The sequence below is a fragment of the Benincasa hispida genome, chromosome 4 (assembly GCF_027475165.1).
Source record: "Benincasa hispida cultivar pf3 chromosome 4, pf3_genome.v1.1, whole genome shotgun sequence".
Taxonomy (NCBI): domain Eukaryota; kingdom Viridiplantae; phylum Streptophyta; class Magnoliopsida; order Cucurbitales; family Cucurbitaceae; genus Benincasa; species Benincasa hispida.
Genome location: NC_143481.1, coordinates 3,077,961 through 3,222,139, shown reverse-complemented (window position 1 = coordinate 3,222,139; position 144,179 = coordinate 3,077,961). Strand labels below are relative to the sequence as shown.

Here is a 144,179-nt window from a genome sequence, read left to right as displayed (position 1 = left end):
CATACATACATTATATGTATATATACATATACATATACATATAATATATATATATATATATATAACTATATGTTATATCATATATAACGCATGACCTATAGTTTTATATTATATCAAATAAAATATAACCTATATTTTAATTCTCTCATTAATGCATGGTATTTAATATAAATCCCATTTATACTAAATTTGAATATATGAATCCAATTCACATAATTAAACATTTGAATCATATTCAAATATTTATTACCTCTTAAATAAACTTTATATTATAATGTATCAAATACATTATATTAATTATATCATATACAATTAAGTTAAATTAATTATATCACATATAATTAATTTCCTCAATTAATTTGAAAAATTAAAATTAATCCAAAATTGATTCTCAATAGTCCCTGTTGTGTTACAGAGGGGACCTTATGGACCTATAGATTGAAGTTCTAGTGGTACTTGAATAATTAATTAAACTCCTTTAATTAAATTATTCAACATTCATTAATTGTCGATCACTTCACTAAAGACCGACAGCTGCACTCTTCGCACTATAGATATATTTATGTGTCCATTAGATCTAACCAATCAATAACGCGACAACCCTTCACAAATTGCTCGTAAGTACAGTTGGACCAAAATTACCGATTTGCCCCTGTAGTTACATCTAATTCCTTAAGTATCACCGATCCCTCCAATGAACAATAAGTCATAGTCTAACTATGACCAAACCCGTTTTGGGCCAAGAGAGGGTGTGGCACCACATTGTTCAAGGCTCAGAATCAGCATTTAAGGGAGCAATTTATATATTTACCCAGACGTTAGGGAAGGAGTAAATTTTGTCTTGTGTAGCTGTGTTCCCAGCTCCATAATCAGACGAATCCCCAAAATGGTAGGCTTATTGAGTCGGCGATTTGGCCACTCTCATCCATAAAAATTAAAGGACAAATCTCTATTATGAACGGTGTTATATAATGAGACTAGTCATTTCATGTTCTGGTCTTATACAAACCCTTTGTATAGAATACCCCCGCTCACATGTCTCCACATGAATGATTAGTATCAGATCATTTGTAACACTTTACATACAAAACGGGCCATATTCGTAGTGTTACTAGGATAAGATACTCAACCTTATCCATCTACTACAGACCATTTAGGTTATCACTTAAACATGATCCACTTGTATGTCTCTAAATACATGTTAACCTATAGAAGAAAATCTTGGATGTTAGTTTATTGGTTTGTAAATTAATGCTACTAAATGTCGAATAAAAAATCTCATATTTTATTAAATTAATAAAATGTTTGTACATTACAATTACAAACTACAGGATCCACGAGATTTAGGGCATCAACCGCAACAATCTCCCACTTGTCCTAAAGCTAGTGAAGTGTACAATATAAAAGTCATACTAATATAAAAGTACACATAAAACAATAAACTAGGGCATAATATGTGCCAGTTAAAAAATATCCCACTTCCCCTAGACTAAATGTGGCTTGCCCCATAGACTCATATTCTACAGGCGACCCTCAAACACCTTAGCCATGAGGGTCTTTATAAATGAATCAGCAACGTTGTGCTCTAAATTTATCTGCGTGATGATCACGTCCCCTCGATGCACAATCTCTCAGATGAGATGATACTTCCGTTCTATGTGCTTCCCATACTGGTGACTCCTAGGCTTTCGGGAATTAACCACAACACCACTATTATCACAATAAAGAGTGATGGGCTTTGACATGTCTGAAACTACTTCCAGATCTGTTAGGAATTTTTTGAGTCCCACAGCTTCCATAGCAGATTCACAAGCCGTTACTACTCAGCTTCCATAGTGGAGTCAGCAATACACCTCTGCTTGGTGCTTTTCCAAACTACTACCCTTCTATTAAGAGTGAACATTGATCCTGATGTTGATTTCTTAGAATCCTTATCAGTTGAAAATCAGATTCCGTGTATCCTGTAAGGATCAGATCCTTAGAACCACATACGAGCACGTAGTCTCTCATTCTTCGAGGATACTTGAGGATGTTTTTAACGGTGGTCCAGTGATCAAATCTTAGATTGGATTGATATCTATTGATTATCCCCATTGCATCGCAGATGTTAGGTTTAGTACATAACATCTCATACATCAGGCTACCAACAACCAATGCATAGAGGATCTGTCTCATTTCCTAAACTTCTTGAAGTGTCTTAGGACACTGTTATTTAGACAATATAACTCCATGTCTGAAAGGGAGTAAACCTCTCTTGGAGTTCTGCATAAAAAACTTGACAAACATCTTGTCAATATACGATGCTTGAGACAGGTCTAGCGTTTTGTTTTTCGATCTCTAAAGATCTGAATGCCTAGAACAAATTGCACCTCTCCCAAATATTTCATTTGGAATTAGGTTGCTAGCCAATTTTTAATTTCAGTCAGTAGACCTACATCATTACCAATTAGTAGGATATCGTCTATATACAATACAAGAAAAGCTACTGAGCTGTTGATGATTTTCTTGTAAACACAAAGCTCATCAACATTCTGATAAAACTCATAAGATTTGATCACAATATCAAATTTTATATTCCAAGATTAAAAAGCTTGTTTCAATCCATAAATGGATTGATTAAGCTTGCAAAATTTCGGCTCTTGACCTTGGGTTATGAATCCCTCAGATTGCTCGATATATAGGTTATTCTCAAGATTGCCATTCAGAAAAGCAGTCTTGACATCCATTTTCCAAATCTCATAGTCATAATATGAGGCAATGGATATGAGTATCCAAATAGACTTCAACATAGCAACAGGTGAGAAAGTCTCCTCATAGTCGACCCCCTCAACTTAGATACAATCCTTTATCATAAGTCTAGCCTTAAAGATTTGCACCTTCTCATCAACACCCTATTTTCTCTTGTGGATCCATTTGCAACCTATAGGTTTAACCCCATCAGGTTAATCTACAAGATCCCAAACTGAATTGAAGTACACAGACTCTATTTTGAGATCCACATCTTTGTCAACATCCTCCATTGCCTTCTTGTATTACAATGGATCTTCAACATCTCCTTCAGCTATGATAGCTAGAATTTTTGTTAAATCCATGTAACGAATAGGGGGATTTGCAACCCTCCAACTACATCGAGGCTCCCTCAATGTTTGAGGTAAATGTGACCTACTAGAGGAACCAACTTCAACGACTCTTGTTGAGATATTGGGTTCTTCAACAACTCTTGTTGAAGGTTCAATAGTTTCACTAGAAAGTTCATTTAATACTATCTTACTGTAGGTCTTATGCTCCCTTATGTGGTTCTCTTCTAAAAAGGTAGTGTTTTTCGATGTAAACACTTTATTATCTTTAGGATCGTAGAATGCCAAAAACACTAGTTGTTGCTAGTTTAGGATGCCAAAATCAATCATTTTAGTGTGTGTTTATTTAAATATGCATGGTGGATGTATAGTTTAAATAATTTATATGCTGTGTACATATGGTATGCCATGTAGATTTAAATCCCACCATAAGATAAACATGTAGCTACATTGGGTTCCATGAGTTATGATATAATTTATTATATTATTGCATGGAATGGATGTTTATATAATTGTTTTATGAAGCATGTTAGATGAATGTTATAGAGTTTGTCTAAGTTTTAAGTTGTATAAAATGAATTAGACTTTAAAACCTATAACAAAGATAAATGCATGCTCATTTAGGGTTAACCACCAAGAAAATTGCTGTTTTAATAATTAAAATAGGTTGATTTCTTGTAAAACTACTGTTACAAGAAAACTCACCTGGCACGATCTTGTCTAAGGCTGGGGGTACTTAAGTTGACAATTTACAAAACATCTCATACTTGAAGATCTAGCCGATACTTGAGTTTTTTGTTAACTCGATTTTATGAGCATGCATGAGTGATGTGTGGTTTTAAAATCTTTATCACCTTGACATCATAGGTTAAAACAACTAGACTTAGGTAATTTGTTTAATTAGCCAGAAGATGCCTATATAATACCCAACCGTCTAGAACATTCAGTGGGAGGAAAAATGTTTTCAGCTCCCACATCCCTAAGAATTCACATCATGAGATTCATGTTTGGCTTTGAGTCGCCCTGGGAGCGGCCTCCAGTAGGAAAGTGTTTGCATGAGTCAATAACAATGTGAATAAGGGAAGTTATTCATAGTAAGTGGATGAAGAAAGTGTGTCAACACATCCTGTGGTTTCCTCCATTAGGTTGCACCGTGAGATTCCCATGATACGCCTGCAAGTCTGCCCTAGGAGCAACTACCCCTTAAGAGGGTTGCATCATGGGATTCGGAACACCGCGAACTCCAGAAATGGATAGAATCTCATAGGTCCATTTTCAGCATCGTCTTTCCAACTTTGGGAGCTTGTTGATTCCGATCTTTGAGGTTTGAAAATGGAGGGTCATACTTACAAATGTTAGTAACTTCTTGACTAAAGTAATGATAGCTAAAAAGATCTATTGGAGTATGAGTTATTCTGGTAATAGCGATTAGCTAAGAATATCTCAATTAAAAGAAGGAGTAGCAAACTATCCCTAGGTGGATGTTACTTTAAATCTCTGAAGTATCGTTGCAGTAAGAATAATGGTGGGTACATTATTACTTTTGCTAAACAAGATTGGATTAAAATTAATGGCAATTCACCAATAAGTTTTTATATATATATATTTTCAGCATGACTAGCTCAATAGTACAGTTACTTGCTCTAAAAAAACTTAATGGGGACAATTACGCAACATAGAAATCAAACTTAAACACAATATTGGTTATTGATGATCTAAGGTTTGTGTAAATTGAGCAATGTCCTCCAAACCCTGGCTTAAATGCAAATCAAAATGTTCGGGATGCATATGACAGGTGGATAAAGGTAAACATCAAAGCCCAAGTCTACATTCTACCAACATATCTGATGTATTGGCTAAGAAACACGATGGTAAAAGTATTGCTAAAGAGATTATAGAATCTCTACAAGGAATGTTTGGACATCCATCCTTCTCCCTTAGACATGTGTCATCAAATATGTTTATAATTGTTGAATGACAGAAGGGACCTCTGTTAGCGAACATGTCCTAGACATGATGGTCCATTTTAATGTGATAGAAGTAAACGAAACTATCATTGATGAGAAGAGCCAAGTCAGTTTTATTCCAAAGTCTCTTTCGAAGAGCTTCTTACAGTTTCGTACAAATGCGATGATGAATATAATAAAATATAATTTGACTACTCTTCTTAATGAGCTACAGACTTATCAGTCTCTCATGAAGCATTAGGGATAGAAAGTGGAGGCAAATGTTGCCATCACTAAAAAGTCTACAGATGATTGTCCTCTGGGAAGAAGTCTGGCCCTTCTTCCTCTTTTAAGAACAAAAATGTTTCGATGAAAAAGAAGGGTAAGGAAAAAGGGAAAATTTCTACTGGCCGCAAAGGCAAGGTTCAGGTTGCAGACAAAGGGAAATGTTTTCATTGTAACGAGAATGGGCATTGAAAAAGAAACTACTCAGAGTACCTTGTGGAGAAGAAAACCGAAAAAGAAAAAGAAATCAGAAAGACAAAACAAGGTAAATACGATTTATTGGTTGTTGAAACATGTTTTGTGGAAAATGATTACTCCACCTGGATAATAGATTCAGGGGCCACTAACTATATTTGTTCTTCTTTTCAGGAAACTAATTCCTGGAGAACGCTTGCGGAAGGTGAAATAACTCTTAGGGTTGGAACATGAAAGGTTGTCTTAGGAAAATCAGTGGGAGATTTAAAGTTGTTTTTTAGAGATAGATTCTTATATTAGATAATGTTCTCAACCTTAGCCTTACACACCTTAAACTTTTCAAGTGCTTCAGACTTATGAAACATTAGGTTAACCTTACCTTAAATAATCATCTATATAACTGATAAAATATTCATACTCTCCTCGTGTTTTAACATTCATTGGTCCACATAGGTCCGAATGCACGATTTTTAAGGTTCTTTGGCTCTAAGACTTTTTCTAGGAAAAAAATATTGTAATCATTTTAACCTTAAGACAAGACTCACATGGAGGTAATGAGTTGTCTTCTAACTGGTTTTGATGACCACTTTTAATCAATCTCTCAATTCTATTGAGATTAATGTGGCCAAGTCTTAAATGCCAAAAATATGTACTTTAAGAAACTTTTTGCCTTTTGTTTTTCGTTTCAACCATTTTAAACATCTCGGTATTTAAAATAGCTTTCACTTTTGTCGGCTTTAACATATAGAGGTTGTTTTCTAATTTTGCAGAACAAATAGGAATACCTTAGGTAAAACGATTAAGACACTTTGATTAGATCGAGGTGGAGAGTATCTGAACCTGAGATTCTAAGACTATTTGATAGAACATGGAATCCAATCACAATTCTCTGCCCTTGGTATGTCTCAGCAGAATGATATATCAGAGAGTAAAAACAGAACCATGTTAAACATGGTTCGATCGATGATGAGCTATTCTCAGTTGCTTAGTACGTTTTGGGGATATGCAATAGAAACTTCTGCCTATATTTTGAACAATGTTCCCTCTAAGAGTGTTTTTGGAATACCTTATGAGTTATGGAGAGGGTATAAAACTAGTTTACGACACTTCAGGATATGGAGATGCCCAACACATGTGTTGGTACAAAACCTTAAAAAATTGGAATGTCGTTCAAAAGTGTGCTTATTCCTAGGCTACTTAAAAGAATCAAAAGTTGGATACTTCTTCAATCTAGAAGAAAAAAAAGTATTTGTATCGACAAATGATACTTTTCTCGAAGAAACTCACATAAAAGATCATCAACCTCGTAGTAGGCTAGTATTTCATGAAGTTTCAAAACAAGCTATAGATAAATCAACAAAAGTAGTTGATGAGGCTGGTCCCTCAACATGATTTGTTGATGGAGTCAATACTTCTAATCAGTCACATCCATCTCAAGAGATGAGATTACCTCGACGTAGTGGAAGGGTTGTGCAACAGCCTGACCCTTACGTGGGTTTAATAGAAACTCAGGTCATTATACCTAATAATGGTGTTGAAGATCCATTAACCTACAAACAGGTAATGAATGATGTTGACAAAGATCAGTGGATCAAAGGCATGAATCTAAAAATGGAGTCAATGTACTTTAATTCGATTTGGAAACTTGTAGATCAACCAGATGGAGTAACACCTAACGACTGTAAATGGATCTACAAGAGAAAACGAGATGCAGTTGGAAAGGTACAAACCTTTAAAGCTAGATTTGTAGCAAAGGGTTATACTGAGAGAAAAGGGGTGGACTATGAAGATACCTTCTCCTCTGTTGCTATGCTAAAGTCTATTAGAATACTTTTATCCATTGCCACTTTTTATGATTATAAGATTTGCCAAATGGATGTCAAGACAACTTTTCTGAATAGCTATCTTGATGAGAATATCTATATGTCTCAACCAGAGGGGTTTATATAATAGGGTCAAGAGTCAAAAGTTTGCAAGGTTAAACGATCCATTTACGGCTTGAAACAAGCATCTCAGTCCTAGAATATAAGGTTTGATATTGCGATTAAATCTTATGGCTTTAAACAGAACATTGACGAACCTTATGTCTACAAAAAAGTTGTCAACACAACTGTAGCATTCCTCGTGTTATATGTCGATGATATCTTAATCATTGGGAATGATGTAAGATACTTGACTTATGTCAAAAAAATGGCTAGCAACTCAATTCCAAATGAAGGATTTGGGAGAAGCATAATATATTATTGGGATCCAAATAGTTGAGAATCACAAGAAAAGAACTTTAGCCATGTCTCAAACATCCGATATTGACAAGATGTTGCCTAGATATAAGATGCAGAATTCCAATAGGGGTTTGCTACCCTTCATGCATGGAATTCACTTATCAAAGGAATAGTTTCTTAAGACAATGATAACGGGCAGAAATGCACATTATCATAGTGTTAAGTTCTTAAACAATGTTGGATTGCGTTGATAGAATATGTTAAATTGCATCAATTAAGCATAAATTCTATAATATTGCGGTCGCATACGTTCAACGCATTAGAGCAGTTGATCTTTATATTTTTGTGCAGAATAATGCGTTAACGCAATGCAAAGAATGCGATCATAGGAATACATCGGTCGAGCGCAACTTCACTGCAAGACTTTGCGTTGATCTTTATATTTTTGGGCGCATTCGGACGAAAGGACAATTAAGATCGATGGGACAGAAAGCTGATGGCAGTCGGATTCAAATTAAGTTGACAGCCGATAACGGTCATAAAGTACATCTAGATTTATCGGTGACAATTATCCGGCGCGTTAGTCAAGAATTAAAGCTATCCCATCTGTACACCTAGGAGAGAGAAGCTGCCTTTCACCGTTGATGCCCTATAAATACCAAGTGCATTCTTCAGAGAAGGGGTTAAACGGTCGATTACCTCACCACCATTACAGGTTCATACCTCTGTTCATAGTTTTCTTTTCCATTTTAGGCGGAGCAAGAGAAGAGTGGTGACGCCGAAGATCGTCCAAGGCGGCTTGAGAGAGAACTTTGGGGCGTAAGAGTACAGAGCGGGCTGACACTCACGAAAGCGAGAATATCTTTAGAGCACGAGTAGAAACAGTGTAACGCCCGGCAGCAAGAAATTGCTCCAGGCTCTTTACTATACTTGCATTGTTATTCTGTACTTCATCTCATATTTATTCAATGGGAGTTCTATTTCTACATCGCTCACTCTCTTAATACGCATGAGTAGCTAAACTAGTTGAATTGGTTGAGAGGAACTAAGCTAACATGATCCAGGAAGTTCATTGCTTGCGATTGTCTTGTTTTATGCTGTGCAAAATACCCCTTTAGAGTTACTCGAGAGAATCTAAAGAAAGAACCTAATGTCTCGAGAGAGAGCTAGATTAAAATCTGACTTGAAAGAGCAAGATTAGGCTTGCATAAACAAGAGATAGGGACTTAGAGATAAACTCTGTTTATCAACTTGCATCGCATGCATTCTAGGAATAGGAATGATATTATGTCGTCGCATATTTGTGTGAATGTCATGTTGTCATCACATACATAGAAATAGAGGTTTATATGTAAACCCTGTAGACTTATCGCATATCTATCGCATGCGTTCTAGCCTTAGAGGCCGTGGTATTCACGACGAGAGGTGGTTTACTATTGTATGCATGTTGCATGATCGCAAAGCATGAACGCATCCTAGAGAGTGTTAGCCAAAACCCTTATCAACCCGTTCGCCACATATTCATCGTATTTTCTGTTTACCAACTCTTTTCGAACTCTGTCATATTTGTTATTATTTTCATTAACGCAACAACAACCCAACACTTTTTTATTTAACCGGTCACTACAAGTTTTCATAAAAATCTCCAACGCAACTGTTTTCACAAGTTCCTGTGTTCGACCCTGGACTTACGAGGAAACTCAGAGGAGTTTACACTTGGATTCCTCTAGGGAAGCTTGAGTGCACAACTCAATCCATCAACGCATATCATCCATAATTTCCACCTCATAAAACCAAGCATCAGCACCTCAAGAAGTTTAGGATATGAGACGAATTCCCTATGCATCAACAGTTGGAAGTCTGATGTATGTTATGTTGTGTACACAATCTGACATATGCTATGTAATGAGAATTGTCAGCAGGTTTCAATCTAATCCTAGACTTTCACATTGGAATGTTGTTAAGAATATCCTCAAGTATCTTAGAAGAATGAGGGACTACATGCCCGTGTATGGTAGTAAAAATCTTATCCTTATATGGTACATTGACTCTGATGTCCAATTGGATAAAGATTCAAGAAAATCTACATCAGGATTAGTGTTCACTCCAAATGGAGAAGCAAGGTATGACGAAATATCAAGAAAAGTTGTATTGTCGACTCTACAATGGAAGCAGAGTACGTAGCTGCCTGTGAAGTAGTGAAAGAAGTTGTATGACTCAGAAAGTTTTTAACCTATTTGGAAGTGGTTCCAAATATGTATCTGCCCATCACTCTCTATTATGATAACAGTGGAGCAGTAGCAAATTCCAAGGAGCCAAGAGGCCATAAGCGCGAAAAGCGCATTGAGCGAAAATATCACCTCATCCGTGAGATTTTCTAATGAGGAGATGTTATTGTAAAACAAATAGCCTTTGAGGACAACATTGCTGATTCGTTTACAAAGGCCCTTACGGCTAAAGTGTTTGAGGGTCGCCTAGTGAGTCTATGACTACAGGATGTATAATCGAAACAAGTGGGAGAAAAACCATGGGTATGTGATGCCTTAGTTTATTGTATTTTTTTCTCTAAAAACTCAACATTTTGTATATATTTTTACCACTGAAGTTTTAGTCCAAGTGAGAATATGTTGAGTTTTATGTCCTAAAACTCGTAGTTTGTAAACGTTAATGTTATATTACTAATAAAGATGTTACTGAGGTTTATTTAATAAAGCTGCTATTAAATATGTGAATTGCATATTTCGTTTTAGAAAACCCTAAATCCAATAAACTAAGATCCATGGCTATAACATGAATACTTGGACTTTATTTAGAGACATAAAAGTGGATCAAGTTCGAGTAAATAATCAAAATGGTCTATAATATACGGATAAGGCTGGGTACCTTATTCTGGAGACACTATTTGATGCGGTCCATTCTGTATTTAGTACAAACGATGTGATCTTGAATCGTTCATGTGGAGACATGCGAGTGGAGGCGTCTTATGCAAAGAGTTGTATAAGACCGAACTATGAAATAAGTGACTCTTACTTTATAACACCGTTTATTGTTTAAGATTGACTATTTCAAATACAATGACAGGTAACTTAACCTTAATCCTGAGCTAACTATGAACTCTTGCTTATTCAGGATTATCCTTCGATCTGCATGGTTGAGGGTGGCTCATCAGTGCCAACTCAATATACCTCCCATTTCAAAGATAAGACTAGGTAGATAGCTGGGGACATAGGGTGTAAAACAGAATTTGCTCCTATTTGCTTCTAGGAATAATAGAGAGGTTGTTCCCTTAAGTACTGACTCTAGGTCTTGAATAAGGGATCTCGTCCTTTCATTGGCCCGAGAGGGACTCGGTTTAGTGATTGGATCACAAATCAATTGTTCATTAGAGAATCAGTGGGACTTAAGGAACAAGAGGTAATTACGGGGGTAAAATGGCTTGACCCAACAATAATTACGAGCGATCTATGAAGAGTCGACTTATTGATACTGATGATGGTTATATCAAATGAACATAAATATATCTACAGTGAGGAGAGTGCAACTATTGGGATATAGTGGAGTGTCTCGATAGTTAACGAATGTTGGTTAACTAGGTTAAAGAGTTTAGCTGGTTAATCTCGGATCGTTGGAGCTCATGATCTATAGGTCCATTAGGTTCCCCTACTAGCTCATACCAGACTAAACCTTAAGATAGTGTAACAAACGAGTTCGACATTTTCGAATTCGGTTTTAGGAGTAAAGTGTTAAATATATCCGATATATTTAACTAAAGGTTTAATTATGAATTAAACATATATAGAGAGAAAAAGATATTTAAATAAGATTTGAATATCGGAATTGTTTAAATAGGGATTTAGAAATGGTTAATCAGGATTGATCACGATTAGTATGATTTTAATATTAAATTAAATAGATTAAATCGTTTAATTAATTGTTTAAATTTATTTTAAATTCAAATCAAAGAAGTCAAAATTGTTGACTATGTCAAAACTGAGATAAAGTTAAAATGTTGACTATAGACTTTGAGAGTCAAAGTTTGACTATTTGACCAATTTAGTGGGAAAATCTAAGATTGACTTAGTCGGAAAATCCAATTTTTAGTAGATTTGATGAGTAAACCAATTTTGCTAGGTGTTCATCCTACATTAAGCAGTAATCTCACTTAGAGTTAATGGATTTTTGAGTATCAAATTGTCATTAACTCAAGTTTGCATGATCTGCATGAATTTGCCTATAAATAGAATTATTCTATGAAGTTTATTCTTCTTGGAAAAATGGAAAATCTTGAGAATTATTTAAGAACTCTAACCCTAATTCTCTCTCAAACTCTTATACAATTTCTCTCCAAATTTTGTCACTCAAAAAATTCCACCATCTCGATCTAAGGTTGGAGAATAGTTTAGAAGACTCCCGTGATGGTCTACAAACCGATCGTGCGAAGAATTGATAAACCAAGAAAGAATTTGAGCTACAAAGGTTGTATATTCTAACCTTAATTTAGTTTTGAACATGCATGCTTATTTCCTATAAATTAATGAAATTAGAGTGCTCAAGATATAAATTGCTTCCGCATGTTAATAGTTAACACCTTCAAATAGCAGAGTTTACTAAAGAAGAAAATAAATCAATAGTATCTTAAATTTTCCCCACAAAGGCACCAGGTTCTGATGGTTTTCCAGCTCTATTCTTTCATAAGTATTAGAATATTGTGGGTCACAAAACAATTGAAGAATGCTTATTGATCTTAAATAAGGCTGGTAGTATCTCAAATTGGAATCTACCTATATTGTACTGGTCCCTAAGATTCCAAACCTTCTGAGTGTTGACCATTACAGGCCTATAAGCCTTTGTAATGTCACTTATAAAATTGTGTCAAAAGCTATTCATAATCATTCGAAGCCCTTTTTGAATGAGTTTATTTCAGAACCTCAATCAACATTCGTTCCTAGGAGAGCTATTACAGACAATGTTATAATTGGTCATGAAAGTATTCATTACATCAAAAACAAGAAATCTAGAAGAAAGAGTTTAGCTGCATTAAAAATTGATCTTAGTGAAGACTATGATCAAGTTGAGTGGTCTTTCCTTGAATCTATTATGTTCAAGATTGGTTTTCATGAAAAGTGTATTGATATTGTTTTAAAATATATCTCTTCTGCTCGATTTTGAATTATGATAAATGGAGAACCCAAAGGACAAATAATCCCAAGCAGGGATCTTCGTCATGGTGACCCTCTCTTCCTATACCTATTTCTTATTGTTGCTGATGTTCTGTCCTCTAATGTGTAGATGACCCTAAATAATGAAGGAACATTTGGAATTCAAGTGACTAAACAGAGTCCAAGAATTTCTCATTTATTGTTTGTGGTTACTGTCTCTTATTATGTGGTGCTAATGAAATAGAGTTAATTGCTTTGAAAAGAATTCTAAAAAATTATGAGTTTACTTATGGTACTTTAATTAACTACTCAAAATATTTTGATAACATCTATAAAGATAATCAAATAAATCTTTGTAATATTATGGGTGTTAGCCTTGCTGAAGATTTTGGTCTTTATTTGGGCATCCTTGCCTCACTTTCGAGGAGGAAGAGTAAAAATTTGAGATTCATTGTTGATAAAGTATGGAAGATAGTTATGAAGGATCTCAAAATGAGAATTCCATGAGTGGGTTTAGATCGCTCCGATTTTCACAGTGACTGGAATATAAATGATATACATTCTAAATTAACAGTTATGCATAATAAAACTCAATAACAGCATGCTCAGTATACAATAAAGCATAGAGAAAGGGGTTCATTACCAGAGGAAGACGATCTTCGAATATATAAAGCCACAGCAGCGGAAGGACTCCACCAATCTACCAGCACCCCAGCGAGTCTTTCGTCTGATACTGCACGATCCGAACGTACATGAACAAGATATTGGGGACAATACCACCAATAGGGAGACCCAGGTATCCTCGACATTAAAAACCCAGAGATTGGGCTTTGGTGAGTTTGGTAGAAGACGGAAGAGAAGAAATCGTGTAGACGACAAGCGCGCACGACAAGATTTTCGCTATCGTATAGTGGGGATGCTTATCATATAGTAAAACTACACGATCGTTTAGGAAAAATGGACGATCGTTTAGGAAACTGATGTACGATCGTTTAGGGAACGTGTGAATTAGATGATTGTTTAGACAACTGAGAATTTATCGTATAGGCTCTTGACGATCAATCTTTCACAATTTTTTTTTGGGCACAGGCTTTCTTTTGCACGAATCAAATTGTCCCAAAAATTGAAAACGATTTTCAACTTGTATCCTGCCGGTTACCTTAACCCTTGCGGCCTACGTTCCCACTTACAAACGTGAAAATTAGTTAATTATTAAATAATTAATCAGTTAATTTATTTAATAAATATAATTATATTATATTTATATCCTATAGTTTGATATCATATATCTACTATAGTATTTTTCCTATATTTGATATAAATTATATTTATATCTAATTTCCTCCAAAATAATGTATCTCATACATTTAGTCAATTATATCATATTTAATTAGCCATTCCAATTATATCATATATAATTGTACTTCCTCTTGTCAATTTGAACATTTCAAATTAACCCAAATACTAGTTCTCGACTTTATCCAAGCTACCCAGATAACCTAATGGACATGTGGCTCGATGCTCTAACAGTACATGAATAGCTGACTAAACTCTTTAGCCACGAGATTCACCATCCATTAACTGTCAGTAATTCTACTAAAGACCAACTGCTGAACTCTTCTTACCGCAGATATATTTCTATGTCCATCGGATATAACCAATCATGAGTACGATGACCCTTCACAGATGCTTGTAAGTACAACTGGGCCAATTTACCGTTTTGCCCTTGTAGTTACATCTCACTCCTTAAGTACCACTAATTCCTCTAATGAACAATACAACATAGTCCAACTATGTGTGAACACCTCTCGGGCCAGGAGAAGGTGTGTGACGCCACATTGTTCTAGCCCTGGAATCAGTCCTTAAGGGAGCCATCTATCTACTTACCCCTACCTCAGGGAAGGAGTGAATTCCATCTTGTGTAGCTGAGTTCCCAGCTCCCAAATTAAACGAATCCCCAAAATGGTAGGATTAAATCGAAGAACTGGTCACTCGCACCCATACAAATTAAAGGACCGCCCTCAATGGCAGGAGTTCCCAACTCACTCAGGATTGAGGTCATGTTACCTATGGTCATCCTAGTGAAGTGAAGTCTTTTTCATGAGTGGTATTATATAACGAGACGTTAACATTTCGTGGTCAGGTCTTATACAAACTCTTTGTATAGGATGCCCCCGCTCGCATGTCCCTAACACGAATGATCAGGATTAGACCATCTGTGACAAGTCACAATACTTGTGACCATTCCACAAAGCGGGCCGCATCTGTAGCGTTACCAGGATAAGATTTTTCCCCTTTATCCATATACTACAGACCATTTTGGTTATCACTTAAGACATGACCCACTTGTATGTCACCACATACATGCTTGAGTCACATATAGATAACTAGGGATTTTATGTTTATTGGTTTGTGGTAAAGCAAATAAAACAAATAACCGAGCAAAACAACAAGATGTGAAGTAAATATCATATATTAACAATCACAGTTGTTCGTATGTATTGTTTACAAACTACAGGACACGAGACTTTAGGGCATCAACCCCAACAAGTTAATGGTTGGAAAAGAGTTTTCTTCTCTACTAGGGGTAAGGAGGTTCTTCTAAAAATTATTGGCCAAGCAATCCTAACTTATTGTATGAGTGTTTTCAAGTTTACAAAAACTTGTGTGATACTTGACTAAAATGTTTACTAAATTCTAGTGAGGTTCATCTGATGAAAAAAGCAAGTTTCACTGGTTAAGCTGGGATAAAATGTGTCTTCCAAAATCCATGGAAGGTCTAAATTTTAAAGATTTGGAAGGTTCCAATTGTGCTTTGTTAACTAAGTAGTTTTGAAAATTCTTGTTTATCCAAACAACTTAGTTGCTAAATTATTAAAAGGTATTTACCTTGTTTTTTAATTCAATTTTGGATGCTACAATTGGCACATGGAGAAGATTAATGTGGGGAGGAAATCTCTTAAAGGAAGGGCTTCGATATAGAGTTGGCAATGGATAAAAGACCAGAATGGTTATTGACCCTTAGATTGCAAAAGAATTTTTCTTCATACCTCTCTGTAATAATCCAAATTTTCTGAGTTCCATGGTGGCTGATTTTATTGATAACCAAGGTTATTGGAGCATTGAGTTGCCGAAGGAGGCTTGCTTTACTGATGATATTGAGAAAATTTTGAAGACCCCTTTGAATTTAAGACTTGTTGATAGGGTGATATGGCAATATGAAAAATTAGGAATGTATAAAGCTATAAGTGATTATAAGTGGTTCCAGAAATTTAGAGTTTGCTCTAAATCTTCAAGCTCAAATCTTATGGCTGGGGTTTGGAAGACTATTTGGAAGCTTAAAGTTCCATATAAAGTTACGCTTTTTATGTGGAGAGTGGTAAAGAATATTCTTCCTACTAAGATTAATTTGTTGAAGAGAAGAGTGGAGTTTTCTCCTTGGTGTCCTTTATTTTTAGATGATTTTGAAAGCATTGACCAAATTCGATTTCCCTATCCTCGAGCAAAGTCTATTTGGAGAGAATTATCTTCTTGTTATCTTCTCTTTGCTGATTACAATGATAGCTTTGTTGGTAGTGATGGAGTTAGCATGTAATTGGCGGAAGAAATCAGTATCATTAAACACTCTAATTCATCAATTTTAGCAATTAAGACAACATGTTCATAAGATAAAAAGGGGTTTCCAAATATACATTTGAAGCACTTTTTCAATTCACGAAATTAGCTTGAATCTCTACTCTAAATGGTTCTAGACCACCACTTGATCTTCTCTAATATTCTTTTGGACCTTAGATTGGATTTTCGGATCCAAAATAAGTTGAGTTGAAGGGAAACTTAAGAAGAGAAATTTGGTTTTTCTGTTCGTTTGAAGAACTCTTCTTCAACCTCAAAAATTAGAAAAAACAAATTGAATGTCCTAATTTCAACTCAAGATAGAATAGTTTTTGTTCAAATTTCCCATACATTCAAAATGCCTCCAAGAATGACACCTCCTACTTGGATAATTAAGTAGGAATTTGAGTGTCTTATGTGGGATAAATCCACTAATTTTCAATTTATAAATATAAATTGAATTTATAATTAAATTCAATTTTCTTTTTAATTTTGAAGTTTTTTTTCAAAATTAATATTAATTCTATAATTAATATTAAATTTCATTAATTTTACAAAATTAATTCAATAATTAGTTTTCAAATAAAATTAATTAATAATTAATTATATTAATTTAATATCAAATATTAATTAATTAAATACCAATTCCTCACCATGAATCTTTATTCATGAAATTAATATTTAAATCAATATTTAAATCAAATTTAAATATTATCAAATTCTCCAATTTTGTTTAACTCAATAATTAAACATGTAATTATATCATATATAATTACAAATTTCCTTAATACGCATTTGAACACTTTAAATTTACTCATCACTCTATTATAAGGTTTAATCCATTTGTGAGTAGGGTTGGCAATGGGGCCGAGGTAAGGCAGGGGAGTTTCCACGTACCTGTCCCCATTAGGGGATTTTACCCCTATCCCCACTGGGGAAACGGGTCCCTACGGGGACCCATTCCCTACTTTCCCTTTTGTTTTCCTATGAGGACTCTTTTTTTTTTTAAAAAAAAAAAAAAAAAAATCCCTAAAATTTTATTTGGTTTGGGCTTGGACACTTTAGTTGGACTTAGATTGTACTAAACTAAGAACTAGGGTAAATGTAAAAAGTTAAATACCTAATATATATATATATATATATTTAAAAACCTAATCGGGATGAGGTCGGGGATGGGGACGGGGCAAGGATACCCTCCCCATCCTCGCCCTGTCCTCTTTTTAGGGACCTTAAAGAGGTCCCCGATTTGGCCCCATCCCGGTCAAATTAGAGATTTTTTGCCCCTATTTACAGGTTATTCGTAATAATGGTTGGGTCAGATGTTGTTTTACCTTCGAGATTACATTTTGCTTCTTAAGTCCCACTGATCCTCTAATGAACATTTGGTTTGTGATTCAATCACCAAACTGAGTCCCTTTCGAACCAATAAGAGGGTGGGGCCGCTTGTTCAAGACCTAGAATCAGTACTTAACAGAAGAACTTCTCTACTAACCCTAAAAGTGAGCAGGAGTGAATTCTATCTTGTACCCTATGTCCCCAACTATCTATCTGATCTTACCCTTAAAATTGGAGGCTTATTGAGCCGGCACTGTTGAGCCAACCCTCGCCTATGCAAATTAAGGATAATCCCGAATAAACAGGTGTTCATAGTTAGCTTAGTATTCGAGTTACCTAGGTCATCAATTTGAAATAATTAGTCTAAAATAATAAACAACGTTAGAAGGTAAAATTGACTTATTTCTTGGTCATGGTCTTATACAAACTATTTGCATAGGACGCCTCTACTCGCATGTCTTTACATGAACAATTCAGGATTATATTATTTATATTAAATACAAAGTGAGCCGCATCCGACAGTGTTACCAGAATAAGGTACCCAACCTTATGATGGAATGTTCAGGCATACAACGAAAGCAATCAAAATTAATAAGCACTCTAATTACACTTAATTTGAGTTCTAAAAGCATGCATGAAAACAATTTCAAAGAGAAGGATTTCAAGAACTTATACTTTTGAAGAAATCCACCAAATCCAAGTTGCTCTCCACGAATTTGAGCTTCAAATCGATAGTAGACCATCAAGAGTGTGTTCTCTACTATTCTCCAACTAGGATTTGAGTGGTGGAACTCTAGATTGAGGTTAATTAAGAGAGAGAGGAGAGGGTTTGAAAGAGAAGTTGAATTTCTACATAAATTTCCAAAATTCCTGAGATCTCACCCTTCAATTTCAGAAATTGAAGGTTTCATTCAACAATTACATGCAATCATTAACTCAATTAGCATCTTGACACTTCAAAATGCAACATGAAAGTGAGCTAGGTGTTGGATTTAGAATTAAGCCACTTAATTCAATAAAAAGGGATAATTTCACTATATTGCTCAAAAGTGGATTTTTCTACTATCAAATTGATTTTCTAAATTAATTAAAATAAAAATTCAAATTCTAAATTTGAAATTTGATAAAATCAAATTAATATTTTAAATAATTAATTAAATAATAATTTAATATCAAATATTAAATTAACCAAATACCTTATTCATACATGAATCCTATTCATGTAATTAATATGTAAATCATCATTTAAATATTTTAAACTCTCCAATTACGTTTAATTTCAACAAAATTAAACATGAATTATATCAAATATAATCATCCAAACTCTAAACTGAATTTGAACATTTCAAATTCAAACCCTAATTTGAAATTTGAACACTATAAATTGAAACCTTAATTTTGATTTTGAATATTTCAAAACCACTCAATTTGCCAAGGGTAGTTTTACGAGCTAGTAGAGGGACTTTATGAACCTACAGATCATGAGCTCCAACAGTTTGAGATTAATTGGCTAAACTCTTTAACGAATTAATCAATATTGGTTAACTAACAAGACACACCACTATAGCTCAGTAGTTGTACTCTCTTCAATGTATATATATTTCTGTCCACTTGATTTAACCGTAGTTAGTAAATCGACCCTTAACAGGTTGTTCGTAATATCGATCGGGTCAAATGTTGTTTTACTCTCGAAATTACATATTGCTCCTTAAGTCTCACTATTCCTCTAATGAACAATTGGTTTGTGATCCAATCACTAAACCGAGTTCCTCTCGGGTCAATGAGAGAGTGAGACCCCTTATTCAAGACCTGGATTCAGTACTTAAGAGAACAACTTCTTTACTATCCCTAAATCGGGTAGGTGTAAATTTCGTTTTGCACCCTATGTCCTCAACTATCTACCCGATCTTACCTCTGAAATGGGAGGCTTATTGAGCCAGCGTTGTTGAGCCAACCATCACTTATGCAAATCTAAGGATAATCCCGAATAAACAGAAGTTCATAGTTAGCTCAGGATTAAGGTCGAGTTACCTAGGTCATCAATTTGAAACAGTCAGTCTTAAATAGTAAACAACATTATAAAGTAAGAATGATTTATTTCTTAGTCCGATCTTATGCAAACTCATGGCATAGAACACCTCTACTCCTCATGTCATTACATAAACGAATCAGGATCACTTCGTTTGTAGCACTTTACAACAAATTATAACAATTATAGAGTGGGCTGCATTTGATAGTGTTATTAGTGTTTGGATTGTTGTCCTAATTTTCCCCGCAATCTCGTAGTTTATAAAACTTTTGTAAAACATATTTTATTAATAAAATAAATTTTATTTTATAAGAATTTACTCAAAATCCAATAAACTAAGTTCCGTGGTTATTTCATGTAACTTAAACATGTATGTGAGACATACAAGTGGATCATGCCTTAAGTAATAACCTAAATAGTCTGTAATAGATGGATAAAGAATAGATACCTTATCTTGATGATACTACGGATACGGCCCGCTTTGTAGATATTATAAGTGTTGTAAAGTGCTACAAATAGTTTGATCCTGACCATTTATGTGGAGACATGTGAGCGGAGATATCCTATATAAAGAGTTTGTATAAGACCAAACCACGAAATGATTAGTCTCTTTATATAACGCCGTTGATAATTAAGACTTACATTTCACTAAAATGACCATAGGTGACATGACCTTAATCCTGAGTTAGTTGGGAACTCCTGCCTATGAGGGTGGTCCTTTGATTTGTATGGGTGAGAGTGGCCAGATTGCCAACTCAACAAGCCTACAATTTTGAGATTCGTCTGATTGGGGAGTTGGGAACTCAACTACACAATATGGAATTATTATTCATTAGAGGAATTAGTGGTACTTAGTGGCCACACCTTCTCCTGACCCGAGAGGACTTATCATAGTAGGACTATGACTTATTATTCATTAGAGGAATTAGTGGTACTTAAAAAGTTAGATGTAACCACACAGGGCAAAACGGTGAATTGGCCCAGTTGTACTTACGAGTGATTTGTGAAGGGTTATTGCACTGTTTATTAGTCATATGGACATAGAAATATATTTGTAGTGCAAAGAGTGCAGCTATCGGTCTTTAATGGAGTGACTAATAGTTAACAAATGGTGGATCTCGTGATTAAAGAGTTTAATCAGTTATTCACGTACCGTTAGAGCTTCAAGTTACAAGTCCATGAGGTCCCCTTGGTTATTCAATGGGTTCAAGTTGAGAATCAGATTTTAGGTTAATTTGAAGTGTTCAAATTAACAAGAGAAAATATAATTGATTTGATGTATTAGATACATTAATTGGAGGAATTAATATAAATATGATTTATATTAAATACCATAAAATAGAAAAAATAACTATGGCTTATATGTTTCATATGATGAAATATTAAAACATAGGTTATAAATATAATACAATGAGTTGGTTCTTATATTTATTTATAACATATTAATTATATGATAATTAATTATTCTTTGTCTCTAATAACTGAATTGAATTATTGGAAGTTATGGTAACTGTGAGATAAAAGGATTTTGGTTTTCCAAAATCGAGAAGTTGGTGATTCATTCAAATTGATCTCACAAAAGGCTATCAAGTAAAAAGGTTTTACTAAACGATAGCATAGAGAGCATACACGATCGAGCTATGAGTTTACTATACCATAGTTACTCGCTTAATCGTTACTACATGATCAAGTAACAAAGTCTAAACGATAGGCTTCCATTTTCTAAACGATCAAGTATTTCATCTATATGATAGACAATCTTTATCTCCCACTTACTCGATCGTATACCTCCTACTTTCTTAAATCCAAAATCATACAGACCCCACAACTCCTGGATTCTCACATCGAGAATACCAAGGTAACCATTGTGGTGATGTTCTAATTCAGTTCGTGCTAATTGAATGAGTTGCTGAACAACCGAGGGATACGTGAAGAGTTCTTCAAAGGTATGCCATAACATACTCTATCCCTTGTATTGTTAATTTTAACTAGCATGCTTGTAATTTTCTTATTATGCATAATCTGTTCGTTTCCATTTAGACTGTATTGTGTTTGTGTTCATTCTCAATGGGATTTGGAACAATCCACTTTCGCTGCTCAAAGGATCTCGATTTAGATTTCCTTCAACCAAAATAAGACACTCAACCTTATTCATATACTACAGACCATTTTGGCTATTTACTCGAACTTGATCCATCTTTATGTCGCCAGATAAAGTTCAAGTATTCATATAATAACCATGTATCTTTAGTTTATTAGATTTAGTCTTTACAAGTGCAATATACATATTCACAACAGTTTTATTGAATAAACGTCAATAACATATATATTGATAATAAAAAATGTTTAATATTACAAATTGCGAGTTTTAGGACATACAACCCAACACCTTATTTGTATAATATAGATCGTTTTGGCTACTTACTCGAACTTGATCCATATTAAATAACAATTTTTTGAATAAATGTCAAAAACATTTTTATTGCAACTAGATTATGTTTAATATTACAATATGCAAGTTTTAGGACATACAACCCAACAAACTCCCACTTGGACTAAAACTCCAACGGATTTACATATATACAAATATATACAATATTGAGTATGGGAGAATAAATACAATAAACTAGGGCTTCAGATACCCAGTATTTCTCTCACTTGTCCTAGATTTATCTATCTCGTAGTCCTAGTCCTACTAGGTGACCCTCGAACACTTTAGTCGGGAGGACCTTTGTAAATGGATAAGCTAAGTTGTCTTTTAAGGCTATCTGCATGGCGATCACGTCTCCTCGGTGTACAATCGCCCTGATAAGATGGTACTTACGCTCGATATGCTTTCCGCGCTTATGGCTTCTTGGTTCTTTGTAATTTGCAACTGCTCCACTATTGTCACAATAGAGGGTGACGAGTAGATGCATATTTTGAACTACTTCCAAATTGAACAAGAACTTTCTGAGCCATACTGGTTCTTTGGTTGCTTTACATGCAGCGACATACTCAGCTTCCATGGTGAAGTCAGCAATATAACTTTACTTTATACTCTTCTATACTATAGCTCCTTTATTCAGAGTGAATACTGATCCCAAAGTTGATTTTCTAGAATCGAAATCAGTCTGAAAATCAGAATCTACGTATCCTATAAGAATCTGATCCTTATCACCATACACGAGCATATAGTCCCTCATTCTCTGAAGATACTAAGGATGTTTTTAATGATAGTCCAATGATCATATCTAGGATTAGACTGATATCTGCTGACGATTCCAACTGCATAGCATATGTCGGGACGTGTACACAACATAACATACATTAAACTCCCAATCGCTGATGCATAGGGATTTTGTTTCATAAACTCAACCTCTTGAGGTGTCTCAAGACACTGTTCCTTAGGCAGATGAATCCCATACCTGAAAGGTAACATTCCTCTCTTGAAATTTTGCATTTTATATCTAGACAACTTCTTGTCTATATAAGATGCCTGAGATAATGCTAGTGTTGTGTTTTTACGGTTTTGAACTATTTGAATCCTAAGAACATATTGTGTATCTCCCAAATCTTTCATTTGGAATTATTATGCCAACCATCTCTTAATGTTAGCTAGAAATCTCATCTCATTCCTAATGAGCATGATATCGTCAACATATAAAACTAGAAAAGCTAAAGTTTTGTTGACAATCTTCTTATAAACACAAGATTCGTCAACATTCTGTTCAAAGCCATAAGATTTGATTGCAGTGTCAAATCTCATATTTCAGGATCGAGATGTTTGTTTCAACCCATAAATGGATCTTTGAAGCTTGAAACTTTTTGCTCTTGACCATTTTCTATAAACTTCTTTGGTTGAGACATACAGATACCCTCTTTAAGATAGCCATTCAGAAAGGTTTTCTTGACATCCATCTTCCAGATTTCATAGTCATAAAAAACAACGATGGATAAGAGTATTCTAATAGATTTGATCATTGTAACTGGAGAGAAGGTTTCTTCGTAGTCCACCCATCTTTTTGGGTAAACCCTTTTGCTACGAGTCTAGCTTTGTAGGTCTGTACCTTACCATCTTGGTCTCGTTTTCTCTTGTAGATCCATTTGCAACCAATAGGCTTTATCCCTTCTGGTTGATCTATAAGTTATCAGACTGAATTGAAGTATATTAGTTCAATTTCAAGGTCAATGGTTTTTATCCATTGATCTTTATCCACATCTTCTATCTCCTGTTTAAAAGTCAATGGATCTTCTAAGGCATCATCAGGTATGAAGACTTGAGTTTTCGTTAAAACCCATATAATGGTCAGGCTGATGAACAACCTTCCCACTACGTCGAGGCATTCTCAACTCTTGAGAAGGATGTGAAATACCAGTTTTATCAACAACTCTTGTTGAAGAACCAACTTGATCAACAACTCTTGTTGATTTATCTATATCTCTGGACATTTCACTTAATACTAGATTACTACGAGGTTGATGATTCTTTATGTGGTCCTCCTCGAGGAATGTTGCATTTGTTGATACAAATACTTTATCTACTCGAGGATCATAAAAATAACCATCTTTTGTCTCTTTAGGATAGCCTACAAATAGACATATTTTTGAATGGCGTTCTAATTTCTTTAGGTTTTGCACTAGTACATGTACTGGACATCCCCAAATTCTGAAGTGACATAAACTACCTTTACGTCTCTCTATAACTCGTAAGGTGTTTCTGAAACACTTTTCGAGGGAACCATGTTCAAAATATACACTGCAGTTTGTACTATATATCCCCAAAAAGAACTAGGCAATTGAGCGTAACTCATCATAAATGAACCATGTCTAATAGGGTTCTATTTCTCCTTTCTGCTACACAATTCTGTTGAGGTGTACCAAGTGCTGTGAGTTGAGACTGAATTCGATGTTCTATCAAATAGTCCTAGAATTTTAAGTCTATATACTCACCATTTTGATTTGATCAAAGTGTTTTTTTTTAATCTTTTTATCTGACTATTTCTCAACCTCCGCCTTATATTCCTTAAACTTTTCAAGGATTTCAGACTTATGATGTATTAGATAAATATAGTCATATCTTGAATAATCATCTACGAAACTTTAACATTCATCGGATTGCAAAGGTCTAAATGTACTAGCTCTAAGGGTTCTTTAGCTCTAAAACCTTTTCCTCTAACAGATCTTTTGGTCATTTTACCCTCAAGACAAGATTCACATGGTGGTAAAGAATCGTCTTCTAACCGATTTAGGAGTCCATTTTTAACCAACCTACCAATCCTATTGAGATTAATGTGATCCAATCTTAAGTGCCAAAGATAGACATTAGGAGAAAATTTTTCATTTCTTGTTTTGAGTTTTAGCTGTTTTAATCATCTTTATATTCAATACAGCTTTTACCTCAGTCGGTTTTAACATATACAAGTTATTTTCTAGTTTTGCATAACATATTTTAATATCTTTTGAAATAATGAACACTTCATTATATTCAAAAGAGACTTTATACTTGTTTTCTAACAAACATGAGATAAATATTAAATTCCTCCTCATGAAAGGAATGTAATAAATATTTTCAAGTAAAATGAATATATCTTGAATAAATAACTTCATATCTCCCACTACTTTTGTTGAGACAACCTTCCCAGTCCCTTCCTTAAAGGTTGTTTCGCCTTCTGTAAGCTTTCTCCAGGAACTAGTTTCCTGAGCGAAAACACAAATATGGTTAGCGGCACCTGAATCTAATATCCAGGTTAATTTATCATTTTCCATTAACAAACAAATAATATTTACTTTGTTGTGCTTCTTTTATTTCCTCATCTATAACATTCATTACCTTTTGATTTGCTAATGAATTAGGAGATAGAAGACATTCCTCTGTTAAAAAAAAATTTAAATCCTCATTTGCTAGCATTACATTTATATTTGAAGTTGAATGATTAAGACCGTTATTTTTATTGGAAGTGAGTGATTTTGAAGAAGTCGACATGCTCAAATTATAAACAAATTATAATCAGTGAACTACTTTTAAAACAAATATTAATTTTAGCAAAAGTAATAATGTACCCAAATTTTATTATTTATTTGCAATGATACTTTAGTGAGTCAGAATAGTTGCTACCGAGGGGTAGTCAAATACTCCTTCACTGAAGCAAGAAAATCTTGACTAAATACTATCTCTAGAATAACTCTTATTCCTATAGTCATTTAGTTACCATTTTCGGTCAAGAACTTACTAACACTTAGTAACTCTTGTAAATATAACCCTCTATTTTTCATAATTCAGAGGTCGGCCATAACGATGCTACCGAATTGGAGAGTTAAGGTTGGGAATGGACCTAAGAAATCGTATCCATTTTTTAAGTTTGAATTGTTTCGAATCCCATGTTACAACCCTTCGAGGGGATAGCCGCCGTAAAATGACTAGCATAGGTTGCATAAAGTCGACAAGCAGATGCAACATAGGAATCTCACGGTCTAAACTAATGGAAGAGACTGTAGGACACGTACACATCCTTCACCCACTTACTATGAACTACTTCTCCTATTCACCTTGTTATTGACCCATGCAAACATTTTCCAAATGAAGCAGTCGAGATATAGTCGACATGAAGCTGAGCATGGATCTCTCGTGTGAACTCTTAGGAACGTGAGAGCTAAAAATAACATATCGTATATATTATTAGTTAACCTATGTGAGCATGCATCTTATCTTTGTTATGGATTTTAAATATCTAATCCAGTTTTTATAACAATTATAAAACAATAGACGTGTCGATCATCCATTACATTCATCAAGCATTTCAAGATTTAATATAGCACTTTATATTAAATACTTGAAACCCTAAGCGTGCATACTATATATTATAACTCTTTATAATATACTTTTAATGCATTCTTCATGCTTCCTATGGTGGAATTTTAAATCTACATGATATACTAAATGTACATACAAGATTTATTTAATTATAGCATACATTCACAATGCATAAATAATTAAACACACATTAATATGGATCAGTTTTGTCATTTTAAGCAAGCAATTAACCTAAATTATTACAAAAATAATTGACAACTCTTTCAAACTTCTTCTGGTCTTCATGAACCGGACCTTCAAAAAGCACCAAAAGGGGTTGAACCGGTTGAAATCGAGCTGAACCGGACCATCATGAACTGGATCAGCCAAAACGGTTCACCCTCAAACAGATTGAGCTGCACGCGCGTGTTTTCGGATAGGATCGAGCATAAAGCTGCAATGCTTCAAGATTGCGTTGCAACGCTTTAGGCTGTTCTTCATTTTCTGGGTTGAATGATGAGCAGCATTGCAATGCTCTAAGGGCAGCGTTGCAATGCTGCCTGGCAGTAGCTTGAAACTCAGTTTTCTACAACTGACCTCTCTTACTTCTTTCTTCAATTACAACCTAACTACAACTCTATTGACTCTAACAAAATTACAGACTCATAACCACACATTAAGACCCATAAACAAAGAATCAATTACAATAATTAACACTTAATTGAAGAGAATTTAATAGCCAAAATTGAAATTATCTATGTCAGTCACCATTTTCATAAAACCTATAAAAAAAAACACCCACCAAGCTAAAATGACCACGAATTGAGTGCTTAAATCATGCTTTGATACCAATTGATGGAGTTAGCATGCAACTAGCGGAAGAAAACAGGATTGTTAAGCAGTCTAATTCATCAATTTTAGCAATTAATATGACATGTTCATAAGATAAAAAGAGGGTTTCTAAACATACCTTTGAAGAACTTTTTCAATCCACGAAATTAGCTTGAATCTCCACTCTAAATGGTTCTAGACCACAACTTGATCTTCTCTACTATTCTCTTGGACCTTAAATTGGATTTTTGGATCCAAAATAAGTTGAATTGAAAGGAAACTTAAGAAGAGAAATCTGGTTTTTCTGTTAGTTTGAAGAACTCTTCTTCAATCTAAAAAAAAAAAAAAAAAAAAAAAAAAAACATTTTATGTTCTAATTTAAGCTCAAAATAGAATTGTTTTTGTTCAAAATTCCCATACATATAGAATGTCTCCAAGAATGACACCTTCTACTTGGATAATTAAGTGAAAATTTGAATGTCTTATATGGGATAAACCCACTAATTTGCAATTTAATTTAGTTGAATTCAATTTTCTTCTTAATTTTGAAGCTTATTTTCAAAATTAATATTAAATTCAATATTGATTCTATAATTAAGATTAAAATTCATTAATTTTACAAAAAAAAATTCAATAATTAATTTTCAAATAAAATTATTTAATAATTAATTAAACAATTTAATTAATTATATTAATTTAATATCAAATATTAAATTAATTAAATACCAATTTCTCAACCATGAATCTCTATTCATGAAATCAATATTTAAATCAAATTTAAATATTATCCAATTCTCCAAAATCGCTTTGTTCAATAATTAAACATATAAATATCATATATAATTACAAATTTCCTTAATATGAATTTGAACACTTCAAATATACTCATCACTCTATTCTAAGGTTTAATCTGTTTGTGAGCTAGTAGGGAGACGTAATGAACCTACAGATCATGGGCTCCAACGATCCGAGATTAATTGGCTAAACTATTTAAATCGAATTAATCCACATTCGTTAACTATCGGGTCACTCTACTAAAACCCATAGTTGCACTCCCTTCACTATAGACATATTTCTGTTCACTTGATTTAAACATAATCAGTAAGTTGACCATTCATCGGTTATTCGTAATAATGGCTAGATCAAATGTTGTTTTACCCCCGAGATTACATCTTGCTCCTTAAGTCGCATTGATCCTTTAATGAACAATTGATTTGTGATTCATTCACCAAACCGAGTTTCTCTCAGGCCAATGAGATGGTGGGGCCCCTTGTTCAAGATCTGGAATCAGTACTTAAGAGAACAACCTTTCTACTAACCCTAAAAGTAGGTGTGAGTGAATTTTGTCTTGCACCTTATGTCCCCAGCTATCTACCCGGTCTTATCCTTGAATTGGGAGGTTTATTGAGCCAACGTGTAAAGCCAACTTATGTAAATTTAAGGATAATCCCAAATAAATAGGAGTTCATAATTAGCTCAGTATTAAGGTCAAGTTACCTAGGTCATCGATTTGAAATAGTCAGTCTTAAACAGTAAACAACGTTATAAGGTAAGAGTGACTTATTTCTTGGTCATGATCTTATACAAACTCTTTGCGTAGGATGCCCCCACTCACATGTCTCCACGTGAATAATTCAGGATTACGTCGTTTATATTAAATACAAAGTGGGCCGCATCTGATAGTGTTACCAAAATAAGGTACCCAACCTTATTCGTATATTATGTTTTGGCTACTTACTCGAATTTGATCCATTTTACGTCTCCACATAAAATCCAAATACTCATGTAATAGTCATTGGAGTTTATTGGATTTAGTCTTTACAAGTACAATTTACATATTTAATAATAGTTTTATTGAATAAATGTCAATAACATTTTTATTGCAAATAGAATATGTTTAATATTAAAAACGGTGAGTTTTAGGACATACAATCCAACAAATAGATGGTTTGATATTAGTTCAAGATGTAAGGATGATGAATTGTGTTTGATTGCTATTGGCTGTTGGTCTATTTGGTTTAATCAAAACAAGCTTATTCATAATGGAAAATTAACTCCCTACAAAATGAAGAGTAAATGGATCATCTCCTAGAAAGAAGAATTTTTTATAGCACAGAGCAAAAAATTTATAGGAGCTGGTAATTCAATGAGTGTATAGATTCATTCTTCTACTTGTTGGATGCCTCCTTCTCATGGTTGGTTCAAACTCAATGTTGATGTATCATGAAAAAATTCTTATAATTAGACTGGTCTGGGAGCGTCAATCCAAAATTCGTTTGGAGTTTTGGTTGCTCGAAAGCAGTAAAATTGAATCTTCTTTTTCTAGAGATATTAGTTGAAATCAAATCGATTCTTGCAAGTATTCAATGGTAAAATTGAATCTTCTTTTTCCAGAGATATTAGCTGAAATCAAATCGATTCTTGCAAGTATTCAACAGTAAAATTAGTAATTTCACTTCATAAGATTATAGTAGAATCCGATTATAAGAGAGACATTGATTTGATATTGAAGATAAAAGTATGGGGTGAGGAAACATGCTGGCTAGAAGAGGTCCGGAGGCTTTCAAAGTGTTTTTCTGAAATTTCTTTTATTCTTGTACAAAGAGAATGTAATATTGTAGCTGATGAAATAGCTAAAAACGTTAGGGAAAATGTCTTTTCTAGTTTATAATTGTTGATTTTCCTTCTTCAATTCTGTATTAGATTATAAAATTCCTGTTTCAAAAACATATACTTTCGACCATATATGTCAGAGTTTATCTCCTATTCTAATGAATGCTTGGGGAAAAAACATAAATTTTAATAAAAATTATTTTATTTTTTCTACTTTATAGTTTACGTTTGAACTTTAATATATATAACTTTTTTTAAAAGAAAAAACAACTTTAATACATATAATTAGAAAAATGGGTTCGCTTCCATTGTCATAATTTTTGAAATATTAGATATTTTCGTGGTAATAAAGTTACCATTAATCAGCTATTATTTATTTAATGGGCTACATTACAAAATGCACAGTGGGCCTGGGCCCACTCCACTTGCAGCCCAACTTAAGCTCCAAGATGGTGATGTCATTTCTAGCTTTGGAGCAATGGATCTTCTTCCAGGGAGCGCGTGACATTCACGTGTCCAGAAAAATGGGGTCAAATAATATAATATAAACAGAAATAAGTGTCGTTTTGTCGAGTTGTAAATAATAATTGAAAGGGAGAGAGACCCACTTGTCTCGCATACGTTGATAACAAGTTTGCATCTCAATAAAAAAAACTTCTAGTACTACGGTAATACATTCTCACTTAGAAACTTTCCTCCGACGACATATCGAGTACTCTTGTTGTGTTGCTCTTCAGCAAAAAAATTATTAAAAGATGTTGATATTAGGATCTTCAAAAAATTCAATGACCTGAGAAATTCAATCTACTCAATCCAACTCTTATGGTTTAGTTTGTATTGCGTTCAAATAAATGAAAATTTTTATGACTTGAAAAATCTTAATTTGATTCTACGAGATACTAAACAATTATTGATTAATAAAACTTTTAGTTAGCAACACATGAGTTAATAACTCTTAAATTTTTAACAGTATAGTGAAATTAAAAGGTTTATAATAACCAGTAAATAGTGAATAGGGGAAGTATTGTAATATCTATAAAATGGCAATTATCAAATGAGATACAATAATGTCCTTTTTATTTTAAGATTGTGTAAATTATATAATTTTTCGTTGAATGTTTCCAATTAATTTATGATAAACATACATATAATAGCCCTATTTACCTCTCTTTCTCCATTGGATTAATCATTTTAATTTGGGTTATTCGATATTTATTGTGTGTTAGACATTTAGATTAAGCATGGCTTATACCTAATCATAATTTTTAAAAAACTACCCCTTATGTTCCTAAAAATAACTCTATTTTGAATAAAATTAAGATTTTTCATACCATAATATGAAAATTAATTAGATCCTTATACACGATCATTTTGATAACAATCTCCTTTTTCATTTTCTATTTTTTGTTACTTTTTCTGAAAATTGAATATTTCTGTGATAACTTCTTGTTTATCATATTTAGAAACATTTCCAAATTTTATACAACTCAAAACAACAAACTCAAGTTTATTCTTTCTTGTTCATATTTCCTAGTTTTTTTCCCCTAAATATAAATAAAATCATTGCCTTATTATAATTGAGTTAAAAAAGTAGAAAAATCACTTTTAGTACCATAAAAAATGATTATTTAATTTAAAAAAATAACTTCCATGTTAGTCTTTTTACATTTAAATTTAAAAGTTTAGAAAACTAGAAAAAAAAAATTACTTATTACATTTTCTTAAAAAAAATGAAGAAAGGACATGTGAAATACTAATCAAACGAGATTCATCTTTCTTGATGTTAGAGGCAGATCTATTAAGGGTCGGGAGGAACATGCCCCTTAAATAACGACGTTATATATATATATATATATATATATATATATTTGTATATGGTTTTTTAATATATATTTTTTAATTTGGATTGCTTTTTCATCTATATATATTGTTGGCTTTTTTACCTTTATCTCAAATGAATTAATTAACATTTTGATGATAATAAACTTGCTTTTATTTATTAACAACTTGAGTGTTTTGACGTGTTCATTACGTAGAGCTCAAATGAATGATTCTAATATAATTTGAATAACTCACATCAGAGCTCAAACAACGAAGATATGACTAGAACAAGTTTAACGAAAAAATCTTAGTTGATGATGTGACATATATATATATTTTTTTTTTTTATCAAAGTGGACCATTTGAAAGGTGCCACTAGGAGCATAGGAGGAGCAACACATGGTGAGTTTTTTTTTTTAATTTACTTTTTTAATTTTTGGATTGATTTTAAAAAGAAAATGAATTTAATATTGTTTTATATTTATGTTTAATAACTAGTTTTGGACATATGTTGGGCTTTTACTTGTTGTTGGGTTTCAAAAAAATTGTTTTATTAAAAAAAATATATTATTATATATATTATGTTTGTGTCTAACGGCTAATGGAGTTAAAATCTCCACCATTCAAGTTTCTTTTTCCAACATCCAATGACTCAAATTGAATTTGGTTTTCACATACCATCTCTTTTTAAACTCTTCATCTTCTCTAAAATTTAGGCAATAATTTTTCATTAATTTTTAATCCTATCAGAAAATATAAAGCTTCAATTATTGCTCTTTCCAAGTTTCAATTTTATTCTTTTCATATTTTTCTTGAAAGAGATTTATGTACTACGATGATTGATTAGTTGTGAGTTTAAAATTTGTAAATCCACTATATTAAGAGAGTTGTAAAAGTGTTCTTTAATTTTTCCAAACTTGTGTAAGTGTTGCTCTTGATCCTGAGGTTGTTGTAACGGTTTGATCTTCAAATGTAGAAAGGATCTAGTTCGTTCTTGCTCCCGAGAAAATAACATTGTAGCGATTCGATTCCAAGCCGTGGAAAGCAAAGACTTTTAGTGAAGTACCCAAGAGGATTTTTGAAAGTAGATGTAGGCCGATTGTGTCGAACCACTGTAAAATTATCGGTGTCAATTTCTTTATTCATCTCCTAGTTAAGTTTGAAATTCATTTGTTAATAGATTTTATTGCATATAATTAATTGCTACAATTTGTTCAACTTCTTTATGCCAAATTATTGATCTTTTGAAGTGAATATATTTGCATAAAATTCTTGCTTAAATTACTAATTAACAAAAGTGTATTAATTTATTTAATTGGATCCATTTAGAAAAAAGTTTTAATTAGTTTAAATAAACTCTATTTTCCCCTCTAGGATTGTCATACCGATCCTACAATTGATATTAGAGAGAGGTCGCTCTTGCTTTTAATTATTATTATTATTATTATTATTATTTTATCAAAAGCAATTTCACTTGATACTTATTGGTTGAGTTATTTTGTAACAACCCGACCCCCTAGAACTTAAGTTAGGCCGTTACTAAAATACATGCATGCATGGAACTTAAAACAATACTCTTTTATGATGAAATAAATGCTAAATAGATAATGGGAGTTCAAAGTCCTTTATTAAATACAAATATTAAAAACAATAATCGGATACCCATAAATCATAAAGGTTAATAAATAAGTATGAAAAAATAATTCTCAATAATAAGTTTCAAACATCAAAACTGAAAATTTAGCAAAAACATGAAGGAGATCTAAGTCTTATGAGCGGAAACATAAAAACTGGTCCCAGTGGCTTGATCACGGATTCCGCTTGTCATTCGCCGACACGTCCCTACTCTTATCTAAAACGACAACATGAGAAAGAATGAGTATAAAATACTCAGTAAGTAATCCCACTACTGGGGTCAGGCTAGGCATTTATGTCCTATAGATGCCTACCTCTGGTGAAACATATAAACTGCTCTAGTCCTCATGGGATACATATACACATGAAACAAAAAGGAGACTGAGTTTTATCCTACTGTAGTTAAGTATGCCCACTACCTCTGATGAATCCCGAAGGAGACACAAACTGGTGAATCCCGAAAGAAACACAAACTGGTGAATCCCAAAGGAAACACAAAATCTAATGGACATCTAACTAATTAGTAAGGACACTTGCACAGTCTCAACATCATAATTATCACTATATGAATCTATGACATACATATATACCTCAACATCATGGCTCTACAACATACACATATACCTTAACATCATCAGATCAAATCCAACCATATGGAATCATATACCATCACATACTAGCATTCAAGTGTCTATATACATAAATAAATCTTTCAGATCTCATACCAGAACATACATTAGTCATACTATACTATCAGTCTATCATGCTGTCATTCTGCCATAACATTCATTTATCATGCTAGCATACATCTAATACCTGGCCCGTGGGCAGTTCCAGTAGTAAGATTACTTACCTCAAAATTATGTCTAAGTGACAAGCAAAATAATCTTCCTCCTAGCTTAGATGAATCTTGAATTAGGCCTAAACATAAACCAAATTTACAATTAATAAAAAGAGCTTAGTTTCAATAACCAAATTAACCAAATAATTCCCAATAATCTTACCTAAAGTGTGTTAGTCCGAACATCACTCCATGCTACAAAATCAATACAACCCAACAACTTTAGTCACAAATCCAACCTTTACTCTCGATGGACAGTCGCTTTGAACCTTCAATTCTAACCTTTTATATCATAACTGAATCAGTGAATAATCTATTACTTAGTGGGTATAAAAAATGATCAACAAAGACCCTAAAACTTACCCAAAAGCTTGTCGAAATCACAACCAAATCATCTTGACAGCACATTTTTAACTTCAAAGCTTCTCCAAAACTCGATTTTAAAGCCCAAACAAATATGTGTTAATAGATTGAAGCAGAACACCATTAGCCAATAAATCCAATTAAAATAACACAATCTTACCCCAAACCTACAAGTTCTGACGAACTGTTGGCAGCAAAAACGATGAAAAACGACGGATCCGAAGCACCCTTACGTGACTGACGGCGAGCAATCTGGCCGTCTGGTTGTGAGTCTTCAGATCTGGGGGCGAATGACCGTGGAACTTGAGACTCTGGGCGACGACCTGCAACCCACGGAGACCAGCGCGGGATGGTGAGCGATACCATTGGGGTTCGACGATCAGAGACACGGTTGATAGCATGAATCGAGTGGCGGTGACTGCTTCGTGGCCTAGACGACTGTAGGGAGTCGAGTTGACTCGGGAGGCACATTGCTGCTTGCGGTCGGAAGAGGGGACTCGACGGTGCGACTAAAACGACTGAGCTTATGAGTGTGAGAGGGAGGCAGCATGAAATGGACGACTGGAGGCTGCTTAGGGCTTGCGGTAGGGAGGGAAAATTTTGAGGGAGAGGGTGTCGCATGAGGGAAGAAGAAGAAAAGGAAAAGGATAAGAAAAATAAAATAAAATAAATAAATAAAATAAAATAATATATTTATTTTATTTTATTCTACTGTATTTTATTTTATGTTATTTTATTTCTTCCCTTCAACACTTATTTTTTTTTTTCTCCAACAACTTCCAATTTAAAACTCAGCCACTTTTCCCCAAAATGACTTCAATTTTCGACAATAACTCCAAAATTAAATTCAAATGACAAAATTCCAAATTTCACAATTTTCTTTGATTAAACAATTAAATTGAAACATCCCTTTATTAGTAATTACAACTCAGTAATCCAATTAAATTTTCAAAATTCCAAAAATGCCCTTTAGTACTAGAAATTACCGAAAGTACAATAGGAAAAAAGATTTGGGACGTTACATTTTACCCTCCTTAAAGAACTTTCGTCCTCGAAAGTTCATTCCTGAAAAAGCTGGGTATTGGCTCTCATCTCATCCTCTCGGTCCCAAGTTGCTTCCTCGAATTGGTGATTCTACCACAAGACTTTCACAAATGCAATCTCCCTGCAGTGTAATGTCTTTATCTTTCTGGCGAGAATCTCTACAGGTTTCTCCGCGTAGCTTAAGTTGTCATTCAATCGTAATGGTTCATAGTCCACCGCCTGTGATGAATCTGTGACATACTTCCTAGGAATCGAAACATGGAAAACATTATGAACTGAAGAGAGTGACGGTGGCAATGCCAACTGATAAGTTACAAGACCCACTCACTCTAAGACCTCAAAAGGTCCAATAAGTTGCGGACTTAGCTTCTCTTTCCTTCCAAACCTCAAAACACCTCTCATATGCGCCACCTTCGAGAACACTTTATTACCAGTTTAAAATTTTAGGTTCTTACGCCTAACATCAGCAATAACTTTTCTGCCTACTCTGAGTCATTTACATACGAGTTCTGATCTTCTGTATTGCCTCATTTGTGGTATGTCACCATTTGACATAATTGAAACTAGTATCAAAAGAGATGTGTCAACCCCTTCCATATATAACTATGAAACTCAAGATGTTGAAATCAACAACGCTTTAACATGTTCACATTGAGAACTGTGAAAACTATTGTGAGCTTAAGAAAGTCTCATCCACTAAAAACATATATCTAAACCTACCATACTATCACAGGAAAAAAAATCTTCATACAAGCAGTGGAGAAACTGGTCATACTATAGAATACGTCATCTGAAGAGATGTAACAGAACAAGTCGACTGTGATGTATTTCTTAGGGTTTACATGTCTAAGAATAACTCTGTCTAATTAAGTCTCACATTCATGAGAAACTTGTCATGAGGCTTTATACTGTCATGGGCTATAAAACTTGCTTGAGCCAATCGTTCTATTAGTCTTTAACCTTAAAATAATCACATATCATTACTTAGGCCCTGTTGCGGATGAGTCTTAAATTCCCTCTGGAAAAAAAATGAGGTTTGGAAGTCTTTGGATGCTAAAGCGTCAGTCAATTGATAACACATTTTCATAAACTCGTAATAACCATAATTGATTCCTAGAGTTAGCTTTTACGATGAAACCTCATTGATTCATAAGTCCTAGCTTGAATTGCTCGTACTCCCTAGAGTTAGTTAACTCATTGCCTATGCAAAAGAAAATATATTATCCTGTAATGCTCCAAACCCACCTTTAGCAACTTCTTGTTATCAACTCAACTTTATTACTAAGTCTAGCCCTTATGCCAATGGTTATATTGGAAGATCTAACTTACTTACTTTTGTGTGTATACCACTTTTGTCTATCTCAAGCTAGATTATTTCCCTTTTTCAATCAACTTGATGGTCTTTCTAGTTCATGTTTCCAACTAGCACACAAACTCAAAATCCCTTAAATCTTACTAATGCCCTCAATGGTTTACCTCGTAACTAAGGAAGCCTCAACATACCATGTCAATAGTTCTCGATCATCTACTGCTACTAGTAACTCCATTTTAGCTTATCCTTTCTCGACCTTCTATTTTGGCAACAGATTCTTGTGTTAAAACAAAGTTTCATATCAATCACCTACATAAGCTATCTTTGCATCTAACACATATTGTCTTAAAGTTCCACATGATAGTGAGGTATTCTTCTTTTACACTAGAACAAATACCTTGAAACCTCTCGTATCAAGCCTTCAAACCATACTTAACTAGTAGTTTTGAACATATTAACTTTCTTGGATACTTTTTCCCTCAATCACACTTATCTCTGATAAAGCCACTAAATTCAAGACACCTCTTCCCCTTCCCCCCCACCTTTTTTTTTTTCTTTTTTCCACTTGGAATATAGTCTCTTTACTAAATTATATTTTACTTAACTTCTCCATAAGTCTTTATCTCTCTCACTAAGAATTTCCATCTTGTAGAATTCCCCCTTGCTAATTTGCATACTTTTAAACTCTAAAAGACTTTTGTTTCTTCAAATTTGCGTAACTTGGATCTCCTCATCACAATAAGGTGCAGGGTTTAGTGTAGGTATACTAAAATAGTCCTTCAACCTAAACAAATAAAACCTTGCTTTATCCTCTTTAAGTCCAAGGTCCTGTCTAACTATTTTAGCTTCCTTTAATGACATCAACTTAGCTAGATATTCCAAAAGAATTCTTCATATCACTATACATACTTTACCTAGTCCATCAAGTCATAGTATTACCCAAGTGATTATGACTTATGAATCCTTTCTAAAATTCTTCTCGAATTGTTGGGTTTTTTAATACCTTAAACCCTTTAATAAATTCATAGTCTCTTCTTCTTATCCTTCTTATCCTTCTTATCCATAAAACAATTTTTAACCTTATACTTGAGTACTGGCCTGCATATTTATACTACCACTAATTGCACTATCCAACACAAAACATAACACTAGTCTCTGGTTAATTCTTGTCTCGACAATTTACTCCTTGGCTTAAACGTATACTTATCTTTATTCCTAAACTGTCATAACTCTACATAGTTGCATCAATCTTTAAGATCTCTGAGCTAAGGTGTATATATTTGTTTATTTTCGACAAAATTTCCATGAGATAAACTAGTGCCAAGTGACCTCATAAATTATTCTATTTTATTTTTCTCTTTTTGTAGTATTGTACCTGTTATAATCCTCTTATAATAACTTCTAACGAGTCACTGACCTAGCATTAGAACATAACTGGTGCATTTAAGCGAAACAAATATTTTAATGCACAACTATCATAAAACTTGTAATTGATAAGACATACCTAGCGATGACAAGGAATCCGTTCATGGGCCATAGGGACAATCTGGACTTACATAGTAAGTCAGTCTACAAAATCCAAAACATGGGCTCTGATACCAATTGTATTGACCCGACCCCCTAGGACTTAAGTTAGGCCGTTACTAAAATATATGCATGCATGGAACTTAAAACGGCACTATTTTATGATGAAATAAATGCTAAATAGATAAGGGGAGTTCAAAAGTCCTTTATTAAATGTAAATATTAAAAACAATAATCGGGTACCCATAAATCATAAAGGTTAATAAATAAGTATGAAAAAAAATTCTTAATAATAAGTTTCAAACATCAAAACTAAAGATTTAGCAAAAACATGAAGGAGATCTAAGTTTTATAAGCAGAAGCATAAAAACTAGTCCCAGTGGCTCGATCACGAATTCCACTTGTCATTCACCGGCACGTCCCTACTCTTACCTGAAACGACAACATGGGAAAGAATAAGTATAAAATACTCAGTAAGTAACCCCACTACTAGGGTCAAGCTAGGCATTTATGTCCTCTAGATACCTACCTCTGGTGAAATATATAAACTGCTCTAGTCCTCATGGGACACATATACACATGAAACAAAAAGAAGACTGAATTCTATCCTATGCCCACTACCTCTGGTGAATCCCGAAGGAGACACAAACTGGTGAATCTCAAAGGAAACACAAAATCTAATGGGCATCTAACTAATCAGTAAGGACACTTGCACGTCTCAACATTATAAGTATCACTATATGAATCTATGACATACATATATACCTCAACATCATGGCTCTACAATATACACATATACCTCAACATCATCAGATCAAATCCAACCATATGGAATCATATACCATCACATGCTAGCATTCAAGTATCTATGTGCACAAATAAATCTTTCAGATCTCATACCAGAACATACATTGGTCATAATATACTATACTATCAGTCTATCATGCTGTCATTCTGCCATAACATTCATTTATCATGCTAGCATACATCTAATGCCTGGCCCGTGGGCAGTTCCAGTAGTAAGATTACTTACCTCAAAATTATGTCTAAGTGACAAGCAAAATAATCTTCCTTCTAGCTAAGATGAATCTTGAATCAGGCCTATATATAAACCAAATTTACAATTATTAAAAAGAGCTTAGTTCCAATAACCAAATTAACCAAATAATTCCCAATAATCTTACCCAAAGTGTGTTGGTCCAAACATCACTCGATGCTACAAAATCAATACAACCCAACAACTCTAGTCACAAATTCAACTTTTACTCTCGATGGACAGCTGCTTTGAACCTTCAATTCCAACCTTTTATATCACAACTGAATCAATGAATAAGCCATTACTTAGTGGGTATAAAAAATGATCAATAAAGACCCAAAACTTACTCAAAAGCTTGTCGAAACCACAACCAAATCCTCTTGACAGCACACTTTTAACTTCAAAGCTTCTCCAAAACTCGATTTTAAAGCCCAAACAAATATGTGTCAATAGATTGAAGTAGAACACCATTAGCCAATAAATCCAATTAAAATAGCACAATCTTAACCCAAATCCACAAGTTCTGACGACCCTTACTGTTGGTAGTACAAGCGACGAGAAACGACGGGTCAGAAGCACCCTTGCGTGACTGACAGCGAGCGACTTGGCCGTCTGGTTGTGAGTCTTTAGATCTAGGGGTGAATGACCGTAGAACTCGAGACTCTGGGCGACGACCTGCAACCCACGGAGACCAGTGTGGGATGGCGAGCGATACCATCGGGGTTCGACAATCGGAGACCCGACTGATAGCGTGAATCGAGTGGCGTCGACTGCTTCGTGCCCAGACAACTGCAGGGAGTCGAGTTGACTCGGGAGGCACGCTGCTGAACAGATGCTCGCGATCGAAAGTGGGGCCTCGACGGCACGACTGAAACGATTGGGCTGATCAGGTGAGAGGGAGGCAGCGTGAAATGGACGATTGGAGGCTGCTTAGGGCTTGCGGCAGGGAGGGAAAATTTTGAGGGAGGGGGTGTCGCATGAGGGAAGAAGAAGAAGAAAGGGAAAAAGATAAGGGTAATAAATAAATATAAATAAATAAATAAATAAATAATATAATATAATATAATATATTATTTTATTTTATTCTATTGTATTTTATTTTATGTTATTTTATTTCTTCCCTTCAACACTTATTTTATTTTATTTTCTCCAATAACTTCCAATTTAAAACTCAGCCACTTTTCCCCAAAATGACTTCAATTTTCGACAATAACTCCAAAATTAAATTCAGATGATAAAAGTCCAAATTTCACAATTTTCTTGGATTAAACAATTAAATTGAAACATCTTTTTATTAGTAATTACAACTCAGTAATCCAATTAAATTTTCAAATTTTCAAAAATGCCCTTTAGTACTAGAAATTACTGAAAGTACAATAGGAAAAAACAAATTGGGACGTTACATATTTACTCCAATAATTGGTATTAAAGAGGTTGCTCTTTTGATAAAATTATTTTTCAATTATTATTTTGGTACTAAAAGTATCTTTTTAGTATTTTGAATTGTTTGAAAAGCTCAATCGCTAGAGCTATGATAACTAGAGATGTCCAATTTTCCCATGGGGATGGGGCCTCGCCCCGAACGAGGCAGGGATTCCCCGATTAGGCAGGGAATGGGGGAGGATGTGGTGAAAAAAATATCCCGTGAGATAAATGGGGTCGGGGATGGGGAATGCATTCCTTGTCCCCACCCCCGCCCCCGACCCCACCCCGTTCCCCGTCCCCATCCCTACCTCGATTAGCTTTTACATATTTATTTAGTGTAGTTATCTAATGTTATGTTATTATTATTATTATTATTATTATATAAATATTACATTTAAATTTTAAATTTGATTATTTATTGCGAAACATAATGAATATGTTTAAATTGAATGTTTAAATTTAGATTATATATGTGAATAATTTGATTTATATTTATTTTTTCTACTAAAAAATTAATTAGCATTTTTAGGCCAAAATTTGAGTAATTTTCTTTAAATTTAAATTGTCATATAAAACTAACCATAATAAATAATTTAGTGATAAATTAAATTATTTAGTTAAAATTTGCTCAATTTAAATTAATTAGCTTTTTACAAAAAAAAATAACGGGAAAAAATTCCCCCGCGGGGAACCCGATGCTCGCGAATTCCCCACAAGGAATCCCCGCCCCGATCCCTGTGGAAAATTTCATGGGGATGGGGAATGAAATGGGGAGCGGGGACGGGGATGGGGAATGGCATCCCCGGTCCCGCCCCGCCCCGTGGACATCTCTAATGATAACTTTAAAGGGTGATTATATTGTTAGACCTCCATTCTATGATGGTAGTAGAAATTATAACGTCTGGAAAAATAACATAAAAACATATATGCATGCTATGAATTTCAATATTTTATATGTTTGTGAGTTGGGAGGAAAGGCACACTATAGGTGGAGATGGAGTTAAATACAAACTTTATAAAACGTCAATTATCTAAGAGTTCTTCATGCCTGGACGACAGTATAAAGAAGCATTTAGGGATTTTTTTTTTCATGATCCACATCCCTTTAATGAACAAACTGAAGGAAATCAGACATAAGTATTTCCATGAGCAGCAGAATGATCATTCCAAATTCCATTCGAAATTGAACACTAACAATTACAGTCAAGAAACGGAAACTTGTCATACACAATACAATGAGATCAAGGGATAAAGTATACATACCTTTGAAGACTCATTCTTCAAATTCCCTTGATCACGAATGCTCATTCAGTCTCCAAGAATGCAAAGCGGTCGTATCCGTAGTGTCACAAGGATCAGGTATCTCTCCTTAATCTTTATACTACAGACCTTTTTAGGTTATCACTTAAGGCATGATCCACTTGTATATCTCACATACATGCTTAAGTTTACACACGATAACCATGGAGCTTTGTTTATTGGATATGAGTAAATGCCAAATAAAATAACTCTTATTTTATTCATAACAATGTGTACAGTTTATAAACTACGAGACTCCGGGAGAATTAGGATACCAATCCCAACACAAACAATTTATAGTCCAACTATAAACCAATCCTTCTCAAGTTAGTGAAAGGGTGATGCCTCATTGTTCAGGACCCAGAATCAACTATTAAGGGAGCAATTCATCTTACCCTAAAGACAGGAAGGAATGAAATCCATATTGTGTGGTTATGTTCCCAGCTCCCTACTTAGACAAATCTCCAAAATGGTTGGCTTATTGAGTCGACGAATCTGGTCACTCTCACCCATATAGATCAAAGGATCACCCTCATAGACAGAAGTTCACAACTCACTCAGGATTAAGGTCAAGTCACCTATGGTCCTCCTAAAAAATATTAATATCTTCAATCGATGGTGTTATAAACAGAGACTATTCATTTTACGATCTAATTTTAATAAAATCTTTGTATAGGATACCTCCATTCACATATCTCCACATAAATGATTAGAATCAAGTTGTTTGTAATACTTTACAACTATTTGTAATAATTACAAAGTGGGTCATATGCATAGTGTCACTAGGATAAGACATCTAATCTTATCCATTTACTACAGACCATTTAGTATTACTTAAACATGATCCACTCACATGTCAACCACATACGTGTTTAAGTTACATAAAACAACCTTGGATCTTTTTTTAATGGATTATTGTATATATAAAATAATCAACTATTATTTAGAATAACATATAACTATGAGGCTTTAGGGCGTACATCCCAACATGAGTGACATAATAGGGTTGTCTAGACCTTTCAGGGTCATCACTATGTGAACCAAACCATGATATAATAGAGGATCAAAGAGTGACATAACAAGGTTGTTTAGACCTTTTTGGGGTCATCCCTATGTGATTCAAACCCTAATATAATAGGGGATAAAGGAATGACATCATAGGATTGTTTAGACATTTCTAGGGTCATCCCTATGTGAACCAAACTATGATATAATAGGGCATCAAGGAGTGACAAAAGAGGGTTGTTTTGACCTTTCTGGGGTCATACCTATGTGAAGCAAACATTATATAATAGGAGATCAAGAATGACATAATAGGGTTGTTTAGACCTTTCCAGAGTTTTCCTTATGTGAACCAAACCATGACATAATAGGCGATCAAGGAGTGACATAATAGGGTTGTTTAGACCTTTTTAGGGTCATCCCTATGTGAATCAAAACATCTCGGCTTTGCTTCATCTCCAAAATATTGGTGCGGCTTCACTTCTCCATCTCCAAGATATTGGTGTGGCTTCGCTTCTCCTTCTCCAAAATATTGGTATGGCTTTGTGTCTCCATCTTCAATCAAGCTTTTTTCACTTCTCCATTTTCAATCAAGTTCGACATATTCCATTTTTAAGTTTAAGTTGAAATGATGATAAAATTGGACACAGATTGTTCATATCCTATAAAGAAAAGGAAAATGAGTTATTATTGAAAAAAACAAGGAAGTATAAAAAAATGATGCAAAATAAAGAAATGGTGAAAGAAAAAGAATAAAAAAAAGGAGAAAATGAGAACATGATGTGAAAAAAAGGGAGACGACAATTCTAAAAAAATAGAACAAAAAGGAAAGAAAATTTAGTGAAAAAAAAAGTTACAAAATTAATTAACAAAAAAATTAAAGAAAAAAATGAGTGGTAGAAAATTTAATGGAAAGATTAAAAAAATGAAAGAAAGAAAAAAAGACAAAAAAAAATAGTAGAAAAAATTTCTTAAAAAGAAAAGAAGATCATGAATTTTTCTTTTAAAAAAAGCGAACAAAAAAAATAAAAGAAGGGACGGAAAAGGAAAATTGGAAAAAAAAAAGTAAAGTAAAAGAATATGAAAATAAGTTAAAATGGAAAATTAAAATACGCACACACATAAAATTGTGTAAAATTAAAGAAACTCTAAAATCCCATATACTTTTCTTGTACACATAGCTGTTGTCCTCACCCCCAAAACTTCTCTCTCCCAAATCTCTCTCTTCAATCCTCTCTCCCCCTTAAAGTATCACTCTTTGTTCTTGTCGGTCTTGGAGTTTTACTGATGTATGCGATGTGTTGACTACAAGTTTTCTTAATCCAAGTCCAAATATAAACTGAGATTGAGTTTTCTTGGTGAGTTCTGAGGTCGAATACGAAGAATAATGATATCTTGACCGCATGCAATTATGACTATGCATTCTATTTTGTGGTGATTATGAATGAATGTTCGATAAAGGGATGAGTAAAGTAAGACGATATATATATAAAGAATAGAGAATAAAGTGTAATACACAACAATCAACGCAAGCAAGAGGCTAAAAGTGGAAAGATACAAATGGGAAAGAAGGGAACCAGGAAGAACAATCATTAATCCTTTAAACTTTTACGCATACTTTAGTTCATGCTCATAACCCTCATCGACTCCACCTTTCAGTGAGTTAGCCACATATATCATATCTCTATGATGCATGTTTATGGTTATTAAGAACGTAAGGTACATGTCTTGACTCTCTCAAGTGGACATACACCTTCTTACTGATCCACAATCACTTGCTCTCTCGAGTAGTTATTTGTTTCTACTTACACCGATTTGTCAGATGGATGCAAGCAATAGTATATGTGTACACTAAATCGAATGGACTTAGACTTATATTTTATTTCTCTGATTCACGATTTATTCAACCTAACCCACATAAATTTAGTTGCTCATGGATGTAAAAAGTAAAGTGGAAGAGATGAAGGAGATGAAGTTCATGATATGTATTAGAATAAGAAATTGTTGATACAACTACTTCAAGGTATTGAAGAAAAATATAAACAACGAAACAGAAACAAAGATAATGATAACGATAGAGAGATGGACGCATCAAGCTGGTGAGCTCAATCTCTTGCTCCTTGCCAGCAAGGTGGAAGCTTGTTATAGTGTTGTGGTGGAGGAACGGCAGTGGAGAAGAGCTCCATCCAGGCAGTGTCAAAGGGCCATGACTTCAAACCGTCTCCTCTGACCACCAGCTACAAAATTCAACAAATGAAACTCTTTATATAGGCAAATAGAGAGGCTTGCAACTTGCTCTGCAAAAAAAAAAAAAGGGTCAACTGCATCTGCAAATGAGAACTGCAGTCGGCGTGTCAGACACCTTCTTCATCGTGGCTTTGATGTTTTCAACGCATAGCTTTCTTCATCTTGTCATTGTTTTTGGCTTTGATGTGTTGACTTTCTCCCTTGTAACCCTCTTCATTAAGCTCTACTTTTGCGCTCAAATTCCTTTGCTTAAGATAACAAATGCACGATATTTCAAAGGAACAGGTTTTGCAATTGTTTGAACGCATAAATAGTATTTTGGCATGATTTTCTCTTCAAATTTAATACTCTTCCCGTTGGTTTGCCCTAATTATTCTAAATAAAAACATAATAACTTGTATTTCTACAAATTATCGTACTTCTAAATTAGAACCATGTTTGTCTTAAAGCATATATTTAAAGTCTTAACGTATATCTCAACTCATATTGATACATTGACATGACTTCTCAACATGCTTCCTAGTTTGAGATTCCTTAGACCAGCAGTTCCCCTCAAAGTTTTACTCATTGTATATAGAAATATTTCCTTAATTTGAATACAGCAAGCTTATTTTTCAAAATTCCCTTACTCATTTTCAAGTATTCTCATTTCTTTTTTACAGTAGTGCGCCCATGGTCCAAAAATATAAAATTTATCTTTGTTACTCTTTATTTTGCTAAGTACACTTATTAATGGGTATGTGTGGCTTGTCCCATGGGTATCATGCGAGCATCCAACTACAAGCGAGTACCCTTTCAACTCAACTCTTACCTTAGATAGATTTTTCTTATGGCTCATGTGATGGAGTTGCATAATTTATTATTTTATTTTTGCATTGATCATGGTTACTCACCTTCATTTTGGCTTGTCCTTATCGATGTCATGCGAGCATCCAACCACGAGCATGTGTCATTCACAACTAAAACTCTTAACAAGTAGGGTTTCCCTCCGGAGTTATTTTTTAGAAGAGGCATCATGCAAAAAATTTGCAAAAGAGGTCTAAGATAAAACTTGCATGCATAAAAAAAATTCAAAAAATGTTTCCTAAAGAAAAGATCCTAAACTCAGTTCTCCCACCTATAATGTATTATCATTAAGGTCACAACAAAAACGCACCAAAATAAGGAGGAACACTAAGAACAAAATAAAATATATCTGAGAGACAAATAAAAGGGCAAAAGAATGGAATGATATTAACTTAAAGATATTAAGCAATGTCTAAAGAATACAATATGCATTGAACAAAAGTATTACATGCGTTTTAACAAGTAAAATTCATTCAAAACAAGCCAGCAAACAAAATTCATCAAAAACATCTATGTTACACTACTCCTACATGCAAAAATTTGAAAGAAAGCAGAGCAACAGAGAGCATCCTTGAAAAGTTATCAAAGTCTCTACGAGGGACCGCTCGAAGCATCATTTCCATTGGGCTTAGGATACTTAAGCCTCAACTTCTGCAATCGAAGATTTTGCCAATCTTTGAAGTTAATAATTCTTGCATGGAGATTATGTTTGTTCACAACCCAGGATTTAAAACGAGCAAATTTTTCTTTGGTTTACCCTAATTATTCTAAACAAAATACCTAATAATTTGTATTTCTATAAGTTATCAATTTTGCTCCTCTCTCATTCATCATCCCGACACCGACGAAGAGATAACGCCCACTTCGCCTACCACCATCCGCGACAGACGATGCCAATCACAGATATAGAGTGTTTAGTCAGAATACAAAGCCTACTTTAAACTTCAGACGTAAAGAGGAAATAGACTGGAAAGATTGAGAGAAAATTTACTCTTTTTGTATATTTCCAATATATATTTTCACAGGTATGCAGGTGTATATTTATACAAAAATATGAGGAGCCTTTAGGCTGTACAATAGGAAAAAAGAATGATTGACATATTCCAGCTGTATTTTATAACGGCTTGCACAGAGGAGAAATATTGGGTTGAAGGTTTGTTGAAGCAATTTGTTTCTTTTCATCTGTAGGTGGGCAGTGACCATTTTCCTTCACATCCCCCTGCAAACGAGTGGGTAATTCAGTTACCCCAAGTTTGGAGCGAAGATAAAAGAATTGGGAATAAGATAGGGGCTTGGTAAGACAGTCTACAACTTGGTCAGCAGATGGAATGTAGCGAACTTTGAGAGCACTTTCAAGAACTTTGTCCCGAAAAAAATGAACATCAATTTCTATGTGTTTGGTTTTAGCATGGAAGACAGGGTTTGTGGCTAGTGCGTCGGCACTGATGTTGTCGCACCACAGAATTGGCTTCGACGTCATAGTAAATCCAAGTTCATGAAAGAGCTGATTCAACCATATGATTTCAGCAGAGGCATGGGCTAGAGCCCAATATTCAAACTCAATGTTGGATCTTGCAATGGCCGTTTGCTTTTTGGAGGAACAGAAGATGATGGTGTTTCCCAAATACACACAGTAGGCTGCTATTGATCAACGGTCATCAATGTTGGATGCTCAGTCGGCATCAGAGAAGGCTGTTATGGCAAGGTTTGTAGCTGGTGAGATTAATATGTCATGGTGTTTGGTGCCACTTAGGTAGCGAAGCACCCTCTTCACCCCTTACCAATGGACATCAGTGGGTTGTTTCAGGAACTGACTTAGGTAGTTGACAATGTATGCAATGTTAGGGCGGGTGGTTGTGAGGTATTGAAGCGCCCCAATAGTGCTGCGGTAAACAAAAGGGTCAGACAGTGGAGTGCCATTAGATATGGAAAAGTGTTTACCTGCAGCAGATGGAGTAGGGGTTGGTTTGAGTGATGATAGATTCAACCTGATGAGTAAATCCTCAATGTATTTTGCTTGAGTGAGCAAAAGGCCTGAGCTGACACGAAAGGCTTGGATCCCTAGGAAGTAGCTGATGGGGCCAAAGTCTTTTAAAGAAAATTTGTTATCCAGTTGAGCAATTAAATTGGTGATTGTCTTTTGATTATTGCCCGTGATGATCACATCATCAACATAAACCAGCATAAGAACAATGGATGAGCCCCTTTGATAGATGAATAGGAAGATGTCAGCTCGACTACTTGTAAAGCCTCACGAGTGCAGGGTGTCTTTGAGCATAGTGTTCCAAGCACGGGGAGCCTGCTTCAGTCCGTATATTGCTTTGTAGAACTTACATACATGATTAGGCATAAAGTGACTTACATACCTTGGAGGTTGAGCGATGTAGACATCTTCTTCTAGATTGCCATTGAGGAATGCATTGTTGAAGTCGAGTTGTCGAACTTCCTAATCATGGGATACAGCAAGAGTTAGAACAACTCGAATGGTGGACATTTTGACTACAGGGCTGAATGTGTCAAAGAAGTCTATGTCAGGATTTTGGTGAAACCCTTCGCTACAAGTCAAGCCTTGTATCGTTGTATGGACCCATCTGAATTTCTTTTAATACTGAATACCCATCGGCAGCCAATAATGTTCTTATGAGATGGAGCTAGCACCAAATCCCAAGTGTGACTTCGAGCAAGAGTTTGGACTTCAAGATCCATGGCATTTTTCCAAGCTGGAGTGGCCAAAGCATCAGCAACTCGAGTAGGCTCAATGAGGTTGAAGTCACAATTTGCAGATGATGCTAACCAGATTTTTGGTTTGAAGATGTCGGCCTTGGCACGAGTTATCATGGGATGGCCAGGAGCTAGAGGGGAGGAGAAGGAGTTGAACTATCAGCGGGTGATGAGATAGAGCAGCCGGGAGGAGGGGTTGGAGAGGGGCTGGACATTGGAGAGAAGTTAGGAGTGTGTGACACATGGGAAGGGCACGGCTACATTGGAGAAGGAGGGGTTGATGTAGGTGGTGATGGTGTAGTGGAAAAAGAGTTGTTTGAGCTTAGTATGGGACTAGAAATAAGTGTACGATGATTAAGAGTTGAGCCTGAAGTATAGACAGTAGTTAGATGGTTTTAAGGACTGGATTGGGGCTGCAAAGAACAACTGAGCTGGTCATTCCATGGTGGTGGTGGATAGGAAATAGATGTGTGTAGGTTGGTTCCAACCTCCATTGAATCAGCTCCAAAGCCTGTTGCAGAAGGAAAGAAACTTTCATCAAAATCAACATACCTTCATATTAAAAGCTTACCCGACTGAGTGAGACACTTTGTCCTTTATGAATGGGGCTAGGGTCTAAGTAAACACATCTCTCTGATTTGTATTGAAACTTTTGCACATTATATGGCCGTAGGTATGGGTAGTAAGCACAGCTAAATATTCTAAGTTTTGAGAAGTTTAATTGCTTGTGGATGAGTTTTTCCATTGGAGACTTCCCTCTTAGAACTTTTGAAGGTAAGCCATTGATTATAAATGTGGAAGTCATGAAAGCATCCCACCAGAAACATAGAGGAATGGAGGCTTGGGCTAATAGTGTTAATCCCATTTCAACAATGTGCCTGTGTCTCCTTTCAGCCATGCCATTCTGTGCAGATATATAAAGGATAAGACAGCCTTGATTTTATTCCTAAAGTGGTACATAGTTGATGTATTCTTTTAAATTCTCCCCCATTGTCTGATTGAAAGGCTTTTATAGAAGTGTCAAATTGAGTTTTCACTATATTAAGAAAGTGAGAGAAAGCAGTCAGGATGTCACTTTTTAATTTTAGAGGGTATATCCAAGCAAACCTACTAAAGTCATCAAGAAAATGAACATGATAACGATAGCCATCAGACGACATTACTGGTGCAGGACCCTACAAGTCAGAGTGTACTAGATCAAAGAGTGAAAGGCATGTGATAGGGAGGTTGAAAATGGAAAAGCATGAGATTTTCCATACTTGCACGCTTCACAAAAATTAAAAACTTCATTGACTTTCACTGGCAGTTTACACATCTTAATTACATCATTCATGATTTTCAAAGAAGGATGTCCAAGTCGTCTATGCAAAATTTCCTTGGACAAAGCAACATTAATACTACTACTTTGAGCAACAATAGAGCAAGCCATTATTTTACCATCCTTCCTTAAGCAGGAACCATCTGAGTTCACAACACTGCCAGCTGCTTTTGTTACTTTTAGTCTATAAAGTCCATCATTGAGTTCTCCCTTCAGCACCACCTTGCCCATATAAATATCTTTGACAAGACAATAGTCATTATGGAATTCAATATACATTTTGTTATCCTTAACTAGTTTAGAAACACTAACAAGGTTTTTTGCTATTTCAGGGACACCTAACACATTTTTCAGATTTATCAAGCCATTGTTTGTCATTAAGGAGCATGAGCCAATACGAGAAATAGAAAGAGTGCTTCCATTACCTACTGTTACTTTCTCAGTACTTTCATATTCAGACGAGTATGTCATGTTGTTTGGGTCACTGGTCACATGATTGGAGACTCCACTATCCATGTACCATCTAGGATCAGCAACTGACTCAGGGGTGGCCATAAATGGATTGTTTGTTTGGGCTACCATTAGAGCTTGGTTAATCAGTTGGTGTTGGCCATCGAACATCTGCCTTGGAGCTTGATTTCGATGGTTCTGTAATCCTTTTGATTAGAAGGGAAGCCCCGATTTAGTAGCTTATAACAGGTAAGGGCAGTATGGCCTTGTTTGAAGCACACTTGATAGGTAGGTCTGTTGTTGTTGCCACCATTCCAGCGACCCCTGTCTCGACCATGACCATTTCCTCTTTGTCCATTGTTCTGAAAGGGAGGACGAGTATTGGTATTGTTTTGTTGTTTTTTTCCGCTAGGATTAGTACCATGGTTGTGACTTGTGGTGAGGTTGACAGAAGAAGAGGCACTTCCAAGGGAGGTCGACTTGCTAGTGTTCTGCAGCTCGAGGCATTTTTCGAAACTTAGCAACTCATAGTGTAAATTTGAACACTTTGTATCTGTTCTTCCTTGGATTGTTGCCACAATGGGGTTATATTCTTCATCCAAACCTATCAATACTTGTGACACCAGTGATCGAAGTGAAATAGGATTTCCGGTAAGTTCTAAGTTATCAGCATGGTTTTTCATTATTTATTGATAGTCACACATTTTCATTGAGCCCTTACGAGTGGTTTAAAATACCTGGCGGAGACAGTCTTCCTCAGCGCAGGATTGAATTCCAAAGAGCTCTTGAATTGCACTCCACAGACTTCGGGCACTCTCATGGCCCATTACTTGTGTTGCAACCTCCACGATTATGGAGTTGTACAGCTACCCAGGAGGAAGAGCTGATCAGTGGCTATCCAAGACTGGTATAGAGGGCTCACCATGACAGCTTGAACAGAGGAGAAGCTAGATGCACTAGACGCTCCTTCGAGCTAGATGCTCAGAAACCCTAGGTTTGTGACTGATTCAGCTACCCCTTGCTCAGTCATCATCGGGGGACAGACATCTTCTATGGTCAGGTGTCCCTCCAATCGATAGCTTCTCAAGATAGTAGAGTTAGGTTCTTCCAGAGGAGAAAGTTGTTGCAATCTAGTTTGATTGTTGTGATCTAGTTCAGGAGCTGGTTCAACGATGGGCTGCTATAGGTAGGATTGATGAAGGAGCTACTACCATGAGAGGAATTTGAAGAGGCATTGGCCAGACGTAGGGAGGAAATAGGCTGGAAAGATTGAGAGGAAAATTTACTCTTTTTATATATTTCCAATGTATATGTTTACAAGTATGCATGTGTATATTTATACAAAAATATAAGGAGCCTTTAGACTGTACAATAGGACAAAACAATGATTGGACCACACATATTCTAGCTTCATTTTATAAGGCTTGCACAGAGGAGAAATATTGGGTTGAAGGTTTGTTGAAGCAATTTGTTTCTTTTCATTTATAGGTGGGTAGTGACCATTTTCCTTCACATGTTTAACAGTGGCAGCAACAAAAAACAAAAGAAGCAGAGTCCAACCACAGCTCGCATCGATGATAGACGTTCCACCATTGACGATGAGAGATGGCAGAACCACCAACACCGACAATAGTTTCAGAAAACAAAAAAATGGAATTGATTTCGGCAATGCTCAACACCAACGAGTGACAACTATTTCTTCCTCTTTGCTTTCAAAAACAAGAAGATCGTCCACGAAAAAAAGAGAGAGAAAGCCTTCTGTTCCCATCGATTGTGTAGCGAAACAAGAAGAAGAAAAAAATCTCACAGCATTTGAAGAGTTTTGTGTCATCTTCCTCTCAGTTGGAAGGTTATGCCTTTCTCAAACAAACTCATTTTAGTTAATAGAAGACAATTTCATCTAAATAAAAGCTATTGGATCAAATATCTCAATAAAATCCCCTAAGATTTCGGTGATTTTACCTGAAATACGATTTCTAAAATCAAATTTCATGATTCTACTCCAACTCAAAATTTAAAGGTACAATGGAGATCCTATTTTCTATTTACTCCCAGCCAAGTGGGAAAAGTTCTAATTATTCCACCTCAAATTTTGGCAATGATAAATTCTACTCCAATTCAAATTAAAGTAAAGCCAATATTCCAGAGGAGCTCTTTATTCCAATCTTTATAAAAGTGGGAATCTAATTCAAATACAAGTGGAAGTTTAATCCGAAAGAGTAAATATACATGTAGCGGAAGAAATCAGAATCAATAAACACTCTAATTATACTTAATTTGAGCTTTAAAGCATGCATATAAATTGTTTTATAAAGTAGGGTTTCATAAGTATATTACCTTTGACGAAACTCTTCAAATTCTTACTCCTCACCATGAATTCAGCTTCCAAATGCACAGTAGACCACCAAGAGGATCTTCTCTACTTTTCTCTAACTCGGATTGTGTGGTGGAAACACTGAATTGAGGTCAATTGAATAGGGAAGGAAGAGGGTTTTGGAGAGTAAACCAGAGTTTCAAAAATTCCAGCAACATAGTAATGTTCAAAGCGGAGATTTAACTTGTTTAACCAAATTAGCCATGCAAGCACTTACTTAGCTACTAATTGACAGTTCAATTAGCACTACGTAAGTGGGAAAGATGTCTCAATTGGGAGAAAACACCCCAATTAAAGAAAAAGTTGGAGAATTCCTTTCAAAATGGAATTTCCAATTAATTTTCAATTTTTCATTTCATTTAATTTTCACTAAAATTAAATAAAATAAAAATCAAATCTGGATTTGATTTTCAAAAATTGAAAAAGGCTTTATTTAAATAATTAATTAAACAAATTTTATTAATTAATTAAATAATAATTTAATATCAAATATTAAATTAATCAAACACTTAATTCATATATGAATCCTATTAATATAATTCAATATTTAAATCAATATTAAAATATTTTAATCTCTCCGATTTTGTGCAATTTCAACAAAATTAAACATTTTAATTATATTGCATAAAATTAATCAAACCCTAAATTGAATTTGAACACTCCAAATTCAGAACCCTAATTTCAAATTTTAATACTTCAAATCCGCTCGATTCACTGATCAAGATATAATTTTATGAGCTAGTAGAAGGATCTTATGAACCTACAGCTCATGAGCTCCAAGATTTGAGATTAATTGGTTAAACTCTTTAGACCGAATTAATCAATATTTGTTAACTACCGATACACGCCACCATAGCTCGATAGTTGAACTTTTCTCACTGTAAATATATTTTTGTCCACTTTAACCATAATCAGTAAATCAATCCTTCACAGGTTGTTCATATTTACAACTAATTCAAAATTGTCGTTTTAAATACATCTTGCTCCTTAAGCTCCCACTGATTCTTCTATTGAACAATCGGTTTATAGTCCAACTAATAAACCATGACTCTCTCAATCAAGAGAGGGCTTTTGAGAGGGCGGGGCCCCGTTATTCAAGATCATGAATCAGTATTAAGAGAACAACCTATCTATTGACCCTAAATTGGGTAGCCATCTTGCAAGATTATGTGCCCAACTATCTATCCAGTCTTATCCTCAAAATGAGAGGCTTATTGAGCGTGTTATTGGACTACTCTCACCTATACAGATCAAAGGATAATCCCGAATAAACAAAAGTTCATAGTTAACTCAGGATTAAGATCGAGTTACCCTAGGTCATCGAATTTTGGAATAATCAATTTTAACAGTAAACGATCATTATAAAGAAAAATGACTATTTCGAGATTTGGTCTTATGCAAACATCATTTGCACAGGATTCCCCTGTTGGATCGATATGGCAACCCTAGAGGGGGGTGAATAGGGTTTAATTAAACTTTTTTTCTAAAATAACCCAATTAAACTAATTAATACACTTTTTATAAGAAAAATTCAATTTATGCAACAAATAAGATGACACAAATGTGATAATTTAATTCAATCAAATTTTAGCAAATAAATAAGAACAAACTAAAACATACAATAAATTGCTAAAATTAATTGCAAAAATAAAAAGAAAAGAGTAGAGAAGAAGACACCGTAATTTTTATAGTGGTTCGGTCAAACTTGACCTACTCCACTCCCCAAGCGCCTCTTGGGAATTTGAATAAAATCTTTCCGACTCTTTCCCCGGATTAGAGCCCAACCGTTTCACCACCGCTTCTTTTACGATTTCAAGAGCAAACCCGATCATTTCCACGGCTTAGGATCAAACCGTTACAAATGTTGGAATTTTTTAAGAACACAATACAACTCTCACTGGAGTGGATTTATAAGTTTAAGCACTCAACAAATTTATCCTCACAATACAATAACACTCCCTCAAGAATAAGATAAAAAGAAAAAAAAAATTGGGAACTTAGAGAGAGCAACAATGGAACTTTTGAGTTTTGGAGGATTATGAAATGTAAAATTTGTTCATTTAAAATTTGGAGAGGAAGTTGGTTTATATAGAGAGAAAAAAAAAATTTTAACCACAATTAATTTGGACCATTGGATTTTAGAAAAGAAAAATCAATGGTGGAGATTTTAAACAAAATTAATCGTTAGATATAAACAAAATATAATATTAAATTCTTTTTCTTTTGAAATTCATTTTCTTTTTAAAATTAATTCAAAAAATAAAAAAACATATCATGTGTCAAAAATTAACCGTCAGACACAAACATAAAATAATATTAAACTTATTTTCCTTTTAATTCATTTTATTTTTAAATTCATTCTTTTTAAAGTCAATCCAAAAATAAAAAAAAAACATATCATGTGTAAAAAACTAGCCATTAGACACAAACATAAAATAATATTAAATTTATTTTCCTTTTAAATTTCTTTTAAATTTCATTTTTTTATTTTAAATCAATCCAAAAATCAAAAGTCCATCATATGTTAATCTCTTAATTATCCATCATTCAACCAATATGTTGCCACATATCTACATGCAAATGGTCTGGTTATGCCACATCATCCACCACGGTATTTTCTCTATAGACTTGTTTCGGTCATATCGTCTTCGTTTTAGCTCCGATTTGAGTGATTCAAGATGTGTTGGAATCGTTGTTCTGAGCTCTAGACATATTAAAACATTAAGATTTTCAATAATTAAAAATTGAGTTTGTTATCATTAAAACATTTATTAATTAATTAATTTGAGATTAAGGGCCAAAAAGCCAACATCCCCCACTCGCATGTCTCCACATAAATGATTTTGGGATCACATCATTTATATCTGTATACAAAGTGGGTCACATCCAATAGTATTACCAGAAGGTACCTAATCTCATCCATATACGTATAGACCATTTTGGCTTTATACTAAAACTTGATTCACATTTATGTCTCTATTTTATTCATATTATAGTCGAGGATTCGTTTATTGGATTTTTATAACAGAATGCAATATCAATAACATTTTATTGAATGGAACAACTGAATAATACTTTTATTGATGAATAGAATATGTTTTCAATATATACGAACTGCAAGTTTTAGGGCATTCCCAATATAAACCAAATCAAAATCGAAATTTTTGTACAAATACTAATTATATTCAAAATTAAATCCTTCTCAAGTAAAAAATTTGTCTACTCCAAATTTTACATCAAATCAAAGTTGGAAAAAAATTAAATTCATATTCCAAGTTCAAGCCAAGATTTAGGGTACCAGCCAAATTTTATCTCAATGTGAAAACTTCGGCATAATTTAAGTGCTGCCTCAAATCAAAATATGGACACGCTCCTAGCTTAACCAAAACAAAGTTGAAGTAAAGAGAACGATGAAGTCAAAATTCTATTCTGAATCAAAGTTGAAGTTCAAAGAAAGGCGAAGTCAAAATTATACTTCAAATTTGCATGAAGAATTGAGTATATCACAGACTTTAAAAAAAAAATCTTAGAATTTGGGATACTCCTCGAAATTTAATTTGCAATCAAAGTGGAGCATAAATTCTCTACTTTAGTTCAGACAAAAGCTTACTCTCAAATAAGAAAGTAAAGAACTAAAGTTCATATTTTGTTTACTTGGCCTAAAATGTGTCAGCAAACAAATTTCAAATAGAAATTTTGAGCTAAATTCTCATATTTTAATCAAAATGATGCATCAAATAAAACAAATCAAAATCATATTTTGACTTTGAATTATGGTTTTCGAAATTCACCCACCGTATAGACGTGCATAAATCTAAAAAATGGGACATTTGTTGAATGAAAAATTTTGGCTAATCACAAGTTGTCACATCATCACAACGAAAGCCCGAATCCATTGTGGAAATTATAATTGGATCGGATCGAGTAATTAAAGTCGCTCAAACCCAATCTAAGTCAAGCCCGTGATGAAATTTTGGGTCAACTAAAGATAAGGCACAAGCTCAATATTTGGGCCCAAGCCCATATAAGGCCTATGAGAAACTTCCATAAATAGAGGTCTTACATCTTTATTTGGGGGATTATTGGAAGAATTGAAGGCTAAAGCTCTAAAGCTTTGAAAATTGAAATTTCAAAGCTCTGAAGCTTTGAAGGCTGAAACTTCAAAGCTGTGAAGATCCAAAGGTTGAAGCTTTAAAGATCTAGAGAACGTAACTCCCTTGAAGATCAAAAGACATACTAAAGCTCCCAAGATCCAAATACTGAAGCTCTTAAGTCTTGAAGACCAAAGCTCATAAGCTTTCAAGTATTAAAGACGGAAGCTTTTCAAGTTCCAAAGACTAAAACACTCAAGTTCTGAAGAGCTAAAGATCAAAACTATTAGAAGCTTCAAAGATCATAAGACTTCAACAAATTTACCGTATCTTCATAACTACAAGCAAAAGATTCGATCTTCTCAAACTCAAGAAAAATCTCACAAGCAAATCAACAAACCAGAGGCTGATCCAAGTCGTTCAATAAGCCAGAGGTCGATCCAAGCTAATCAATAAGCCACAGGCTGATTCAAATTGATCAACAAGCCAAAGGCTACTCCAAGCCAAAGGTTGATCCTTCAAGAAAATCATCAAGCCCAAAGGTTGATCATCCAAGAAGATCAATAAGCTTAAGGATTAAAGTTTGAAGGCTGCTCTAAGCTAATCTGCAAGTCCAAAGGGCGATTCTCCGAGAAGATCAATAAGCTTAAGAATCAAAGTTTACTTTTCGAGAGGAAAAATCAAAGGGTCAAATATTAGAGATTGTACTCACTATACTATACTGAAATTGATATAAATGCAAAGTTCAAATTCTACGAATTAAATTTCTCTAGAAATCGTCGAACAATTGGAACTAATTTAAAATGGGTTCCAAAATCTTTGCTCATTAGCAATGAAGAACCCAAGAAATGGGTACCAAAATCTTTTGCTTGAGCATTCTTTATAGGTTTGATTTCAAGAAGCAAATGGTTGCTTGACTTCAAATTGGAAATATATTCAATTGGAGTAACTAGAAAGTTTGCTTGAATCTAACAAAGGAAATGACTCCATTTAGTAACCTTATATGTTTGAATTATTGATCTAATTATTCTTTTAGTATCTTTATGAAAATTATATTTCTTGAATAGTTTTTGAAGGTTAGAATTTAAGTTCTTGAAGTATATTGGTTATTAGATTAAATGCCCATGAGAGATGACTGTGTATCTATTTATTTGGCATTTGTCATTATGGCTTATTATTTAGTTGTTTGGTCAAATAGATGCTTGCTCTATCCTTGTAATTTTCTTAGAATGTATGGAGTAGAAAGATATTTAATCTGACAAAAGATTGTCATTATTTTGATGATTAAGATATGTTGTTTATTTTTTTTTTATTGAAATTGATAAGAGTTTTATTAAATGCCTTTTGAGCATGAGGTTATGCATATTCTATGGTTTACATTGTAGAATGAAAATCATTTTGAGTTGATGTATGTCTTATGCTGAAAATGTACGTGATTTGCAATATTGTATGGAAGAGTGTTAAATTCTTTTTTGTAAGAGAAGTATTTATAAAATTGATTTATATTCTTGAATCCCTTGAAGTTTTTTATTTTAAAATTATTCTAATGCTTGCTCATGTTTTATCATACTTATATTGATTTGCTATTAATTGGTACATGATTATTTGATTTTCAACCATTGATGTTTATGTTATAATATTTAATATTTTGGTATCTCAATAGTTTGAATTACTTAAATGATATTATCTTCTAGGTTTTAATTGATATTACTTGTTAGAATGTGAGTGTTTGGTTTTAAGGGGAATTATATACTTTTATATATGAATTTCATGTTTGAAGAAATTGATTCTCATATTCCTATATTGTTTTGTACCTTTTTTATGCATATCATTGTTTATCTTTTTAGGGGTTATTATATTTGGAGTAAAATTATGTTTTGAAAATTTATTTGATTTTTCTACCTCAAGTTGAATTATGTGCTAAAAAGTCTTTTTGTCCCTTATCAAGGAAGAGTACTCAATTGATTCCAAAATGGGGAAAAATTTGCAAAATTGGTCTTTTAAGTAAAATTAACATGAGCTTGATGTGCTTTTATATAATGCCTTTGAATATACAAGGTTGTTTGTTATGTTTATTTTTCTTAGAAGGCATGTTCATTGAAGAATAAATGCATGATTAGAACTTGTATATTATTGTTTGTTTTTTTTTTTAATTGTCTTTTTTTTATTGATTCCAAAAGGGGGAGAGGTAATAAGATAAATAAAAGCATGTTATTATTGAATATTTGTGTCGCTATTGAAATATGCATTGTTTTCCAGTTAATTGAAATTATATGTGTGTTAATTGTACTGATTCAATTACATATTTCATATCACACACCACCTTGGATTTCATTTTTCTTGACTTGTTTATCATCATAGAAAAGAGGAGATTGTTGACTTTTTTGGCCCTTGATCTCAAATTAATTAATTTTAATTAATTAATATTTTGATGATAACAAATTTTTTTATTTATTATCAATTTGAGTGTTTTGATGTGTCCATTGCATAGAGCTTATATCAACGATTCTAACGCAATTTGAATCACTCAAACGGAGTTCAAACGACGAAATTATGACTGGAGCAAGCTTAACGAAAAATTTCTTAGTTGATGATGTGACGTATTTTGTTCATCAAAGTGAACCAATTGAAAGGTGTCACTTGGCACATAGGAGGGATGATACATGGAGGACTTTTAATTTTTAGATTGATTTTAAAATGAAAATGAATTTAATATTATTTTATGTTTGTGTCTAACGGCTAATTTCGAACACAAGGTAGACTTTTACTTATTGTTGAGTTTTAAAAGAAATTTGTTTTAAAAAATATATATGTTATTATATTATATTATGTTTATGTCTAACGGCTAGTTTAGTCCGTCATTCAATTTTCTTTTAGTAACATCCAATGGCCCAAATTGAATTTGGTTTTCACCCACGGCATTTCTTTTTAAACTCATCATCTTCTCCAAAATGTAGGTACCAATTTTTCATTAATTTTCAATTCTCTCCAAAAATATAAAGCCTCCATTGTTACTTTCTTCAAGCTTCAATTTTATTCTTGTCATCTTTTTTCTGAGACGAATTTATGTATTATGAGGACTAATTTGTTGTGAGTTTAACATTTGTAAATTCACTTTATTAAGAGTGTTCTTTAATTTTTTCTAAACTTTTATAAGGATTGCTCTTGATCTCAAAAAAATTGTTATTTTAATAGTTTGATCCTCAACCGTGGAAAGGATCGGGTTCATTCTAGCTCTCGAAAAAATAACATAGTAATGGTTCGACTATAAGTCGTGAAAAGAGTCAAAGGCTTTTACTGAAGTATCCAAGAGGAGCTTGGGAAGTGGACATGGACCGGTTGTGTCAAACCATTATAAAATTATCCTTAGCAATTTCTCTATCCTCTTTCTATTTAATTCTACAATTAATTTGTTAATAGATTTCATTGCATATAATTAATTGCTACAATTTATTCTTCAACTTGTTTATGCCAATATATTGATCTTTTTGAAGTGAATGTATTTGCATAAAATTCTTGTTTATATTACTAATTAACAAATATGTATTAATTTATTTAATTGGGCCCACTTAGAGAAAAAATTTTAGTTAGTTTAAATAAACCCTATTCACCCCTACATACATATTGTTGGATAGTATCTATAGCGGAAGCAATAAGAATCAATAAGCACTCTAATTCATTAATTTTGGCAAAATATAAAGCATGCTCTTGCATAAACAAATGGATTTTAAGACATATATTTGTAGAACTCTTGAAATCTCGATTTCCAGCTGCAAATCTCTCCAAATCTTTGTGCAGACCACCACAAGATCTTCTCTACTATTCTCTTGGTGCTCTAAATTGAGTTGTGGGATTCAAAATAAGTTGGAATCAAGTGAACTTGGAGAAATACTCACAGGAGCAACCCAATAAAGAACTCATTCTTCAACCGAATTTTTCAAGAAAAATTCTTGTGATTACATTGCCTCAAATTCACTCCAATCTCTTCAATATATTGCAGACCATAATGCAATGAGAATGGTTGCATGAGGTGTTGCATGAGGTGCAGCTCATGCTTGAAGTAATTGAAGCTAAAGATGGTGGGTTTAGTGTGAGCTACTTGAAGATAAAGATGGAAAAACTCAAATTCCATTTTGTGTTTTTCTTTTTCAACTTTTCAAAAATTGATTTCATAAATCAATTTATTTTCTAAAATTGAAAATGTTATAATTTTATAAAATTAATTTATCTAATAAAATTAATAAATAATTATTTAACTAATTTAAATAATTCTAATTAATTTAATATCAAATATTAAATTAATTTTACACAAATCCACCTTCATATATTTAAATCATATTTAAATATTAATTCTCCAATTCTGTTTAATTCTAATTTGAACGTTTCAAATTAACTTATCATGCTACCCTAGAGTTAATCCATTTCTGAGCTAATAGAGAGGCCTCGTGAACCTACAGATCATGAGATCCAACGATCCGAGATTAATTGGCTAAACTCATTAAATCGAACTAACCCTCATTCGTTAACTAATGGGTCACTCCATTAAATCCCATAGTTGAACTCCCCTCATTGTAGATATATTATGTTAACTCGATATAACCATGATTAGTAAGTTAACCCTTTACAGGTTGTTCGTAATAACGGTTGGGTCAAATCTTTGTTTTACCCTCGAAATTACCTCTTGTTTCTTAAATCCCACTAATCCTCTAATGAACAATTGTTTTGTGATCCAATCAACAAATCAAGTCCCTCTCAAGTGAATGAGAGGGCGAAGCCCCTTGTTTAAGACCCAGAATCAGCATTTAAGGGAACAACCTCTCTACTATCTCTAACAGTAGGTAGGAGTGAATTCCATCTTGCACCCTATGTCCCTAGCTATCTATTCGGTCTTGCCCCTAAAATGAGAGGTTATTGAGTCGGCGCTGTTGAGCCAACCCTCACCTATGAAATCTTAGGATAATTCCAAATAAACAGGAGTTTATAGTTAGCTCGGGATTAAGGTCAAGTTACCTAAGTCATCGCTTTCAAATAGTCAGTCTTAAACAGTAAACAACGTTATAAAGTAAGAGTGAATGATTTCGTGGTCCGATCTTGTACAAACCCTTTTGCACAAAGACACCCCCACTCCTCATGTCCCAACATGAACGAATTAGGATCACTTCGTTTATAGCACTTTACAACTCTTTGTAACAATTACAGAGTAAGTCGCATCCAATAGTGTTACCAGAATAAGGTACCCAATCTTATTCATATACTATAGATCATTTTGACTATTTACTCGAACATGATCCACTTTTATGTCTCCACATAAAGTTTAAGTACTCATGTAATATTCAAAAGACTTTTAGGTTTATTGGATTTCTAATAAGCAAAACATCTATTCAATAACACCTTATTGAATTTTCAGAATAAGTTCCATTGTTTACATACTACGAGTTTTAGGACATAAAACCCAACACATACATATGAAGAAATTTGGTCGTAAAGTTTTGAGCCTAATTTCCATTTGGTCCCTACATTTCAAAATGTTACACATTTAGCCACGTTTGGTAATCATTTCATTTTTCGTTTTTTATTTTTGAAAGTTAAGTCTATTTCCTCTCAATTTTCTACAATGATTTGTATCTTTCTTAAGTACAATGGTTGAATTCTTATACAAATTCCAAAAATAAAAACAAGTATTTAATTTTATTTTTTTTTTTAGTTACCAAAATTTGGTATAGTTTTTTAAATCATTGATTGATAACAAATTAAGAAATTTATGGGTGAAAGTAGTGTTTATACGCTTAATTTTCAAAAATAAAAAACAAAAAACTAAGGCTCGTTTGGTAACCATTTCATTTTTTGTTTTTGATTTTTGAGAATTAAATCTATTTCTTCCACATTTCTTACAATGGTTTGTAGCTTTTTTTTTACTACAATTGTTGAATTCTTAGCCAAATTCAAAAACAAAAACAAGTTTTTTTAAGCTTTTTTTTTTTTTTAGTTTTCAAATTTTGATTTGGTTTTCTAAACCATTAGCAAAATGTAAATAACAAACGAAGAAATTCAAAGGTGAAAATAGTCTTTATAAACATAATTTTTCATAAACAAAAACAAAAAAACCAAACAGTTATCAAACAGAACCCTAACGTTTCAGTTTTGAGTTTGGTTTCGATTTAATCCTTATGTTTCAAAATGTTACAATTTTACTCTTGAGATTATAGTTTTGTTTCAATTAGTCTCTAAACTTCAAAATTTACAGTTTTAACACCAATTTTTAATTAAATACTTGCTTTTAATTTGAAATTTATGAATCAAATTAAAATTAAACTTAAAATGTGAAGTCTATATATATAAGATTTTGAAACATATGTTTAAACAGAAAATAAACCAAAACCTAAGGAGGAATGAAACATCCATCTCCTTTTCCATCACACTTCTTAGAAAAGTTTGACAAATTTAAGCTTAGTAGAAACCGACCAATGATACTTTATTTAATGGGATGGAAATTATGAGTCATTGCATGAATCAGCTTCCTTTACTTTTTCGTACTCCATTTTTCTAAAGGAAAAAAAAATCCTTTATACTTTTTATTTTAATCCCTTACGTTAATTTACACAATCTCCTCGTTGCCGCCTTTTATTTTTCTTTATTATAATTATATATTTGGAAATTGTAATATTGAAGAATGTGGATGGCACCCTCGAAAAGCACTCTTGAGAAAAATAAAATATATATATAATTGGATAAGAATGCATTAATAAAATAATATAGCCTCTTTTATAACCACATTGAAAAAAAAAACCACCATTCCACGATTATTGTCCAATTTAAAAATTAAGATTCATTTAGTAACTATTTGACTTTTTATATTTTTCTAAAAATTAAGTCTATTTCATCACATTTTTTATAATGATTTGCATGTTTATTAAGTATAATGGTTGAATTCTTGCTAAATTTTAAAAACAAAAATAACTTTTTGAAAGCTACTTTTTTAATTCTCAAAATTGGCTTAGTTTTATAAACCATTGGTGAAAAGTTGATAACAAATGAAGAAATTTGGATCCATAGACTTAATTTTCAAAAACAAAATAGTTATCAAATGAGATCTAATTAATCTTTTAATTTCGGACGTTTGGTTAAATGGGCGATGAGTGAAGTGTGTTCACATATTTGGTGGGAAGATGTCCCAAAACCTTGATATACAGTATTCAAAATAAAGTAATGTACCTTGATATATACATGTTTCATAAGGTTAATTTTATTCATATAATTGAGAATAAAAAGAAGATAAATATGTTAGTATAACAAATACATAGACGAAAACAAAGTGAATTTAAAAATTATGAATAAAATTATGTACATAAAGAATCATAGATGACAGGAATTTTCATTAGGACGGTGGAACGGATCCTTTTTATAAAGTCTAATGTTAGTATTTTGTGTTTATTAAAAGTAGTGATCTCATTTATTAACATAAAAATCTTACTATTATTATTACTTCACGTGGAACTATGTAAGATGTCCAATTTTAACATAAAGTTCAATGTATCATTTTGTCTTATCTCCAATCAATTTTTTTTTTTTTTTTAAAAAAAAAAAGCCCTTTATTGTTTTTCAATTTAACTTATGTTTGCTATTTATTCTTTGTTTACTTTTTTTTTAAAAAAATGATTTAACTGTTTATTAATAAATATGTGTTCCAAAACTATTTTGAGTTTAAGAATTTTATAAGAAAATAGTTTTTTTTTTTCAACAATTTTTTGGAAACAGAGGAAAATAGAATATCAGATAAAATGTCAAAATAATGTCTTTATTTGTGTTTCCAAAATTTTGGAAACAAAAAGTTTGGACTCGTAGCCATTTTATTTTTGAAAATTAAGTCTATAGATGCTACTTCCACCTCTAAATTTCTTAATTAGTTATCTACTTTTCGCAAATAATTTAAAAAATCAAACCAAATTTTGATAAGCTTTCAAAAAGTTGTTTTGTTTTTTAAATGTGGCTAAAAATTCAACCATCTATTTAAGAAAAGTGTAAATCATTGTAATTTTCAAAAATATATTTAATATATTTAATTTTCAAAAACAAAAACCAAAAACTAAATAGTTATCAAACGGAAACTTGAAAAAAATAATAACTTGGATTTTGTTGTTTTTCAAAAATTTTATACAGGTTCATAAACGTTTCTGAAAAATGAGTATTATAAGAAACCACAAATATTTCTAAAATATCTCTAACGAAAAATAAAAACTAGAAACAAAACTGCTATCAAGGGTCGTTTGTTTTTCGAAAATGTAGATAACCAGAATCTTAAATGCTTGGAATTATATATATTACTATATTAGGAATTATAGATGTATGACATCTTTAGATTATCATGTTTCTTTTGTAGGAATATTTTTGTAGATAGCTGGGAATATTTTGATAACTGTATTTATTTCGTATGATTTCTACTCGAGAATATCTTAAATTTACATAAAGTTTCAAGAATGTCCTTACGACTATTTATTAGTTTATAATTAATTTGATATAATTTAAACTTATATAACAATTTTTTTTTATCAATTTAAATTTTTTAAAAAAATCAATAAATTTTATATTATTTTTATACGTTATTTTTCTCAACAAAATAATATATCATGATTCAAGATTTTTTATAAAATAAATATTAATTTAAACTTAAATTTGAATATATTGCTAAAAAATAATAAGAATTATGATATAACTAAAATTATATGATATACATGGTTGACAATATTTATTTTAATTATATATTGCATATATATATATATATATATAAGCACAAAAAAAGTAAAATGGGGATACCCTCAACTCGAGAGTCTGGAAACTCATGTTTCAGAAAAGGCATCTAAAACTTTCCAGATGTGCCTGAAAATCTTCAAATGTCGGACATTTCACAATAGCGCAAAACAAACACGGTAATCTAAATGTCCACTCCATAAGAATCTAAGATGTCCACAAAATAAACGGTCCTTCAAATTATTTTTAAAAGTTTTCATCTATATATTTTGAGATTCATTTAATAAACATGAGAGATTAGGCATATCTATAGCATTCTTCATATACAAGATAATTAAGATGTAATCAAAGTAAGTTGAACTAGTCTAATTGAAGCAAGTTATACTTTTTGGGATAGCAAATTAAAGAATTGAATGCTCTCTCTTTTTTCTTTAATATATTACATATTAGAAAATATATCGTAACATTGATCCTAACAACGATCCTAACCATTAAAGTGCCAACACTTTCAAATTTACTAATTGGATTTTTTTTTTTTTTTTTGTATTATTATATGGACAAAGTCTTTTGCTTTCCATCATCTTTATCAAAAAAAGAAAGTCACGTTTGTTAAATACTTTTTTGAGCTCAATAAATTATGGATCCTCAAAAGGAAAAAATTATAATAAAATTTAGGGAATGTTTGGCCACGGGATAGATTTAATAAATCTTAATATGTTGGAATAAGTAAGTTTGTGTTTGGGGTGTAGAGTTGTAAGATTGATTTCATGGATAATTATGAAAAGTAGATATGTAATAGAGTTATTTTCGTCCTCTCGCTCTTGTTTCCTCTCTCTTGCTCTCGTTTCCTTCCCCTTCCTCCTTTTCCCTTTTTATCTATGGATGAAAAATTTTGATATATCCGTGATATATACGTAAGATCACATATTCCATAGAAATATTAGTGGGTGAGATCTTTTTTCTCCAAATTTTGCGATATATCATCGATATTAGCTATATATCTTCGATAGATCTTTTTGGATTAATATCTTTCATAGCTCAACAAAATCATGGATATTGTGGATATATCGTGGAAATATTGTGGATATATCGTCTACATGTCTTCTATTTATCTCTATATATCATTTTTTTTCTTTTTTTCCAATATCAATTTTTCCAATGTGCTACCTTTTTCAATTTTCAATTTTTCTCAATTTTCAATCCGAACCATTCATTTTCAAAGAAATTGAATTTGGAAAAACCACAAAAAAGACTTCAGCCATGGTCATAAAGTTGGTGGACTAGGAATTAGTCCATTCATGGGAGAATCTCAATTTCATGCATGCCACAAAACTCCAACCATCGTCATGGAGTCGGTGAACCAAAAATTTGAGCAATAGAAAAACCTTTCATTCGTAGATCTACATATGATGATACTCGTATTGATATTGACTCACTTCTTTCAAGTATGGAGGGTATGAGTTTGAACAATCAATATGGACATGGTCAATATGTCTGTAACAATGGTAATTATGGCTATTCTCATAGTAAAATAGTCCTTCAAGTGACTATGGTTCTTGTATTATAGTGATGAGTTTAACACATTGATCTATATATGGGGACTACAACTTCCTCGTAAAAGTTATGAAGACCCAGACTTAGAACCTCTATATTATTTACACTCTTTAGATCATCCTCATTTGAATAAAACATATATAGTTTGATCCAAGGTATCCTCCTAGTGGTAGCATTTGGGTAGACGTTGAGACTCATGGATGATATACTTCCAAACTGTTAATTTTTTAACATACAATGACTTGGAGCAATATTACCATTATCAAATCAATTATGCTAATCTTGGGCTAGTATCTCTGAGATCATCTTTTTTATTATTGAATCTTGTATTTGACCTTCATTTTGTATTAGACTTTATTAATGAAATATTTAGTTGATATTTTTTTATCTTCATTATTATCTATTATTTCATTACCAATCATATTTAACTTCTAATTATTAATTTATGTGCTTAAATTCATTGTTTATTATTTAAATAAGTTTGTTCTAAAATTTCATTAAAAATCCACAATATTTTTTATGAACTTTTTTTATATCCGTGTTTTACTCAAAATATTTGTTGATATATCCATAAATCCGACTTGCCGATACTTACACCAATAACGATATTTTCGTTCTTGCTCTTACCTACCATTATTTTGAACTCTCTTGTCCCCTTTTCCATCTCACTTTATGATTATGCCTCAGTTAGTTACTTCTAAAATCAAGAATATGCGTGACAATAAAAATCAAGAATGAGCGACAATGATGAGAGGAAGGAGAGGAAGGAAATGAAAAACTAGTAAATAATAAAATAATATTTAAGTAACAAAAATTTGTATAACCTAAATTTCAAAAAAGGTCAAATCTCATTTTAGGTTAATATTTTGGAGAAATATTCGAGTATGATCTAGGTTACATCCATCTACATATATTTCCTTTGATAACAAATAAAAAATTAAAAAATATTATTTTTTTTCTTAAAAAATTATCGTGTGACAATTTGGGATTAAAGGAGATTGCAACTAAACTAAATATTTTTCCATATTTAGCCATTCATCAAAGAGAAACACAACTTTACAATGAAAAGTAGTCTCCCCATTCCACCGAAAGAATTGTTTTCCATTAAAAAGTTGAATGGAAATGTTATATATTTATTTATTTATTTATATTAAAAATAATTCAAAGGAAATACATGGGTTCCACCATGTCGTACAAAATACGTATGAAAAAAATCGAGAAAACCGAGGATGATGAAGATGAGATCAACGGTCAGATTGGGTCCAACGGCTATAACCAACGGCCATAATCAAACGGGCGGTAACCGACCTGGACGGTGGCTCTCTGCAAATCCTGTCGGTAAATTCTCCATTTTCCCATATATATTTCTTTAACACGTTAAAGAAAATCGTAAATAAAGAACTAAAAATATCTACAAATTAATACAATTAAAAAAAAGTAGCCGTTGCCGTTCAACAAACAACAAAGCTCTATAAAGAGATCGATTCAAACACAAAAACCCATGAAATTCTTTTCTAACAAAGAATCCCCAAAACTTCCTCTGTAAATGGGTTGCTGATAAATCCCATCATCCATTCTTTGTATCAATCAAATTTAGATATAATTTTCTAACTTTTTTCGATTTTTTTTATTTTGGGTTGAGTTTATTTCTGTTTTGTAAAAAAAAAAACACTTTTTTTTGGTTCAAAGCTATTCGAAATTTCTTCTCAAATTTCTATCTTTTTGTTTCAGTTGGGATTCTGTTTTTCTTTTTCCCTTTTAACTATATGATCTTTTGTTTTTTATTTTGATTGAGTTTTGAATTTTTCAGGTTCAGATCTTTGTAAAGTGCAGCAATGGAGGCAGTTTTGGTTCCATTCTCTGAATCACGCAGTTTTAATCCCCAAAATTTCTCTCCGGCCACCGTTCACGGCGGTCTTTTCAACTTCCCTCCGCCGGCCGTCACATATTTCAGTCACCGCCACCACCAGCAACCGCCACTCCTCCCTTTGCCTCGCCGTCCATTTCCCCCTCCGGAAACCGGAGCCACGGCGTTCTGCCGCCCAAAGTGTAAATCCAGAGATCAATCTCTTACCCCAAAGAAATCAAAGCCAATTAAACGAAGTAAAGGAGGGCCACCGGCGGTGAAATCGACGGTGGAGTTCGTGATCGTTGATTCCACGAATCGACTGGGGCCGGAGCCGAGCCACGTTCCTAAAGATTTATGGAAAGTTTTAGGATTACAGTCGTCGGCGCCGCCGTGCGAAGGTAGCCGGAGTTTAGGGACGGCAGCGGAGATGGAATTTTCGGGGTCGGCATTCAGCGTTTCGCCGCCGCCGAGTAGCGTTCCGCTTCCAAAATTCTCTCTGAGGCGGAAGGTGGTTAGTTGTAATGTGGAGGCCGCCGGAGTAGACGCTGGAGCCACCGACAATCTCAGGCGACTTTTGCGACTCCGATGAAGAAATGTAGCATAATTGATGGTTTTTTTTCTTTTTGCTCCTTTTTTTTGAAGGGCTTGTTTTTGAATGTGTAATTGTTTGTTTGTTGTGATCACCACCTGGGTTTTTTGTGAAATGGAGGTGCACACAAAACAATCTCCGCCTGTATTTTTTTAAAGTATAAGGAGATTGCTTTATGTTTTTTTCTGAAAAAAGAAAATAATAACTTCATTGCGTCTAAACAAACATATACGCACAAACCTTCACTAATAGTATAGGACACTCAACTAGGGTAAGATGAAAGTAACAAGCCTCCTGATCTTCCAAACTAGAAGAAAAAGGCTAAATAAATTGAATGATTACACTTAACAAAGAAGATTGCTTTATGTTTTTTAGTGATAGGGTTTGTAAGGTTCATAAGTACTTTTGTAATTTTAGCCTATAAAGAGAAAGACTTACATATCTTACAAATGATTATATTCTTCCCCTTTTTTTTAGTAACTAAGGGAGGTGTTTTCGGCGTTAAGTTAGTCTTAATAGTTAGTAATCATTATAATCTAAATACAAATAGTAAATAATTGAATGATTTGAAATAATAAATATATTAGAAATACCAACTATATATAATTAAAATTTCAAAGAGAGCGAGAACGTCCATGTCACCTACTTCAAGTTGAGGATTCAAACACCCTACAATTATTCAATCGGGTATAGAAATGTGTATCAACCAAAAAGCTATATAGTTCGAATAGACTTTGTTGTAAGATTTCCTTAGAAACGTTTACAAAGTCAAATGTGTCCATTCGTTGAAATGCCGATATTAAATAAAGTATTATGTCATGTACACACAATAACAATGTTTTTTAAACGATAGAATTTGTTCATCTCGAAACAAAAGGTTGAATGGATAAGCATTTTTAAAATAAAAACTAAAATAAAGTTGCTACCATAATATTAAATTTCCGTCGGATAATCGATACTTCCATATTTTCATGAATTCGACATCGACATGATAAATCGATATTTCTATTTTATTGTAAAAAAAGCCACAAAATACAAAAAAATTCAATATCCATCAAATTGACATTTTATCGTAATTTCGAAAGACCTGGATATTTCCGTTGAAGTCAACCTTAGTTGTTACCAAACCAGGTCCTAAAAACCATTCAATATTTACAGAATGCCTAAAAACCATTCAAGAATGAATTTTGCTTGCTACTTCATGATATATTAATGAGAAGTTTTTTAACTTACAGATTCCGATCAAGTTTTACTGTCTAACATAATTCAGCATGTTAAAGCTTTTGGATTGCATTGGAGCCATAATTCAAGGATATTGCATATTTCTATATAATGAACCACCGTGACATCCTTGAAACATTTTATATGGAAGATGATCAATTCTCTCTGGTCTGATGATGGCATTTGGTACAGGTATAAAATGTGGTCTGCCCTTCATCAGCTGATCTCATCTGCATTTTTATTCAAAACCACAATCAAACTTATCTCTTTTTAATGGGAAAAAGAAATAAGCAAAGCCTAAACTAAAGGGCCCAGGAATTAAAGTTTTATTTTAAAGTTTGTAAAGTGTACCTGTCTGCTCTCAAACCAAGCTTCATCATTCCCACATTTTTCACATCTCCTCCTTTCCTGTCAAACATGACACGGCTTCATGTTAGTGGAATACTTAAATATCTCAAGCAAAATCTTATACCATTCACTTCTTTTTCTCCTACTACCTTTGATAGCTGCATTTTCTCTTCATCAATTAATGAAATTCCCAACTGCTTCCTAATTTCCTGCAAGTTGTCACAAGAGGATTTCAAAATTAAAACTTTTGGATGTCTGACGACAATCAAATAAAAGGGGGCATGTTAAGATTAGATCATATTAACTTTTGCTTATACTAAAACTTTTCATGGTTCGAGATTTTCAACCCAATAAGAATTTTCAGGGTCTGGTTGGTTTATTGATTTGCCTAAACCTTGATCTAAGAGAACATTATACAGATTCCTTAGTTTAATCCATTCCCATAATCCACAGATAAATTCATCCAGAAAACATTTCTACCAAGCATCATAAAAGTAGCAGAAATTATCAGGTACCCTAAAGTTCAAAAGCTACGTGTTGCAGGGAGGATACTATGTCTTGGACCTAGAAAGCATGGGGATAATGTTGATGATTCAAATGGCGTACCTCAGCAGTAACTGTGTAACTTATTTCTCTACCAATGATCTCTGAAATAAGCCACAGTTAGAGATATCAAATAAAAGAGTGCATAAAATATTAAAACAATAATTTCTCAACTGCATTTGCTCCATTTCAATATCTCCAATCAAGAAAGCAAAGCATCACATTCTAAAATAATTTGGTATACACTTTCAGAACACCAATTTCAAGATGTAGAATTGAACAACATTGAGGGAAATCAGGCCGGCCCTTGGGCCCTTGAATAAGACGTATAACCAGCCTGAGAATTTTGATCAGTTTGATATCTTTGTAGTCTTTGCTCAGCTGTTAGCAGTTAGAATTTGGTTCCACATCCACTAAAGTCTTTGACCATGTATTTTTTTATTTTTTATTTTTTTTGAAATAGAAACAATCCTTTCATTGATGATCCTTTCACCATGTAATTGTAATATGGAAATATTTGCTTTTATTTATTATTTAGAGAGGGGGGCGGGGGGGAGGTGGGTTGAGAACCCTATCATGCACATATTCTTATGGATGAGATTTATGCTAGCTACCACCAATATGTCACACATCTTAGGCGCAATACTACGAAGGACAATACTTTGTTAAGGGTTGAGTAGAAGTCATAATTGAGCAGTATGTATGCTAATTTCTGTAGTTAGAAGTTTTTCCTCGGGTAGTTATACTGGCAAAACAGGTTGAGTTAGTTCTTATTTGCAAAAGGAAGCTAACTAACTAGTTAAAAAACTGTGAGACAGAGAGGGAGGGCATCTGAAAAATTGTTGGGAATAGAGATTCCATACCAAGATCAACGTCCCAAACAAAGAATTTTAACCTCTCAAGGTATCTCTTTGTCCCTATAGCAATTTTTTTGGAGAAATTAAGAAACTCATTCATAGTAAGAAAATAGGTTTCAGAAGAAGTCAAATCAAAGTTTCCAAGGTCTATCTTGATAGTTTGAAATACAAGCTTTCAAATTAATAAGTGACTCAGCCTTATGCATTCACCTACATCAGTCAGTTGCCGTCTAAACTTAAGGCTCCAATTGTCAGAATCCCAGCATTCTACTGTACTAAGCTGATAGGAGTGTAGGACCACATAATCTTCCGTGGTCTGTGTTGGATTTCTATCTCTACAGCCGGTGCTCTTCTCCTGTAGGCTTTTATATAGCATAAAGTTCCATGGGCTATTTCTAGTCTTGGACTAGTTCTACTCCTGTATTGGGTTTTCCTTAGAATTCTTCACAAAAACTTGGGATACTTTCAAGCATGATACCATGTCAACATCTTGGCTTCTTTAAGAAAAGAATTTTTTGTGTGAATATAACCAAGACTTATATTGCCTTCATGGCTATGGAGGATGACGGCAAGGAAGTGAAACACAATAGACCCGTAAGCCTCCCTAACTATGGGTCCTTACAAAAAAAAATTTTTTTTTTTTTTGTAATGGATACGGGAAATTCTTGATAAATGTTTGTAAATAGGTTCAAAACTATCCTCTCTAGAATCGTCTCAAAATTTCCCCTGGCTTTTGCTGGACATTTCCAAATTATAGACTCAATCCTTACAGCTAATGAGTTGGGTAGAGGAGGATAGTATGAGTTAAAGGATGACTCTCGTCTGTGGACTTCTTGGTTCTTTCCTGAATAGAAAAGCTAGATGAAAGGTTTGGCTACATCAAGGGATCATCTTTCTCCCTTTTTTCCCCTTATCCGCAGATGGCTTCAACTACTTAATCTGAGTGGAAGGTTCTTTGTGTCCTATTGAGATTGGTTTTTTTCCTTTCTTTTTAAAAAAAAAAAAAAAAAAATTAAATAATAATCATTTATCCTAATGAAAGCTAGTTGTTCATCAAAATAATAATAGTCAACTTATTTATGCTTTGATCGAAACCAAAATGCAAAAGCAAGCAGCGGTAACCATCATCAAATATAAAGCCTATGAACTAACTACTCATGCTGAACACTGTTTTTGGGTAAGAAACCATGCTTTCAAAGTCAAAAGCTCAAAGCAGAAGATGGTGCAACGTGCAAATTCCCTAATAGAACTCTTACTCTCCCATCTATAAGAGGAATTTTTTTAAATTAAGCTGATAGATTAAGAAAAATAAACCAGCACAACCCAGATACAGTTTGTTCTAGTAAAAAGATTAAAAAGAAAAATAGAAACTCGAGATAGGAAATGGAAAAATAGACAATGCTTTTCACATTTGACTCAGATAAACATGAAGGAAAAATGAACTACACTAAAATGTAATAAGATAAAAAGAGTTTAATTATTGCAAGGCAAACCCGATTAAGCACTCATTCATATGAGTAATGTATGTTGGAATGTCTAAATTATCCAAAATGAAAAACTAAAAGTAAATAACTACAATGCAATAAGATTAAATCCAATGTGCATGCCCACCTTTTGCACTTCGCTGAGATTTGCACAAAGGACACTGAACATATTTCGTTGAGCTGAACGACAACATGGTTCCACACAAATTGCAAAACAGGAAGTCATGTCCACGAGAATAAGCCATGAGTGGCCCTTGCTGCTACCCCAAGAGCTTTCTAACTAACAACGTTCATTAAAAGGGGAAAAAAATAAAAATAAAATAATAATAATAATAATAAAGGGATAAAAGTTAGAATAGCTATGAGAACTTCAATTACAAAAAATAAGAGACTAACAAAATGCTAACACTCTAAAAGACAGGAAAGTTGAACCCAAAAAGGGTGGTCGAATTGTAATAGCAAAAAGGGGATTTGATAAACAGAGTTCCCAAAGATAATAGGCCGTAGAAGAAGCGAGGAAAAGATAATCGGAGGCAATTAACAAAGTTATGGGAGAAATCGGCGCTTCATCTAGAACCAGTCAATAAACTAAAACAGCAATGGAAAAGCATGAGGGAATTCATACCCACAATAGACTTAAACGAACATAATGTCTCAAAACAATAACTAAGCTGGGTCATTCAGAAACCCAAAAAAAATTGAGTCAGAACCTCATGGGGCCTCCTCATAAATAACAAGTAGTAAGCTCAATTTAATCGATTTGATAGGCTCAAACTAGCCCACTTATCATATACCCCTATTCAAGATTCCTGCTAATAAAATTGATGAAGCCCCAGAAAGAGATTTGATAGATTTCTCGTCGAAAAGTTGGCCGAAGACAGCTGAGGTGGGCGGAGATATGGATCAATAATCGACCTTAGAGCAAACCAATGAAAACAAGATGGTTTTGTCCAGAGTTTTTGGTTTTGGAAGCATCAACCCTTCGGGAGCTACACTGTAAATTGGTTCGGTTCGGTTCGGTTCGGTTCGCACAGAAAAATTCTGGACCGAACCGACCGCTCGAATGTGTGGGTACTCATCGAACCGGACGGAAGCTAAAAGTCCGAATCAGATTTCCGATTACGTTCAAAATTATCGCAACCAAGTTCAGTCGACATCGATGGAAGAGAAACGACGAAGATGGTTTACTATATTACCTAGAGATGACTTTTCGGGTCGAGTTCCAGTAACCAGTTGCAGCGAGCGGCGGAGGCGGCGAGTGACGAGCCGGCAATAAAGGTGAGGGGTCTGAAATCACAATGGCTTGACCCCTGGGGAGAGAAGGCGAAAGTAGGGTTTTGCTTTTGTTTTTCTTTTTTCTTTATTAGAGCTTTAGATTATTTCGAAAATGTCATTTAATTGGGCTGGGCCTACTGAAACAATCTAAGGATGATTATAAATTCAAGGAACTTATTTTCATAAATGTCCAAATTTTTACGAAAATTTAATGGATGGGGTGGACGACTGAAAAGAGAATGTGACATTAGAAAAAAATTCCATATTTAGAAAATATATTTATTTATTGAGATTTTATTTCTTTTCTTTATTTGAAAAGATAAAATATATTTAGTAAAATTTTATTTTCTATTTACGTTGGTTTTATGTATCAACTTATGAGTTTATTTGGCAGATTCATGGTTATTTTAAATATATCTTATAATTATTTGAAAATATTTTAACCAATATATGAAATATACTTTGACACATATAAACCAATGTATAAAATTTATCATAGTATATAAACCACATATTGGCTTAATGTTCGACATACATACGTATCATAAATTTTATTTACATCACAATATATATATCATATATACCATTTAGGTAGTCAAAAATCTCAACAAATCAAAATGTATATATATCATAATACATGAAATCTAAATAATAATAATAATATCTCTCATTTATATCAAATAAACGAATATATATATCACACTATATATCAAATTTCCTATAAAAGCTATAAAAAATAGAAAAAAGTGCATATATCACCGTATATATCAAATAGGTATATCATAGTGTGTGTATATATTCCTATATGTGAGAGTTTTGAGAGAAATTGAATAATATGGAAAGTTGTTGATATTTGAAAAAATTATGATTTAATATATTTTTCCTACGAAAGTGTGTCTCATTTAAAATTCCTTTTCTCTATCCTAATTTAAAAAACATATAATTAATTTATTGTTGGAGACTAAATAGTATTTTAATCCTAATTTTATTGTAATTTTTTAAGAAGGTTAGACATTTTTTTTAAAAAAAAAAAAAAAACTTGAACATTATAGGTCCAGAAAGTCCAACAATTTAGGCATAGTTTTCTTTCGGCAGAAATATGACTACGAAAATATATATATTGAAGACTATATGACTACAAAATTATTAAAGTTTATTCTAGTGTATTTTTATTAAGGATCATAAAATAAACTATAATAATTTTAGATTTATTTTCATGTTTTCGACTACACATTCTGCCTAGGTGATGAATAACCTAACTAATGAATATATTGTAGCTAAATCAAATGTCATGAAAAAAAAAATGTTGTGGTTCAATCATTAATCAACTAAAAATTTAAGTTAATAGTTGTAATATCAATCAAAGAGAAAAATAACCATACATAATTTAAATACATGACTTTCTATTTATGCTATCATGTTAAGTCATCATTAAATACAAGAGTGTAGTGTGGTGGGCAAGAAGTTTTGTGAAGAAATGCCATGAGTGGATAAATATAATTCTCCCCTCATTTTTAGTTCAACAATGGTGGGCACAAATATAATTCTTCCCTATCATTTTTAGTTCAATCATTGTGAATTTGTGAGTAGAAGGTCGAACTATTATTAGAGTTAACAAAAAAAAACGTACGAGATGGGTCTCCACGGATCCCCACCTCAATCGGAACGAAAAATTCCCAATTTGACTAGAGATAGAGGTCAAACTCGAGAATGGGGCGGGAATGGGGAGAGTCCTCATCCTCGACCTCAATCTCCCGCTTAGTTTTTAATATATTTTATTTATATAAAGTTTTTATAAAATTGAGAAATTTTTGTTGTTTTTTTTTAATTCTGCATTCATTTTTCTTTTTTTCCTTTCTTTTTTACCATCAAATACAATTTTTATAACTTTTTACTTTATATATATTTTTTTAATTGACTTATTAACTTTCTTTTAATAAAAAATTGTTTTTATATTTGACCAATAAGTGAGATTAATAAGAGTAAGTATTTTTTTTTTAATTCAAATGGTGTTTTCCAATATTTCGGGGATGGGTCCCTGTGAGGACCTGATTCCCTGATGGGGAATCTTCGTCCCTGTCCTCGACTTCAATTTGTAGGGATAGCGCGAGGATGGGGATTAATTTTCCATGTGGAGACGGAGATGGGGAATGCCACCCCCCACTCCCCATTGCCAACACTAACCATCGCCTTATTATAAGACAATAATTCGTGTCTTATCTACCGAGTTTTGCCCAAATTAGTTATATTTCCCTTTATTGCAAGGACAAAGTATTGAATCATCTAGTAACAAATCATTCTTTCTTTTTTAAGAAAAATTTCAAATATCATTTTGATCCTTGTACTTTAAAATTTGTTCAATTTTAGTCCACAAACTTTCGAGAAATCTTAAATTTAATCCCTACTGCTAGTTTCTTGTTGATCTTTTTAGAAACTTTTGTTGTTTATTAGCAATTTTATTACAATTTTTTAAAATATATTCACATATTATATTTTATTGCATAAAAATTATTAATTAAATTTAATATTTATTAAAAATAACTAAAATTAGATATTTAATGGTGTATGAACTAAAATTGAACGAACCTCGCAATTAAAATGATATTAAAAAATAAATTTTATTGTAAAATTAAGGAGCACAACGGAAACACATATACCAATAAAATATAATATGAAATAATTTATAAAATAAATAAATAACAAAATATGAAATATGAAAATTTCTCAAAATTCTCCATGTTCTTCAAAATTCATGGATTTTACCCCATGTATGTGTGTTTTAAAAATATAAAAATGGTCACTTATTTATAAGAAATTTGGCAAGTAGGATGTGACACATTTGGACACATAAGTTGTTGTATGACATTTGGCCAATGTACCTGATAATGAAAGGATGACACTTGGCTTTTGATACTAAGCTTGGGCATCTATCTAACACATATTATAATATTTATAATACTCCCCCTTAGATACTCGTTATATATATGAAATATGTCTTATTAAAACTTCATTATGAAAAACTCAATGGGAAAAAACCTAGTGAAGGAAAAATAGTACATATTTTATATATTTATACTCCTAAAAAGAATAATGTATTTGTTCTCCTTCATGAAAATAAGTCACCGAATTCCAATATTTTGCACCCATTTTTCAAAAGTCGTAGTTGTTAATGATTTTGTAAATAAGTCTATCAGCTTATTTTTCGAACAAATTTGTTATACAATGATGTTACCATTTTCTTCAAGATCGCAAGTGTATAAAAGCTTTAGGGGTTGTTTGTGCCCAACATATGATATGACATGGATTGATATACCATATCAATGTTTTGAGGCTCATTATCCTATCTCATCGACTTTAATTGTTTTGGGCCCATTTTCCTTCACGTGTTTCGTATCTCACCGTTTCATTTTCCTCACGCGTATCGTATGTCATCGTTTCATTTTCCTTTTTTGTTCACGCGTATCGTATGTCACCTTTTCATTTTCCTTCAACTTTACGTGTATCGTACAATCCTCTCTTTCACATCTCTTTCAACCATCCCTTTAAAACCCTAGCTCCTTCCTCTCAGGTCCTAAGATCTCTTCTCTCAACAAATCTCAGTCTGGATTTTCATCTCTGTTCTTCAAATCTATTGTTTTCTTCACAAATCTGTTGTTTTCTCACAGATCTGGTGTTTTCCCTTTTCCCCTTGCCGCTTCAATCTTGTCCTCATCCATGTCCTTACCGCTTTGGTGGTCCTCTGTTTGTCCATAACCCGTTGTACAATTTGTTTTTGTTCTCGGTGTTGCTTCGATCGTCGATCGTTGAATGCATGACAGGGACTGGTTGAAGAAATTGCAGCTTGATGGGGGAGAACATTGTCCACTTCAAGTTCGTTTTCTAAACCCTAGATTGGCCAATGATAAGTCTTTCTCTTGAAATTTTCAAATTCATGCCTTGTTTTGATTTTCCACGTTAAGATTAATTTTTCTAAACATGCAACCTATGATTCTCTGTTCTGTGTCTTGTTTTGATTTTCAATATGTATCTTGTTCTGTGTCTTTCTATTGAAATTTTTATTTCATGCCTTGTTTAATTTTTCTAAACATGCAATCTATTAATTCTTTGTTCTGTGTCTTGTTTTGATTTTCAATCTGTGTCTTGTTCTGTGTTTTTCTCTTGAAATTTTCAATTTCATGCATTGTTTTGATTTTTCATGCCATGATTAATTTTTTTAAACAATCGATTCTCTGTTTTGTGTCTTGTTTTGATTTTCAATCTGTGTCTTGTTCTGTATCTTTCTTTTGAAATTTTCAATTTCATGCATTGTTTTGATTTTCCATGTCATGTTTAATTTTTCTAAACATGCAACCTATTGATTCTTTATCCATGTCTTATTTTGATTTTCAATATGGGTCTTGTGTGTCTTTCTCATGAAATTTTCATTTTCATGCCTTGTTTTGATTTTCGATCTTGACCTCAACCTATTGTTATGTGCTGTTCTAATTCTAATGCCCCAGTGAAATTTTAATTATGTTAGTCCTATTAATTATTATTTTTTTTTGCACGTTTTCAATATTTTGCATTATTAATTATTTCATTTATTAAACTGTCCACCAACTTTATTAATGACTGTTCTGATTGTTTGATGATTTTATTCCACTTGCATATTTCCACTTCCTATACAACCACTTCATTAATGACTCAACCAATTTATTAATTGGATTTGAGTTCATTTACCCATAATGTAAATTTAATATTCTGAGGATGGTCACACTCCGTTTTATATATTCTACAAGCAAGGCATATCTTGTTGAATCCGTCTTTTTTGCCACATCGCGTATAACGGGAATCGAACCCCCTCTGCAGCTGGCGGGCGGATGGGGAATGTTCGAGATACTTCGATCCAACAACTTTTTAGGAGTTAGTTTTGGCTTGCCCCTTTCTCTAATAAGAAGGTATCTTTATGCCAAAGATCCTTCCTTCAGCTGATGCGCAGGAGCGCACTTCCGTTTTCCCCAACCTATACAAGGGGGTGTAATGAATAGAGATCTCCCGCCAGCTGTCTTCTCTTCCTATCACTTTACTTCGTTCAAGAGATCTGATCTCATCGGATCTCACCAGGTCGGGCGAAGGGATTTTTTGGGGTTGTTATTAATGTTGAACAACCACCCCTCTCCCTTCACTTTTCCTATATAAGTCTATTATCCATTTATTGAGAGTCCCCATTGTCCAATAATTATTTTGTCAATTTGGTGAGTGATTTAACTTTGGTTTCTCCTTCTCTCCTTTCTAACTTTTGGTTATGTTATTTTTATATTATGAAGTTTCTAACTTTTGGTTGTTTGGTGGGTGGTAGAGTGTCTCATTGTATTTTGATCCGGCAACCCGTGGACTCTCCATCCATATCGTACTTCATAGAAGTAACATAGGTACTTCTCTATTCGAACAAGTTCTCTTCCTACATTTTAATTATTTCTAGATTTTTTCTAACTTCTTTTTATTGTTTTGCTATGTCATCCAAACTAATACGGAATATTCAATTAATTTAAGGTTGGTGTGTTACTTTTTTTTGTATTTCTCTATATTCCAGTTCACTTGTATTTTGTTGGTGTTTCCTCCTCTACAATAGATATATTGTACATATGTTTTTTGTAATGCCCGGTTTCTGTGTATTTTCCCTTTTCTCTAACTTCTTTTTATTGTTTACATGCTTCTTAATATTGAAGTTACCTTGCAAAAGTGTGAGATTTTTATTTTTGGAAGATGAACAATAAAAATATATCTTAACTAATTAATAAATATAAATATATTACTTAGACTTAATAAATTTCAACTAATATCTTTGTCATTAATAATATATGATATCTTAACTGTTTAACCTAAATTATTATTTTTAATTATTTTAATATAAATTATTATGGTTAATTATCAATATTCTAATTTATTTATTTATTAATTTAATCATTTTTAGTAATTAATATAATCGTGTTTAATTAAAAATCTATTTATTTATTTTATCAATTAAATAATTAATTAACATAAAAATCAATTATTAATGTTAAGTTTAATTGATCTCCTACATTTAATTAAGTAACTATTTATTTTAGTTTATATATACAAATTATTGAATTAAACATAGTAAAGTTTAATTTTCCTTCCCAATAAAGTTTTGACACTTTTCACGGACCTTTGACAAACTTTGGCTAATGCAACAACTTTCACAAACCTTTGGGATAAATGAATGTTTTAGTACAAATGGGATAAATGAGATTTTTTTAAAAATCAATCTACTAGTTAACCCTCAAATAAAAAAGAATTGCAAAACAACAACAATTTTTTCTATCACTAATTCTATTATAAGTATTGGATTCCAATTGAGGCCCAATACCTGATAAAACTATTTTCCCTTTTGCATCTTAGGGTTTTAGGTTGCTATCCCAAAATATGGAAAATGAAAAAGTGTTTACTATCCTTTCAATCATTACCACGTCCCAACAACAACTATTCCTAACATTGGCCTTATTACTAAATGACTATCATAGAATAGAGAACCAACCATTCCACATTAGACATCGAATTAAACAGCTAAACTTCTTTTGACTTATTTATGAGAATGACGTCTGCTGTCGCGAGAGCACGCGAATGGATAACAGACTTTCGCCATCCTCTATAACATGCTTAGGATGACCGGTCGATTGGCACCTACTCAATGCATTGACGTCCAAGAGATAGTAGCAATTTTCCTCCACATTTTGGCACACCACGTTAAGAACTGAGTAGTTGGACAACAGTTGAAATTGTTTTGAGGGATTTTAGGTCCATTCTAACCACAGTACTACAACTTCATGAGTTATTTCTGGAAAAACCAGAGCCTATCACAAGCGACTGCACTGATAGTAGGTGGAAGTGGTTTAAGGATTACAAAAATTTGAATTCCAATCCTATTTAAATTTTAGGTTATAGATTTTTATGAAACTAGGAAATGGTTATCCCTTTGTCAATGTATGATCCCATATAGAATTATCTGTGTGCACTGGATGGACATACATCAAGGTCAATGTAAGTGCAGGCGATTATCCCCGTTATTGTACCCAAAAATGTGAGATAGCCACGAATGTGTTTGCCATCTGTTCTCCAACTGGTGAGTTCATATTTGTGTTGCCAGGGTGGGAAGGGTCTGCAGTCGATTCTAGAGTGCTCAGGGATGCAATTTCTTGACCACACGGATTGAAGGTTCCCAAGGGCATAGACTTCTATGATTGCACTATCTGGATTCAAGAGCAAATAGTTTGTCAACTAATTATGTGTATACTATACCTAGGTTATTATTACCTATGTGATGTTGGATATCCCAATGCCGAGGGATTCTTGGCACCATATAGGGGAGAGTGATACCATCTTTTAGAATGGCGTGGTGATAGAAATGCACCAACTAATCCATGGGAGTTTTTCAACATGAAACATTCATATGCTAGAAACTGCATAGAAAGAGCATTTGGTGTACTCAAAGGTCGTTGGGCGATACTATGTGGGAAGTCCTACTACCCAATTAAGATCCAATGTAGAACAATAATGGCATTGTTGGATGGACATCATCATGCAGCGGAAGAAATTAGGATCCATAAGCACTCTAGTTCATTAATTTTGGTTGAAAAGAAACATGCTAAAAACAGAGTTTAATGGGTTTCATGAACATACCTTGGCCGAACCAACAAAATCTCCATTTTTAGCTGCAAAATCCTTTGAATCCTTGTGTAGACCACCACAATATCTTCCCTACTATCATCTTGATGCTCTAGATTGAGTTGTGGGACTCAAAATAAGCTGGAATCAAAAGGAATATGGAGAAAACTCACTAAACAGAACCCATTGAAGAACACCTTTTTCATCCGAATTTTTCAGCAAAAATTCAGTTGGTTTTCTTCTCTTTTTTCACTCCAATCTCTTCAATATATTGCAGACTATCATGCAAAGAGATGTGCTACATGGGATGCAGCTCATGCTTGGAGTAAAGCAAAGGATAAAGTGGGTTCCTTGTAAGCTACTTTGAAGATGAACTTGAAACCCCATTTTCAAGTTTTGTGTGATTTTTCCATTTTCCAAAAATCCAAAATTGATTTTTAAATAATATTTTATTTATAAAATCAAAATTTATTAATTTTACATATTAATTTCAAAAATTGATTTTCTAATAAAATTAATAAATAGTTATTTAAACAATTTAAATAATTCTAATTAATTTAATATCTAATATTAAATTAATTTTTACATAAATTCATTTTCATATATTAAATCATATTTAAATATATTTTCTCCAATTCCTTTTGATTCTAATTTGAATGTTTCAAATTAATTTATCACGCTACTCTAGAGCTATCCATTTCTAAGCTAGTAGGGGGACCTCATGGACCTACAGATCATGGGCTCCAACGATCCGAGATTAATCGGCTAAACCTAACCCCCATTCGTTAACTAATGGGTCACTCCACTAAAGCCCATAGTTGAACTCCCCTCACTGTAGATATATTATGTCCACTCGATATAACCATGATTAGTAAGTTAACCTTTCACAAGTTGTTCGTAATAACGGTTGGGTCACCACAAAATTACCTCTTGTTGCTTAAGTCCCCACTGATCCCCTGATAAACAATTGTTTTGTGATCCAATCACAAAACCGAGTCTCTCTCATTCCAAATGAAAGGGCGGGATCCCTTGTTCGAGCCTCAGAATCAACACTTAAGGGAACAACCTCTCTACTATCCCTAAAGTCGGTAGGAGTGAATTCCCTCTTGCACTCTATGTCCCTAGTTATCTATCCAGTCGTACCCCTAAAATGGCAGTCATATTGGGCCAGCGCTGTTGAACCAACCTTCACCTATGCAAATCTAAGGGCAATCCCGAATAAACAGGAGTTCATAGTTAACTCAGGATTAAGGTCAAGTTACCTAGGTCATCACTTTGAAATAGTAAGTCTTAAATAGTAAACAGTGTTATAAAGTAAGAGTGACTCATTTCGTGGTTCGATCTTGTACAAACCCTTTTGCACAAGGACACCCCCGCTCCTCATGTCCAACATGAATGAATTAGAATCACTTCGTTTGTAGTACTTTACAACTCCTTGTAACAACTACAGAGCAGGCCGTATCCAATAGTGTTATCAGAATAAGGTACACAACCTTATCCATGTACTATAGATCATTTTGACTGTTTACTCGAACTTGATCCACCTTTATGTCTCCACATAAAGTTCAAGTACTCATCCAATAGTTAAGAGACTTTTAGGTTTATTGGATTTCTATTCAAGCAATAGATCTATTCAATAACACCTTTATTGAATTATCAGAATAAGTTCCATTGTTTACATACCACGAGTTTTAGGACATAAAACCCAACAGGCATAAAACCCAACAGGCATGTTGCCTGCTACACAACCTGATAACGAGGGTGTTGGATCAACACCATCACGCAGCAGAAGAAATCAGGATCCATAAGCATTTTAATTCATTAATTTTGGTTGAAAAGAAACATGCAAAAACAGAATATGGGTTTCATGAACCCTTGGCCGAACCAACGAAATCTCCATTTTTAGCTGCAAAATCCTCCGAATCCTTGTGTAAACCACCACAAGATCTTCTCTACTATCCTCTTGGTGCTCTATATTGAGTTGTGGGACTCAAAATAAGCTGGAATCAAAGGGAATATGGAGAAAGCTCACTGAATAGAACCCATTGAAGAACACCTTCTTCATTCGAATTTTTTAGCAAAAATTCAGTCAGTTCTTCACTCATTCTTCACTCCAATCTCTTCAATATATTGTAGACTAACATGCAAAGAGATGTGTTGCATGGGATGCAGCTCATGCTTAGAGTAAACCAAAGGAGAAGGTGGGTTCCTTGTAAGCTACTTTGGAGATGACTTGAAAAACTCATTTGTTCAAGTTTGTATAATTTTTCAATTTCCAAAATCTATTTCTATTTTTAAAAACATATTTTATTTCTAAAATCAAAATTTTCTAATATTAAATTAATAAATACTTATTTAAATAATTTAAATAATTATAATTAATTTAATATCTAATATTAAATTAATTTTTACACAAATTCATCTTCATATATTTAAATTGTAGTTAAATATATTTTCTCCAATTCCGTTTGATTCTATTTTGAACGTTTCAAATTAACTTATCACGCTACTATCCATTTTCGAGCTAGTATGGGACCTCATAGACCTACAGATCATGGGCTCCAACGATCCGAGATTAATCGGTTAAACTCATTAGACCGATCTAACCCCCATTGGTTAACTAATGGGCCACTCCACTAAAGCCCATAGTTGAACTCCCCTCACTGTAGGTATATTATGTCCACTTGATATAACTATGATTAATAAGTTAACCCTTCACAGATTGTTCGTAATAATGATTGGGTCAAATCTCTGTTTCACCCCCGAAATTACCTCTTGTTCCTTAAGTCCCCATTGATCCCCTAATAAACAATTGTTTTGTGATCCAATCACAAAATCCCTCTGCCAAATGAGAGGGTGAGATCCCTTGTTCAAGCCCCAGAATCAGCACTTAAAGGAATAACCTCTCTACTATCCCTAAAGCGGGTAGGAGTGAATTCTCTCTTGTACCCTATGTCCCCAGCTATCTATCCAGTCTTACCCCTGAAATGGCAATCATATTGAGTCGGCGTTATTGAGCCAACCCTCACCTATGCAAATCTAAGGGCAATCCCAGATAAATGGGAGTTCATAGTTAGCTCAGGCTTAAGGTCAAGTTACCTAGGTCATCGATTTGAAGTAGTCAGTCTTAAACAGTAAATAGCGTTATAAAATAAGAGTGACTCATTTCGTGGTCCGATATTGTACAAACTCTTTTGCACAAGGACACCCCCACTTCTCATGTCCAACATGAACGAATTAGAAGATTGACTCTACATATTTGATGTTTGAGGCAGTTGTAAAGTTTGAAAAGGCTTTTGATAGATTAGAAGATGAAGATGTTTCTTATAGACACGATTTGTCACCAAATAAGGAAGATTGGACAAATGCTAAGATGTTGATTAGGTTTTTAAAGGTCTTTTATGATGTGACATTGAAAATTTTAAGGTCTTTGTACACCACTTCGAATATGGTTTTTCATCAAATTACAGTGGTTCAAAATTGTATACGTTTGAATGTTAGTAGTGCAAATGCAATGCTAGTTGGAATGGCCAATAGCATGAAGGCCAAATTTGAGAAGTATTGGGGGAACAATGAAAAAAATAATCTGTTGTTGTATGTTACTATTGTGCTAGATCCTCAAAAAAAGTTAAGGTTTGTATCTTTTTGTCTTAAAAAATTTTTTGGGCCAGAGGTTGCCAAATCTATGGGAAATGTAGTGGAACAATATTATAGACGTTTCTTTCATGAGTACAGTATTACTCATATTCAGAGTAGGAGTGGGAGTGGTAGTACTTCTACTAATACACCAATTGTCCCAATCTCGGAAACCATGATTGATTGTGATCCAACTAAAAAGGTGGGTTGTCTATGATACAATTGATCTTGATTTTGAAGACGATGAGACTACACCTTTCGAACAGGGGTTAGAGATTGATATTTATTTGTTGGAAGCGAATGTTAAGAATGAAGGTGATTTTGACATACTTCGATGGTGGAAAAGGAACAGTCATCTGTTTGAGATTCTTAATCGTATGGCTAGAGATATTTTGGCAATTCCAGTATCTATTGTAGTGTCTGAGTCGACTTTTAGTAAGGACGTGTTGTCGATTCATCACATTGTTCATTGGCTCCAAAAACAGTGGAGGCTCTCATTTGTACTCAAAATTGGCTGAATTCTGGTCCAATAGATCTTGAAGTTCAGCATGACATGGAAGAAGCTTCATTATTTGAAGAAGGTATTTATTCATCATTTGTATTTTGTAGTTGTAACTTGTTATATTAAAATCTTAATGAGGTTGTCTTTCTCTTCCTAATCTTAATTATATAGGATTCAGAGCGGTTATGGACAATGAAAAAGACATTCAAGACTTTCCAGATTTTGCAAAGTTATCCGTTAATGATTAAGCATTTATCATTTGATTTTATTATAATTGGGTTGTATTTGACAATTGATTTTATGTTTTATTGTAATTGGCTTGTATTTGACAATTGACTTTATGTTTTATTGTAATTGGCTTGTATTTGAAAATTGACTTTATGTTGTAATTTCTATTTTATAGTTTGAATGTATTGTATGTGAGTGTGACTATGTGTCATGTGACATTTCTATTTGTGACGTACACTCTCGACTCTCATATTAGTTTTGTTTTCAATTATATATGTAATATGTATTAAAGGTTCTATAAGCAATTAAGCGAGCAGTAACACAATCCCAAACAATGTACATGTTAATTGTTAAATATTTAGGGTTGTCAAATCAAATTATAACGCCCATATCTTATTTTTAATACCTCTAGGCTAGCTCTATTCCATAAGTATTAAAAAAATAAAATGTGAAATAGTATCTTGAATTTTGACTCACAATCACAAATTAAAAGAGAAAACTAAACATGATTGATAAGGAAGTTAATAAATAGTTGGATTTTTTTATTATTAAAAATTGCTATTTATAACAACTTCTACCTAATAACCAAAAAATTTTATAACGATTTATAATTTATAATTGCAATTTTTCTTAGAATTTAATAAATAAATATAATTTCTTTTAAAGGAAGAAAAAAGGCAAAAAAAAAAAAATATATATATATTCTAACCCGACAAAACCGACCAGTCGGCTGGTCGTTTTTTAGCTCATTTTCCAGGTGGGACTAGTTTAGATATATTCCAAACCGATCTTGGTCGGTTCAGGGTCGGTCTGGTTGGAAAACTGACTCCGACCGACCGATGATCACCCTTAGCGAGTACTTATGATAAGCTACTGGCCTTACTGGCCTAATACGTACAGGTGACACTGCATGCAAAATAATATGTTCCCATAAAGATGAAGGAAGCTTAGCTCTCATAAGTAATGGGCTTGCAATTAATTGCAAACGTTTTATAAATGATTCTACTAAACAATTTTGTGTATGAACATGAGTTACATGATGTTCAACACTCATCCCAATTGACATACGATAATTATTAAAAGCTTGTGATGTAAATTCACCAGCATTATCAAGACGAATGGTCTTAATTGTATAATCAGGAAATTATGCTCTTAACTTAATTATTTGAGCAAGTAATTTTGCAAATGCAAGATTTCGACTTGATGATAAGCACACGTATAACCATTAGCTGGATGCGTCTACTAATACCATAAAATATCTAAATGGTCAACTTGGTGGGTTAATAGGTCCACATATATTACCATGAATTCGTTCTAAAAATGCTGGTGATTTAGTCCCCACCTTAACTGGTAATGGTCTAATAATTAGTTTGCCTTGAAAGCAAGCATCTCATGATAATTCATTAGATTGAAAAATCTTCTGCTCTTCAATGGATGTCCATTTGCATTCTCAATAATTCTTTTCATAATTATAGACCCTAGATGACTTAATCTGTCATGTCAAATTATAAATATGTCTAGATTCATGAACTTCATATTCATTGTCGCTATGTTTCAATTACTCAGATATAAGTATAATATAATCCAGAAGATAAAACAGACAACTCTTCCAATTTACATTTTTCATATGAGGCAGTAGATATGATATAAAGATACTCCATATTATTATTTCTCAGTCTCAATATGATAATTATTGCAACGTATATCTTTAAAACTAAGTAGATTTCTCTTTGATTGACTAAATAACAATGCATTGTCAATTGTAAATTTTGTTCCTATAGGCAAAATAGTATTTGCTTTTCCAAATCCTTCAATTAGGTTTGCAAAACCTGATATTGTATTGACTTTTGCTTCCAGCATTACCAGTTTGGAAAAATATTTTCTACCGGTAAGTATTGTATGTGTAGTTGCACAGTCTACCAGACATAGATCTTATTTGCTCGTTTTTTAATCACCCAATATATGAAAATGATTCATGTTTCTTCATTACAAAAAAATAATTACAACAAGAAAAACAACACTTGGAATATATAAAAGTTAACATTAACCAAGAAAAAAACATGAAAATAAGAGAAAAAGGGGGACAACTTTAATATTAAATATTCTCAAAATCAAAAGAAACATGCCATCAATTGTGCCAATTTTCTCTTCATGAGATTCAAAAAATGTTCCACATCCAAACCTATTATATTGAATGGGTCAAATATCTCATTATCTTGGTTTGCAAAATTTGCGTTAACATTTTTTTTCTTTTTCCTTCAAGGAGGCTTGATAGATATCAACTAAGCGTTTTGACGTACGACAGGTATGTGACCAATGGCAATCATTCCACATCGGAAGCATTTATTTTCAACACGTTTTGAACTCTTATTTTATGGAGTTTTTCCTATGTGATCATCATTTTTGTGGGGTTTTTTTTTATATAATTTCAATGATTAGAACGACTATCACGAAAATAATAATTATTTATTTCCTTGCCACGGTCACAACCTCGACCATGATTATTAAAATTCATAACATTCATCTCAAGGAATGATGTTGTTCAAGTTGGTTGAGATTCATGATTTTTCACTAACGACTACTAAAATTCACAACATTCACTTTAGGGAATGTTGTTACTCTAGTTAATTGATAATCATAATTTTTTTTTAATCAATAACTCATTATTTCATTCAATTACGAGAAGACATCAGATGAGTGCATAATACTTTTAGAACATTTCTCTCAATATTGCTACCGTAAGAGCATATCCGAAATGTAGAAAAATGTCTTCTCTAGCATATTGATTTGAAATTTTGGACTCTTTAAGTGCATCCATTTACGATGAGTTTTAGAAAGAAAAATTATTTTCTGATGATCACATTTTTATGGCATTCAAGTGTATTTTAGCATCAAACACTAATGACAAATAATTATTGTCCTTAATATCAAATGCTGCAAATTGTAGTTTTGTAATATTTTTCATAGTAACATCATTACAAAAGATTATATCTATACTAGAAATCTAATATATATCAAATATGTAAAAACAATATTTAATTTATCAATTATAAAGAAGAGGAAAGAACCAATATACCTTTAAAACCTATCTTTAGTGGGAAAAACGATAGGAGCTCGTGCTGACGACGTGTTGTAAAATTGAAGAGCAAAACGGAAACACGAATATCAATAAATTATAATATTAAAATAAATATAATATAATATATAAAATAAATAAATAACAAAATATGAAATATGAAAATTTTTCAAGATTCTCTCCTTTATCCAAAATTCATAGACTTTGCCAAATGTAAGAGTGTTTTTAAAATCTACACATGATCGCTTATTTATAGAGATTTTGACAAGTAGAATGTGACATATTTGGATACCAATTTAAATATCTATCTAACAAATATTATAATATTTATAATAAAATTATTGTTATAGTCCCGTCTATTTGTCCTTGGCTTTATTACATGGGGAAAAAAATTCCCCAACATTTTTTTTTTTTAAAAAAAAAACAACGAATCTAGAGACCCAAAAATAGCAATAAATAAATAAATCCAACTATTTTACAACTGTGTGAAAAAAGGTATTTTAGAAAAATGAAAAAGAAAAAAACTATATAATATTTTAATTGACATGTGGGAAGGATTTTGAATTTCAAAGCGGCGTTAACGAATCTCGTGAGTGATTCCCGCAATCAGTGGGATTCAATTTGCTTATTCATTCTCTTTCTCTTCGTCCTTTTCTCTATATTCACATGATACCTTTGTTTCCTTATCCTTTACATTCATACCAATTAAATTGCTGATTTCTAGTATATATCTATAAATCAAAGACTCGATATTGATATAAATATTTAATAGATGTATATTTTTTTTATCGATATATTTAATATCTTGTATATATTTCTATACCATCAATGAATGAGTTAGTGAACCACAAATAATGACATGGTTAAATTCCAAATTTAATTCCTTCGGAGAAAGTTAGAATTTACTTTTTATAGCTTATAATTATAATTTAATCCCTATGACTCTATGATTTGAAAAACTTAGAATTTAGTTTATTTGATTTATAAATATAGCAAAATTTTACTATCTATCTATGATAGACTACGATCATATAGATACAAATAGTAGTTTATCGTGATCTATCACAGATAGATAATAAAGTTTACTATATTTATAAATATTCTCAATAATTTTATCATTTAAAATATTTTTTCATAATATTATTTACTGACATACCTCTAGGCATTTAATTTAGAAATAATGTGTATGTGTGGTTTTTCAAGCACACCTTTTAATTTTATTAGATTTGAGTTGGTCAATTTTTTATTATTTCGTGACACTGTTTTTTAAATAATAATTTTAAAATAAAAAAGAAAAGAAAAAGCCCCACGGGACACTTGATTGTCACTGAAAAATAAATGTTAAATTTTGTTTAAATAAAATAGTTATAATATTTTGTACTTATTTTTGAGTGAGTTTAACCATAGAAAAACAAAATAATAATTACACCAATTCTAAGATAATTTTAATTATTGAGAGGGAAGAATTAATGTTTTTATTTTTTAAACGGAAAAGGTTAATGATTGGTTTTCGAGTGGATAGAAAAAATAAAAAAAATGTTTAATTTAGCATAGAGTAAGGCACGTCTATTCTAGGACCTCAAGAATGTTGCTGGCCACGTTCCATTAATTTTACAACAACAATAATAAGAATACTAAATAAATAAACATTATCATAATAATACTTTTAAAACTTAGATCACACACCAAAAAAATAACAAATAAAAAATAAAAACCCTAAAACTAAAACTAAAATATTGTATAATTTTCACCAGATATATTCGTTTTTCATTTTACCTTAAAATTTAAATTTAATTTCCAATTTTTTTTATTACCTTACTCATTTTTATATATAAACAAATTAGTGGTATAACTTCATGTATGTACATAGATAATTGTTTGAAATGGTAAAATTACTAAAAAATATTTTCAAGTATAACAAAATTTCACTGTTTAGTAGTAGTAGACTATAACATACTGTGATAAACATCTATCACGAATAAATAATGATATTTTGTTATATTTATAAATAAATTAACTTATTTTTTTTTTTTTAAAAAAAACAAGCCTGTTTATACTAATATATCAATATGATCATGATGTCAAGTTACAAAACAACATGATGAAAACCTACCATAGTTACTTTTTCAAAGTTAAAAATGACATGCTCAAATGTTAATTATTAATCTCTTCAACAAATAATTTTGACTCAACATTCAATAGTAACTTGAAATTCAAGTTTGGCTATAAAATTGAGATAGTTTCGTAGATAACAAACAAAGATTTAATGATTTTCAAATAATTAAAAACATATATTTTATTAATTTAAAGACATAATTAAAGGTATTTATAATTTTGGAGTCAAAAGTTATAATTTGGCCACGACAATATAGGGTACAAAGTATTATCTTTTATTGGGACCAACAACCAATCTTGGTGATTATTATCATTGCTTTCATCGACTTGGGGTCTCTTTGTAGCATTCAATTTCCAGTACATATTAATGGTTCCAAATGTTTTTTTTTTTTTTTAATTAATAATGAAAAAAAAATCTAAATAGCAATTCATTCATGAACTAACAAAGGTCAAGAACCAAAGACGGCAAAAAATCAATCTAAGATAACAAAAGGAATCTCTCCCCCCATCTTCAGAGTTAGAGGAAGAATTAGCAACAAAACAACCTCCCAATTACCAAACAACAAACTAGCCCGAGCCAATCGATCAGCCACCCCATTCCCAGAACACGAAAACCAAACAAAAGACAACACATGGGCCGAGATGGCCAAGACTCTAATCAAGAATTAAAATATTGATATCAATATCGATATCGATATTTCAATTTTATGGATATATCGATAAAATATCGATATCAACAGATATTTTTGTAAATCGTGAAATTTATAAAATTTATTTAAATTAATAATTAAATTGGTTTTATTCCGAAACTAAGTTATGGATTTTGTTATTAATATCATATTCATGTTGGACTAAATAGATGAGATTATTTATGTTTAACGAGCGTTTATAAAAGATGTTGGATATATTTATGGATATTTAATATCGAAATCGAACCCTTCAATTTACGGATATATCAATGGGTATATTGACATATCTACAAATATTTTCATCCTTGCCTTAAATATCTTTAACGAAACTTGATAATTCTGACAAATCTTGATTACATAATGATAATAATAATACAAACACAATTAGATTCCACGATGATCGGGGGAGGGGAACCAAAAGCAAACCTATCAATAAAGACTTCCATCACAACAATAACTTCAAGGAACTTGATGGGCCATATGAACTGCATCATCTAACAACCAACAAGAATGAAAGATCGAGAGGAATCATGAACCACCCAACTAATACAACCCACATCCTCAAGGTCACTCCAAGAAGCATTGGTGTTGACCTTTCAGAGCCTAGTCTCAGACGAGGACCAAAGCTCATGACTCACTTGAACCTTCCTCTTGATCGGAGGGGGCGCTACGTTGTCGCTCCCAACAAACTCCTCCACATGCAAAGAAATCCTATCTAACACGGCTTTGAAAACTGGGCCCTGATCGCTAGAATTTATAACTTGTTTCCAAATGTAGGTTAAATTATGACTTTTTATTTGTCTCTTTACTTTTCAATTTGGTTCTAAATTTTTTCATATATTGATATTTTAAAAAATGATTGTACTACAAATACAAACCCATAATCCATAAGAAGATATGTTAATATATGTCCATTCAATCTATCGAGTTTTTAACCATTTTTTTAATTTGACAATATGTAGTATAATGATCAAAATCTTTAACATTATTTTCAGTACAAATCTCAATTTTTATAATGATCAAATAGTGAATGAATGAAAAAAGAACTACATATTTTATTGCGGGTAGCATAAATGTAAAATTAAGAACCAACCAACAATCGTAAATGAACACATCATGGACAATTAACATAAAAGTTACCAAAAAATTGTTCATCTTTTCCTTGAGAATGTTACACGATAAATACAATACTAAATATTCAAAGTCTATTAAAGGAAGGTGTGACAACTTGAACTATGTGATTATGCTCAAACAAAAAAATTTTGAATATTCAAAATTACAAGTATCCTATATAAAAAGTTTTTTTCGCCAAATACAACAACATAAAGGGTGGGAATTCAAAATTGTTTTTATTTCTCATTCTTTGAAAAATCGACTTGTTTGATAACAATCTTGTTTCTTTTGTTCGAATTTTAAGAAAATTTTCTCTTTATTTTTATATGGCCATTTTTGGAAACACAGCAAGATTTGTCTTCTTAGTCTCGGAGAGTGTGTATTTAGCCTTATTTTAATATTTTATAACCACTACATTTAAAAAAAAAAAAGATTGAATCTAAATCGACACTATTTAAGAAGAAAGACTCGAATGACAAATAACATTGTAGATCAAATTTGAACCACATCTAAAAAATGATAACAAAAAAACATATTATTGTCCATAATTCTTGAAAAATTAGAAATGGGAAACAAGAAACTTTAAAACAAAAGCCATTATCCAATCCAACCTATAGGTTTAAATGATTTTAAATTGAGTCATGTTGAATTTGATATGTAACACCAAAACTAGTTGAATATGTTTGTGGTTAAATTATATGGACAAAATTAAAGACTCGAGTAAATTAAAAAAAAAAAAAAAAAGAAAAAAAAAGTGGGGATTTTGTGGTAGAACGTAGAAGGGGAAGTGCTATAGCTGGCAGAAGGTGAGGAAGGCCGGCGAGCGCTTCAACCGCATTTCATTTCTTTCCTCTTTTCAAAATAACCCATTTTTCCTCTCCATCTTTCTCTTTCTAACCCCATTTTCCTCCCATCTTTCTCTCTTTCTCTCTGCTCCTGCAATTTGGGATCTCTCCACTCTGCATTTTCCCCATTTTCCCTCCCCCTTTTCAAGAATTCAGATCCCCCATTCTCTTGTTTCCTCTCTAATCTTCATTACCCTTGATGGGTTTCTCTTGATTTTCTGATTTCTTCATTCTTTTTTTCTTTTTTTTCTTTTTCTGTTGCTGGGCCTGATGAACAATCGATTCTGAGGAAGGAGAAGAAGAAAGGAACAGACCCATTTCGAGTAAGGCATTGTAGTTTTGGGGGTTCAGATCTGGTGCTTCGAGATGAGTGCGTCCAGGTTTATAAAGTGCGTAACGGTTGGTGATGGTGCTGTGGGTAAAACCTGTATGTTGATTTCCTATACGAGTAACACTTTCCCCACGGTGAGTTTGTTTTGTTTTGTTCTGTTCTGTTCTGTTTTTTCTGCAATTTTGGGGTTATGAATGTGTTCTGATTTTCGATAACATCGTTCTTTTTGCTTGTTGTTTGAGGGTTTTAATGGATCTTGTGGAAGAATCATGGGAAGAAGGAAACTATGATGGTTTGCTATTTTGTAGGATACTTACGAGGGAATGTTCTTGATAGTTCCTTTAGCCAAAACTATTTCGTTTCCTTTTTTTTCTAATTCTTCATTGCTTGATTTCAATGGGAGCACAAAGAAGGATTAAATTTCTGGATTTCTTCTTTGAAGATTGTTGTTTCGTGTGTGTTCTTTCTTAAAGGTTCGAGTGGATGAGATGTTATTTTACTCGGATGATTTCTAATCTGAAAATTGTTTGGCGTGTTGTTACCCGTGATCGGAGTTTGTGGAATTGAATTTTTGCTCGAGATGTGCGCTTTTGGATAGTAATGAACCCCTCAAAGTCCCACACTAGCAGACAATCTCATCAATTGGAATCCTCTGATTCTTCTCGAAGAGATCAATTTTTTTTCTTCTCTTGACCTTAACTTTGAACTTGAATTGTTTTCTCCTTCTTTCTTCAAAACTACCTGTTCGATTGAATACTTCAATGCTTAGATGTTAATATAAGTTATCTCAAGGTTCTGAGTTCTTATTTGATGGTTGCCTTTTACCTTTGCCTGGTTTTAAGTGTATATTTTATCAAAACATTGAACTAAGTATATAATTTTCTTACCCTTTACTCCATGAATAGAACTCTTGATCTCCTGTAACCTTCCATTAGGCACTTCCATTTCTAATTTCTCAGCACATATGTATCTTTCTAATTTGCAGGACTACGTGCCTACCGTTTTTGACAATTTCAGTGCCAATGTGGTGGTTGATGGAAGCACGGTCAACCTAGGATTATGGGATACTGCTGGTAACCACATGATGAGAGTTCTAATTTGTCCACCCAATAACCAACTTGGTCATTTTCTTTTTATGTATAGAAGAAATTTAAAATTACTATTTTGAACAGGTCAAGAGGATTACAATAGATTAAGACCACTAAGCTATAGAGGTGCTGATGTTTTTATTCTTGCTTTCTCTCTCATAAGCAAGGCCAGCTATGAAAATGTTGCCAAGAAGGTAGCAAGCTGGATATGATCTATATATGCAAAAAATTAGACCTTTGCTGATGACCTTTTTTACATTTTCCTACAGTGGATTCCTGAATTGAGACATTATGCACCTGGTGTTCCAATAGTTCTTGTTGGAACTAAACTTGGTAAGAATTATTTATTTGTTTTGAAGTCGGCTTTGTATTTTTCCATAGGGGTTGAGCAATTAATCTGGTGCCTTAGTAGAGCGATGGATCAGGAAGTGTAGTGAGTTAATCCTGGTCTTAGTGAGATGTGTGCATCCATCCTTTCCCAAGTCACTGAATCTTAATCTCACGATTGTCTAACTGACCAGTGTTTCAATTATTTTTGTGTCGTCTATGTCCCACATTCTGTTTTCAATAGCAGTTCACAGTATGTTGTTACTGTTGCACTGCAACGTCTCTAGTTTCTTCTACTTTTCCCAATTACTTCATTTTCAACAAGAATCAAATATTGGCATTTGCCAATACAAACATATCTCAGCAAAAACACCACTATTTTGGACCATAGGTTCAAATCCTCTATCTTATGTGTGATGTAATATTCTGGATAAATGAAAGAATGAAAATCAAATCATCCTCATTATTATAACATGTGGATAAGAACAATCATCTCACTCTATTTCATTCATAGATCTTCGGGATGACAAGCAGTTCTTTGTAGACCACCCTGGTGCAGTACCCATTTCCACTGTTCAGGTAAATACCTTCATATCTACATTTATTCGTAAACATCTACTTTGTGTAAGTACAACGGCGTTTTTTGGTTGATTCTGCTATTCTTTACTGTAGGGAGAGGAGTTGAGAAAAGTTATTGGAGCCCCGGCATACATCGAGTGTAGTTCAAAAACCCAGCAGGCACGACACCTATCTGTTTTTGTTTTGGACAGCTCATATTTTTCGTATCTGTGTGCAATTCATGGAAATCGTTGGATGGTTTGTTGCAGAATGTGAAAGGAGTGTTCGATGCAGCCATTAAAGTGGTGCTCCAGCCGCCGAAGTCTAAGAAGAAGAAGAAGAAGTCACAGAATGTCTGTTCCATCTTATGATCGCAGAAGGAAGTGCTTTTGCTTGTGCCGAAGGAACGACGACTTCATATGTACTCGCCTTTTTCTCAGCATATCTTTAATCCATGTCATCCCAAGGAAGCGGCGAATGATGGACTGTATCGTATACGGCCCCAAGCTGACATTCCAAAATGCAAATAGAACAGTGATGATGTTTGTTTCTTATTTTGCAATCAGTTTGTTAGTGATGACCAACATTGCTAACCCCAATTTGTCTGTTTGAATTGTTCATGTATTAATGAGATACTTAAAAGAACTGCTCCCTGGGCATGAACATGGTTGGTACTGGTAACATATTTTGTCTAATTCCATTCACATGATGATATTTCTCTGACACAAATTCGATCACATGTTTAACGATTTATGGAGCTTTGGGCTTGGAAAATTTTAAGAACTTTGTGTTGAATTGTTAAAATTAGTACATTGGATAATCACACCTTGAGTTAGTTTCGGTATAGACATTCATATATCAACCATGAACTGAATTTTTTAACTTCTCCGAGTGATTTAAATTTACGAAACACAATCCCAAAAAATTTCTGACTTTAACAAGCAAAATTGGTGAGAACAGTTCCAATGAGTTTTCTTTTTGTTGTATTCGCCTAAGTTATCAAAATGCAGTGAATAAGTTGTAAAATAATGTTTACAGCTTAAATCGAAGTAAATGAGTAGGAGCACTTTTGAATAGATTAAAATGTCGGATTCAAATCTTGAAGTGAAAAAAAGCCGTGCTATATTGTCATAAACATATCTTGGCAATACATTTACATATATCTCTCAAGAATTTACGTTTTGTTCATTAATCGAAAGGGGAAGTAACAGCAGATTGCATCGGTACCCAACAGAGGACACAAAATTGAGCGTCAACTATATTGATTCTAAAACAATTATAACCGCCAAAGTAAGACTATTGTTCCTACCGGCATACTGTACATATTACTCAGTGAAGTAAAGAATTCAAAATCAAAATGGGATCGTATAAGGTAATGAATAAACATCAGCATCGGCAAGATATTGTCCTCTCGGCCACAAACTCGAACTTCTACCACAGCTAGGAACAGAACTGAAAGCTTTGTTGTTGGTACTTTGTCCATCTTGCTTTCTAGTTCTTCCAAAGAGCCAATCCTCATCATCCGTTTGTTGCTCCAATTGAAGTGGTGGTGCTACCCATTTCTCAAACAAGGCCTCATAAGCAGATTCGGCAGGACTTCTGGTACGAGGAGGTAATGACACAACATTACCTTTCGAACTAATGTCCTTGACAGATTGGATCTTTGGTTTGGATGAAGAGGGATCGTTGACAGCAACAGCTGTTCCAGCATAGGTGAAGCCAGTATTTTGCTGAATAGATCCACGACTGTTTTCATCTCTTTTTTGATCAACAGAAATATCTCGACCAGATGTAGAACACGTCTGTTCACTGCCAGCTGATGAATCCTCTTGCTGGCTTAGTGAGAGTTTGATTCGGATGATTTTGCCTGTTAATATCAATAACATATTAATGGTTGTTCAAATGGACAATATAACTTACTTCATAAAATAGCCTATTTTCCATAAAAATAACCCACCAGGCTTACAACCTTCATTAGACTGTAATGAAGCATCCCTTTTCCTCTTATGGTTGATCTGAGTTCCATCAGACAAGTATCCAGGGCTCTGAGGCCATACAGGTTGTCCATGCTCTTCAGTGAGACCACTCCTTTCTAATTGTTCTGCTTCAACTTTGGTTCCCTTAAGAAGCTCCTTAGCTTCTTTTAAGCATTCCTTTTGTTTCTGATCATTCAAGTCACGGCTATGGGAGGATTTTTCTTTACGTTCTTTGCTTTTGTGTTTCTTGTCCTTACTTCTCTCTTTCTTGTCCTTGCTCTTCTCTTTCTTGTGCTTACTTTTCTCTTTCTTACTATCATTCTTGCTCTGTCGTCTTTCAGATTGGAGCTATAACGCACCAGAATAACCAGTTCAAAAAATAGCAGACGACACAAGCACCAAACAGATCAACCATTCCCTAAATAATATAATGCAGCCCTTCAAAAACGGGTATCTATTCCTATAGTAAAGGAGAGTATTTATCTGGACTCGGATAATCATATATTCTAACTAGCAAACTCATACATTCATATCATGTATTCATATGCCTGAAGATATCATCATAGGAAAAAAGGTTCTACGAAAACTTGATGTAAAAGCGTTCATAATAATCAACTAACGGGAAACCCTAGATCTCTTCCATTTAAAACATGTAGAAAACAATCCATTTAAAATAAAAGGAACTGGGTTTTAAAAGCATTTAGAAAACCATGATGTCCACATGATAAGTAAACGATCTATAAAAATTACAAGTTACGTTTGTTGAAGTGTTTTGATTTTAAACGCGGAACACATCGATACAAGATCCAAGAACGAAGAGTACGACATGCAACTAGCAGAACCCCAACAAACTATCTATACACTCGACCTCTCAAAGATCTCTTGTTCCTTTCAGAGATATTACACAGAAGAACCAAACTAAACCTAGAAACTAAAGTCCAAATAATCCAAAATCAACATTAGGGTTCAAAACTTGTAACTCTCGGACCTAACCGATACAAGAAACCCACATCCATTGTTACCCCCATCGACGCAAAAATTACAAGAAAAGCCGTTCCTGATTACAGATATACCCCAATCCAAAAAGTTACAATCCCAAGAGATCTCGCAATCAATTGGAATCAGAACACAATTGAATCCAGCATACATTATGAAAACCAACCAAATAGCTGAAACAAACCTTAATCGATTCGATCAAGGCCGCCTCGGTGCTAGCCACCTTCCTCACGTAACCAGGAGGTGGGTAAGGAAAGCAGCGAGACATCTGTGTCTATTATGGGAAGGATTCGGCAAAGATTTGAAAGAAAAAACAGAGAAGAAGTTGGGATTTGCGAAAAAACAAAGACGAAACGAGATCGCGATGAAAACCCTAGCGGAGAACGAAGAACTTCTTGATGAGGCAGCAATTCGGAAAACCTAAATGCCTTTACGCGGCTATCAAAAGGGGGTGGCCGTCTATTTATAGAGCCGATCTACGGACTTTAGACTCAAAATACCTATTTACCCTTCTCCTTATTCGTAGCTTTTTTACGCTTTTGATTATGTTTTAATTAATGATTTGATTGTTTTAAAGGATAAAATAATATTCATCATACTCGTAGACTTTTATTTGATATGGATAATTTCTATTTAGACTATCACCGATAAATGAATATATTTATTATATTTAAAAATAAATTGATTTATCTTTCTTATGGTTAAATTTTTTCAATTTTTTTTAGAAGAAAAAAACTTGATAGTTTTCAATTTATTAAAGATTCTTTTTTCACTTCTACCTTTTAGAAGAGTTAGCTTAAAAAAAAAATTAATCACAAGACTCTTTTAATTCAATAAGTAAGTAGAAATTTAAGATTTGAACTCAGACGGTACATGTCAACCTGTTCACTATAATAGATTTGTGCCTAAGTTAAATAGTTGTATAGATTATACATTTATTTTTTCTAAAACTATTCCATCTCTAATTGTACATCTTTTTAAATTAAAAAAAACTATTAATTTTGTGTTCAATAAACGTTGTATTTACAAAGCACATGGTACATTTTTAAGAACAACAACTAAAAGGTATGAAGATTTGAAACTAGGGGTGTACATGGATTGAGTTGGAGAATTTTTCGATCGAGATGGTCGGGTTTGCTACGAGAATGATCCGAATTGGGTCTCCAACCAAACCCAACACAACGTTGGGTTGTCGAGTTGTTTATTTTGTTCCTTTAATATATTTTTTATTAACTTAAAATACTTGAATTTTTCATCAACACATGTTGATAACTAAAATTTCATCAAACTCAAATGTTAAGTAGCAAAATCCAAGCTATCTATTATATAAATCTAAACTTAGTTTTTAAAAGTATAACTCAAACCTATCCCAATCCAATCTGAAAAAAAATATAAAATTTAACCAAACCCAACCTAAAATTAAAACTAACTCAATCTAACCCAACCATTACAATTTAGATTGGGTACTTCGTGTTGTTCAAATTGTTTTCGAATTATTTAAACATCTCTATTTGAAACTCAAACTTCAAGAGAAGATATACATATCATTATTTTTATTTTATAAATAAGTACATGTCAGTTATAATTGAGATATAGGATATAGGGATGGATAGTTTCAATATTTGATGGCATATATAAAATTTTTAAATATAAAATTCAATCCGAATAAAGTTTTTAGAAAAGGAACTTACAAATTAAAACAAATCATGATGCAAATTATGAGTAAGAATATAATAAATGATTTTTTTATCTTAAATCAAAAAGAGAATTTGAACTTTTTAAAGGGCATTTTGGGAAATACAATAGCATGGAGCGGGGTTTGTTTGACGCGTTTCTATACGTAAGTAGGAAAGTTCCAAAGAGTTGTAATCTACTGCATCGCGGACAATCGTAACATTGTGCACCCGTCTTTACATCAACGGCTGGTATCGTAACATTTCCTCTGCCCCAAACCCTTGCAAAACCTTGGAAGAAAAAATCCAACAACCACTGTGATCTTGGTTGCCATGAGAAGGATTAACGGAGTTCATCTACTCCGCCGAATTGTGAGTGGTGATGCCACCACCGCCACCGCTTACCAGCGGCTCCTCCGTCAATCGACGGTGCTAAGAACGTGTGCTGGATCGAATATTCGGTGTTTCTCTAAAGTAGCGAATCCATTTGGTTCATATCATCCTTCGCCTGTTCGTAAAGTTGCTGGAAATGGTCGGTGCGTCTCTATGGCCTCTTCGTCGCTGGCTCAAGATTTGGCTAATGACCTACCGCCTCCGTCGCTCGTGCCCAAGGATGTGGTTCTCTATCAGTACGAGGCTTGCCCGTTCTGCAACAAAGTTAAAGGTAATTAACCGAACGTCCTAGAGGAATTTGTAGAATATGAAATTCTTGTCAACTCGAAGAAGGTGGATTACAATAAACGAGTCTTGTGAATTCTAGATATGGTAAATAAGTTTTGAATGTGGATGAGAAGCAATTTTTCACATGTTTGGATGGATGTTTTTCTTTTTCTTTTTGTTTTTTTGAAATCCGTGAGTGTCTGGGCAGGTTACGACTAATCTCGCAAAAAGTAGATATGAAATCCTAAATAAGTATACATGAACCTTATGTTATTTTATAAATTACATTGAATGAAGCAAAGTAGGTGCTTAAGCTAGAATTTTTATGTGAAGTTACAATTCTATTGCATCACTTCTTTTCTTGGTCTTTAAAATTGCTATTAAACTTCTTTTTCCCTCAGCATTCTTGGACTATTACAACGTCCCTTATAAAGTAGTGGAAGTGAATCCAATCTTCAAAACGGAGATTAAGTGGTCTGAGTACAAGAAGGTGCCAGTTCTGATGGTTGATGGTGTACAGATGGTGGATTCTACAGGTTCATTCTGATCCGAAATCACTAGGAAAAATGGAGAATATATTCTTTTGTCATGTTATAATGTTTTCAATCAGTGTAATTATAGATAATTGGCCTGTTTTACTTGTACAGATATAATTCATAAGTTATACCAAAGAATTCATCCTGAGAACTCTTCGTCGAACTCGGAAGAAGAAAGAAAGTGGCTTGGGTATACTTATTTTACATCTCAAGCTTCTGAACTTTTTTTTTCAAGCAGCTTTTCTATGGACCCATTGGATTTTAGAAGCAAACAAATTCTTTCCTGATAAAGAATTTGTTTGACTAGTTTGTCTTTCAACATTTTTGTGCATATGTGACTGATGGATGAGGATGTCTTGACGTGTAGGTGGGTGGATAATCACTTGGTGCACGTTTTATCGCCAAACATATACAGAAATTACAAAGAGGCTCTTGAGTCTTTCAACTACATAACCACACATGGTATGATAGCTATGAACTATTTTAGCTGGCTTTGCCGCATAGTTAGCATATTGTATCATATTTTTTATTATTTAATTTCCGACTTCATTATCTTGTCTCATCACATTGAATTATGTATTCACTGGAGGGTTGTTTGTTTCTAAATTATAAAATATCATTCACTTTCTTATTGTATTGAAATAGGTAAATCTCAACTCATGATCAGTTGTTCGCATGACTCATGAATCAAGCTGTGGGGAGTTAATATTTATGCTCATTTAGATCTACGATCCAATAAAATGTATATATATGTTTATTATTCTATTTGTTTGTGTTCATCAATTGCAGAGTTAAAGCGAGAGAACTAGAGAGCTAGATTGAAATTAGAGAATACAAGGATGGATGAGCAATGGTCTCTAAAATGCTATGTTCAGCAGTAGGTTGATACGGCTAAGAACTGTGTCTAGGATATGCATAGAGTCACTTTTTGTTTTATGCTCATTTAGACGTAGACTTGATCCGACAAAATGTATATATGTTTATTATTCTATTTGTTTGTGTTCATCAATTGCAGAGTTAAAGCAAGATAACTAGAGAACTAGATTTGAAATTAGAGAATAAATTCTTGAGTACCTGACTTCCCTGTATAACTTTAATATGGTGCAGGGAATTTTAGTTTCGCTCAAAGGATAATAGCAAAGTATGGCGGGGCTACAGCCATGTATTTTGTTTCCAAGAAATTGAAAGAGAGACATAACATCACTGATGAACGCAAAGCCTTATATGGAGCTGCAGAAACATGGGTGGATGCACTGAAAGGCCGTGAGTTTCTTGGTATGCTTAACTTCATTCACGATTCTGTTCAGTTATAAATAAGGTAAAGATATTTGAGAAGAACAGTTCTATTTTATGACATATTTGTCTCTGGATAGGTGGAGCAAATCCCAACTTAGCCGATCTTGCTGTCTTTGGTGTCTTGAGACCAATCCGACACCTTCAATCTGGAAAAGATATGGTAGAGCATACAAGAGTTGGTGAATGGTATTCTAGAATGGAGAAGGCAGTGGGAGAGTCTGCAAGGATTGACTCTGGAAGTTAGTTCAATTTACAGTTTTTGTTTCTCGATATTAACTCCATGTCTTGCCAGGTTGTAGAAAAATATCTGAACATTTAGAACCTTAGATCATAAAAGCTCGTCTGTGAGAATAATCTGCTAGATCCATGTTACAAATTGGGATTTCTCTTGTCCTTTCAGACCATTGGAGAGTCTGAATGTTGTACTTAAAGGTGGTGTTGCCGCATTATAGTTTACTGTATTGATTTTGGTGCATGCCCCAGTTGGTCCTATACATGTGACCCGCTATCAGGAAAAGAAAATCTTACAGGATCAACGAGAGTTTTCATAAAACTTAATCTCTTTACATGATCAAGATTAGATTTGATTCGTTTCCATAAAGTAGGATTAGACTATTACAATGGATCTGTTTCTTATGGGCTCGGCTAATAAAAAGCATCATGTGCTGAGGTTTGAGAACAGCCTAAATGCTTACAAAGAGTATAGATAAAACATACGCACATCCTTTTCCATATACATATAGTTTAGAACAGCTTTAGGATCTAAAGTCCATGATATACCTTTACTCCCCTCTGTAATATTTCCCATACCCCTAATTTTCTGCCATTCAACTCCAACTTTTCATAGATAACATGACGCATGGTGGAGAAGGTTACCATTGTTCCACAAGCTTTAGGAAGTGACATCACCACCTAAGAAATACTCCTTTTTTGTTTATTTATATTGGTGCTCATAAAGCTTCATGGTTGGTGCTGTGTTCTGGCTCAAGAAGTATTCCGTCTCTCAATTATGACCTACTAAATTAGGCTGCCATTTAGGCCTTGGTTGGGGTGTCCTCAAAATTTAGTAACATTTTCCTTGGTGAGATCTGAACTGTGGATAGTCGCCATTTTGGTGTTTCGCTCACCTTTCAAGGGCTCCCTGATGTCAATAAGATTATGATCTTGAAGTAAATGGAATGAAATGTCGAGTCCAACAGCTCATAAAAGAACCAATGAGATACTTTAATTATGTAAACAGAATTCGGCCTACTAGTGAGAATAATTCAGGTTGAAAATCCACCTTGAATGGCTCTTCGTAGTAACCTGGATTTTTCCATTAAACTACTACTTTTGTCTGAGAAACGACACCACGGATTTGTAGAAGGATGCAAAGGTTACAAGCAATATATAAAGAAGTATGCATGCTACGGCCATCTAAAATTTTCTCAGTTGAAAATGGTAAAGTGCACTATTATTTTAGATGGACTTGGACAAATCACAAAAGGCTCGATAAATATATAGGACTATGTATGGAAAGGACCAAAACATTCTTTAACAGAAACATTAAAAAAATATCAATATTTACTCCGTTATGTTATTAGGGTGGGGGGCCTCTCTCGTATTTCGTTGTTTGTGTTAACGTATTCTCTTTTATAAAAAGTATATATAACAACTCGACTTCTTAGGACAACTAAAAGGGGAATCGTTATTACATGCATGCATAAATATTTACATTGAGGGACAAAAACAAAAAAAAGGATTTTGGACTGCTTAAGTGTATAATGAAACTATTTTGACTTTAACTCAAGATTTTAAATCGTTTGAACCAGGATACTCCTTAACATGAAGTAAATAAATAAATAAATGAGAAGACATAAAGGTTCAAATGCAAAAGCGTTTCTAGTTCCTTTGGCACTGTCATGGATTCCTCTTATCAGTCGTCCGAGTGTCCTTGTCCTTACCTGAAAAAAATGTAAAGATAAAGGTTGAGTATAAAATACTCTGTAAGTGATCCCATTACCGAGATCAAACTATGCCTCCACAACCAGAGAATGATGAGCTCGTGGCTCAAACAATTACAACTGTCTCAGATAATGAAAAGAAACCAAAGGACGTACTGTCTTGCCTTGAGTCTGATGGTACACCGTCAAACATGGAAAAGTAACATGAACGTGAACCTGTCGATCTACGCATGTCTAGCGGCCTGAAAGCACACTGTCAAACACGGAAAAGTAACATGAACGTGAACTTGTCGACTCACACATGTCTAGTGGCCCGAAGGCACACCGTCAAATATGGAAAAGTAACATGAACGTGAACCTGTCGATTCACGCATGTCTAGCGACCTGAAGGCACACCGTCAAACATGGAAAAATAACATGAACGTGAACCTGTTTGTTCACGCATGTCTAGCGGCTTGAAGGCACGCCATCAAACATGGAAAAATAACATGAATGTGAACCTGTCGATTCACGCATGTCTAGCTGCTCGAAGGCACATCGTCAAACATGAAACTAGACCCGTTGGTCTTCTGAAATATAACATGCATCAAGGCGAAACGGTAAACTGCCCTATTCGTCTAATCATGCATCATATACATAATTTCAGTACTGTTTAGAAATTCAAACATGCTCATAATACTTATAACTGTCATGCAACAAGGATATCACAAGGACAAAATCACGCTTCTAATGTCCATTAATTAACTTGTAAATCGAATCTAGGCCACCTGGCATGAAGGCACCAATAATGGTATCACTTACCTCAACTTGGTCACAAAAGTCCACGCAATTAATTCCTTAAAAACCCTTGGATAAAACTCGAGTCAATCCTATGACATTAACCACAAGTTTAGTTTAGCAACTATGGCCTAGAAAGTGAGTACAAGATTAAAATTCTTCCAAAATCTTGAAAAAAATCCAGTTCTTGCCCAAAACAAACCAATTCTTACCCAAACTCAAAATTTTGACAGAATAGGCAGTAGCGGTCAGCGAAGTCAACGGTGGTTGATCGGAACGATGATGGAACTTAGGCCAGCATTGACTGAAATGAACGACTGCTTCTATCGGAGGCTAGGGCAGTTGGGGAGGGCACGACCAGATCTCTAGTGTCTGGAGTCGACAAGGAAGGAAAAAAAAAACCCCAACAACTTTGACGTTGATCGGGGAACGGCGTCTGGCGCGAGGAAGCAGCAGCTGGCAGCTAAATTGACAATGACGTTAGCTTCGATGACGGCGGCGAGACGAGACGATGACTAGGGCTGTGGATTTTCGCGATTCTTGAAGGAAAACAAAAAGGAGGGTGGTGGGTCGAGTCTGTGCGTGGCTGAGGAGAGAGAGATAAAATTCTAATTTCTTTTCTTTTTTCTTTTTTTCTTTTTTTTTTTTTCCTTTTCCTTTTCCTTTTCCACATGTAAATATATAAATATAACTTAAAACCTCTTTCCTTTTCCCTTTTAAATTCCAAATTCCCAATTCATTTTCCAAAAATATATATATATTTTCTTTTAAAACTTTCAACAAACAAATCTAATTATCTCCATAGATAATCAAATCTCCAAATGCAAGCCAAATTAAAACCCAATTAATTCTAAATAATTAAATTGTATTTTAACTTAGTCAAATACATAAATCTCAGATTCTGATTTATCAAAGCAGTCTAACATAAATTAAAACTTAATTACAAAATAAATCGGGGTGTTACATTCTACCCCCTTTAGAAACTTTCGTTCTTGAAAGTCCTAATCCTGCAAAAGCTCGGGATAAAGCACCCTTACGTCGTCCTCGCGCTCCCACGTTGCTTCCTCAAACTGATTATTCCGCCAAAGGACCTTCACCAATGTTATCTCCTTGTTGTGCAAAACTTTCACTTCCCTGGCCAGGATTTGAATGGACTTCTCTTTGTAGCTCAGGTTCTCATTCAAATGCAAAGGCTCATAATCCACAACATGAGATGAGTCTGCTACGTACTTCCTCAACATGGAAACATGAAAAACATTGTGAACTACAGAAAGGGATGGGGGCAAGGCCAGCCGGTAAGCTACAGGACCAATTCGTTCCAGGATCTCAAATGGCCCGATGAATCGAGGGTTCAGCTTACCCTTCTTGCCAAATCTCAACACCTCTTTCATAGGTGCCACTTTCAGAAACACTTTTTCACCTACCTTAAACTCCAGATCTTTACGCCTAACATCAGCGTAACTTTTCTGCCTACTTTGAGCCATTAACATTTGGGCCCTAATCTTCTGTATTGCCTCATTCGTGATTTGTACTAACTCAGGTTCTAGTAATTTCCGTTCCCCAACCTCATCCTAGCATACGGGTGACCTACAACTCTTCCCATAAAGGGCCTCAAACGGCGACATGCCAATGGTCGCCTGATAACTATTATTATAGGCAAACTTTATCAAATGTAGGTGAGAGTCCCAACTTCCTGAAAACTCTAATGCACAAGCACGTAACATATCCTCTAATGTCTGGTTTAATCGCTCTGTCTGACCATCAGTTTGTGGGTGAAAAGTTGGAGGTAAATCGAGGGTCCCTATCAGACATGATGGACACGGGCATCCCGTGCAACCTTACCACCTCTTTTATATACAACTGTACCCACCTATTCACTGAATATGTGGGCTTCCCTGGAATAAAATGTGCTAACTTGGTGAGTCTATCCATTATAACCCAAATCATTGTAAAACCCTTTGCGGTTCGCGTCAATCCCACAATGAAGTACATCGAAACATTCTCCCACTTCCATTCTGGTACGCTCAAAGGTTGCAACAAGCCTGTTGGCTTTTGTCTTGGGGTCTTCACCTGCTGACACATTAAGCACTTATTGACAAACTCTGCTATCTCCCCTTTCATGTTAATCCACCAGTAACAACGTTTTAGGTTTTGGTACATTTTGGTACTAGGATATATAAAAAATAGGGAGTTATGAGCCTCCCATAACAAATCATTCTTGAGGTCACCGTCTGCTGGTACACATAAGCGTCTCCGAAAAGTAAGACCATTATCTGCGGACATGGAGAACTCACAACCCTGCGCTGCCTTCACCTGTTGCACTATTTCAACCAGGTAAGGATCACTCTATTGAACATTAATAATTCTTTGCCTCAAACTCGTTTGTACTGATAACTGTGCTAACTGTGCAGAGACCTCCCCTACCACCACTGCTTTCTCGGCCCGTTCCAGGTCCTTACATAACTGGGTCTGTCTAGTGATAAGGGCTGCTGAATGGGCTACCTTCCTACTTAGAGCATCCGCCATTACATTTGTCTTCCCTGGGTGGTACATAATCTCGCAATCATAATCCTTCACTAGCTCCAACCACCTACGCTGCCTCATGTTTAACTCCTTCTGAGTGAAGAAGTATTTTAAACTCTTGTGGTCGGTGAAAATCTGTATCTTTTCGCCATACAAGTAGTGCCTCCAGATTTTTAAAGCAAAAACCACTGTTGCCAATTCCAAATCATGTGTGGGATAGTTCCATTCATGGTTCTTTAACTGATAAGAGGCATAAACAACTACCTTACCTTGCTGCATCAATACGCACCCCAAACCTCTCTTGGAGGCATCACTGTAAATAACAAAACCACCTGTTCCATCCGGCATGGTGAGAATTGAGGTAATAACCAACCTTTGCTCGAGATCCTGGAAACTATCCTCACAAGCCTTACTCCAAATAAAGGAAGCTCTTTTTCGGGTCAATTAGGTCAGAAGGGTGGCTATACGGGAAAAGTCCTTCACAAATCGACGATAGTAGCCCGCCAACCCCAAGAAACTATGTACCTCTCCAACTGTGGTTGGACAAGGCCAACTCGTGATTGCCTCAATCTTTGTGAGGTCAACAGATACACCTTCCTTGGACACCACATGCCTTAGAAAGGACACCTGTTTTAATCAAAACTCACGCCTGGAAAACTTAGCATAAAACTTTTGTGCCCTCAAGGTCTTTAGAACCTTTTGTAAATGCTCCTCGTGTTCTGTCTCTATCTTGGGATAAACCAAAATGTCATCTATGAAGACTATCACAAAGGTGTCAATAAATTCCTTAAACACTCTATTCATTAGGTCCATGAATACTGCAGGAGCATTGTTAACCCAAATGACATCATGATGAATTTATAATGCCCATACCTCGAATGAAAAGCTGTCTTAGGAATATCACTATACTTTATCCTCAACTGATGATATCTCGACCGAAGATCAATCTTAGAAAACACTATAGCTCCTTGCAACTGGTCAAATAAGTCGTCAATCCTGGAAAGTGGATACTTTTTTTTTTTTTTTTATAGTCACCTTATTTAATTCCCTATAGTCAATGCAAATACGTAATGACCCATCTTTCTTTTTCACAAAAAGTACCGGTGCTCCCCACGAGGATACACTAGAGTGGATGAAACCTTTATTCAACAACTCTTGCAACTGAACCTTAAGCTCCTTCAGTTCTGCTAGAGCCATTATGTACGGAGCTTTGCCTGACTCCAACTCGATAGCAAAGTCTATCTCCCGATGCGGCGGTAGACCTGGGAGATCCTTTGGAAAGACATCCAGGTAGTCTTGTACTACTGGCTCCAAAGTCAAGGAGACCTCAGGCTCTCTAGTGTTAACAACACTAGCCAAGATACTCCAGATACTCTAGATACCCCGGTTAAGCAACCTCTGGGCTTTCATGGCGGAAATTACTTTGGGTTGGACCACGGTCCCCGCCTCTTTAAATTTAAAGCTGGCTCCTGTGGGAGGGTTAAAAATCATCTCCTTGCGAGAGCAGTCTATACTGGCATGATTAATAACTAGCCAATCCATGCCCAAAATCACATCAAAATCTCGCATGTCTAAGACTATTAAAGTCACATCCAGTGTACGACTCGCTACTTCAATCTGACATGCTTTTATCTTCTCCTTTGCTAACATAATTTCTCCAGACAGAGTGAATACCAGAAATACATAGTGCAAGGGCTCTAATTCTAACATGGCATGTTTAACAAATATCGATGATATAAACGAATGGGATGAACCAAAATCAAACAATACCAGCGCAAAGTGTCCCAAGATTGGGAGCGTACCTGTCACAACAGTGCCTGCTTTCTCAGCCTCATGCCAGATGGTTGAGTAAACACGACCTTATTGATGCTGAGGCCTATTCGAACTCCTCTGTTCATGGCCTACAAACTGGTTCCCGTAACGGGACGTGTTTCTATTAGGGCATCTATCCATCGAGTGCCCCTCCTACTTGCAATGAAAATAGACCCCGGTGCCTGCCAAACATCGTCTTCAGTGACGTCTTCCACACGAGCTACACACCGACCGATTTCTTTCTGCCATACCTGCCTCGGCAACCTGTTGCTTAAAGTGTTGAAGCGGTCTGCCTGAGCTTTGAATCTTCTGATGGGGGTGAGGCTCGAAAGCCTTCTGATCTACCTTCCTCTTCTGACCTGAGGAATGTTCCACCCTAAATGCCTGTGAATGCTCGTCTCCCGACTGTGGGTCCACCTCAACTGCCAAGCGAAGTGCCTCAGCATGAGTGGTTGGTTTGAAGGCTCGCACAATACTTCGTATACTGTCCTTTAGGCCTTGAACGAACCTCTCTACCCTCATAGCTTCCGTAGCAACCAACTCCAGGGCAAAACAGGATAGGATGTCAAACTCCTGGTCATACTCCTCTACTGACCTGTGTCCCTACCTCAGCTCCAAGAACTCCTTCTGCTTATTGTACCTCAAGTTGGCAGAGAAGTACTTCGCGTAAAAGCGCTCCTTGAACTGCTCCCATGTCACCAGTTCCCCTCCCACGCCCAACATTCTTTTTGCCGATTGCCACAAAATTTATTCTTTGTCAGTGAGCATGAAAACGACACATTGCACTTTCTGATCTTTTGCGCATTTCATATAATGGAAAATCGTTTCAATCTTGGATATCCATAACTCTGCATTGGTAGGGTCCTTTAGTGACCCATTGAAGGTGTTGGGGTTGTACTTCCTGAAATCTCGCAAATGCTTGGCCTCCACCGAAAGGCCCGACATGCTTTGGTTTTGGGTCATGTTCTGAGTCTGGACTTGCGGCATCTGATCCTACGGGGGTGGCGTCTGTTGGAATTGGGCAAACTAGGCCATTCGTTCATCCAGCATGTCCTTCGTTTTACTCAACACAGTTGATGTAACTGCTTCCCCAATAGTGGTTGTCCATTTGGTAAACTTTGATGGAATGACTGGGGTGGCCTGCATCTGTGGTGGCGTGGCCGTGTGCTGGGCTCTACTTCGTGTCTGGGTTCGCTGCCACCCTGACCCTGAGGGGTCTCTAGGTGACAAGGAATCCTCTGGTATTGGAGGGTCTTGAACTTGTGAATCTTGAATTTATGGATTCTTATCATGAGGATCTTGATCTTGAATTATCAGATTCTGTTTTTCGGGAACCCGTCCCCTTTTGGTAACCCTATGACTGCCTCTTCCCCTAACATGCACCATTTCCTGATAATTGTTCGCAACCAACCCTTAACTACTTTCCTTACCAGTAAAACACATCAAATGCAATCATAAATGCTACATATTTGGGTGCATATTGTCCTAGATACTTTTCATAAGGGACATACCTGACAACGACGAAGAATTTGTTATAAGCCGAAAGGAACAACCTGGACTTATATAGTAAGTCAGTTTACAGAACCTAAAACACGGGCTCTGATACCAACTATAACAACCCGACTCCTTAGGATAACTAAAAAGGGAATCATTACATGCATGCATAAATATTCACATTGAGGGACAAAATAAAATAAAATAAAATAAAATAATAGGATTTTGGACTGCTTAAGTGTATAAAGAAACTATTTTGACTTTAACTCAAGATTTTAAATCGTTGACCCGGGGTACCCCTTAACATGAAGTAAATAAATTAAAAAATAATAATAAATAAAAAAACATGAGAAGACATAAAGGTTCAAATGCGGAAGCGTTTCTAGTTCCTTTGGTACTGTCACAGATTCCTCTTATCAGTCGTCCAAGTGTCCTTGCCCTTACTTAAAAAATGTAAAGATAAAGGTTGAGTATAAAATACTCAGTAAGTGATCCCATTACCGGGATCCGACTATGCATCCAAGAATGATGGGCTCGTGGCTCAAATAACTACAACTATCTCAGATAATGAAAAGAAACCAAAGGACGTACTGTCTTGCCTTGACTTACATGTCTAGTGGCCTGATGGCACATCGTCAAACATGGAAAAGTAACATGAACATGAACCAGTTGATCCACGCATGTCTAATGGCCCAAAGGCACACTGTCAAACATGGAAAAGTAACATGAATGTGAACCTGTCAACTCACGCATGTCTAGCGGCCCGAAGGCACATTGTCAAATATGGAAAAGTAACATGAACGTGAACTTGTCGATTCATGCATGTCTAGCGGCTCGAAGGCACACTGTCAAACATGGAAAAATAACATGAACATGAACCTGTCGGTTCATGCATGTCTAGCGGCTTGAAGGCACGCCGTCAAACATGGAAAAATAATATGAACGTGAACCTGTCGATTCACGCATGTCTAGCGGCCTAAAGGCACACCGTCAAACATGAAACTAGACCCGTCGGTCTTCTGAAATATAACATGCATCAAGACGAGACAGTAAACTGCCCTATTGGTCTAATCATGCATCACATACATTATTTCAGTACTGTTTAGAAATTCAAACATGCTCATAATACTTATAACTGTCATGCAACAAGGATATCACAAGGACAAAATCACGCTTCTAAAGTTCATTAATTAACTTGTAAATTGAATCTAGGCCATCTGGCACGAAGGCACCAGTAATGGTACCACTTACCTCAACTTGGTCACAAAAGTCCACGCAAATAATTCCTTAAAAACCCTTGGATAAAACTCGAGTCAATTCTATGACATTAACCACAAGTTTAGTTTAGAAACTATGGCCTAGAATGTGAGTCCAAGATTAAATAAATCCTTGGGGTCTAAGTTCAAAGGATAACTAACTAGAACTTACAAAAAACTTACCCAACTCAAAAAAAAATTCCGTCGAAAAGAATAGTCTCTTTCTCGATAGCAACGCCCCAAAATCTTCCAAAATCCTAATCCTGAAAGTCCACACAGTGATATTAACCCAAATTACTTCCAAAATAAAGTGATACCCCAAAAATCTTGAAAAAACCCAGTTCTTGCCCAAAATAAACCAACTCTTACCCAAACTCAAAATTTTGACAAGAATAGGCAGTGGCGGTCGATGAACTCAACGGTGGCTGACTGAAATGACGACGAAACTTAGGACAACGTCGACTAAAATGAGCGACTGCTTTGATCGGAGGCTAGAGCGGTTGGGGAGGGCATGACCAGATCCCCGGTGTCTGGAGTCGGCAATGAAGGAAAAAGAAAAAAGCCCGACGACTTCGACACTGATTGACGAATGACGTTTGGCGCAAGGAAGCGGTAGCTGGCGGCTAAATTGACGGCGATGTTGGCTTCGACGGCGGTGGCAAGACGAGGCAATGGCTAGGGCTGCAGCTCTTCGCGATTCTTGAAGGAAAACAAAAAGGAGGAGGGTGGGTCGGGTTTGTGCGTGGCTGAGGAGAGAGAGAAAATTCTAATTTCTTCTTCTTTCTTTTTTTCCCCATTTCCCACATGTAAATATATAAATAAAACTTAAAACTCCCTTCCTTTTCCCTTTTAAATTCCAAATTCTCCATTCTTCTTCCAAAAATATATATATTTTTCTTTTAAAACTTCCAACAAACAAATTTAATTATCTCCATAGATAATCAAATCTCCAAATGCAAGCCAAATTAAAATCCAGTTATTTTCAAATAATTAAATTGTATTTTAACTTAGCCAAATATATAAATCTCAGATTCTGATTTATCAAGCAGTCTAACATAAATTAAAGCTTAATTACAAAATAAATAAATTAAAGCTTAATTACAAAATAACTCGGGATGTTATAGTATAATTGTAAATATCTCTATTTTGGAAATTGGTATACCTCGTTTTCGGTTTGGTATGTAATGGATATTTATAGGAGAGACTTGGTAGAACTTAAAAATCTTCTGTATTCGAACTTTGCAATGGGTTTTTATTTTCGAGCTCCAAAATAACGAAAGAGCAGAGGTAGATTTTGATTTTTATACTTGCAGCTTTGTTGAGATTTAAAGAAGAAAAAATTACAGTAGTATTTCAATATTAATCATGTAAAAAATAATTAATTTTGTGATTTGAAACACATAAAGAATTGAAATGTTGTAATTCTAATCTCGTAAAAGCTTGAGGAGAGTTCTTATAAGGTGCTTGAATGGGGAAGGGCTAACAAGGAGATCAACAGATTTTAACTTTTCATTTATAAAATTAGCAAATCACCATTTCATTCATAAAAATGGTAAAACAAATTAAAAATAAAAAATAAACGAATTCATAAAAGTCTAAATTACCCCTAGCTATACAAATGAGATTGCAATTGACTTATTAAGAAATATTCATAATTACATTGTAGTTAAAACTAACATCTAGAGACTATCAGTTGGTTTCTTTCTTCATGAATAGGAATCACTTTGGAAAAAGAGACTCTACGACCTCAACTATTGATCGTAGCTGATTGAGCCGAGTCTTTCATCCTGCAAAGTAGACTTTTCGTTAATTGTCTTCCACGATTCTAATCATATTAGGATTTCACATCTTTGTCTTCCAAAATTCTAATCACATTAGGATTTCTGTAGTCATCCCGATACATTATTAACCGATAAATAATACATTTAGAAGTTGGAAAAATCTTAGATTGGATTAGATCAACAAGATGTTTAAAAGATGTGTTTGAAACAACAGAAGCTTCAATAAATCGGAAGTCTTGATAGTAATCTACTTTCATCTCACTTACCATTGAACAAGACTCTTAATCGTTTAAGAGGCATAAGAAGAAAACGTCAAGAGGGTGAAGAAAGCTAGGGCTACGTGTTGTATTCTAATATTTTATGTTTGAAACAAAATGATAATAAATATAATGTTCAAAAGTATTTTAAAACTGTGAATCTTAATTAAGTTTAATAGAAAATATAATAAAAATAATAAATTTCAGTTGGGATAATTAATATAATATGATAATTTAAATTTCAAACGAAGATTTTAAAATTAGTTGTTGTAGAAGATTTGAAAATTCAAAATAAGTATTAAATTTGATACATAAATTCATAACAACGGCTAAAATCACGAGATTTAACAATGATTATGTGAACCCTGAGCCCTCATTTCTCTACTTGAGTATGTTTCCTACTGAGACCAGTGTGGTGAGTAGGTTGATGGAAATTGATATGCAATTGTAGAGAAAAGGGTGAAAAGTTAGAAGAAAAGTTTGAATTTGAAAGCTTGACTCGTGGGTAAAGCTTGAAAAATTGGCTAAGTGTAACCCATGTGTTGGAAGCTAGAAAATTGGCTAGGTGTTGTTCTATGCGTTGACCTTGCTCATTTGAGAGGTTATTTGGGCGTTGAAGGAACCCAAAGTGTGGACAAGAGAAAACCATGCGACAGCCAATGTCTTGAGAGGTTAGCAAAGCATGCGGCAACCTCAAGTTTGCACGAGCATGGGCGCTGGACGATCGTGTAGCAAAGGAGTGGCGCTACACGATGAGGTAGACGATCGTATAGTAAGTGAGCAACGCTACACGATGAGGTAGGCGATCGTGTAAGTGGGCGCTGGACGATCGTGTAGCAATGCGGGGAGCTAAGCGATGTGGTATGCGTTCGTGTAGAAAAGTGCAGCGCTAGACGATACGGAGAGTCACGCTCAATGATAGCGCTATGTGATGGGCGGTAGCGCTATGCGATGGGCAATAGTGTTAGACGATGAGACGTTGGCACTGTACGATCGACCTCAACGCTAGACAATGATGCTGGGCGATGGCGCTACGCGATGGGCATATGCGCTAGATGATAGCCGTGCTTCGCTAGACGATGGGCGTCAACGCTACACGATGAACAAGAGCTGTGTGGTAGGCTGTATGCTATGCGATGGTGCTATGTGGCAGCATTACTAGATGATGAGCTAGGCAATGAGACAAGCCATAGTGGACGCATGGTGAAATGTCTTTGCGTTGCTAAGGCTGGCAGTACATAAAGCTCATGAGGTTAGTTGCGTTGGTCTTGAGCAAGAGATTAAGGACGTTGACAAGCAACAAGGACATACATGCGTTGGTCAGAAGGGATGCATTAGTAAGGGCCTAGGCAATGGTAAGCTATACCATGAGGTATTGAGTTGAAACTAGCTTGACCCAAAGGTTATTATGCATTGGTGATATGCTATGTGCAAGGACATCCGAGGGCATGTGGGCGCATAGGACAAGGCTAATAGTATGCCTTGGAAGAGTAATCCTAGTTGAGTGCATAGGCCAAAGGTAAAACCATGCGAGAGAAAAGGGCATGCACGACCAAGCATTTGAGGTTGGATGGACGCATAGGCCATGCGAGGGAGCGATCGACCAAGATGGCTTGCGACCATAAGGGTGTGGAATGCTCCAATGGTGATCATCCGGACATGTGGCTTGTTGGGAAGAAATCTTAGGCTTCAAGCAAGTGAGGTGGATGCACAAGAAGACATACAATTTGAGCGTTATGTGTTGGCTAAGGAAGAGGGAGACACCTTAGATTGCGATGGCATGAAGGTTGCGTTGATAGTGTGGGGAAAAGACACTTGAACATGCGGCCAAGTAGGAGGTGCCGGCCTTGGAGAGATTTTGGACGCCTATAAATAGGGCCAAGGACTTCTCTTCAGATCATAACCTAAATTTTCTTCAAAGGACATTAAAAAGAGTATATGAGGGCCGATTGTGAGGAAACTATGTGTTGATGAAAGAACGCATGCATTGTTAGCAAAACCATGCGTCGGTCATGAAGTTCCAACAGGAGGAGATGCTGTCAGACAATGAAGTCTGGAAGTAGAATCAACTTGGGACGAGGATATCTCCCGGCATACTCGTGCGTTTGGAGTGATTTCAAAGCCACCTAAAAGCTCCGAGAGTCTAATTTTCATGTAGAGCTGCCGGAGAAGAAGCTCCAAGGAATCGGACTGGAGAGTGAGGAAAAGACAAAAGAGTCAAGCTGTCGGGTAAACTTGGGCCAGTCTTGAGGATTTGATGATTCCAGCCAAACCATGAGGAGTTCTGAGCTAAGATTTTAAGGTAAGCTTCCTGAGATATTTTAGAACATATTTGTAGAAGGAAGTATCTCGAGATAAGGCTTAGAACTATGAGTAATCTGAGCTTTAAATTGAATTTAAATCTTAAGGTTCAAAAGGGAGCCCGAGGTAATCAAGGAACTTCTAGAGAGAAAGGTTCCTAAATGACCAAGGTGAGTGACTAAATAATTACAATGTTTTAAAGAAACCATATTTTAAAGAAAGATTATTCTCATGCTAGCTAGTTTTACAAAGTAATTTCCAAGTAAACCATGAGTTATGTTTTAAACGCATGCCATGTATGAAAGTTTATTGAAAAACTATTTATGTGTGTTTAAATACACCAAGCATGCATTAGTATCTTTAAAGACATGTTTCTATGCATTATGCTTTACATGCTTTAAAGAGAAAGTCATTTTGTGACTAGTTTTACTTGAACCTCGATACCGAAGGACATTTGAGAAGGTATCCAAGCAGCTCGATACTGAAGGACAAGTTTTGAGAAGGTATCTGAGCAAAAGTACTGAAGGTATGACGGTACTTAGTATGTCCACATGCACGTAGGTAGTTAAAGTTAGAGATTGAGCAAAAGGGTTCTCTCTTAACTAGCAGTTGACGTTGGGATTTAACCACAATAGGGTTATTCTCAAATAAGGAACAAGTTTAATGTTTTTTGACAAAAATAGCTTTATATGCTTTATGTTTGGAAAATGTTTATACTGCAGTACAAGGTTACTGGAGAAATTTATATTTCAGTTTAATCTCTTTATTGAGACTTTTCCATGAGAATCAATTTTCTTTCTTAAGTCACTGGGCTAGCAAGCTCACCTCATTTTCAAATGTTTTCCTTTCCCTCAGGTAGTAGTCAAATCCTCAGGAGATAGCTCTGCATCTGCTTGGCCACTAAAGGACAAAGATATTGTAGCCCGTCTGTTAGGTGGTTACTGTAAATATTGTACACATGTTACAGTTGTTCATATAGGGACTAAGATTTTGGGCACTGGGACTTGTGAAACTAGTAATGTAATCTCTCTAAATATAGTGTGTTTAAACTTAATGAATTTGGCCTAAGAGGCATCCGCTGTATATGAATTGCATGTTGGTATCAGAGTTATTTCCACTAGAGTTATTAGGTAGTAAGTGTCAACAAAAGGGTTGATAACTGCTGCAATCACATCCTTTCCTAAGCTCAGAGAGTAAGCTGGGACGGGGTGTGACAAATTATCCGCTTGAAATAATCAACTATATTTGAATTAATTATAGTCTCATTAATACAAATATCGAATTAATTAGACATTAAAAGAGACCATAAGGGCATTTAGAACGACTCACGCGATGTACATGTGTTGGCTATTTTCTTCAAACGATAGCGTAATGACTTACCTGATTATTCTATACTAGTTGGCTTTCAAGATACGTGGACCTAGGTTTGCCTTCACTTTGAGCCTTTTCTTTTTCGATAATATATAGTTCAAATGAGACTAACATGAAAAGGCAAAACATTGGAAGCTTTCCTAAATGTGACTTGCAAGTCAAGTCGTCTACTGCTTGAACCTTGGGACATAATTATTGGAAATTTTGCTACCAGGAGAAACTGCTCTCTCTTTTTAGAGGATAACGAAGCTCCGTCGTCTAAACAGAAATGGAGAAGCCAAAAACCAGTCGCTCACCGCTTCCATCACTTGCTTTTTCCTTCTCCTTCCTCGCCGTCTTTCTTCTCAATGCTCATGCTCAGAGTCTCCCACCAGCAAAATTCGACGGTTTCGTATACGGAAATCACTCACTGGACTTGGACACGATCCTCATCGAGGCGTTTTTCGATCCGGTTTGCCCTGATAGTAGAGACTCTTGGCCGCCTCTCAAAAAAGCTCTCGATCATTACGGCTCTCGCGTTCGTCTCGTCATTCACCTCCTCCCTCTACCGTGAGTACGCTCGATCGCTCTCTTATGTGTTTCTGCGTATGATTTTCGTTTATTTCTCTGTTTTATAGCTGATATTTTCTTTTTATTCGAGTTCAAAAATTGGAAAATGGATGATCGTCTCAACCGGAAGGGTTGATACTTAATTGGAAGTAATTGTAATGTCTTCAATTCGTCACTTTACTAAAATTTGGTTGTTCGTGTTGGATTTCTTTGAAGAGACAATAATTATGCTAAATTGTTCGTAGGAGTAGTTTGTTCAGGTTGCAATTGTAAGTAATTAAAGAAATTCGCCCTAAGGTAACTCTGATTGTGATTATGCATGTTAAAATTCAGTACGAATTTTGCGTATTCGAATGAGGATGGTTTTATCCTGTCTTGTGATTTGTGAATCGATCTATTGCCTAGAGGATGTCTCTAAGAGCGTTTAATGAGTTATTATGTTCAATATTATTTAAAACTTAATGTTTTCCATTGTCACGGATTCATGGGCGAGAATTTTCTGATAATTCATATTTTCTTGGATTGCAGTTATCATGACAATGCATATGCAGCATCTCGTGCTTTACATATTGTAGATTTGGTGAATCCCTCGGATACATTCAAATTGTTGGAAGCATTCTTCGGGCATCAGGTTATTGTTTTGTTCAATTTATTACACATATATTTTTTGAATGTAGGGAACCATTGATCTGGTGATGTATAAATGAAAATGAATGTGTTTTCTCGTATTGGACTTATCGAGAGAGGAGAAGACAGAGTTTGAACACAGGGGGATGAGATTTTATTCAATAATGTGTCCAAAAGGGGGAGTGGTATTCTGGGAGTACCAACTGCTGAATACGAGAATAACAACCAGATGAGCAACTTTAGCAACTACATTAATTTGTTATTCATCGCTTAACAATATAGCTGAAAAGTCATTAGTCATTTGATTGATGATTTTCCTTAACTCTACGAGACTAGGTTTTCAATCATCTCTGTCCAAGTTCTTTCTTTAGAGCTAATGTTTTCTGGAAATTATCAAGAAAATGGTACTTTCCTGCTGTATATATTTTTCCTGGGTTTCATTTTTGAAAATTTCAGTAGCATGTAGGTTTGTTTGGTAGAATGTTTTAGAGCTTGTGTGAATTGAAAACTGTTGGGACTTGTAATACAGGGTCATCCTTTTGTAGGAAGAATAATTTCCACTCTTTTGTAACAAAGGTGGTCCATGAAAACAAAATAAAGAAAAGTCACAAAAAATGGTTTGAAAACAGTAACCTTACCTGATGGTGTTTCGTTGATTTCTGTTTTCAAAAGCAGAAAATTGAAATAAAAACAACTCGTCAATCATGTTTTCAGTGAAATTGGACTTATTTTATTGCATCATTAGTAGTCAAAGGTTTCTGAATGTCAAATGTTGCATTGAACACATGAGCAAAATGACCAGAAAAACTTTTTATTTTATGCTGTCTCGCTCTCACTATCATAAAGACTAAAAATGATTACATTTCTAATAAACAGAAGCAGTTTTACAATGCTGAAACTCGTTATTTGTCAAGGGCTTCTGTTGTGGATAACATTGTGAAGTTTGGAGTTGAAGTACTAGGGAACTCCTACAAAAACACTCTAATAACTGGCTTCAATGACAGGGACACCGATCTTTTGACACGTGTTTCTTTCAAGGTATGATGGCCTCACACTTCAACTTTACGTTGTTATAAAGATATACAGACAAAGACAAGTAATGCAATGATATTGTGAGATTGTTAATTGATCTCCATGCATGATATCTGAACCTAATCTGCATTTTTACAAGTAATGAGAATTAGTTCTGCTCATTTCGCTCCACAGCTTTGTTTTCTTTGGTGCACGTGTCATTCATTTTGAACTCCCTTATATCTTGCAGTTTAGCACCTCAAGAGGAGTCTATGGAACACCTTTTTTCTTTATAAATGGATTCCTTGCTCCTGATAAAGGGTCTCCCATAAATTACACCGGATGGAGAAACTTGATCGACCCTTTGATCAAGAAAAATAAGAGATCGGGGTCTCAGCATCTATCACTATAAAGTATTTGGTCGACAAAAATCTCTTTAGTCTCCATGACGACACATCTTTATATGCTATACATATCTATATGGTTTGCAGATGGATATCCTCTAATCTTGGAAGGTATACGGACTTAGCTTTTATGTGAGAACCCATTCTCCCAGAAAAAGGTAAGCTAGTCTTGATTGGTTATGTGAAAAATGACTCTTGCTAGTGAAATATTCGCTGTGTGTGTTTTGTACTTCTTTTGTTGTTCTGTAATTGTCAAGTAATGTGAAAGATGGACATGCTTTCTTTAGAACTCAAAGATCCAGTTGTACAACCTATAGAATAGATCCTATTCAAGGAAGGTCGTTATTCTAAGGATGCTTTCATTGACCTTCTCTATTTGTTTGAAGAAATATAGCTCACCGGCTTAGTTATTTCACATGGGGCTTTCATGTTCACCCAGTTGCTCTTTCTTCTGTTTTTTCCCATCTCCACCCATGATGCAGACCTTCAGTATCTCAAGAAATCAAAATCAAGCTGACTTGAGCTTTCTTTCCAAACCGGGCTGACCGAACTGATCATCCAGTTGGTTTATTGGTTTTATCCTTTGATTAGGTGAGAGTGAGAGTGCGACGATATAAAGCCTTGAAGGAGAGTTCTCATTTGGTTAAGACCCACAGTCTTTGAGTAATACCTATCTAGAGGTTGCATGTTCGAATATTTGGGTGATTAACCGGTTTTGTCCTTTCATTTGGTGTGATTGAGAGTGAGATGAGAAGAGATATAGCCTTGAAACTGCAGGTTTGTTGGCCAAGGGATGCTGTTTTTGAGTTATATTCATCTAGAGGTTGCATGTTCAAAATTTCGGTTGAGCTTACTAAAGATAACATTAGATGTCTCCAAAAATCCAAATGGAGCTTGGGTGTAAGCATAGTGAGCTGATTGGGCTTCTTAAGCATGAAAAAGATGGTAGTTGGTCTATGAAAGACCAAAACCAACCAAGACATTGCCAAATCGATTGACTGACTTTGTCTTCGGTCAGTTTTGTTGGTCGTGATTTGTATATCTAGTCGGCGTAGTTAATCGTCGGCCCTTCTTTTTGACTTTATTTTTTTTACCCTTTGCTCAATTTTTATAAATTTTGGCCTTCTAAATTTTCAAAATATCGAATTAATTTTACTGAAGGTTTAGGTTGTGGTTGCTATTTAGTTTAGTCCCTCCTATTGGTATAGTCGATGGTTAGTCCAACATAAAATTAAAACCAACGAAGCATTGACGTGATTAGGATTTTCTAGCTTTTACCACATCATATCAACTTAGTTAAAAACCTGAAATTTAGCTAATGGATATGCAATATCATTATTGTTTTAATGTTGTAAAAGAGTGAAATTAGGTAGGAACATGTTCAAAAATTTAGAAATGTAATTAGGAACCTTGTAAATTTATGGTAAATTAAAATTAGTCTTTTTGGTGTTGGCATTGGAGGAGAATGGGAAAGGAGGAACGAGAAACAGGGGTTGTTTCTATTATAATTACTTTTAATAATAATTTTTTTATTTTGAAAAAACTACCACGTCAGCTTTCATAAAATATTTTTAATATATATCATTAACAGAAGGACCAAAATTGAGTATTTTTTAAAAAGTAACACTTGGTGCATCTTATGATACATCTATCTTTGTGCATTCCATTTTTATCACACACACTAAAAAATAAATTAAAATATTTCAGAAAAAAAAGAGTAAGAAGAATTTGTTATAGTAAATTATGGTTGAATATTTTGGTAAGATGCATAAAGATAAATGTAAAGATTAGTGTAGCTAATGTACCTAAGTATATTTCTTTTCAAAGTGTTGGGAACTTGATTGTTCAATTTCGAGACTTAGGATTAATTTGTCTCAAACTTTAATCCTCAATCCTTGATGTAATTTAGCAAAAATATGGATTACATATTAAGAAGTAAAGATCACGTAATGATAAAACTTTTTTTGATAGTAACAATTTAGTTCATGAATTTTGGTTTGTAACAATTTAATTTCTGGATTTTTAATTTTATAACGATTTGGTTTCTAAATTTTAGTATGTAACAATTTAATCCATTTACTTTCAAAATTGTAACAATTTAGTTTCTTACGTAAAAAATTTAATGAAAATTAGATGTCAATTTTGAATATTTTATGATGTTGATTTTATATATTTTGCAAAAATATTGAGTTTTTAATTAGTATAACAGTTCATTTATGAAATCTCATTATCTCATTAAATCTTATCATTAATTTCTATAAGATGGATTAAACTGTTACAAATTTTAAAGTACATAGATCAAATCGTTACTTCTATGAAAGTTTAGGGATTAAAAGTGATTTTTAATCTAAAAAAAAAATAATTAGAGAAAAAAAAATGATAAGCCTATATTCTAGAATATGCATGCTCACATATACCGTCTCCCATTCATCTTCTTTATATTATGGTTTCCTCATTTTGCTCTACTCTATCTCCCTCTTTCGTTGAAGTATAAACAAATATTTTCTTGCATTTCTACTTAGAACCATTCAATGACTAACTTTTTGGGTTGGCATTCAATTTTCTAAAAGAAGTGGTTTATAAACTAATCTATGATTTGATTGGTTGACCTAACTTGTATTGGGTCAAGCTTGCCTAATGTTTAGCCTACCACTTTACCACTTGGGTGTGAGAAAAATGTGGACCTTAGAAAACATTAATAGGCACAGGGAAGCAAATCATGAGTTATAGTCACATGGTCAAAACCATCGGTTTCATGATGAAAGTTTCTATGTCACGCAGAGTGGTAACACCGTCTAAGGCATAGTGTTAGCTCTTGATCACTCTATTTTAAATAAGTATAAATGAATTACCGTTGTCATGTAAAATGTTACAACTCATCACAACATTAAGTAGTTATGATAAGTAATATATGTTACAACTCATCACAACATTAAGTAGTTATGATAAGAGATATATGTTGTATCATGGTACTCAAATCAACAAGTTTACCAATTCATTCTAAGATATTTTCATAAAACATATATTTATTAATTGATTCGTAGGAACTTGACTGATGTTATGTTTTAGAGGACATTCGAAAGAATATATCATTTACAATTGAGTAAAGGTTTATGGATCCAGTGAAGTGATGTTTTTGTGTATGTGTTGCATAAATGGCAAGGCATGAAGTATGTCTTGAATAGAGAAGATCTTAAACATCTCACTTCTATTCACTTAACATACCTTGACCTATAGTGAAGATAAGACAAAGTTATTTGTAGGTATTGGACTAAGAGAAATGACAAGTCCTTAGAGTAAGAACGAAGATTTATGGGAGATTAAGTGAAATTGAATATACGTAGTTTTAATATTCAACCATGTTTTTGACATTCACTTGCACAAATCATCTTCGTTTTTTCTTCTTTCATTGAAGGCTCAAAAGCTTAGTAAGCTTAGTAAAGTTAAATATAAAAATGTGATTGAAGAAGAGAACAAAGACATGGCACACGTCTAGAACCAGAAGGCGGTGAATACTTTAGGAAACATGTGTGAGTTCTGACACCCACAACTTTTTGAACTTCACTGTCATTTCCAATTGCAGGGTTTTTCTTGATATTACCAATGCTCTTATCCAAACAAAACCAATATTGGCACACATGTAAATGTTTGTGACCAAGGAAGCATCCTCATCTTGTTTTAGGTTTTTGTTTTTTACTCTTAGATTCACTTTCCTTTCTGTCCTGTTTCTACTTTATGACTCTCTCACCCTTGCCTTCTTCTATCATTTTCTTTTTAGTTTACCAATATGTATGATGGAGTTTCGTAATTTACACCTCTTAATCGAGACGACACGTTTTATGCTAGTTCAACGTACGACTACTTTTTTTTCTTCATTTTTCTCTCCAGAATATAATGAACAAATATAGTTTAGAAAGGAACACCCTCATGACTTAATTTAGGTCATGATTGATAACTATTTCGTTTTTAGTTTTTGGTTAATGAAAATTAAGCTTATTTATTCTTAAATTTTTATAATAATTTGCATTTTTCTTAAGTATAATAGTTAAACTCTTAAGCTTTTAAAAACAGAAAATAAGGTTTTAAAAACTATTTTTTTTTTTAGTTTTCAAAATTTGGTTTGATTTTTCGAAAGCATTGATAAAATTTAACGACAAAGCAAGAAATTTAGAGGTGAAAAAAGTATTTATAGGTTTAATTTTAAAAAACTAAAAAAATAAAAAGTAAAATGATTACTAAACGAAACTTTATTTATTGATATGGAGATGTTAGAAATATAAATATATAACCTTTATTGATTAATAATGAGGAAGTACTTGAATATATAAATAAAATTAAGGTCTCTATTTGTACGAAGCCTTTTAAAGGTAGAATCTAAAAGTAAAGCAAAAAAGACAACATAAGCTTGAAATGAAAATTATCATATGGCTATAGAGTAAAATCTTTTACGATAAGTCAGAATGAACTTAGTTTAGTAGTAATTGGCATGACCTTTCTCTCAAAAGGTCAAAGGTCAATCCCTCACATTTGCAATTAAAATTATCAACCTCTTAAAAGAAAAAATCTTATTCAACTATTCAGGTGTGTTGAAGATATTAGTATAGTCTAACATCAATTAGAAGTAAGAAAAATCCTTAATACAAAAATGTAATTTGGAATGTATTCCACTAATTATTCTTTAATAGAAAACATAATTATGTAAAGAAATATGTCTAAACTAATTGAGTTATGCTTAAGTTAACTAAGAGATGATTTTTAAAGTATAATAGAAAGGTTTTTTTATTTTTTTATTTTTTGGATCAAGTTAGATCTAATTGTCCTATCATGTACTTATTAGATCAAATTAAATTTAATTTTTCCAACATGTACGATCCATAAAGTCAGACGACTAGTTATTCCAATTCACACTCCGTATAATTATTTTTTATAGTATAAATAAAAGAGAACTAAGTCAAAGTCTGAAATTAATGGCTAATTTTATTTTAGATGATTTTAAGGAAGAAGCCATGTGCACCGAAGTGACTTAAAACCACAATATTTCTCTTAATAAATTGTTATTACAAGCAATGGATCTAATTAATTAGCAAACCATGTTAACTACCATAGACTTTTTCACCAAAAATGCAATTAAAAAATAAGCCTTATTATATGGAGATCCCATTTTCAACATTTGTAAATTAAGTTCATTAATTTCAAGTTTTTATTATTACTATTTATTTAATATAAATAATTTTTTTAATGATAATTAAAAAGTGCCAAAAACCCATCTGATATTCATTTGCCATGTGCATGATACTGTTTCAATCATTTTCCCCCTTTTATTTATTATTCCCATCTTGAATTTCTTACTTAAATTACACACAAACCTTTTATTATTATTATTATTATTATTATTATGATTTATATAATTTGCTTTGAATTGTATTTCGGTCGTTGAATTTTCATAATTAGTTCTATTTGATAGTTGTATCCTTAAAATATTGTATATTGATTTTTTTTTTTAAATCTTAAGTTTATTGGTTCAGTCGCCATTTGATGGTGGTCTCAATAAGATTTTAAAATTAGAACAAATAAATTATGATTTTTTTTTTTAAAAGATATCATAATTAAAGTGTGGGGTGAGGGAGTTAATAGTACAAATACTATGAAAAAGTAAATTTGGCTAGATATACGTTTAGGTTTCTAATGCATACAACATTTTTTTTTCTTTTTCATTTTAATTCTATTTATTTAAAATTTTTTAAATTTAACATTTTATTTATATCATTTTCCTTATTACATTTTACTTAGATGATGTGATAATCAAGCTGGTAGAAACATAAGGATCAATTAAGCCATATAAGAGAAGAAAAAAAGGGGGTCAAATTCTAAGGAATTTGGAGGAATAAAATTTAGGTGGTCTAATACCTAACTTATATTTAGGTTTAATTCTATTTTAGTCCCTGAACTTTGAATCTTATTTTTTAGTCCCTAAAATTTTAAAAACGTCTATTCTAGTCCTTACTACTACAAAAACCACATTACTTGACGCTTTAAACTTTTGAGTACTTGACGTTTTTTTTTTCAAAACCACACCAAAACGCATGTCCTCTCACGTCAGTCGGAAAACACCGCATCTCTGCTCATGCCATTTGTCGTCGTGTCGACACGTCATCTTCTTCCAATCCATGGAGATTTTCAGAAACACTTATTAGAGAAAAGAAAGTCTCTTCTCTATGAAATTCTGAATTTCCAATTTTTTAGACTTTCATCAAAATTTCTCCGATAAACTCTCCGCGCTCTTTCTAATTTTAATCTCAACATTTTACATGTGTGCAATGTTCTAGAAGAAGAAGAAATAAAGCCCGCTGTAGGGACTCCCACGCACGAGTAGAAACCCACACGAGCATCATAGGAGTTCTCTTCTCGGAGTTCTCTATAAATTCCTTGAAGTTTTCCATGGGCAAACATGAGACAAATTTTTTAATGTGCTTTAGTCTATCTGATTTAAAGCCCACCGTCAATTCACTTATAAGTATAGACCGACTCGATCGATCTATTCGGATTTCGAAGTTTCAATAACCATTAAGTAAATTATGATCTCTGAAAATTTTCGATGAGAAAGCCAAAATATCGACTCATACAAGACGATTTTGGAAGTAGCAATTAGTGACATGATAAGAAAGGGCAAGCATAAGATTGAATGAAAAAAAAGCCAAAGTAGAAAAAATATAGGAGGGAAAAGCTGTAGCACTTGAACCAGATATTGACTTTTATATGATTTTGATCTTACAAAATATGACTAATCCTCTGGCTCTGTATCAGTAATAGCTCTGAGAAATATGGATTAGATAGCTTCAATTATAATTGTTTTGTACTAATTCATAGATTTTGATCAATTTAGTTGTTACTTATCATCATATTATGTTCAATTGATGGATCATTCATTTTGAAATTGAAACAAATAATGATATATGATTTGAAATTTTGTATTTCTTCTCTATATAGTTTATGGTTCCTATCTAATGGAATATTGAAAAGGTAACTGTATTTAAGGGGAGAGATTTTTGCAAGAAGATTCAAATACTATTAATTTACAACTTTTGGCTTAGGTCAATTTTAAAAATTTATAGTTTCCATGAAGATTCATTATTTAGGTCAATCCATTTGCATTCAACCTTTTATCAAAATTTTCATCGATAATTTTCTATACAAGCACACTGAGTGTATGTTTCTTTTAATTCCAAACCCTGAACTTTTAAAAAGTATTTACTTCGATCTCTACTATTAAGATTCTGTTAGCTCTCAAACAAAATGATGAGATGACATGTATTTTTAGATGATTAGGTTATGAAATAAGTTAGCCACGTAAAAATTATAAGGTTTTTAATTTTGAATTAGGTGGTTGATTTTCTATAGGAGAACTCCAAAGTTATTTTGTGTTCAAGATTTTGGCCATTCAGTATTTTGGTGCATTGGTTGTTTTCATTTTACTTCACTTTCATTTTGCTCAACACAATTTCATCAAAGAGTTAACAAAATCTTAATGGTAAAGACTAAAATAAACACTTTTCAAAAGCCCATGAACTAAAATAGTCGTTTTTGAAACTTTGGAGACCAAAATAGGATTTAAACCTTATATTCACGTCAACTCATTGAATGTGTAAATATACGTAAGTGTCTATGTGTGTGTATATATATATATTGATAATACATACGAACAAAACAAACAAAATTAAAGTGAGTTAGAATCAACTAGTAAAAAAAATGCATCTAGGGAGAGTATTTTTTTCTTTTCCAACCAAATTCCTAATAATCGGGGAAACAACGTATGCCCTTGAGAAATCTATAACAACAAAGATCAAGAATCACATTGGAATTAAAAGCAATTCTTGGTATGTTTGAGTATACAATTGAAATTACTATTTGCAATATATAGAATGTTTTGATTATTTTTATGTTTAGTTTTATACATCTTTTAGGCTTTAACTTTGAATTATTTGAGACCAAAATATAATTTAAAAGACAATTATATTGAAGCATAGCCTATGAATGAAACAAGACATCAAATGATCTGTATACTTTGGCATATGTTCCTCCTTTGGATCTTGGATTATCTTATAATCATATGCTAAACTTCATTAATTAACTTAATTTTCTACCATTTCTTTTTTAATTCATCACTAACTTCCCATTATTTATTTATTTTTTCCTTTGAATTTTATATTGTTCATATACTCTCACAAATTTCTGACAAACTTCTGGTCGGTGGGTATCATAATCAAATATATATATATATATAAAACATATTCATCTCATCAATATTCAATAGTATGATAATTTTAATTGTCACATTATATTCTATGATCAATCCATGTAAATTAATATACTTATTATATGTGTACCAGAGTTTCATTTTAATTATAATGAAGATATATCATTTACTCAGTAATTTAAGTTTACGGAAACATTTTTTTAGTCTCTAAATTTTGGGTTTAGTTTCTATTTGATTCTTAAATTTTAAAATATTACATTTTCACCATTGATTTTTGAATTTAATTTCTATTTGGTTGTTAAGTTTCAAAATATTACATTTTTACACTTGAGTTTTGTTTTAATTTGGTCGGCTTCAAGATTTACAATTTTTTTAACGTTAAATTTTCACTAAATAATCACCTTTGTCTATAAATTAATTTATAATAATTAAATAAATTATATCAAATCAATTTTCACTAATTTTCTATCATTTTTAAAATCAATTGAAAAATTTTACATTGTAATTATTTTAAGTTAAGTAACTGAAAATTAATGTCAAATACCAAAGTGAGCATAAAAATGTAAAATATTGAATCCTGAGAATTGAGTAAAAACTAAACTTAATACTTAAAGGTAAAAATGTAATATTATGAAATCTAACCGTCACTCAGAAGTTAAAGGTAAAAATATAATATTTTAAAATGTAGACCCCAAATAAAAATTAAATTTAAAATATACGTATGACAAGTGTATTTTTCTTAAATTTAATTTTAAAGTGAGTAAAAATATTCAAATCAAGTCTCTACAGATCAATACCTTAATTAAAATTAAATAAACAAATGATGACATGTTAAATATTTAACAATCTTAATTTTCTCCAAACTAGCATTCATCTGAGGTTAATAATTATTCACCTTAACAGTATTCATTATGAAAATTGAAGAGATGTTTACAATAACACAAATTTAACCCCTTTTCTAACAATATGAGGAGGGAGGAAAGAATCTGAACCTCTAACTTTGAAATATCAGTTGAATTATATAATTATTTTAGTATAAAATCCAATTTGGTCTTATAGAAATTATTTAATCAAGTTTAGTAAAAAATAGCTTACTAATTGATCGATGAATGACAAATCAAACCACTAATTTATTTAATTGATTTTAATTGTATCAACTTGATTGATAAATACTTTAAAATTATTTACTCTTTTCATTTGTTCCTTTTTAGTGCTACTCCAACTATATATTTATATATTTTGAAGCAAGACAACTATTTTTTAATTAGCTAGATATAACAATTACCTTTTGAATAAACTTAAACATCTACTAGCTAGAATTGGAATAATTTGACATAAAATCATTAAAAATCGATAAACTTTTCTAATGAATATCACATCCAACCATTTAAAATAATTAGTGGCATATGAATTGGTATATATGTCAAAATTTGGCATGTGAATATGATATATATGGTTGAATGATTGGCCTGTTATCATGTTCATTTATCAATATTCATGTGGGATTGTCCATTAAATAATTTTTTTTTGTATATATATATGAAGAAATTTTTTTTACAAATTTCAATATTCGGAACAAAATAATTAAAATATTTGGCATTTTTTAAATAAATTCTTCATAAAGAAACAACCAAAAAAATGATTAAAAAAATGAAAATGAAAATAAATGTGAGGTGGAGTTTGATTTATTCACGGCTCTTCTGCTGGTGAGGCCATGTGAGTTCGGATGTCAAGAGCTAACACAACGTGGGAATGATTGAATTAGGCTTACAAAAATTTCCCAATACCCAAAAAAAATAAATAATAATAATAATCTTTTTATAATAATAACTAAAATAAAATAAACGTCAAATTTTGTCCTCCAACTTATTTTGGTCTTTAGACTTTAAAAAAAATAACTCAAGAATAATTATTTGGCTCAATATTTTTTTAAAAAAGAAAATATACTGGTTAAATAAGTGTTACATTACATTAAAATTACATACGTAATTATTTGTTTTGGACTTGTCTTGAATTCAAATCTTGGGTTGATATTGTTGTCTTATTTTTTATTTTGTTTTTAGTGTTGTAATTACAATATAAATATTTATATATTGTTTTAATTTTCAATATACTTTAAATTGAATTTTAACTTTCTTACACGGCCTCTGTGTGTGGATATAGTAAATTATATAAGAAAAATGGTCATTTCTAAATATAAAAAAATGAACCAAAATATTTACAAAATATAGCAAAAATTTAAAACTATCAATGATAAGTGCTGATAAACACGAATAGACTTTTATCAGTGTCTATCAGTGATATTTATAGACACTGATAGAAGTTTATTGATAATTTTAAAATTTTATTATATCTTGAAAAATTTTCAATAGTTTTACCATCTGAATTAATTTTCTTAAGAAAAAAAAACATAAAAAACTTGATTTTATTTTAGAAAGCCATTTCATAAATATTACAAGTTTCAATCACTGCATATGAATTTATGCGTATAATCTTACAACAATTTATTAAATTTTTATAAATAAATAAATATAATCTGAATATTATTCATGTTACATTACAAATTTAGTCATTAAATAACTTTTCTTAACGTGTTGGAAATTTGAATTTGATTTTTTAATTATTCCCAAAGTTTAAAATTAGTTTTTAGAAAGTAAGTATAAGTTAATATAATAGATTAAAATTACAGTGGTTTTGAAGGAAAACACATGATTAAAAAAAAGAAAAGAAGTGATAATATAAATAATAATAGTTGGAGTTGCAGAGGTCACATGTGAGTGGGGATATTGGGTTGTTATTTAAGAGAGGCATTTGGTTGAGAATTCGTAAACCATCATTGTTGTTGTAGCAGTGTGATTAGTCAAATTGGCATTAATGGAGAAACTTCTCTCGGCATTTGCTTTCTCTGTTGCTCTTCTCTTCAACTTCTTCTTTACTTCTGTCAATGCATTTACTGCATCCGGATGGTATCCTGCCCACGCTACCTTCTACGGTGATAGCGATGCTTCAGGAACAATGGGTAACTAACACCATTCTTCCTCCTCCTCCTTCTTCTTCTTCCTTTCTTTCCATAAATCAAAACAACAATGTGTTAGTTATTATAGTCTTAAGTTATTATAATTAAGCTATGATAATGTATATTTCAGGTGTAGATTATTTTAACTTAGGTTAAAGATGTAAACTATTTTAGTTTGAGAATAAAATAATAAATATTGTAGTAAATAATAAAAAAAATTATAGTAAATAATAAATACGGTAACAAATAGAAGTTTTGAAATAAGGTTGACGGTACTAATGGAAGGTTTTGAAATAATTTTTACTGTAGCAAAAAGTGGTTATTATATTTTGATGATAATCCTTGTCCTAAACATCTCGAAAATGTTTGGAGTAATTAAGTTTTTTTTTTTCAAGGAAGTGCTATTGGGTTGACATGTGTCGACCTTTTATTTAAAAAAATTAAAAATATATATATATATATTTTTGTGATTAGAAAGAGGGGAACATGAGATAGGTTACACCTAAGTATTGCTTTTTCAATAATTACAATAAACTAATGAAGTTACTAAGCACTAGCAAATAATCTACTTATTTTATATGACGATTGAGAAAATATAGCTATTTGATATATTTATTTTCATACGTCTCTTTCTATTACATTTAGACTTCATTTGGTAATCATTTTATTATTTTTTGTTTTTATTTTTGAACATTAAAACTACGGATATTACTTTCACTTTATTGCCTACTTTTCAGTTTAAAAAATCAAACTAAAATTTAAAAACTAAAATAAATAGCTTTCAAATTTTTTTTTTTGAATTTGATTTAGAATTCAACCATTCAACATAAGAAAAAGATCGGAAACTAGCAATAAAACATCCTTCTCTAAAATTCAATTTGTCATCTTTTAAGGCGATAGAGAAGTATATTATTCTTTCCAAAAATTCAAATTGATATTGTGAAATTACAAAAGTACCCTTGGGGATAAACACATTTATTTATGTTTTTATATATTAAATGAATTCTAATAAATTGTGAATGGCGGTAATTGTGTAGGTGGAGCTTGTGGATATGGGAATTTGTACCAGACGGGTTACGGGACAAGGACGGCGGCGCTGAGCACAGCGTTGTTCAACGACGGCGCATCGTGCGGTCAGTGTTTCAAGATCATATGCGATTACAAGACGGATCCACGATGGTGCATTAAAGGAGCGTCGGTGACGGTGACGGCCACCAATTTCTGCCCACCAAACTACGCTCTACCAAACAACAATGGCGGATGGTGTAACCCTCCGCTTAAGCATTTCGATATGGCTCAGCCTGCTTGGCAGAAGATCGGTATTTACAGAGGCGGAATCATCCCCGTCCTCTACCAAAGGTAAGTTCTATCCTCCAAATGTTTTTAACTTGGGAGCGATTCAGTCTTTTCACTTTAGAATATGTTTCAAATGCCTTCACATTAAACTTTTGAATGATAGGGTTGCTTGCATAAAGAAAGGAGGAGTGAGATTCACAGTGAATGGAAGAGATTATTTTGAACTAGTTTTGATAAGCAATGTGGGAGGTGCAGGAGACATAAAATCAGTGTCGATTAAAGGCTCAAAATCCAACAATTGGACCCCAATGTCAAGGAATTGGGGGGCCAATTGGCAGTCAAATTCGTATCTGAATGGCCAATCTTTGTCCTTCAAGGTAACCACAAGTGATGGCCAAACCCAAGTATTCAACAACGTTGTGCCTTCATCTTGGAGATTTGGGCAGACCTTTGCTAGCAAGGTTCAATTCGGCTAAGAAAGACCCCGCCACGGGCTTAGGGGTGATCGGATTGGCACTGGCAGAGGCGTGCCCAAGTGGTTTTTTTTTAATCTACGGAAGCAGCCCGCCACTTTATTTCAGCTATCTGGTTACCATCTCACCGACAGGATCCACGACTTTCTTAACTCATCGGAGTTTAATATTGAATTTGTGCCAACAAACTAATAAGAAGCTCAACGAAATTACTTCTGCCTTCAAAACTTCGGAATGTTTAATTACTCATATAAACTTTTTCTTTTTCTTACCTTTAAAGTCATTTTGTAATCTTCGTTTCTAAAAGGTTATTATATAATATATATATATATCTCAACACCTTTGTTTTTTTTTGTTAAAGTGTTTCATATGTATGCTTGCCTATCTCTACACAAGTAAATGTTTTATAGATTTTTTTTGTTGGGGTAAAATTACACTTTTGGTTATTGAAGTTTGAATTTTTTGTTAAATTAATATAAGTTTCATAATTGAACAATCAAAATCGTACGTGTTTGATTTTGATCCCTTAATTAAATAAAACGTATAACAGAAATGACTTGCCATTTAATAATAATAATAATATATATTTTTTTTAAAAAAATCTCTCCATCCTCAGGTCCTCACTACTTTTCTCTTCCCCTCCCCGTTCTCACCTTTCCTTTGCCAGTCGTCGTTCCACCGTCACCATTTCCTCCTCCTCCTCTTTTTGTCATGTGACTCCACTAGACTCAAAATTAATAGGATTCGAGCTCATTAAAAGGAACAAGTTTAAGTGCATGTTTGGGAGTGATTTTGAAATTGTTAAAATCACTTCTATCATAATTAAAATCATCCTAAATCACGCCTTTGACCACTCAAACTTAATTTGATATTTAATTTTACATTTTTATATGCAAATTTCATATCATCAAGATTGATTTTGAAAGATTAAAAATAATGACGAAAGTGATTTTAACTATTTGAAAATTATTCTCAACATACCCTAAATAATTTGAAACTACTAAAAATGACTGGGTCAGCCCAAGCAAGCACACATCCAAATAATAATAATAAAAATAAAAATAGGAACTAAAAAGGAAGATATAAAAAAAATTATGATGTAAAAAAAGATGTAAAATTTATGGAAACTAACTAAAGACAAAAATTTGTTGGTTATAATCGCATGGGTGAGAAAGGAAAAAACTTTAACTATATCTCAACATACATTTATGTTTATGTATTTCATCAAATTGACCACTTAAAATTTACGAATTTTTTTTTTTTTTTACTTTTTTTAAAATTTTAATTCATATGTTATATATGTGTGATCGGATTAAAATACATAAAAATGGATGCATCGACGCACCCAAATACTACTCAATGAAAAATTTATGGTATCTAAGTGAGGGCACCAAAAGCAAAAGCCATAAAAGCTTTATGTCTAAAAATAGATTTTATCATCCCATTTTTGAATGACTTTTTGAGTACTTCATTAATATATATATATATATTATGTAAAACACATTTTTTTTAATTCTTAAAAAGTCATTTCAAACAAACGCTCTCATTCCATTATTTGTCTGTTTCAATTATAGTGTAAACTCATTTAATGTTACATATGTTGTTATATAATATAATATCAAATGTATATTCATCCATCAACTCAAGTGTAAGAAGTCTTGTATTCAAACTCATGCATATGCCTATAAACCATTTAGTGATTTAAGATATATGGCCTCTTTTGGTATTCAAACTCTCTCCAAAGGAAAAGGGATTATCAACAAGCGTGACCTATCTTTTTCAATTGAAAAATTAACTTTTATGTTTATATTCAAGTTATACAAAGTTTTATTTCGAGTTTGTATGTTCTTCTAGGAGAATTATTGACCTCTTAGAATGGTATAACTATGGTATCATATATACACAATTATCATAGGATCATGGTCCTATTGGTACTATTCATTATGGATCTAACATAGGTTTCTAGGTAGGTTCTCTTCACTTTTAGGGTCCATTTGGATTGACTAGAGAAAAAAGTGTTTTTCACAAACTCATTTTTATTTAAACGCTTTCGATAAAAATAATTAAAATACACTTAAAAACTATTTTGAGTGCTTGTCAAATACTCCAATTTCTTCCAAAATGATTTATTTTATAAATTAAACACTTAAAAATGTATTCCAAACACACCTTTTATTTCTTTTTCCTTATCATTTTATGATTAATGATCATCATACAGTAACTATTCATAATCGTCACAAAATCTAACCTTATTTATTGTAAACTTTGTACAAGACAAGATCATGCGAAATTGTAAAAAATAAGACCCTCAACTTTTTCAAATATTACGTAATCTTTCCAAATTTTATACCAAAATTTATCTTTTTTCAAATTTTCTTCAAATTATGTTATCTTTACTGAATCTTATATTAAATTTTTAAAATTTTTCACTCAATTTCTGTTTTAATTATATGAATTTACAAATTTTCAAATAGATTTACTAATTTTCTAATTGGATTTTTCAAATGGATCTTAGAGTGTCATTTTTAAATTTTGGTAAATATCAAATTTTGCAAAAATATTTGAAAAATTATGTGGATCTCTGTTAGCTAACAACCCTCCAGCTATCTCCACAACGGTATGATATTGTCCACTTTGGGCATAAACCCTCATGGTTTTGCTTTTGGTTTCAAAAGGACTCATACCAACGAAAATGTTGTCCTCACTTATATATCAATGATCCTCCCATTATCTAACCAATGTGGGACTTTGATCGCATTCCCAACAATCTTCCCCTCAAACAAAGGACTATCAAGCCTTCCTTTAAATAGTCATCCATCCATCTAACTCTTATCTAGGCTAGCTCCTCTTCATTCGAGCACACCGTCTATCCAATAGAGTTCAACCACGGATCACACCATGACTACTTCCAAGGCTCCACTGTACATCTTTGTTTAGCACTTGAGAATTCTACCGACATGGCTAAGTTAGAGGCATGACTCTGATACCACTTGTTACTCCCAAGGTTCCTTCAATTGGTGTTAGAGCGGCATTTATGGCCTAATTTTTTCAAAATTTTGGAATTTATTTTATAATTAATGGTGAAATTTATGCAATTTGTCAAATTATTCATGTGATGATAGTTTTTTATGGTTGTTTTGAATTGTTGGATAATTTCAAAATTGGTACTGTTTTTATTACTTTGTTTTTACTTTTGATATGTAAAGGCCCATATTTTGGGGCATAATTTTGCAATAGAGTCTGTAATTATTAAGTCATTGAGTCGTTCATAGGTTTTCTGGTGACGATCTGGAGAAAACGGGACCAATTTCAACAGAGAAACGATGGAGAACACGGCTGTACAGTAAGGACTGTACCGCAGCGTTGCAACGTTGTGCCCTAGCATTGCATTGTTGCGATGAAGAACAACGTTGTATTCTTTCCATAACATTACAACGCTAGACATAGCGTTGCAACGCTCCAAGGCGGAAAGAACCAACCGGTTCTGGTCCGGTTCGGTTCGTGACTCACTTGATTCGCTTGCGATTTGGCTTGTTCGAGTGGTTCGGGTCCGATTCGAAGGCTAGTTAGTTCGGTTCAAGTGATTCAAGGCCCGGTTCACTTGTTTTTAGCCGGATGATAATTATTCTTGTAATAGTTAGATTCTTTGGTTAATTAAATTAATATAAGAGTTATATTAATTTAATTAATTTGTTTAGTGTCCAATCCCAGTCCAATAATTTTGTTTATTAATTATGCATTTGATGTATGGTTTTTATTTATATTTATATGTCATATAGTATAGAATCCCACTACAAGTTATGCATTTAATTTCATGCATCATATTATAAATGTTATAATTGTAGATGCATTATTTAATTTTATAGCATGCTCATGCATCATATAATATAAATGTTATAATATATGCATGCATGCATTGACAATATATCCATGCATCATTTATATTATAATTGTTATAATATATGGTTGCATGCATGTATGGATGTATGTTATAGTTTATTTCATTAGCATATTATATAATTGTTATATATGTTAGTAATGAAATGGAATTGCATGAAGCATGACACTATCTTAGATAATTTATAAATATTATAATTTACTAAAGTATGTCAAAGCATGTAATGTATGGTTTTATTTTATTTCTTTTGTTTATAATTGTCATAACAAAATGAAATTAGAAATTAAAATCAATAATTCAGAATTGTATGGAAACCTTAGGTTAAAATCATCTTTTAAAAATTGTTTTAAAACATGATTCAGATAGACCTAAGATCACATTTCTAATGAGATTAGAAATTTAAGTTTAATCTTTTAATCGGTTTAATAAGATTAAATTGATTCTTAATAAAAGATTAACTTTGTAACAAATATATCTATAAGGGATCTTTTGTCTAAAGCAAATTCTGTCTAGGCAAATTTTGTCTAGGCGGGGGTATTTAAGTTGACGGAAACGTAACACCCCTACCTGAGAACTTACCTAGAAAGGTGAATTAGATAGATTTGTTACAAGCATGCAAGTTTGATTAAAGTTTGTTAAAGAGTTTAATAGACCTTAATCAAAATTGTTTAACTTTCCAAAGGCAAGTGTTGTTTTTGGGCAAATTAAATAATTACTTAGTTAAAATGAGTAGCCAGATTTTTCTAAGTTAATTAATCCTAGGTAAAATGCTTAGTGGGAGGAAAATGGGGTATATGATACTTCATTTTATCCTCTTCACGTTTCTCTCTTAAAATTCACATCGTGAGATCTATACTCGGTCTCGAGGCACCTTGAGTGTCCCCCTACGGATGGCATTTGTATAGATCAATATCAAGGTGAATGGAGAGAGTATTTATAGTAAGTGAGAGCGAGACGTGTGACAACATATCCTTCGGTCCCTTTCATTAGTTTGAAGTAAAGTTTCGTGCATGGCCTTATGGCACCTTGAGTGTCCCCCTATAGGATGACATTTCTGCATGACGCTTTATTGAAACTCCAACAATGGATAGAGTTATTTTAGTTTCATGTCTCAATTGAATTTTCCCTACGGTTGGCTCATTGGAGCAGAACTCTAAGACCTAAAATGGGGGGCTATACTTACAAGAATTGTTAAGCGAGTTTAATAAATTCTGGACCAAACAATGGTGACTAATAGTGATAGTAACATGGAGTTATTCTGTTTATTAGTTGAGATTATCTCATCTTAGTGAATGGGTACCTGATCACTCTACGGTGACTTTTATTCTACCTCACTGAAATATCATTGCAAAATAGATGTCACTTAGGGTACATTAGATTATTTTACTAAAATTTGATTGGTTGTCTTGTTGGTATAATACAATTAGACTAATTATAAATAATTTGTATGGTTTCAGCTAAGTTCTTTAAGAACGACTTCCTCTACTCAAAATTTACTCGTCGCTGACAAACTAACGGGCAAAAATCATACTTCGTGGAAAAATACGATCAACACAATCCTTATCATCGATGACCTTCGTTTTGGCCTTATGGAGGACTGTCCTCCCATTTCAGCTTTTAATGCTGCTTGAAATGTTCAAGAAGCATACAAGTGCTGGACATGGGCAAATGAGAAGGCCCAAGCGTACATCTTGGCAAGCATTTCTGAAGTCCTGGCTAAGAAGCATGAGCCCATACTCACGGCTCGTGAGATTATGGAGTCCCTAAGGGGAATGTTCGGACAACCGTCCACACAGCTCAGGCACAACGCTCTCAAACACATCTTCAATGTCTGTAAGCAAGAATGGGCATCTGTTCGAGAACATGTTTTCAACATGATGGTCCACTTCAACGTGGCGGAGATGAATGAGTCTGTCATCGATGAAGCCAGTCAAGTTAGCTTCATTCTGGACTCTTTACTTAAAAAGTTTTCTACAGTCCCGTAGCAATGCTGTTATAAACAAGATTGATTACAACCTGACCACCTTGCTCAACGAGCTACAGACCTTCTAGTCTTTGATGAAGACCAAGGAATAGAAGGGTGAAGCAAATGTTGCTTCATCCTCTAAGAAGTTCCACACAGGTTCGACCTCTAGATCAAAGTTTGTGCCTTCTTCTTCTGGCATCAAAAAGTGGAAGAAGAAGAAAGGTGGAAAAGGTTAAGCTAACCCACCAACTGTTGCCCAAAAGAGCAAGAAAGCCAAGGTTGCAAAGGGAATCTGTTCCTATTGCAACCGAGAGAGACATTGGAAGAAAAATTATCTCAAATACTTGGCAAAAAATAAGAAGGCCAAACAAAGTAAATATGGTTGTTCAAGTAAACACTTTACAAAAATTAAGTTCCTTTTCAAACTAGGAACTACATATATATTTTCTAACAAAATATATCTATTATGTAAAGTTATCTAGAGACCTCCCACTGCCACAGCTGAGATGAAGTGCCCAGTTCCAAGTCGCATCGTCATCTCCCCTACTTCCAGTTGCCACCAGGAACTAATTCCCTAAAATGAAGAAAAAACGTGGTTAATGGCGCCCGAATCAATTATTCAGGCCGAATAATCATTCTCCACTTAATAGGTTTCCAAATTCAGATCTTTGTAGTCCGATGAATGTTAAGACAAGAAGAGAGTTTAAATATTTCACCACTTTTATGATGATTATTCTAAATATAGGTATGCTTATTTAATGCAACATAAGTCTGAAGCCCTTAAAAAGTTCAAGGAGTATAAGGCTGAGGTTGAAAATGCATTAAATAAAACGATTAAAACATTTCGATCTGATCGAAGTAGAGAGTATTTGGATCTAAAATTCTAAGACTATTTGATAGAACATGGAATTGTATCCCAACTCTCAGCACCTAATATACCTCAGCAAAATGGTGTATCATAAAGGAGAAATCGAACACTGTTGAACATGGTTTGGTCTATGATGAGTTATACTTTCTTATCTGACACGTTTTGGGGTTATGTAATACAGACTATAACATACATTTTGAACTGCATTCCGTTCAAGAGTGTTATTGGAATACCTTTGGAATTGTGGAATGGTCGTAAAGGTAATTTATGTCATTTCAAGATCTGGGATTGCCCAACACATGTGCTTGAGACAAATCCTAAGAAATTGGAACCTCGTTCAAAATTGTGCCTTTTTGTAACTTACCATAAAGGAACGAGAGGTGATTACTTTCATGATTCAAAGGATAATAAGGTTTTTGTGTCAATAAACACTACCTTTTTAGAAGAGAACCACATAAGGGAATATAAGCCCCGCAGTAAGATCGTGTTGAATGAGTTTTCTAGTGAAATTATTGAACATTCAACAAGAGTTGTTGAAGAGCCCAACACCTCAACAAGAGTTGTTGAGGAGCCCAACACCTCAACAAGAGTTGTTGAAGTTAGTTCATCTAGTAGGTCACATCCATCTGAAGCGTTGAGGGAACGTCGACATAGTGGGAGGGTTGCGGACCTGCCTATTTATTATATGGGTTTAACAGAAACCCTAGCTACAAAAGCTGATGGATATTTTGAGGATCCATTGTCTTACAAGAAGGAAATGGAGGATGTTAACAAAGATGAATGGACAAAAGCTATGAATCTTGAAATGGAGCTTATAGACTTCAATTCAGTTTGGGATCTTTTAGATCAACCTGATGGGATAAAACCTATAGGTTGAAAGTGAATCTACAAGAGAAAATGGGGTGCTGATTGGAAGGTGCAAATCTTCAAGACTAGACTTATGAAAAAGAACCCAAGTTGAAGGAATCGATTATGAGGAGACTTTCTCACCTGTTACCCTGTTGAAGTCTATCCGAATACTTCTGCACATTGCCTCATATTATGACTATGAGATTTGGCAAATGGACATCAAGGCTGCTTTTTTGATTGACAATTTTGAGGA

At 33.5% G+C, this 144,179-nt stretch overlaps 10 protein-coding genes and 1 long non-coding RNA gene across 21 annotated transcripts; 7 read left to right on the top strand and 4 right to left on the bottom strand.

Moving 5' to 3' along the window:
- The first annotated feature begins 15,966 nt into the window (after positions 1–15,966).
- LOC150036412 (uncharacterized) lies at positions 15,967–16,479 on the top strand. Its single transcript, XM_090312831.1, has one exon. It carries the CDS (start codon positions 15,967–15,969, stop codon positions 16,477–16,479), a length of 513 nt encoding a protein of 170 aa, XP_090168957.1.
- Positions 16,480–69,118: 52,639 nt separating this feature from the next.
- On the top strand, positions 69,119–70,387 carry LOC120075485 (uncharacterized). The gene has a single exon (XM_039028911.2). It carries the CDS (start codon positions 69,560–69,562, stop codon positions 70,160–70,162), a length of 603 nt encoding a protein of 200 aa, XP_038884839.1. The 5' UTR covers positions 69,119–69,559; the 3' UTR covers positions 70,163–70,387.
- Positions 70,388–71,335: 948 nt separating this feature from the next.
- On the bottom strand, positions 71,336–76,026 carry LOC120076507 (uncharacterized). Of its 10 annotated transcripts, none has more exons than XM_039030351.2 (6): positions 75,812–76,026; positions 74,743–74,895; positions 72,338–72,378; positions 71,881–71,940; positions 71,735–71,791; positions 71,336–71,613 (listed from the first exon to the last, which is right to left on the bottom strand). In XM_039030351.2, the coding sequence occupies exons 2-6, from the start codon at positions 74,858–74,860 to the stop codon at positions 71,539–71,541; spliced, it is 351 nt and encodes a 116-aa protein (XP_038886279.1). In that variant the 5' UTR covers positions 74,861–74,895; positions 75,812–76,026; the 3' UTR covers positions 71,336–71,538. The 10 variants fall into 10 exon arrangements, with proteins under 10 accessions (XP_038886279.1, XP_038886280.1, XP_038886282.1 ...); XM_039030352.2 differs by lacking the exon at positions 75,812–76,026 and adding an exon at positions 75,410–75,586; XM_039030354.2 differs by lacking the exon at positions 75,812–76,026 and adding an exon at positions 75,326–75,563.
- Positions 76,027–86,817: 10,791 nt separating this feature from the next.
- Positions 86,818–87,941, top strand: LOC150036411 (zinc finger BED domain-containing protein RICESLEEPER 2-like). The gene is made up of 5 exons (XM_090312830.1): positions 86,818–87,188; positions 87,291–87,393; positions 87,458–87,626; positions 87,677–87,772; positions 87,865–87,941. Exons 1-5 carry the CDS (start codon positions 86,818–86,820, stop codon positions 87,939–87,941), a joined length of 816 nt encoding a protein of 271 aa, XP_090168956.1.
- Positions 87,942–95,573: 7,632 nt separating this feature from the next.
- On the top strand, positions 95,574–98,792 carry LOC120076455 (rac-like GTP-binding protein 5). Its single transcript, XM_039030290.2, has 7 exons — positions 95,574–96,224; positions 97,076–97,163; positions 97,263–97,372; positions 97,448–97,511; positions 98,020–98,084; positions 98,178–98,243; positions 98,333–98,792. The coding sequence occupies exons 1-7, from the start codon at positions 96,126–96,128 to the stop codon at positions 98,432–98,434; spliced, it is 594 nt and encodes a 197-aa protein (XP_038886218.1). The 5' UTR covers positions 95,574–96,125; the 3' UTR covers positions 98,435–98,792.
- Positions 98,793–99,298: 506 nt separating this feature from the next.
- LOC120075833 (DNA ligase-like protein) lies at positions 99,299–101,479 on the bottom strand. Of its 2 annotated transcripts, none has more exons than XM_039029520.2 (3): positions 101,220–101,479; positions 100,021–100,387; positions 99,299–99,930 (listed from the first exon to the last, which is right to left on the bottom strand). In XM_039029520.2, exons 1-3 carry the CDS (start codon positions 101,301–101,303, stop codon positions 99,416–99,418), a joined length of 966 nt encoding a protein of 321 aa, XP_038885448.1. In that variant the 5' UTR covers positions 101,304–101,479; the 3' UTR covers positions 99,299–99,415. The 2 variants fall into 2 exon arrangements, with proteins under 2 accessions (XP_038885448.1, XP_038885449.1); XM_039029521.2 differs by having other exon boundaries at positions 100,033–100,387.
- A 1,428-nt stretch (positions 101,480–102,907) lies between these two features.
- On the top strand, positions 102,908–105,673 carry LOC120076579 (uncharacterized). The gene is made up of 6 exons (XM_039030451.2): positions 102,908–103,372; positions 103,770–103,904; positions 104,016–104,094; positions 104,272–104,366; positions 105,012–105,179; positions 105,278–105,673. The coding sequence occupies exons 1-6, from the start codon at positions 103,042–103,044 to the stop codon at positions 105,442–105,444; spliced, it is 975 nt and encodes a 324-aa protein (XP_038886379.2). The 5' UTR covers positions 102,908–103,041; the 3' UTR covers positions 105,445–105,673.
- A 1,138-nt stretch (positions 105,674–106,811) lies between these two features.
- On the bottom strand, positions 106,812–108,580 carry LOC120076580 (uncharacterized). The gene is made up of 4 exons (XR_005481579.2): positions 108,133–108,580; positions 107,945–108,012; positions 107,300–107,396; positions 106,812–107,143 (listed from the first exon to the last, which is right to left on the bottom strand). It is a non-coding gene; the product is annotated as an uncharacterized LOC120076580 (long non-coding RNA).
- Positions 108,581–108,820: 240 nt separating this feature from the next.
- On the bottom strand, positions 108,821–109,410 carry LOC150036410 (uncharacterized). Its single transcript, XM_090312832.1, has one exon. It carries the CDS (start codon positions 109,408–109,410, stop codon positions 108,922–108,924), a length of 489 nt encoding a protein of 162 aa, XP_090168958.1. The 3' UTR covers positions 108,821–108,921.
- Positions 109,411–120,766: 11,356 nt separating this feature from the next.
- LOC120076418 (uncharacterized) lies at positions 120,767–123,657 on the top strand. The gene is made up of 4 exons (XM_039030239.2): positions 120,767–121,264; positions 121,793–121,895; positions 122,768–122,929; positions 123,153–123,657. The coding sequence occupies exons 1-4, from the start codon at positions 120,984–120,986 to the stop codon at positions 123,312–123,314; spliced, it is 708 nt and encodes a 235-aa protein (XP_038886167.1). The 5' UTR covers positions 120,767–120,983; the 3' UTR covers positions 123,315–123,657.
- A 10,707-nt stretch (positions 123,658–134,364) lies between these two features.
- On the top strand, positions 134,365–136,705 carry LOC120076295 (expansin-A11-like). The gene is made up of 3 exons (XM_039030062.2): positions 134,365–134,579; positions 135,614–135,935; positions 136,036–136,705. The coding sequence occupies exons 1-3, from the start codon at positions 134,435–134,437 to the stop codon at positions 136,346–136,348; spliced, it is 780 nt and encodes a 259-aa protein (XP_038885990.1). The 5' UTR covers positions 134,365–134,434; the 3' UTR covers positions 136,349–136,705.
- The last annotated feature ends 7,474 nt before the right edge of the window (positions 136,706–144,179 follow it).

Bases quoted from the DNA above. Each gene is read 5' to 3' on its own strand.
- LOC120076295 (XM_039030062.2), top strand. From the start codon at position 134,435: ATGGAGAAACTTCTCTCGGCATTTGCTTTCTCTGTTGCTCTTCTCTTC. The intron at 134,580-135,613 runs GTAACTAACACC...GTAATTGTGTAG, and splicing joins CGATGCTTCAGGAACAATGG to GTGGAGCTTGTGGATATGGG. The intron at 135,936-136,035 runs GTAAGTTCTATC...TTTGAATGATAG, and splicing joins ATCCCCGTCCTCTACCAAAG to GGTTGCTTGCATAAAGAAAG.
- LOC150036410 (XM_090312832.1), bottom strand. From the start codon at position 109,410: ATGTTAATGGCTCAAAGTAGGCAGAAAAGTTACGCTGATGTTAGGCGT.
- LOC120075485 (XM_039028911.2), top strand. From the start codon at position 69,560: ATGGAGGCAGTTTTGGTTCCATTCTCTGAATCACGCAGTTTTAATCCC.
- LOC120076418 (XM_039030239.2), top strand. From the start codon at position 120,984: ATGGAGAAGCCAAAAACCAGTCGCTCACCGCTTCCATCACTTGCTTTT. The intron at 121,896-122,767 runs GTTATTGTTTTG...TCTAATAAACAG, and splicing joins AAGCATTCTTCGGGCATCAG to AAGCAGTTTTACAATGCTGA. The intron at 122,930-123,152 runs GTATGATGGCCT...TATATCTTGCAG, and splicing joins TGACACGTGTTTCTTTCAAG to TTTAGCACCTCAAGAGGAGT.
- LOC120076455 (XM_039030290.2), top strand. From the start codon at position 96,126: ATGAGTGCGTCCAGGTTTATAAAGTGCGTAACGGTTGGTGATGGTGCT. The intron at 96,225-97,075 runs GTGAGTTTGTTT...TCTAATTTGCAG, and splicing joins CGAGTAACACTTTCCCCACG to GACTACGTGCCTACCGTTTT. The intron at 98,244-98,332 runs GCACGACACCTA...GGTTTGTTGCAG, and splicing joins GTAGTTCAAAAACCCAGCAG to AATGTGAAAGGAGTGTTCGA.
- LOC120076507 (XM_090313001.1), bottom strand. The intron at 71,941-74,742 runs GTGGGCATGCAC...GACAACTTGCAG, and splicing joins ATCTCAGCGAAGTGCAAAAG to GAAATTAGGAAGCAGTTGGG. The intron at 71,614-71,734 runs GTACACTTTACA...ATAAAAATGCAG, and splicing joins CTTGGTTTGAGAGCAGACAG to ATGAGATCAGCTGATGAAGG.
- LOC150036411 (XM_090312830.1), top strand. From the start codon at position 86,818: ATGTTTGAGGCAGTTGTAAAGTTTGAAAAGGCTTTTGATAGATTAGAA. The intron at 87,627-87,676 runs GTAAGGACGTGT...CTCCAAAAACAG, and splicing joins AGTGTCTGAGTCGACTTTTA to TGGAGGCTCTCATTTGTACT. The intron at 87,773-87,864 runs GTATTTATTCAT...TTAATTATATAG, and splicing joins AGCTTCATTATTTGAAGAAG to GATTCAGAGCGGTTATGGAC.
- LOC150036412 (XM_090312831.1), top strand. From the start codon at position 15,967: ATGGTGGCTGATTTTATTGATAACCAAGGTTATTGGAGCATTGAGTTG.
- LOC120075833 (XM_039029520.2), bottom strand. From the start codon at position 101,303: ATGTCTCGCTGCTTTCCTTACCCACCTCCTGGTTACGTGAGGAAGGTG. The intron at 100,388-101,219 runs GTTTGTTTCAGC...GGTGCGTTATAG, and splicing joins CCTTGATCGAATCGATTAAG to CTCCAATCTGAAAGACGACA. The intron at 99,931-100,020 runs GTGGGTTATTTT...TGATATTAACAG, and splicing joins TAATGAAGGTTGTAAGCCTG to GCAAAATCATCCGAATCAAA.
- LOC120076579 (XM_039030451.2), top strand. From the start codon at position 103,042: ATGAGAAGGATTAACGGAGTTCATCTACTCCGCCGAATTGTGAGTGGT. The intron at 104,095-104,271 runs GTATACTTATTT...CTTGACGTGTAG, and splicing joins GAAGAAAGAAAGTGGCTTGG to GTGGGTGGATAATCACTTGG. The intron at 104,367-105,011 runs GTATGATAGCTA...AATATGGTGCAG, and splicing joins CAACTACATAACCACACATG to GGAATTTTAGTTTCGCTCAA.